The sequence below is a fragment of the Dermochelys coriacea genome, chromosome 26, assembly GCF_009764565.3.
Source record: "Dermochelys coriacea isolate rDerCor1 chromosome 26, rDerCor1.pri.v4, whole genome shotgun sequence".
Taxonomy (NCBI): Eukaryota; Metazoa; Chordata; order Testudines; family Dermochelyidae; genus Dermochelys; species Dermochelys coriacea.
In genome coordinates this window covers 8,104,079-8,248,257 of record NC_050093.1, presented here as the reverse complement: position 1 = coordinate 8,248,257, position 144,179 = coordinate 8,104,079, and the positions used below count along the sequence as shown (strand labels likewise).

The window sequence follows — 144,179 nt, the reverse complement described above, 5'->3', positions numbered from 1 at the left end:
GTAGTGGGCAGGCCAGGGTCTCCGCTCCCCGCTACCACTGAGGAAGTGGGTGAACTATTTGGACTGTTCCTCTGGCATGGAATCAGAATCAGTCCCTTCATATTTATTGTTGTTGCTATTTGTATTGCAGTAGTGCTTAAGAGCTCCAGTGCTAGACCTGGCTCTGTTGTACTAGACACTGTACAAATACACAACAAAAAATATGGCCCTGGCTTTAAAGAGCTGTCAATCCAAGCCCCTTGATCTTTCTCTTGAAGGTCACTCTGAAGTCACAAGTTGAGGCTCTTTTCAGCCCACGGAAGTCAGGGAGAATTGAGGGATCTGGATACCTGGCAGAAGTAGGGCTTTGTAACGTGGAATTACTTCTGCTTAAGAATAAATGATGCTAAAGCACTTGAATATCTAATATATCATATGAGGCCTGCCAACCTGACCTTGTCTGCTGACCATAACTATAACCATAACTACTGATGTACAGACTTAGCTGTGCAATATTTAGATTTCCTGTCAAATGGGAGGGTTTGGAGTTATTTTTATAAATGGTGGGAAAGTGGTACGGGAAGTACATTTTTCTGCTTAGTCTCAGAGTATATGGATGAGGCAATAAAATCAGTTCAGGTATTATTGAAATATGCCCCTCCTTCTAGCACTGTGATGGTAGCCCTTTCTCTCACTCTCTGTCTTGCAATACATTCCCATCTGTTATACACAAATCAGTGTTTTAGGGTAGGAAGGATGGGTTAGTGACTAGCACATGGGCCTAGGATGCAGGCAATCTGGGTTTGCTTCCTAACTAAGCAACAGTTGTGTTGAGTGACTTTAGGCAAGTCAATTAATCTATAGGGTTTAGGGTGACCAGATGTCCTGATTTTATAGGGACAGTCCCAATATTTGGGGCTTTTTCTTATATAGGTGCCAATTACCCCCCAACCCCTGTCCCGATTTTTCACACTTGCTATCTGGTCACCCTAACCCTGTACTCAGTTCCCCATCGGTGAAGTTGAGAGGGAGGATGGTTCAGTGGTTTGGGCACTAGCTTCGGCATTGAGTCCTGTGTGCATTCCCTGCTCTGCCACAGACTTCTTGTGTGACCTTGGGCAAGTCACTTAGCTTTTCTGGGCCTCAGTCCCCCATTAGTCCAGTGGGGATAATAGCACTGCCCTGCCTTCTGGGGATGTTGTGAGGCTAAGATTCCAGGAGGGATTGTGAGGGACTGGCATACTACAGCGGCGAGGGCCTAGATGAGACCCGTTGATGCTTTTTGGTTCATTTAATTATGTTTACACACATTAGGTACTAATCCCTCCAGTGCCTATGCCCTTTGTTAACTTATTGTCCTAATTTCTGCCTCTTTACTAAAGGCTTGGCACTAGCCTCGTGGCAACTCCCATCCACTCAGTTTCCTCTTTTGTAAAGGGAAACATTTAGGGCCAGATTGGAACCCTTGCAGTATCACGAGGCTGCTACTCCCACCTACTGCTGAGGGGCGTGGGAGAGCCTGGGGCTTGATTCAACCTCCCCAACATGCGGGCCAGCACAGTTGAGCCAGGGAAGTAATTGGTACCTGTTCTATGGCAGGGGCAAAGTACTCCCCCCTCCTGGGAGAAATAGGGGCACCGAGAGCCACACTGTAACTGCAGTGAGTCAGGAAATGATTTCTTATCTTCCATGAAAATAAATTTCAAAGATGACAAAAGTTTTCTTTCCAGATTTTCATTTCTCTGAGGAAAATGTGAAAAAATTGCAACGGAATCCACCGACTGTTTGCCAAAATGTCATCTTTGGCCAAACGCTGTTCTTTGTTGATTAAAAAGTTGAGACAAAAACTTTTCAGTCAGCCCCAACTGTGACTCCAGGTTCCTGAGTCAGCCCAGCTGTGCGCTGCCCCTTGCTTTGAGCTGGTGGCACTGAGCCCTTAGAGAGCCAAATTCTGATCTCACATCAGGGCCAGTCTGCAGTTACTTCACCAAAGTCAGTCAATTACTTCAGATACATACCCGAGTTCAGAATCTAGCTAAAAATTTCTGAATCATTAACTCGTTCTCCCTCATGCTTGCTGACTTTTTTTTCCCCTCTGCTGTACTGTCTCTATTTCTACAATAGCCTCTTCGTTAGAATACAAGTCAAGTTGTGCTCAAAAAAAGCATAATCTTCAGTCCAGAGCTTTCCTCTGAGTTACATTTGATCCATCTACAAATCCCAGAGTTTTATTTGAGTTTCTTACCATAAACATGGTACTACAGAGACAAAAATAATTTAAAAATCCAAAATATTATTTGTTTGGTACACTTCATCCAAGTATTTCAAAGTGCTTTTAGAAGCATTGTGAATTAAGTAAGTAAATTCCACAAGTTATTTCCCGTGGAAGAACCCCCCAAGCTCTTTTATAAACTTAAACTGGTACACAAACTATGCACGAGGACAAATTTGTCCTCGACTGAAATGTAGCCACCTCTAGGGTAAAACAAGACAGCTATTCCACAGCTTATATTAACATTCTACTTCAGCTTTGATTGGGAAGTGTAAATTGCCCCATTCAGTTGAAACTCCAGGGGAAATGTAGATGGCAGAATCTAATGACCTGAGTCAGAATTGTCCAAGATACCCAGTTTAACACTACAATAATTTCAAAATGAAAGATATGTGATATTTAATGAACACATGGGGAATGCCAATACTCTGCGCCACTCAGTCCCCAAAGATATGACCATGATTTTTGCTAACATGCTAGAGAACTGGTGCTTCTATTTTACACAGTTCAGACACCGCAGAGAGTTTTAATGGAGGTTTGATCATGGTCCCTTGCAGAATCCTTATGATCAACAGACATGACAGCCAGCTGGCTCCCCAAAGAGAAAGAGACATATTGATTAAAGAGGAGAAGAAAACCAGAAACACTCCATCTTAATGCTGCAGCTTCTGTACAGTCAATCGTCTGATTGCAGTGTAAGGTCGAGACATTCCTGGACTTCCTTGGGGCTCAAATGCTTTTATGATGATAAAAGTGACTGTGTTTGCAAGCACGTGAGCACATAGGAGCTGGATCTGCTGCACCCTCTGGCTTGAAGCACTAATAACCACCCCAATACATGGCTGCTGCCTTCAGCAGCCCCACTATTAAAATTGTTCCAGCGTCGCTGCATGAGCAGCAAGTGTTAATGAAACATCCGTTTGTTTTTAACAGCCACATATTTTATTCGGCTAATGCTGCAGCACGCTTCCCAGTGTGATTCTTTCGCTGTTCGTTAGAGCGGTAAGTAACCCAAATGTATATCAGTTAATCCATTAGGTCACGTAATGCTTTTCCCAGCCACCACTCTCCCTCTGTACACTGAGGACTGTTGAACTGATTGAACTAGTCCCAAGAAGCGTGGTTCTTTACATTTATGTTGTACAGCTGCCCCACTGTCTTCAAAGCCTTCCTAGAATTTGGCCTTCAGCGTGCAATCGATAACATCCTTTGTGTAAAAGCAAATCATTTTTGCAGGCTGTTCATACAGCTGCACAATAATCTGTGGGGCTGGGACTTCCTATTTCTATAATGCTATAGACTGTGGTGCACCGACTCTGATATCCTGTCTCGGACAGGAGACAAGCACCAGCTGCTTTTGGAAGAAACCCTAAAGTGGCAGATGTAGGATTGTTTCCCCTGTAAAATGCCATGACTAAAAGATAGAGATTTGTATAATGCTGAAGCATAGGCGCCAACTTCCTCTCTACCCGGGTGGGGGTGGTGGGGTGCTTGATGCCCCCTCTGCCACAGGCACCGCCCCCACTCCACCCCTTCCCCCAAATCCCCATCCCTCCCCGCCTCTTCTCCTTCTCGCTCCGTCCCCAGATCTGCCCCCGCTCCACCCCTTCCTCTAACGCCTGTACAAAAAAATTGGAAAACTTTTTTTGCCAAAAAATGCAGAATGGGTGAAACAAACATTTCCTGACTTTGTGTCAGATTTGCCAAATAGTTTCAGCAAAAACAAAACAATTCCCAAGAATCAAAATGTTTGGTTTCAGCATTTTTTAAATGAAATGTTTTGATTCAAAAGGGCTTTTTGTTCTGAAATTTACTTCAATTTCATTTTCAAAAAATGTCAGACTTTAAAAAAAAAATCAGAAATGAAAATGTTTCATTTGCCCCAAAACTAAATGTTTTCAGCACTTTTAGTTATCAAAAAATTTTGGTTTTGCATCAACCCACAATGTCAGCTTGTCCAGTGAACTGAAAATCAAATATTTGTGACAGCCCTAACATTGCTTACACTTCACATCACCCCTGTGAAGTAAGATTATCCGCAGAGGGGAGATGAATAAATTGAAACTCAGACGATTCTGATCCCTTTGCTCCATGATTTTTAATGGAGTTACTCCTGATTTACATTGATCTGTGCTCAGAATACGGCCAAACTACCACCGTTACTCACATTGAATAGTAATATAGGCTCCAAATTCAGCAAAGCTTAAAAGCATGTACGCACATGCATGACTTCAAGCACATGCACTTCTAGCTTTGCTAAATCAGAGCCAGATACTCCAGACAGTCTCACAGAAATCAGCAAAGCTAGTCACAGGCAATGTCTACACTACCGACGAATCAATGCTCTGATAATCGATGCTCCGGGGGAGGGGGTCAAGTCAGCGGGTCTAGTGAAGACCCGCTAAATCGATCGCCAGTCAACCCCAATTCTCTAGCTGGAATAAGAAGAGTAAGGTCAGTCGATGGGAGAGCGTCTCCTGTCGACCCAGCGCGGTGTAAAGGCCGTAGTAAGTCAACCTACGCTTTGTCGAATACAGCTATCTTATTCACGTAGCTGGAGTTGCGTAACTTAGGTCGATTTACTGTGGTAGTGTAGACATAGCCTATAGCATGGGGGACTATGCAGTGAGTAAATGTATTAAAATCTGGCCCATGAGTTCAGAACTTACCCAAAATCATTCAAGGCCACTGAGATTGGAGATTGAATCACCCCCTCAGTTTACAGCTATTCCTTCTCAGGGCAAAATACCCGTCTGAGTGAAGTTAATGCCAAAAATCCCTTTGATGATCAAGAAGCCAGGGTCAGGATTTAAAAAAAAAAACAACAAGGAGTCCTTGCGGTACCTTAGAGACTAACAAATTTATTTGGGCATAAGCTTTCATGGCCTAAAACCCACTTCATCAAATTCATGGAATGGAAAATACAGTAGGCAGGTATAAATACACAGCACATGAAAAAATGGGAGCTGCCTTACCAAGTGCGGGGGAGTCAGTGCTAACGAGGCCAATTCAATTAGGGTGGTTGTGGCCCATTCCCAGCAGTTGACAAGATGGTGGGAAGCTTGCACTCCCTTTTCCTGTGTCATTCCTGCTCTGTCCCCATGACCCAGTGCTACGAGTCCATCAGTTTTCACCAGCGTAAAATTCACCTTGAAAGTTCATTAATTATTGTTGTTTGTTTATGTTGCAGTAGTATTTTAAAAGCCCCCAGTTGAGATCATGGCCCGTTGTGCTAGGTGTTGGACACACAGTGAGTAAGGGCTGGTCTACGCTACAAAGGGGATCGCAACTTCAAGTTACACAACTTCAGCTACGTGAGTAACATAGCTGAAGTAGACATACTTAGATCTACTTACTACTGTGTAGTTGGGAGATGCTCTACCGTCGATTCCCCTTGCACTTCTCGTTGAGGTGGAGTACCAGAGAAGACGCTAGAGCGATCGGCGGTCGGTTTATCGTGTCTATACTACACACAATAAATTGACCCCCGCTGGATCGATCGCTGCCCGTTGATCCAGCCCGTAATGTAGACAAGCCCTAAGAGACATTACAAATGTCAGGGGAAGATGCTCAGCTGGTGTGAATTGGCATGTTGAAGTCGATGGAGCTACATTGATTTGCCCTAGCTGAGGATCAGGCCCATACACTGTGAAGAAGCAGCAGTCTGAAAAAACAGTTCTCGCTCAGCACTCCCACACCAGAGCACATAGTTTTGACATTCCAGCTTGATCCTTAAGTTGAAATGTTTCTGTTAAAGTTTCTAGACAGCAAAGTGCCTGGCACGTTTCCTGCTTCCTGGAAGCTTTCCTGGTGTTTTTCTTTTGCTTTTTCCTCCTGACATGTTTTTGGCAGAACGCGTGTACAAAAATGAAGGATTGACCCTCTTTCTCCATAACCCAATGAAAAAATATATGTTGAAGTAGCATGCCTAACCCTCATCAGCTGTCAATCACACAAGTAATCCCATTAACTCCACTCAGGCTACTCACGTGAGGAAAGGTTGCTACCTCCTCCTTCTCCTTTGGCAGCTTCGTGCTAAAACAGCATAAGGCACCTAAGCTCTAAAGAGGATTCCCAGCCTCAGAACTGCAAACAGAGCTGGGCAACTCCTTGCAGCCCACACTGAGATGCCTCTCTGTGAGAGGGGAGAAGGGTGGGGCTTAGCACACGCTGCTCCGCTTGGCATCTTCCATTGGCTAATGTGACAGCTTTTGTGAATCACAGTTTAAAGGGCCTCTCTCTCCCCATTCATTGTATAGGAGTTTACACACCTAACACAGGCTTTGAGAATCAGAGTGATCTTTCCAGGCGCCCAAAAGGTAGGCAGTGTGATGCTGAGCATCCGAACACTTAACTTCTTTTGAGCATACAGCCCCTAAGTGACTTGCCCAAGGTCACACAAAAAGTCTGTGGCAGAGCCAGGAATTAAAGCCACGTTTTCTGAGTCCCAGTGTAGTGCCTTAGCCACAAGACCATCCATCCTCCCAATTGACTTTACTAGGATTGCACTGGGTGTACACAGGGCACAATTTAGCCCAGTGTTTGTAGGCATTAGAGCAGGCAAATGGGATTCACATAATTTACATTCTCTCCCCAGTTTGGACTCAGACTATGATGGAGACAAAGCCAACATATTTATAGTAATCTATGGACCTGATCCTGCAGTTTTTCCTTTCCTAAGACTCCTAATGAAGTCCTTGTGAGTTTAGTGTTCAGAACAGGGTAGCTTTATCTTATGTTCAGGTTTCAGTTTTGATCTCACGCATGGGCATGTGATCCATTTGTGAGAAATATTTCTTTTCAGTGAAGATGCTCAAATATCTTTAGACAGTGGTCAGCTATGAAAATCAAAACCTGATTGAAGCACCAGCCAGCTTTTGTCTGTTTCCTTGTTATGACAGGCAGAATGAAACTGTCTCAATATCAAGTTTATGTATAAGTACAGCTTTTTGTCCCATTTCTCAAAGTGGTTTTGAGTTGAGATAGGCCAAAGTGCCTGTAAAATTTAGGATGCTGTGAAGAGAGCTGGCTGAGCTAGAGATTTATTTAGACCTAAGACTTGTATGAGGCTCCTTTTGAAATGGAAAAACATGATCTTTCCTGAACTTGTTCATCCAAGGTAAGAGAGGAGTTCAGAATGCACACACCCCTATCTGATTTTGCAAATCTCAAACTTCGCTCTAGAGTCTTATATTATATTCCAAGGGGAGAAGAAGCGGTTATAGGTCTTGCTTTAAATACGTCTTCTGTGCATTGCTACCTTCAATGGACTTTTGCCAGAACACTGCACCTTCAGAAATGCCTATCATCATGCCTTGTGATCAGTTGGGTGCAAATTCAGAGAGAAATATGCCACCGACTGAGCCATTGACACAACTTCTAGAGAAGCATCTAGGGGACCTTTGGAGGTCATTCACCCAAATGAAGGGCCAACCTCTGCTTAGCTGATGGGATCGATGCCCAAGGGGACACAACTGCAAATATATAACTGCCCTTGAAAGAAGTGGCACTAGCAGGTTTTTATACCTCTAGCAATTAGCGTGCAATGCCAATGAACTCTGAACCGACGGATCTTATTTTCATTTTAATCTTCCTGGAAAGAATGATACAGAGAAGCAAAATGCAATTGGAGATATCAGCAAAATAATTTCTAAATAGAATGGATCTTTAATCACACTGGGCCACATCCTTAGCTCATGCAAATCAGCATAAGCATAGACTCATGAACTTTAAGGCCAGAAGGAACCATCATGTTCATGATCAAGGAATAATGGCCTCAAGTTGCAGTCGGGGAGGTTTAGGTTGGATATTAAGAAAAACTTTTTCACTAGGAGGGTGGTGAAGCACTGCAGTGGGTTACCTAGTGAGGTGGTGGAATCGCCTTCCTTAGAGATTTTTAAGGTCAGGCTTGACAAAGCCCTGGCTGGGATGATTTAGTTGGGGATTGGTCCTGCTTTGAGCAAGGGGTTGGACTAGATGACCTCCTGAGGTCCCTTCCAACCCTGATATTGTATGATTCTATGATCATCCAGTCTGACTCCTGCACATCACAGGCCACAGAAGCTCACCCACCCGCTTCTGCAGTAGGCCCATAACCTCTGTCTGAGTTACTCGAGTCGTCAGATTTTGATTGAAAGACTTCAAGTTACAGAGAATCCACCATTTACTCTAGTTCAATTCCATTTACTTCAGTGGAGGCCTGCCCTTTTACACGAGTTAAGGAGGATCTGTCCTAATGTTTTGACAGTGAAGATGATGGTTTATTTGTTTTTAAATCTAACACACTCAATTTCCTTTTACATCATGTGGTTTTGTGTTTACATAAAACTCAACAGCTGGGACAGTTTTCTTCACCAATTATTTTTTTCCATTATAGTTGATGTACGGCAGCAATACACAAGTGAATGCCAACACTGAAGAATAGCTACATTTTATTGGCATTATCTGCCCTCCAAAGTGATGCTCCCATATCCCCTTATTGGAGTGGCAGCAAATGCATTTGTGATTAAATGTTGGATTAAGTGACAGTATCAATGTTTATTGGCCCTGTGCCTCTTAAACTAAATCTTCCACATGCTGCCAGCTCTCATGATTTATCTTTGAGAGAGCCTGAGTTTCCCTAGAGAATCGTAACATTTTAAATGGATGGTACTATATCTGGAGTGGGGGGAAGGGGGCAAGAAACATATCTCCAGCAATTCTTATTTTAAACAGGAATTTTTTTTTTCCTGAATACAAGTAAAGGATAAGATGGTCAAAATACATACCATACTTTACTGGCAGGATTACCGATCCCAGGCACTGAAACATCATTAGCCAGGCCTCAAAAACTTGCTAGAGGATGTTGTGAAGGCCAAGACCATAACAGGATTCAAAAAAGAATTAGATAAGTTCATGGAGGATAATGGCTATTAGCCAGGATGGGCAGGAATGGTGTCCTTAGCCTCTGTTTGCCAGAAGCTGGGAATGAGCGACAGGAGATGGATCACTTGATGATTCCCTGTTCTGTTCATTCCCTCTGGGGCACCTGGTACTGTCAGAAGACAGGATACTGGGCTAGATGGACCTTTGGTCTGACCCCGTAGGGCCATTCTTATGTAAAAATCATGAGATTTTTATTTTTTAAAAAATAATAAAAAAACTTTGGATCTCTCCAGTTTTTTGAGAGATTTGGTAGCCTGTAGAGAAGATGGATGGTCCAGTTATTTGGGAAGTTTGGACATCTGGGTTCAAGTCTCTAGTCTGCCACAGACTTTCTATGTGACCTCGGGCATGTCACTTAGCCTCTCTGTGCCTTAGTTCCCCATCTATAAAATGGGATGATAGTATTTCTCTACCTCATGGGTTTTGGAGGATAAATATAGTAAAGATTGCAAAGGGCTCTGTTACTACAGTGATGGAGGTCTGATAAATACCTTAGATATAAATGGTTCAAGATTTGCTCTCAAAGCATGAGAGCTTAAAACTTATTTTCCACTTTTAAAATGAAAGCTGAGTTTCTCACAAAATAACATGACACCAGGAACTGGGGTTTTAATGCAAATACCAAATATGGTGAGACGTGTGATAAAAATCACAACAGATTTCAACATTGCTTTATGGCCTCCCCAGGAGAGGTTAGAATGAAGGGATTTAAACAAGTGTGTTTGCAAATGACAATGGATTTGATATTGTCTTTGGCACTAAATTAGGATTATTCATCAGTCCAGATGAGAACCAAAAATGTACAGAATGTGGTCAAGAGGATCTTAAAAAATATATACCTGGGTTATCTCCCTACTATTGGCACACAGATGGTATCACTGTGTGTGACTCTTTAATCTACTAGAACAGGTGACCAAGTCAGCTGGACAGCAGTGATTCTCCTGCCTGAACTCACAGAGTCTTCTCTGTAGGTCAGAGATCTACCCAGAGGTCAGAGTGTAGGCGTGGTAAGTGGGGAGGGTGGATCATCCCTTTTCCGGCTGCGTGGGGGTTACCTGGAAAAGAGGTGTCAGGCTGTATTATTTTTTTCCCCGCATGGCACCTCCCTAGATATAGCTAGAAGTTTGGGAGTGGGCCCCACCGAAGGGCACAAAAGATTTATTAGGGGCTAAATCTGCCCCGCCCCCACAATGGGACAAGGTGGGGATGATTTCAGTGAATGGATCCTGCCCTTTCCTACGGGTGCTACTGCTGAAGGGGCTGATCCACAGAGAGGAGATAAGCAGGGCTTTCAAGGGCCTCAAAGTCTCTTGTTCATAACAGTGTTTCAAGGAGCAACCTTCTTTTTGTTTGCCCTCAAGCATGAGAGTCTCCCAGTGAAAACACCAGAGCTACCATGGGATTTGTAGATGCTGCTTTTTAGTCACACAAAGATGCAGCAGTTAAGCTGGGCTGTAAGAAACAGGTCAGGTTATACTAAGTTCTACTGTTTGCATTGGTTTCTTGAGCGCCTGCTCCTTCTCTGGTCTAGATCCCTTCTGAAACCTCATCCCCTTTTTCCAGTAATCATCATTTGTTGTCATCTCATAGAATAATCACGCCATCTACACAGAAGAAGGATTTCCTAAGACCACTTTTATTAATGATTATCTCAGGGACTATTATATGGTGGAGTGTGAGCGGCTAACTCGTGTGTGGGTTGCAGTTGTGTTCCAGACTTTGTGTGTTTCTGTTGTTGTGCGTTTGCACAACACGGATTGAAGAGCTGTTAATTGGAAACTGCAAGAAAATCAACTAATTTGTTTTATTGCCAAGAGCAGGAAATGCAGCGAGGGAACAAAATAAAACCTCTGCTTACTAAACCTCACATACCACCATTTATGTTAAGAAAAATCATTCTCTGGACAGTTGCACTAAATGAACTGCTCCCTTTTTGGAGCTCCATCTGACCTGTTGGTTTCCATTTTGTCATCTCCACAGCATGAATTTTTTTGATCAATGTATCTCACATCCCACTAGGTTCTGCAGGAAAATTCAGTGAGCAGCCAGACTTATATGAAATTTATTACAAGGGTAACTGAGAAACTGTTCTAGCCAACACAGATTTTATAAATTATTCCAAGGCAGAGTAGCTCAGGGCTGCAAATGTAATAGTTATTTTTGAATGTATTATCTGTATGGCAAGACCATGAAAAGCCAAAAACATGCCAAAGGAAAGCAAAAGGAACACAATAATTTGTGAACATTACGTCCAGAGCCATAAATTGCCTTCACCTTTGCCAAAAGAAAAGCAGGTTCCATGTGTTTATCAGGCTATTTTTAGAGGGCTTTATGCTTTCAGCTATTTTGCTACAATCTACAGAGTATTTGGGAGTTCAGTTGTCTAATGCTTAATGCATGACATACGCCAAAAGAGGTAGTTAAATTAAATTATAAGGCTTGCTTTGATTGTTGTTTCATTTATCGCATGCCTGCACTGCCTACTGGCTTGACTAGGGAATGCTTGGCTACAAAGCTCATCCCAAGCTGTGTTTACATATGGATCTGGGAATATTCATGGGTTCCAGGGGACTCGTAACAACCACTTTCCTTGTCCTGATGCTCCTTTCTGATGCTGCAAAAGGATCAGAGAAGGGGATGCAGGCATGTTATCAGGGACACACTTTGTTATGCCTGAAACTGTGTATGAAAATACAACCCAGGGTTACCTAGCTAGGTGTAAGGGTCAAATTGGACAAACAATAGGCAGCCTTCAGTTTTCCCCTTAACTCTGCCCGTGATGCATACTTATGTCTCCTTTCCTAGCCAGGCTTCTCTCCACGCCATTTTGTTGTCTCCTCCACCATACCTGGTGAAAAGGCAGGTGGCAGGAGAGGTAGAGGAAGTGCACAAAAGCATGGAGAAGGAAGGAAAAGGAAACAGGATGAGGGTGAGGGAAGGGGGCAAAAGAGAGACACAGATCAGCCCAATTCAAGCCCTGGTCAGAGGTGATCCAAACAAAAGTTGAGAAAGAAGAAGAAATTGAGCCCGAGTCTGCTCACACCAGCTTCACACCACTGTGTAGTTCGAGTGACATCTAGACTCAGGATTTGCATAGGCAAATTGTATCCACACACTGTACTGCCAGAATCAAAATGTGCTCCTGGTTAAAGGCAGCTGACTGGCTGAGGCTCTAAAATTGATGGAGGTCTATTTTCCAGTTGCCAGTACCAAGAACCAATGGAGATAATCGCGACAGTGTCCACTCATTGAGGGGGCACTGCACCCTCTCTAAATGCAAACGATGCCGGTCTGCTCTACTGTGTTTATGAGACACACCCAGACAATTAAAGGGTATTAGAAACTTTTACCAATAACTGATCACATTACCCAAATATAATCTCAGTGCTAACGAATGCCCAGAGGCCGCCTGTGGGACGTTTGCTTAGTTCACCACTAGAGGGTTGCTTCTTCCGTTCTTGATGCACTGAAAGTCCTTCATCTATGTTTTATAATAACCTAAGATTACAAGTCAGCCAGCTAGATTCTGGGGCCGGATCCTCAGCTGCTATAAATCAGCAGATCTCTATTGACTTTAAGCTATACCAATTTACACCGGTCCTTGCACTATAATGCAGATGTTACTGAATGGTGATACTGTTTCAGTGTCACTCCCGGTGAGTTTGCTCTCCACACGCACAACTCGCCAACGCAGCTGAGCAAATCTGCAGCCAAGATGTGTGTGGCCTCCCACATTGCTGTCTTTAAACCTTTGTTCAACTCCCCATCACTTCTTCCTTCACCTACAAAACACACGGGCACTCTAATAACTCACAAGATTCTCCCCGCATTGCTTCACTGTTATCCATGGGGGAAGCATCTTTGTTTCTACCTGGATAAAGCCGGGGAGTCAGGTTGCTAAGATAATGGCGCTTCCTTTCATTAGACATAACAATAAGAAGCCCATTCAAGCAAGCAGCATGTGCAGCAGTGGGTATTGTATTTAGAGCAAGAAGAATATAAAAGCCATTACCTTGCCATGATGATGCCATGACCGTCCAGCTGAGCAAGAAGATAGCCAGAAAAACAGTGCATCTCTGCTCAGAACGTCTACTGTTCATAAAAAGAAAAGGAGGACTTGTGGCACCTTAGATACTAACAAATTTATTTGAGCATAAGCTTTCATGAGCTACAGTCATCAGTACAGACAAACACGGCTGCTACTCTGAAACCTACTATTCATAGATTCCCAAGCCAGAAGGGACCACTGTGATCATCCAGTCTGACCTCCTGTATAACACAGGCCCTGACACTTCCCCAAAATACTCCCTAGAGCCTATATTTTAGAATATATCCAATCTTGATTTTAAAATGGCCAGTGATGGAGAATCTGCCACAAGCCTTGGTAAATTGTTCCAGTGGTTAGTTCCTCTCACCGTTAAAAAAAAATGACACCTTCTTCCAAAGTTGAATTGGTCTAGCTTCAGCTTCCAGCCCTTGGATCATGTTAAATGTTTGTCTGCTAGACTGATGAGCTCATTAATCAAATATTTGTTCCCCACGTATGCATCTTGTTTCATGACACTTGTAAGAATATCCAGCCAAATTCTCTTTTGTTCCACCACTTCAGCCCCCTGTGGGTCAATAAATTCAATGGAGTTACAGTTGCTCTGTACTGATGAGACAAGATGGTCCAGTGAGTAGAGCACTAGACTGGGAGTCAGGAGATCTGGGGTTTATTCCTGACTCTGACACTGGCCTGCTGTAAGGCCTTGGGCAAATTGTTTCATCTCTCTGCTTAACCTCCCACCCTGCATCCATCTTGTCTTTTTAGACTGTAAGGTGCTCAGGGCAGGGGCTGTCTCAAAGTATGTGTTTGTACAGCACCAAGCACAATAGAGTTCTGATCTCAGTGGAAGGCCTGCAGGTGTTTGCGTAATACAAATAATAATCGCTGATGTAACTGAGAAATATGTTAAACTATTAAGAAGGCTCTTTCCTACACAGAGAAGACTGCTCAGTACAAATCCCAGTTACCTTTCATGGGTTAAGGAAAAGGTTGCATTTTCCTACCTTCTGTCACATCAAAGGGTGAATCTCAAAATGTAGCTATGTCAGAGAAGGCTGAGGAAATGTCCGAGTGGGTCAAGCAGATACCAGTGATAAGGAGCAAGACAAGAGGAGGTTTTGGAGACAGTCAAGGGACTTCTCTAGTAGAACTGGAAGAGCATCAAAGAATACCAGCAAAGCAGCCAAGAGGACCAAGGGAACATAGGATTCATAGTCACAGTCGTAGAGATTCAGGCCAGAAGGAACCACCAGGTTATCTGGTCTGACCTCCTGTGTCTCACGGGCCCACCAACACCATTCAGCACCTGCACACTAAACCCAAAATTAGAACGTCTATGACCAAGCTAAATGTTTATATGAAGATTTCTGACCCCAACAAGACTCTAACAAGGGGGTCTATATTCTTTATAACAACCATTCCACCTCTGGCTCACTAAATATTCTGGGGCAGATCCTCAGCTGATGCAAACTGTGCAAAAAGCTATGCCAGCCTACACCAGCCAGGAATCCATCTGTGCAGCAAGGGATCCAGAATCCTTATGAATTGGTCCAGCTCATTTCTGCCAAGGAAACCCTGCCACGCTAGCTTTTAAGGGCTGATCCAAAACCCATCGCCATCACGAGGACAGACCCTCAGCTGTCGGCATGAAGTCAGAGGCACAGAGAGCTGATTTACACTGGCTGAGGCTTTGCCCCAGTGACTGCAGTGGACTTTAGACCAGACCCTAACAAAGCTTTGACGTTTTAGAAATGTGTTAATTTCATCAATGCTGTTAATACACCTAGAATTGTATTATTTTAATTTATGTGAAGGTAAATTTAAATTGTGGCTACATCTTTATTTAAAGAAAAGGAATACTTGTGGCACCTTAGAGACTAAAATTTATTTGAGCATAAGCTTTCGTGAGCTACAGCTCACTTCATTGGCTGCTACTCTGAAACCTCTCTTTATTTAAGCCACCCATGCTTTCTAAATCAGCTGTTATATTTCAAACAACGAACAATGGTTATACTTTCCTTTCAAGCTTTGAAAATTAACAACTAATTATTCTGAACCTGAGGGATAACACTTAAACAAAAAAAACTAAATAAATAAAAGCTAATAATGTCCTAAACTGAATTTAGATGAGTGACCATCTCCGAAAATGGCAAGGCTAGAATTAACGAAACACAAAGGCATTCATTCAAGCTGCAGGATAAATTAACATAAGAAAATCAAAATCGATTTCACAGCCTAGCCAGATACAAAGGAATCAGCTTCATTCCCTTGCCTCTGTATTAGTCTGGCTTGTAAGCAGCTGTGTAATATATCTCAGTTGCTCCCGAGCAAATTAGTATACCCAGAATAATACTCTTGTGGAATTTCCATTGTCCATGGAACCTCTGAGTTAAGGCTTCACTGAAGACCCATGGAAGAATTATTTTCCTTTTTCATGACAAGATCCAATGGCTGGAAGAAAATGTCATTAAAGTTCAAACTAAAAATAAGATGCATATTTTTAACTGTGAGGATAATTTGCCATCAGAACAGATTACTGAGCGACATAGTACATTCTCCATCAGCAAGAGCCTTTGATTAAGACTGGACATCTTTCTAAGCGATATGCCCCCATTCAACTACAGGTTGTTGAACTTGATGCAGGAATTGCTAGGTGAATTTATATGGGCTGTGTTGGCGCAGAGGGTAAATTTTTGAAAAACGGCTAAGCTATTTCAGAGTGGAGCTGTGCTAATAATGGATTTTTCAGTTCACCGGCAATACTTGGCGGGGCGGGTGGAAGGTCAACCTGAATCCAAAATGTTGCAATTGTTTGCATTTTGAAAAAAAAAAAAATAGGGAAAAAATGCCATTCAATCCAAAATGTTCCTTTGACAGAGCATTTTAGTGTTTTAACATATTTTTTTAAACAAATATTAAGGAAATCTTTATATGGAAAAGTCATTTTGAACTGAAAAATTGAAATGTTTTTACTTTTTTGGAATTTTTTCCCCTCAGCACAAACAATTCACAAATTCATCTCAGTTTTGCTGAAACATTTCAATGTTTCTGAATCTGCATTCTTTTCCAAAAAGAGGGTTTTCCTGAAAATTTTTGCCTTAGCTCTATTTAGGATCTGAAGTTCCACTGAAAATCATTGAAGGTGCATCGAAAGTCAATGAAACTTATAAGTCACTAATTTACCCCTACATCATCATAAAGATCCCTTCTAGCTTTAAAAAAAAAAATCTATGAATCGCTTTTGCTCTTTCTAACTACACAAAGGCATAAATCTGTTTCCTGGTAGATATCCGATTCTTAGGGTCTCTCTCCAGATGAGACAGGTGCCTTTAATTCTTTTAATCAGCCCTGAAGAGCATACAATCATGTTATGAACAAAATTATAGCATTAAGACATTTGTCTGGTAATAGCACCAAAATCCACAGTATGTGTATAACTTTAGAAACATCTTCATAAAACATAAGCTGCGCAAATACAGTGCCTTCTGGGGAAGTGATTCTTCCGCTTTGAAACTGACATTGCTGTCTTCATGGTTCCCATGAAAGTTTCCCAGGAAAACATCCTTGCTGCACACCATTTGACACCTTAATTCTGATGTTAAAGCGGCAAACAAGACACTTGTCTTTTTCTTGGCTTCAGAGAGGTCTGTCTCAACCTTGGGATGCCAGGCTCTGTGAAACAAGCTGCTTCTGCATCGTTCTGTAGCAAGTGGCCGTCACTGGGAGACCTTTTCTGCAACAAAAAAACAGCATGTGAAGAATCTCCAGATGAGAGAAGACAGAGATGTATGACTGTGACATCTGTAGTTTTCTTTATTTCTAAATCAAACTCGGAGACCGGGCTTGGTGCCAAAAGACTATTCTCAAAATAGGAGTTTCCACTCCCTTAATGTCACGCAGCAAACTGCACTTCCAAACTGGGAGACGTGCTAATATTATCTTTTCAGATGTTCTTGAGCTCTCTCCTGAGTTGTTTTGGTTTTTAGACAAACTATTTTTAGTGCTAGCGAGAGGTTCGAGAGCCCAGAGACTAAAACCATCTATCCACATAACAGCCACAGCCACCAAAGTAAGTGTGCTTCAAATTTCTCCTGGAGAGAAGCCATCTAGGGATGATGGGGTAACTTAGAGAAGAAGAAGGGATGGACTTGTGGTTACAGCATTGGATTGGGACTCAGGAGACCAGGATTCAGTTCCTGGCTTTAACACAAACTTCGGCATGTGACCTTAGCTGAGTCCCATCACATCTCAGTGCATCAGCCGCTTGTCTGTAAAAGGAGGATAATGTTATGCAGGAGGGTGTTGGTGGCTGCCTGCAATTATGTCTTAGATCCATGGGCAATCACAGACCTCCCTGAAGCTAATGAGTACTAGCCGCCTTTCATTCAGGCTAAATGAAGGGAGCAATTTAACACCTCCTTTGTTTAGTGATTGCTAAAATAACAGAAGCCTGACCACCCAAGGTGCTGGGCCAGATGGAAAGGCCCAAGCAAGAACCAACTCAGAGAATGAGAGGGGAAATCTGGGGAATGATTACAGATGCAGAGGTTGGGGCATCCACTGGTGAAGCTGGGTGTCTCAAAAGCAGAAAGCCAACCAGAAAGCAAGCAGACGAGAGAATCAGTGCGAGAGTGGCCATGGTAGGAAGCCCAGAGAGATCACAAGGCACAGTAGGGGCTTAAAAGTAAGCCAGGGGCTGGAAACTATCTGCTCTTTGTTCCTACTATGTAATTCTTTGTAAATGAGCAGCATTACACCAGAGAAACACCTGACTCATATAATCAATTTCTCCTCCTCTGGAAATAACCTGATAATGCCCCCAAATAATGGCTAACCACTGGAGCTGAGGGGCAACAATGGCAACACTGTCTCCCCCACTATTTGTCTGTCTCATCTCTTTAGACAGTGAGGTCTTCAGGGCAAGGACCATCTCACTGCACGGATGTACAGAGCCTAACACAAGGGGACTGTGATCTTTTTTATTGCCTCTAGGTCAGTGAAACTGAGGTCTGGTCTACACTGGGTGGGAGGATCGATCTAAGTTACACAACTTCAGCTACGTGAATAACGTAGCTGAAGTCGACGTACTTAGATCAGTACTCACCCCAGTGTCTTCACTGCAGTGAGTCGACTGCTGACGCTCCCCCATTGCTTCTGCCCGCACCTCTCACTCCAGTGGAGTACCCGAGTCGACGGGAGAGCGCTCAGCAGTCAATTTATAGTGTCTAGACTAGACGAGATAAATCGACCCCCACCAGATCGATCGCTGCCCGTCGATCCAGCGGGTAATGTAAACAAGCCCTCAGCAGTTCAGGATCCAAATTAGCAATTAACATTACCCAAAAGAGCCACAGTAGTGTGAATTCATTGTTTTGTTTACTATATATTCATATTTAAACAGTATGATGGGAAAATATTTAGTGTATATATTATTCTCACAGCAAAATGACTGACCAAGTATTATTATTTGATCATCGGCAATAGATGAATAATATAGTAAAAGCATCCTAACTGCTTAATAACTTACAGTAGATTGGTTTCAGAGTAGCAGCCGTGTTAGTCTGTATTCGCAAAAAAGAAGAGGACTTGTGGCACCTTAGAGACTAACAAATTTATTTGAGCATAAGCTTTCGTGAGCTACAGCTCACTTCCAATGTAGCTCACGAAAGCTTATGCTCAAATAAATTTGTTAGTCTCTAAGGTGCCACAAGTACTCCTTTTCTTTTTTTAGTAGATTGGTTAATCATTTAATCACAATATTTTAATATCCTGCGCCACAAAGAGCTGCAGGAGACACATTAAAAAGAGCCACTTACAGCTCGCCAGGCTCGCTCTAAGTATCATTGCTCTACGTGCTACCATAGCACAGGTAATAAATAGCAATAATAAAATTGTCCCCTCGGTGGTCTCATTGCTGCGATTCCCCGTGAGGGAGTCATTGATGGTGGCAGCTTTAGAGGATATAAACACTTCTCTACTACAAACAGGAGAAAGGATTATCTTGTGTTTCGTTTGGCAATTATTAGCGTTAATCGTGTTTATTACAGTAATGCCTAGGGATTCACCCAGATCGGTGTTAGGCACCTCACAGACACAGAATAGTAAATTGTCCTTGCCCTTCTCAGTAGGCAGGGTGCACGGAGGGTAGGGGAAAGAGGTCTGATGTGCAAACCAAAAATGTCTTTTTTTCTTTCTGATTAACAACCTGGGCTGAATTTGAACACGTAACCTAGCAGTGTGAGGTTACCCATTATCCAAGTTTCTCAGCCATCCCACCTTCATGCTTTATTTGGCTGAGAACATCAGCCACGATCATGCATCAGAAATCCTTAAGCACTATGTTACAACATTTTGCATAAAATGCTGAGGATTCCTTCTTCACAAGCCTCACATTTAACGTCCTCATTATTGTGCTTTAGGTGATAACTTTCACTGGAAATCAGCTCTTTGCCTTTAGCTCCCTTCCTGCTGGATTCTAGGATTTTTAAGCCATATTTGCAAGTTCCAATAGCGGTTCCAGGAATCTGGGTGTGAGGAAATTTGTTTAAAATCACATCTAGTCTTTTTCATCTATATTTCAAGTCCAATATTTCCTGCCAGCAGTAATGCTGAAGGAAGCAGTTTGTCTTTTAAGCACAGAAGTGCTAAGAAAAAGGGATAATCACATGAGTTTATCTTTCTTCACACATTGTATTACCCAAAAGGGCAAGAAAATTGCCTAGAAGTAACGCATTCGGTGGGAGGAAGAACTTGCAGCAAATACTAATCCTGTGCATTTCTAAAGCATCTTTCATTGGAGGATTTGAAAGGGCTTTATAAACATTAAGGGTGGGGGGTTTAAAACTGCTCCTACTGAAGTCAATATTTAAACTCCCACTGACTTTGATGGGAGCAGCATTAGGCCAACACTGAGTGCTTTTGGAAATACTACCTTAATTAATCCTTATAGCACCCTGGTGATGGTTTTAATTTCCAGGACTCAGTTTCCCCATCTGTAATATAGGGATAAGCGATTTCTCCAAGATCAAGCAGTAGTAGAACCCTGGTGTCCTCACATTACACCCCAGTTCTCACCACTAAGGTCCTGCCTCTCAGTCCTCTAACTGCCAGCTTTCAGGAAGAGAGACCCACATGGGTGCAGGGATCCATGTCAGCCCATCGCCTTACACAGGATTTTGGTCTACGGTGTCTAACAATCCTACTGAAATCAATGAGACTACTCAAGCGCTTAAAGCTAGGCACATGCTTATGTACGTTGCTAAAATAGGGCCTAAAAGAACATTTGTCTATTATAGGAAATTGTCTTTAAAAGCAAGTACTTATGACCAGTGTTCACCTCATTAAAACAGAATGCAGATGTAACTTTACAAAGAATTCAAACAAGAGCCTTGGATGTTGGATTACATCCCGTTTCCATGGTTTATTCATAACATGGGTGTTTTATTCCTAACGAGTTTCTTTTTTACAGGACCATTTAAAATCCATGTGACAGGTTACAGCGAAACCTAAACTCTGTAAATGTCAGGGTTTTGCAGTTTATGTTTCTGAGTTTAGATAATACAGTACCATGATTTCTTTTTTGAAAAGGATTTTTAGGATCCTCTCCATAGTCCATTGAAAAGACTCCCATTGACTCCAATAGCCTTCTGCATCAGGCCCTTATGGACAGGCTGGAGGGTGATAGAATTGGAGAGTATTCCTTGGTACAGTCAGGATCAACTGGAGAATTCTGCCCTCTAGTGGTTTGTTGCACTTATTAAATGTAACCCGTGTCGTATGGAAAATGACTCGTAGCTGGATTAGAAGAAAAAATCCCAGACGTAGTCAGCAAATTGGGAAAGGAAGAACCTCCAGTAACAGATAATGAAGGCTTGATTATTAACACAAGAACAGACTAACCCCACACGATCAGCAAGGACAAAGTTATAACTGTTTTGTGCTTCTTTCCTGTGATGATTCCAGCTTTTGATCAATTCAGCCGGATCTCTTGATTTTGGTTAGGCTTTTTCAAAGAGGTGTAAATAAGCGAGCTATTGGTGTGATGTTCATAGGATCATATAGAGCTGTCCGATAACGCTGCAGTTCCGCCCCCCCCCCCCCCCCCCCGCACCTACTCTTAATGGAGACTAATTGCCAGTAAAACAAAACTAGTTCCCCAAAAGGCCACAGGTCCAGCGCTCTAATTGGGCATCTGTCATTGAAGCCCTGGGATCTGATCTCTGAGGCTTCTCCTGGGTTAAAGAGGTGGGAGTTACCATGCCGAAGGAATGTTCATGAAAGAGGTCATGCAAGGCACTGCAGATGAACTCTGGTGGATGTGATCATTGTTGTCGAAATTAACGTGGGGATGTTAGAAGCAGAAAACGGGCTTGAACTGCGACCCAGACTTCCACCAAACGCTGTGGTATTCGGATTCATGGCATCGATCTGGCCCCATAGTAATCCCTAGCTCTTATCTAGTGCTTTTCATCAGTAGATCTTCAAGCACTTTACAAAGGAGATCAGCATCATTAGCCCCATGTCATGCAAGGAGGAAACTGAGGCACAGAGAGGGCAAAGCGTCTTGCCCAAAGTTACCTAGCAGGCCAGTGACCGAGCTGAAACAGACACTAGTTATGCTGAGTTCCAGTTCAGAGCTATATCCAGTAGACATCACTGCCTCCCTCAATTTTTCCTCCACTCCACATGTCTGAATTCATATACCCCCCCCACCCAAGTTTGGGAGCATTGGGGTGTCACAGGGTCCACATGGGCTGCCACCTCCTCGTGCCTGTGCTCTGTGTTGGCCAGCCAAATAAAGAGCCCCAACGCCTTCTTTGGTGCTTCATCCTTGTGTCTTTATTTACAGTGCAACCATGTAGTCCCTTTTATTCCCCCAACAGCTATCCCCATTCAGACCCTTCCCAGGGTCTCCTTGCCTCTGATGAGGATACAGAGCTGTAAGCCTCTTATCCCCTCCCAGACTAGCCGGCAGACTGAGCTTTCTCCAGGGCTTTTACAGCCCGTCCCTTCCTAAGCCCAGCTGCTGCTACTTAGCTCAAGTCATTGTTGTGAGCCTGCCCTCATTAGGGCCTGCAGCTGGGCTCTCTGCTGGCTGCCTGGGTCCCTGCACCTGGCTTCCCTACCAGAAAGCGGGGCTTAGCCAGCATTTTGGCAGGGCAGTCAAGGCGTTTTACCCCTGCCCTGCCACATGGGGTCTAAGGTTAGACTGGAAGTAACTATTGAGGCACACAGCCTACACATTACTTAAGCCCTTCTTACATTTTGTACGATGGCATAAATGGTACCTGGGCCTTGTGCTATTCCCTCTTCACAGCGTGACTTTCACCCAAAGTGAGAGAAGTTCTTGTTACTATGGAGATCAGGTGAGCAGGAGTCTGAAACAAGAGGTGTTGTTTACTCCATTTTGAAGAAGTGATATACAAAAGTCTTTCACAAATGACTCTTCTCTTCCATGTAAAACATTTGCAAAAAGAAAAGGAGTACTTGTGGCACCTTAGAGACTGAGAAATTTATTAGAGCATAAGCTTTTGTGAGCTACAGCTCACTTCATCGGATGCTCACGGAAGCTTATGCTCAAATAAATTTGTTAGTCTCTAAGGTGCCACAAGTACTCCTTTTCTTTTTGCAAATACAGACTAACACGGCTGCTACTCTGAAACATTGACTCTCCCTTGGGTCAGCAGAGATAACCCCACACGCATACCAGCCTTGAATTTGTCCCTAGGTATCCTAATGCCATCATCCTTTCAGGGCTACTCTATATGCAGTTTGAGCACTGGTCTAACTAAATCAGTTTGCTCAAGTTGGGAACGACGTGACAAACTCAACTGAAATCTGCAGCAATTTTAACTAAAATAGTTTAGGTCCATTTAAATAAACCAGTTTAATTTGTGTCTAGACAAGAGGTCAGACATTCCAGCCCTTTAGCTCGGAATGAGCTGGGTGGCTCTTATTCCCAAAGCTCCAGTAGCTGCTGTCATCTGATGGCCGGTTCAATGCATTAAATTTAGGGACATGATGATTGTGTTTCTCAATAAAAACTAACTAAGGGGGGTTTTGCCTTCAATGGAAGCAGTAAGCAGTGCTGAGCACTTTTGAAATACCATTTTCACTAAACAAATAAGGGAGAAATGCACATGCCCCTGAAAGCATGTGCCCAGCATTAAACACATGAGGAGTTTCGCTAACATCAGTGCGATCAATCAGATCTTAGGTTGAAATCCTGCAGTGTGATCAGCCAGCATAGATCCCTGCACCCACTGCCTGAAAGACTTAATAACGGCAATATCTAGCTCTTACACAGAGCTTTTCATACACAGATCTCAAAGCGCTTTACAGAGGAGGTCAGTGTCATATCCCCATATTAAAGAAGGGGAAACTGAGATACAGAGCAGGGATGTAACTTGCCCAATGTCCCCAGCAGGCCAGTGGCAGCACCAGGAATAAAATCAATAGCTGGACTAGAAAATGGGCAGTTAGAGGATTGAGATGTATGGGTTAAGGCCTTACTTGTTAGAGCTGGGGGGGGGGGGGGCCTAAGGGCTTGTTTATGCTGCCCCGTAATTCGGATTTCAGGGGTGTGAATAGTAGCGTGCACCAAAGTTCTGCACTATAGCTCCCTGGTGTGGACACTGCAGGTGCAAACTACAAGGTTCCTAGTTGACATTACTGTAGTCCTGTTTGAAGAGGGTTTCATTAATGTGAACTAGGGACCTTTAGTTCATGCGCACAACATCCATATGGAGGAGATACTGTGCGGCACTTCAGTGCACAGTGGTATTCGCGCCCCCTTAGTCCTAAGTGCAGGGCAAGATAGACATAGCCCAAGAGTGAGGAATTCTGGGTTCTATTTTCCAATCTCCTCTTATTTGGGACAGGAAGATGCAAGGCAAGGTGTAATATAATGGGTGCCAACCATTATTCTCTCCGCTCCCATGGGTGGAACATAACATGGGTTTATGGGCACTTTAAATACTTTACAAGTCAGCACCCGCACACAAATGCATTACAAAGAAATGATCCAAACCCCAGATTTGTAGTCGTAGCACAGGACGAATGAAAACGTATCCGTCGTAATAGCTGCAAGTGGAGACCTCCGTCACAGAACAGGTTCCCCGTTGACTTCACATCCAATCTGCCTTGCCAAGGCAGCTCCCTCACAGCATATGTATTTGTGGCCCCGATCCTTATCAATAGCTCCTCCCAATTAGAGCCCATTGTGAAAGCATGTAGAGGGTCAGGTGTTGTCCTATTTGTTCATGGCCACTTCCTCTTTCACACCTGCAGCACTGCATGGTTGAGAGAGTAATGCTGGCTCCCTTCCCTGCATGAATCATTAATGTTGGACAAAGAGGGTAAAGCTCTGGGTGTTAAACCACAGGACAAATGGATTCTGGAGGTGTAATTGATACTTTTGCTGCCAAAAGCACCATTATTATTCATGGCTTTGTTGCTCTCAGCTCTAACCGAAAAACAAACAGTTTACAATTATTTTGAGCTAATTTGTTCTTGTCTAAGCCCCCTCCCCTCAGAAATGTTTAATAAGAGCCAGAGGAAAAAAGCCACAAGTCACATTCTATTATCAATCACAGTCAGATACATCTGAATTTAACTTTATTAAAGCCAAAGAACATTTACATCACATAACTGAGATCAGAATGTGGTGTCAATCCAGAGTATCTCCTTTAAAGCTGATTTACACAATAGCTAAGATCCAGTGTGAATCTAGAGTAACTTTAATAAAGTCACTAAAGTTTGCCAGAAGTATAACAGATCAGAATGTGGTGTAACTCCAGAGTAGCTCCATTGAAGTCAATGAAGCAAGACACGAGAAGTAATTCTTCTCGGCTCTACTCCGCGCTGATTAGGCCTCAGATGGACTATTGTGTCCAGTTCTGGGTGCCACATTTCAGGAAAGATGTGGGCAAATTGGAGAAAGTCCAGAAAAGAGCAACAAAAATGATTAAAGATCTAGAACACATGACCTATGAGGGAAGATTGAAAAAATTGGATTTGTTGAGTCTGGAAAAGAGAAGACTGAGAGGAGACATGATAACTGTTTTCAAGTACGTGAAAGGTTGTTACAAGGAGGAGGGAGAAAAATTGTTCTTCTTAACCTCTGAGCATAGGACAAGAAGCAATGGCCTTAAATTGCAGCAAGGGAGGTTTAGGTTGGACATTAGGAAAAACTTCCTATCAGGGTGGTTAAGCACCGGAATAAATTGTCTTGGGCGGTTGTGGAATCTCCATCATTGGGGATTTTTAAGAGCAGGTTGGACAAACACCTGTCAAGAATGGTCTAGATAATACTTAGTCCTGCTATAAGTGTAGGAGACTGGACTACTAGATGACCTCGAGGGTCCTTCCAGTCCTATGATTCTATGAAGGTTTACACCATCTTAAATAAGATTGGAATATAGTCCTCTGTGCTCGTTTTGAGGTTCAAGATGGCTCAGGGAGTAGATAGGATACAGAATCTTTACCATCTGAGTAGTAGGTTCACATCAGCCCAGGTTGTTATCATCTAATTATTGATAGCTAATGTCTTTAATGGACTAAGTGAAATAGATTGGTGGTTTTGGTCAGGTTGACAATGGGCAGGTGTTCACCAAAACCATTACTACCACCACCACCCCCCACTTCCAGGACAATCTCAGGAGACTGGCCAATGACTGAATGAGCCCTGGAAATTCAGCTCCCTTCTCACATATTGAGGGGATTGATCCCCATTGGCCGGGCAGTGAGGGCAGCAGGGGCAAGCTTGTCTTATTGCTATGGAGGGAAGTCTTCCGTTTCCACCAGCACTGCACTCATTTAGCAGAAAAATAAATAAATAAAGTTACACAGAAGTTTGGATCCAAAATCAAAGATACTGTAAAAGTTTTACTAGCATTTCAGGGGAAAATGAGATGGAGTCATGACAAAAAGGAAATAATCTAGGGCCAAAATTGTACACTGCTGGTAGATGAGGTTTAGGTATCTCCTGCAAGTTTCATCTAGCATGCATTGTATTTAATAGGTAGTAAATAGTAACAGCTTAGTTTGTATCACATACATCCCTGTCCCAAAGACTTTATATAGGCTCCTTCAAGAACTGTGCTCTTTTTCTGGGGCGCTTACAGTCCAAGACTCCCATCCTATGAGGTGCATAATGTCTCCTGGCAGATGGTGAGTGTCCAATACATTCTCCCCATTAATTTCAATGCAAGTAAGGGAGAGTCAGCCCATTTTGAGGCATCTGTCGCTGCTTTACGCTGTAATCCAGATTGAGCCAGCATGCATCTTTGTCGCCCTCTAATGGCTGGGAAATGTGAAGAGGTTTATTTATCTGCTACTGTCTTGGACATTTAACTCAAGTTGTAGAGAACCTTGCTTTGAGATCCAGATGCCCAGGGTTCAAACACTGATGATGACCCAGCCAGGGTCAACAGAATGACAATGGGACACTGGAGGAAGCAGGATGGGCCAGACTCCAGAAGCTACAGCTCTGAACATACTGGATTATTAATAGCTAAAGAATAATAATGAATAGCACAACAGTGGTGGCAGAAAATAAAAAGCTTTTAAATAGAAGTAATTGACTCTGTGCTGAATCTGAGCAGATAATTCAATATTTACACAGGGTTTCAACAGCTAAAATGCACTGCCATGCCTTAAAAGCTTTCAGAAGATGAGATCCAAGATGTCCCACTGGGCCATGGAAAAGCTCCTATTTCTTTTTCCAATGGATTGTTCAAAGTAGGTGCTGACTCTAATTCTCTGGCCAAGGCAAACGCCACCTGGTGCACAATGCCAGCTTCCCACCGGTGCCCTTCAGCTTCAGATACAGGCTGCTGATCTGTAACTTTGACCTGGTGTTCAAGAGAGACCTCAGTACAGGAGATCAAGTAACCAATGTTAGGCTGAGCATCTGGGCTTAAATGTTACAGCCAGTCACCCCAAATTAAAGCATTACGGAACTGTGTCAGTACCAATTCAAAAAAGTTAGAGCAAAAGGATGATCTTGTAGTTAAGGCATGGAACTGGGAATCAGGAGACCAAGGTTCATTGCCTAGCTCTGCCATGGAATTTCCTGCATGACTTTGGGCAAGTCACTTCATTTCTTTGGGCCTCTGTTCCCCATCTATAAAACGGGGGGTGGGGGGGGCAGGAGGGAAAGCACATGAAAGCATAATACTTCTTTTGTCTTGTTTATTTAGATTGTAAGCTCATCAAGGCAAAAGCTGACTCTCGTTATGGTTGTGTAATGCCCAGCACAATGGGGCCGTGATCTTGGCTGCATGCTACTGAACAATGAATATATAACAACAACAACCTAGGCTTATACAGAAGCCTAGTTGTGCTTATTTTGTCCTATCCACGGCTGTCCCTTCCTTTATTCCAGAATTGAAGCCAACACAGTTTCATAAAATATGCACCAGAAATGATCTGTGACTAGAACTGGACACGAAAGGATTTTCCCATCCTGAGGAAATTGTTGAGTTATCCAAAAAAAAAAAAAAAATTCCCCATCCTAAATTGTGATGGGAAGTTGAAATCTCGAAAATTTTCACAAAGCAAAAATCCCCCTCCAAAAATTTCAGTTTGGGTCAACAAACAGTTCATTTCACTATTTTTGCCAGGAAAAAAAATGCTCTAATTTGCTTCAATTTCATACCAAAAGTTAGTTTTGAAATTGCTGAACAAAAACAATCCCATATTTTTGGTTCAAAACTTTTTTTTTTTAACTTTTTTCCTCCTTGAGAAGTTTGTCGAAACAGACCCTTGCCCGCCAAACGTTTGCTTCAACCCGTCAGCAACTTTCAATGAAAAAACGTTTTGTCAAAACATTCCCGCCCAGCTCTCTATTTGACAGACCTCTGAAATCCACACTTAAGCTACTGTTGTTCTTGCAAACATATTCACGGCGTTAAAAATCTATTCAACGTTCTAAAATAAAGGCACGATGTTCTGAGAGAGGCTGGCTGGTAGGATGCTGGATGGAGAGGCACGAAACCTGGGCTTGCCATTGACCTGGTGTGTGACCTTTGCCAAGTCACCTTGCCTCTCTGTGTCTCAGTTTCCCATCCTGTGTCTATTTAGATTATAAGAGCAGGGACTCTCTCTTACAATGCGTTTGTACAGGGGGTCCTGATCTAAGTTGAAATTTCTATCTAGATGCTATGGTAGTAGTACTTAAAACCCAAAACTTTCCAGTTACAAGCAGCAGCGTCTCCTCTCTACAGGAGGCAGAATATTTATTCAGTCCTCATCTTCTCCAAGCTACCTATCCGTCAGCTGTGTTTGTCCTCGGGTTTCCCTGTCAAGTGCTTAAATTTTAACAGGAAGCAGCAGATGAGCATAAGGTGCCATCTCCATAGCTACCGATGATGAGTTGACAGCAAGAGGCGATGAAGAGGCTCTTACCCAGAGGTAGCAGTCATTAACGTTCACCATAACGGCCTAGCTTGAAAGGACAGGCCTACAAAAGAAAAGAAAAGAGATAAATCTTCTCTCTTGCCATGGGGAACCAACTCCTTCTGGGCGATACTGAGTCTATACGGCACCTATACAGCAAATTAAAAAGGAAAGCTAGGGTTCTGTAGTCCACCTATGATCACTATATATATATATGACTGTAAGACAATGAACATCCTGAATCAGTCACAGGCAGATGATCACATTATAGCTTCATTCCCATATACATCACCTCTTTGCCCAGGCAGCAATGCCTGAAGCAATATGGTTTAGTACGTAGGGCACTGAATTGGAAATCAGGATATCGTATTTCTATTCCTGGCTCTGTTTGCTGTGTGACTTTGGGCAAGTCACTTTTTCTCTCTCTGCCTCTGTGTTCCCCTCCCTTTGTCTTCTCTATTTAGATTATAAGGAAGAAATGCCGCGATTTCAAAACAAAACCTTCCCATCTGAAACTGAATGAAAACCAAAATTTACTGCAAATCAAAATTCCAAAATGTTTGGGTCAATGGGAACATTTCATTGATAGAAATCAAAACATTTCTTTCCAATTTTGACCTTTTAACAACATTTACAAAGGTTTAATCTGCAGAACAATGAGTTCCATTTAGACAAGTAATTTCAAAACAAAAAAGCAAAAGGTTCCATTCTGAAAAGTGTCAAAATTCAACCAGGTGTTGCCCCAAGCTGGCCCAGATGGTGGTGGAGAGTATGGGTCCACTTTTACTCGGGCTGGAAACCCTCCCACTTTGCAACAAGGATGTAGGCTAAACCATGCAGGGCCTTCCCACAAATCCCCCCGTGTGTCCAGAAGCACAGACAAGTTCGCCCATAATTCACTGGGAAAGAATCAGAGTAGCTCAGCTCACTGGAGTACAAAGAACCATGGGATATGCCCCCAAAATCATAGCAACACACGTGGGGAAGCATAGCACCAGGGAGAACACTATAACTCAGGTAGGGCTTTGCGGTGTGGCTACTCACACCCAGCCCAGGCTACCCTGTTTGCTCAGACCCAGTGCCTATCACCCAAGTTAACTCTGCAGCGTAGACATACTTTCACTGCCCTATCTACCCTTTCTAGAGGCTATTATATTTTTTTAGACGTTCCAGTTCAGGGGGTTCATGATTTTAAACCTTGTGGTCCTTGCCCTTTCCTCCTCTTCAATAATATGTATAGCAGTGCAAGCTATGAAAATGATATGGGGCAATCAACTCTCATGCTTCAAGGTCCATGTTGGTCTCCTGGAAGGGTCAGGAACATACCTCTCAACCTGCCAAAGACCAAATGTATGGACAGTCCCAAAATGAGGAATGTTCCCTCCCAGAAAATGTTCACAAATCAAATGTTTTGGGATTTCTTCCTGCCATATAAATGACTCGGCCGGTTTTATTTTTAAATGCCTAAGGTACCTAATAATCAACAATGGAAGTGAAGGGCGGAGTCTCAAAAGAGCCAGCACATTAGGTATTGACCTGTTTGGAACAGCTGGATGTAAGCGTCACAATGGCACCGAGTCCCATTCCTCACTATGGATCCATCTACGTAGCATCTGGGAGGTGTAACTCCCAGTGCATGATAACCTATATGCACTAGCTTGAGCAAAGTACCATCCAGCCCAACCCCTTAAGTACATATTCGGGCAGCTAGCCCAAGCCACCCTCTGTGCTGCTGCAGCCACGCTGCTATTTTGCAGCTCTAGCTCATGCAAAGCTAGCACCGGTATGTCTATACAAGCTGGGAATTCCACCTTCCAGCTGCTGTGTAGACATATTCTGAATTATATTGCTAATATAGTTCCTATTTTTAAGAAACGAAAAAAAAGCGATCCGGGTAACTACAGGCCAGTTAGTTTGACATCCGTAGTATGCAAGATCCTGGAAAAATTTTTGAAGGAGAAATTAGTTAAGGACACTAAAGTCAATGGTAAATGGGACAAAATACAACCATTGTAAAAATGGTTTTACAAAAGGTAGATCGTGCCAAACCAACCCGATCTCCTTCTTTGAGAAAGTAACAGATTTTTTGGACAAAGGAAAGGCAGTGGATCTAATTTACCTAGATTTCAGTAAGGCGTTTGATACAGTGCCACATGGGGAACTATTAGTTAAATTGAAAGAGATGGGGGTCAATATGAACATCAAAAGGTGGATAAGGAATTGGTTAAATGGGAGACTACAACGGGTCCTGCTGAAAGTCGAATTGTCAGGCTGGAGAGGGGTTACCAGTGGAGTTCCTCAGGGATCAGTTTTGGGACCAATCTTATTTAATCTTTTTATTACTGACCTCGGCACAAAAAGTGGGAGTGTGCTAATAAAGTTTGCGGATCACACAAAGCTGGGAGGTATTGCCAATTCAGAGACGGACCGGGTATCATACAGGACGATCTAGATGATCTTGTAAAGGGGAGTAATAGTAATAGGATGAAAATTAACAGTGAAAAGTGCCAGGTCATGCATTTAGGGATTAACAACAAGACTTTCAGTTATAAGCTGGGGACGCATCAATTAGAAGTAACAGAAGAGAAGGACCTTGGAGTATTGGTTGATCATAGGATGACTATGAGCCGCCAATGTGATATGGCTGTGAAAAAACCTAATGCGATTTTGGGATGCATCAGGAGAGATATTTCCAGTAAGGATAAGGAAATTTTAGTACGGTTATACAAGGCACTAGTGAGACCTCACCTGGAATACTGTGTGCAGTTCAGGTCTCCCATGTTTAAAAAGGATGAATTCAAGCTGGAGCAAGTACAGAGAAGGGCTACTAGGATGATCCGAGGAATGGAAAACTTGTCTTATGAAAGGAGACTCAAGGAGCTTGGCTTGTTTAGCCTAACTAAAAGAAGGTTGAGGGGAGATACGATTGCTCTCTATAAATATATCAGAGGGATAAATACAGGAAAGAGGGAGAGGAATTATTTAAGCTCAGCACTAATGTGGACACAAGAACAAATGGGTATAAACTGGCCACCAGGAAGTTTAGACTTGAAATTAGACGAAGGTTTCTAACCATCAGAGGAGTGAAGTTTTGGAATAGCCTTCCAAGGGAAGCAGTGGGGGCAAAAGATCTATCTGGCTTTAAGATTCTACTCGATAAGTTTATGGAGGAGATGGTATGATGGGATAATGGGATTTTGGTAATTAATTGATCTTTAAATATTCAGGGTAAATAGACCTAATCCCCTGAGATGGGATATTAGATGGGTGGGATCTGAGTTACCCAGGAAAAAATTTTCTGTACTATCTGGCTGGTGAATCTTGCCCATATGCTCAGGGTTTAGCTGATTGCCATATTTGGGGTCGGGAAGGAACTTTCCTCCAGGGCAGATTGGAAGAGGCCCTGGAGGTTTTTCGCCTTCCTCTGTAGCATGGGGCACGGGTCACTTGAGGGAGGATTCTCTGCTCCTTGAAGTCTTTAAACCACGATTTGAGGACTTCAATAGCTCAGACATAGGTGAGGTTTTTCGAGGGAGTGGGTGGATAAGATTCTGTGGCCTGCATTGTGCGCGAGGTCGGTCTAGATGATTAGAATGGTCCCTCTGACCTTACTATCTATGAATCTATATTTGCTCAGTAATGGTGAGGAAGGAATGCTATGGGATGTAGAGGGTGAAAATCACCCCCGTGGAGAGGGCCAGCAGAATGCCTTTTGCACCACTTAGATTTCTCTTCCTGTCTACAAGTTTCCAGCTCAGACACGCAAAGCTGGAGACAGGATGGGAAAAAGAAAACAACCTAGCCCTTTGAGTAATTTATGAGACATGTTTATAGCTGTAAAAAGAAAAGGAGTACTTGTGGCACCTTAGAGACTAACAAATTTATTAGAGCATAAGCTTTCGTGAGCTACAGCTCACTTTATGAGCTGTAGCTCACGAAAGCTTATGCTCTAATAAATTTGTTAGTCTCTAAGGTGCCACAAGTACTCCTTTTCTTTTTGCGAATACAGACTAACACGGCTGCTACTCTGAAACCTGTGTTTATAGCTGTGTTATTTATAGAGATCCAGGGGAATTCATATTGTTCTTTAGCACCTGCCATTATTTGGCATGTTAGTAGTGCCTGCCAAAAATAAATAAATAAAAAATAAATACAGCATCTTTGATTAATGTTTTCAAAAGGTAGGGGTATCAGCAAGTCCTCCAAAAGACTGTCCCTGCTCTCCAACAATAATTTATGTATGAAAAGCATATGGCTCTGATTAAAAGCTATTATTGTTAATCTAATCGTGCCTCTAGGAAGAAAGGGGCAATTTATCCCCCTTTCCAAATAGCTTTTGCTTTTCTGGCATTCAGTTCTGCACCCACAACAATAAGGAATCAGTGAAGACTACTGAAGTTCCTTGGGGGGGGTGCTTGGTCTGGCTTTGTAGCAAGACGGAGAGTTTCCTTTCAGGCCTGTGTGTTCAATTTTATTTTACAAGATTAATGAATTCAGAAGCAGTCAAAATGGTCTTCTGCAAACAAATACCATTCCTCTTAGCATACTGGAAGGATAAAGAATGCCAGGTGCACAAGCACACGCTAAATGCTATGAACTAACCCAGACTGTTCTGTACTTGTTGTAGCCATTTGGGGTAGCATTGATCTAGACCAGCATAAGATCTGCTGTACTTGTTTGCAGTTGTTGAACCTGCTGGAGAATATTCAGTGGGTTCTACTGACTCAGTAAAGCAAGCAACTTCTCTAGAATCTGACTGCAAGATCAGGGAATAATATATGTGGGTGCTAATATATCTATCCTACAAGAAGCCTGAACAGATCATAAAAAAGGCCAATTAACCTTATAGGCAGTATCTGGAGGAGACCCCAGCCTTATAAAGCCTCATGGCTGATAAAGCCCAGCTGTGGGAGGAGTGGGGCTAAGTTTATAAAAGACAGGAAGTTGGTGAAAATGAAAAGCTACATGGAAGAACTCTGTAGTTACTATCTAGAGAGGAGGAAGTTAATCCTGGGATTTTGCTTTATAATACAGACTCGGCTAAGAAGCTAAAAGGGAAAAAGTATTCATGGGGAGTGGTGGATGCTCCAGAAGTGGGTTAGAAGAGAGGTAGGGAAGAGCCCAAGGAAACAGCAGTAGAGTGTGAGCAGACTGTGGTTGCTGGGCATCGGGTCCCTGAGAAAGAGCCTGGAGTAGTGGACAAACCCAGATTCCTCCATTGGGAAAGTGGCACAGACTTGGAGGTAGATCAGAAGACTGCCTGAGACTGCAGATAGACTGTTAGTCCAGTAAGAATTTCCTACCCAAGCAGAGGAGGACTATCATGAGCTGGCCAGAGAGCTAGTCATGAAGAGGGAGCACTTTGAGAGACGGAGAGAGAGATTATAGGGTGAGTAACTGGAGAAGGTGGCATCAGACTGGAGGACAGCTATTCCCCAGATATAGCCCCAAGGAGGCACCTAACTGTGAGTGTACCCCCTCACAGGGGGTAATCAGTGCTCGTGCTTCTAGGCTTCTACTGATTGTCTGAAGGGGTTAGGAAGGGATGTTTTCACTATGTACAGCTTTGCATCATGTATGCATAATGGAATGTTTTCTACTTTTCTTTCTGAACCTGTGGGTAATCTATGGGTTCACCTGGTTTTCAACTATCGCCCAAGAAGTCTTTCACAGTCAAAAAGTTTATGATCTCCTACTGGGGGGTATTTATTGTAATGTAATCCTTAAAAAGCAAAACCATGTAGCTGTTCAGGCCAATTGCAAGGCACCTCTATTGCTCAGTGTTGTTTGTTCTACTGATTGTGTCTCAATTAGAGTGATCACTTAAAAAAAAGCCAATTAGCTCTGTGTAGTCTGGCAAGGTTCTTCCTCATGACCAGACCCAGAAGTTAGAATTATTAGGAGAACCCCAGGATGCATGAGGGAGACAATCGCACTTAAAAAAGGCATTCTGTCCTTGTTATATCTATTAGCACAATTAGTCAAATGATTAACCCATCTGTGCTTCTGGTTCAAAAAATCTCAAGCTGATCTCAAAATGATTTGAAGTTAATCCCACCGCTCTGCCACCATGTCAAGGTTCCTTCCCCACTCTGAATGCTAGGGTACAGATGTGGGGACCTGCATGAAAACCTCCTGAGCTTACTTTTGCCAGCTTAGGTTAAAACTTCCCCAAGGTATAAACTATTTTACCCTTTGCCCTTGGACTTTCGCTGCCACCACCAAACGTCTAATACCGGTATTTATTATTATTATTATTATTATTATTAGGAAAGAGTTCGTTTGGAAACTTCTTTCCCCCCAAAATCCTCCCAACTTTACCTCCTTTTTTCTGGGGAAGGTTTGATAAAAATCCTCACCAATTTGCATAGGTGACCACAGACCCAAACTCTTGAATCTTAAGAGCAAACTGAAAAAAGCATTCAGTTTCTTTAAAAGAATTTTAATAGAAAAAGTAAAAAAGCATCACCTCTGTAAAATCAGGATGGTAAATACCTTACAGGGTAATTAGATTCAAAACATAAAGAATTCCTCTCGGCAAAACCTTAAGTTACAAAAAGACACAAAAACGGGAATATCCATTCCATTCAGCACAGCTTATTTTCTCAGCCATTTAAACAAACAGAAACTAACACATCTCTAGCTAGATTACTTAAGTTCTAAGACTCCCTTCTTGTTCTCTCCCCGGCAAAAATATCACACAGACAGACCCAGACCCTTTGTTTCTCTGACCCCCCCCCCCCTCCAGCTTTTGAAAGTATCTTGTCTCCTCATTAGTCATTGTGGTCAGGTGCCAGCGAGGTTATCCTAGCTTCTTAACCCTTTACAGGTGCAAGGGTTTTTCCTCTGGCCAGGAGGGATTTTAAAGGCTTTTACCCTTCCCTTTATATTTGACACCCTCTAACACAGCAAAGTAGGTAAAGGTAATACAGAATGCTTAAGAGGTCTGGCATCAGAGCAGTCCTATAAACTTGCACCTTCCTTTGTGAAATGGCCCAAAGTATTTGTCACTACCTATGGTTGTCATCCTGTTGTCTCCCAAGGCATACAATCTGGGAGACTGCTTTTATATTGTTGTGCTGACTCCCACTATGCTTAATGCATATTAGGTAGGCATTTCAGCCCTTTTTGCTTATCTGTATTTCCTCACCTTACTAATGGCAGAGTGCTCTTTTCTCTCAGGTTACTAGGCCTTTTCTCTCATGCTTACTAGCGCATATGTTCATTGATTACCATAGTATTCTCATGGTCAAACATCTGCTGATTTTCCCAACTTAAAATAGCTAAAGCTGGTGTAGACTGGCATCTTGTGATTACCTGTCAGCCATTTAGCAACACTTGCGTATAACATCACTTTCTTGTGATCTAGAGTCGCTTATGGGTTAGTTACTTCATGTTTTTAGGCCTTGGACCTTAGTTTGGCTAAGCTATTGTCTTTATAGGTTTGAGCCCTACAGGCCTTTGCCTTATTGCCTTAATCCATACCCATATCTTACCTACCTATAGGCTATATCAGGCATCTGCTTCGCTGTGGAATTGAAAATAACATACAGCACTGGCCTTCATGTGATTGAGTCTGTTCTATATGGGTTCTTGAACTGCACTCCTCACCATCGGTGCTCTATGCTTGTTGGAGAAGGCCAAGAAAACCTGGCACTTGGAGTGGAAGATGGGGAGGCTTGTGATGGCCCTTAGTGGGAGTTCGGTCCCAGATGGTGGCTCTGTCTCCCGGGACACACTGTAGTCGGGAGATCAAAGCTTGCTCAAGTAGCTATCACAGTCAAGCCACAGCAGCCGGGTACTGACTGCTTGTGTAGTACCAGGGATCCCGAGCAGGTAGGGCTACCCTGTGCAGCTGCCCATGCTGCTATAGCTTTGCGGCTATTGTTATTCGAGCTAGATCAAAACTAGCTCGGGTACAGCTACATGTGCTGGAATCACCCCTCGTGGTTGCAGTAGGGCTTTACTCCTGCACAGATCACTCTTACCCATATGGTAGAAATAAGTTCTACTGGGCCAGAGGAGCAAAGTTTTCAACCCAGATCTTCATCCCAGAGCTTTAGCTGAATTTTTTTTTTTTATAATACACACACTGGGCCCAGGCTGTTGAATGACTTCTTGCCAAACTCTTGTAAGAATAGGTGCTCCCACTACAGAAAAGTCCTCTATGAATTAATAAAAGCAACAAGGAGTCCTTGTGGCACCTTACAGACTAACAAATTTATTTGGGCATAAGCTTTCGTGGGGGTTCTAGCCACAAGGACTCCTTGTCATTTTTGCTGATACAGACAAACACGGCTACCCCTCTGAAACCTGTGAATTAATAGGGATGCAACTGACAGGGTTCTCTAAGAATCACTCTGAACGATAGACTCCAATAGAACTATAGTCCTGCTGTAGAATTCTGTAAATCAGTTTAAGGTCAACTGTATTAAATTCAACAGGATTTTTCCAATAAGGATCACATGATATTTCAGTTGCATTTAATCCAGAACCAAAAATATAAGCATCTGGTCCAGGAAAAAAATAGCAGCAGAGGGATTCAGTGCTGAAAAGCCCTCTCCAACCACCTGCTTTGGGAAGAGGTGTAGATGCCCATCTCTGTGCATATATACATGCCAAAAACCACTTGCTCTTGTAAGTAGTTTTACTGAAGTCGATGGGAGTTTGGGGAGGAAGATAGGAAGGAATCGAGGTTAAACAATGTATTTATGGTGCCCTCTTGTGAGGAAACGTTGTAGTTCAGTCTTGCTTGGAAAAGGCAGATTTTAAGGTACCATAAGTCCTTGCCCCAACAATTTGATCTGTTTGTAAAGCGCCTAGCAGAGTAGGGACCAGATCATGGATGGCACTAGGCACTACCACAATAAAAACAGTAATATAAAATATTAGCATGTAGTGTATTATGGCCAAGTTGCCTAAGAACATACAGTAGAATCTAAGTGTGATTAAAATAAAGCTTGTTAGTTTTTGCTGAAGATAGAACAAAAGTGGCATTTATGGCAATCGTCATTTTACTGAGCCGTACTTTGGGTGGTTTCATCTCCTGGCTGGAAGAAAAGCAATTGACATAGACCCTTTGGAAAGCAGTACATATCATCATCTGGCAATGGTGTCTAGTTAACCATACAAGTTCAATTTGATCAACTATCCTTGCACTTGACATATTAACAGTGCTGTGCAAACAAACAATTGCATGTAAATTCCCATTGACTTCGGTGAGAGCACAAAGTGGTTGTCAAACTCTACATGACACGTATCATCACAATGGGTTTGTTTAAACGGTACCTTAAACAATCTTCCCATCTTATGAGGATCAGGAAAAGTGAGCAATGTAAAGCTCTCACTTAACATTTTATAAAATACATATTGCAGTAGCAACCAAAGGCCCCAATCAGGATCAGGGCCCCCTCTGCACAAATATGTATAAAACTGTACGGGGAGACGTCAGCAAACGAATAGAGTGCCTGAAAGCGCTTTGGCTTCTTGCTAAAAGCAGCCAAGTTAGCAGGCTGTAAAGTGTCCATGTACCAAACTCAGCTTGACCAAGGAAGGATGGGAGGGGGTTTTGGGTGCCACAGAAAGCGTAGCTTGACCCCGCCCATCCTTCCTGATAAGAATTGTGTTGAAGTTGCTGATGCATGCATTTTAGAAGAGCGGGATGTGCCCCAGGAATGTCTATTGGGGTCTCAGGGCTGCAAACTCTGGAAAAACCCACACCTGGTTAATTAATAACCTCTTGCTTGACCATTGAAACTGCTTACTTAACAAATTTTCTTTAAGGGACATGTCATCCTATTACTAATGTATAAATAAGGGGAGAAAGTTTGAGGTAGTAGGACTCTCCCTCTGGATACATCTTGGAGTCCGCACCGGCAGACGGAAGATTTGGCCACCGGCAGCCTGCCGCTATGTCACTCGAGAGCCACACTCAGCTTTGGTAATTATCAAGGGTTGGGGGTGTCTTACTAAGCTGTTGCGGATGTGTGTAAGTGCTTGCAACTCAGTAAAGTTTAGCTTTAAGTAAAAGCACTCTGATGTTGTCCTGTTTGTGCCAGCCATCTATCGATCGGACGGCTGTGTCTCCCGATTGATTTCCTGACACCACCTCGCACAGAGTAAAAGTTACCAAGAGCTTTGGGTTGAAAAAACCCCGGGTAACAAAACGTGCTACATAATCCAACAATGTGCAAAAATTCCTTTCTATGCCCATACGTGCACCAGCAGAGGCTACCACACCGTAATTACAGAGTAATTACTACAGGCCAATCAGGGTCTGATCCTGACCCATAGAAGTCCATGGCAAAATTCCCAGTGAGTTTATTGATTGGGGATCAGACCTTACTAAAAGCATTCGTTTGCAGGGATTCCCTGAACTTGCTTAGCAGTGATTTGTTGAAGACACTAGCAGCATTTTGAATTTTGGGATTCACTTGAACCAGACTCCCAGCAGGGCTGGTGTGAATGCATCCGGATCAAAACCAGAGTAAACAGTCCCATGATCCTCTGGGCATCAAAACCACTGAGAATCTCTCAGCCCTCATCGCAACAAGTGGATCTGCCAGGCCTGCCAAATGGCTGCTTCTGTCTGGGTGCAAGGCGAGACCACTGATAGCACCCAACACCTCCCTCTTTCCTGCTGGGCAGTGGAGACTAAGCAGAGAAAAATCCTCTCCCTTTCTGTGCTTTGATATTTAATCTGCTCCACCCAATGATCCAAGAACTCCCTGGCAGCTCTCTTTGATATATCAGCTCAGACACCAATTCCCTAGGACACTTGCTTTGTCCTTCCCACTAATCTCCCCAGGGTTGCCAAAAAGACCCTTGTATATTAAACCTGTGTCTCATTACTCCAGGCTAGGATCACTATAATTCAAAGAAATGAACAGGATGGGGTTGGCAAGCAGGAGTTCCAGCCTTCATCAAAGTGCATCAGGTGATGAAGCTCATACATATTCAATGCAATTTTGGTTGCGGATCTATTTCTGTCATCACACAGCATGGTGTTCATCTCTCTCTCCACAGCAGGTACAGTGTGGAATAAACCCAGAATTCTCCTCTCCTAGCTCAGAAGTTGAACCTACCTGACTCAAACAATGCTAAACTTAACTCCAGATAAAATATCAGGCTCCTTAATCTGGCCAAGAAAGACATAACACAAACCAAAGGCTAGGAACTAAAGCCAGGCAAATTCAAATTAGAAACAACTTAACTTAATTTTTAAGTGAGGGTGACTTCCTTTGATCCCTTGTTCTAGTGGTTTTTGGTGGATTGACTCTCTCTCTCTCTCTCGTCAGATCAAGACTGGAGGCCTAGTTCACTGGCTTTCAAACTTTTCCTCCTACCATCTGTGATGAAGTTCACTCACCGCCATGGTGCCGCCTCCTGGCTATCCCGGGGATTAGCTCTGCTAATCACTGTACCCTTCTGGTGGTGTCTCATCACAGTCACTTCTGCTCTAGGACCCACGTCACTCCTGAGACCAGAGTCCTTTTTATGACACAGCCCTCCGGCCATGTCACGCTCTGTTCTCCCCCCTTCGCAGGGAACTGCAGTCCGCTGTCCAGACACTTTGCTGTGGCTATGGTAACTACAGCCAGTTGTCTCACCACTTACTCAATGGTGAGGTGGGGGGAGTGGGCGGGCACCCACCCGCTACTCTAGATCCTGGCTCAGGGACCCTGTAGATGGCCACCATTTGCTGCATCCTCTCCAACTCCTTAGATCGTTTCCCTGGGCTGCTTCCCCATGACCCCAGCATCCCCTTCGCCCTTGCCTCAGGGCTCAGCCTACGAATCCCTGTAGCCAACCAGGGGCTGTCTTTAGCTCCTCCCCAGTCGCTGCTAGCAGCACTGCTCTGTCCAGGGTGCTAGTTCCCTTCTGCTTGGCCAGGAGCTTGATCTTCCCTCATTGAATTTGTCAACTACTGAACTTGCTCTGCCCTGCAGCTCTTCTTATATGGGCCTGCCCAGCCCGGATTGGCGGCTCCTCACAGCCCCTTTCCTATTGGCTGCTTTTTGCGCAGTGGCCCTAGGGCTCTATTAACCCCTAACAGGCCAGTGCGGGGCAGGTGCCCCATCACACCATCTTAAATAATTAAGCAAATAGATGAAACATCAAGCTCGCATCCAAGGAGTGGTACCCGTACTGCAGTTGGAAGCGCCTATCTAGTTCAACCACAAATTACTGAGCTCAATACAGGAAAAAAATAGTCTCTGGCCTGCCTTCTACTGGAGGTCAAATTAGATGATCTAAGTGTCTTTTCTGACTTAAAATTGATGAATCTATATCAGATTTCAGTATTCATGGGCACCTTGATCTCTTGGATGAAATTGTGGCTGCTTGCAGTCACTGCAGATCCCACAGCACTTTTCACTGTTAACCCAGGGTGGGAAGAGACACAGGACCAGAGGTGCTGGAATATTTTTTTTCGTGGGGGTGCTCAGGCATTGAACCAAATTCTAAACCCTGTATGTAATGGAAACCGCTTCAAGCCAGGGGGTAGAGTTGCACCCCTAGTTCCAGCCCCTATGCCCAGGACACTAGTTTAAAAACAACACTTTAGCTTTCTCAAATATTCAAAAAAAATGGTTAAGGCCAGAAGTACACACCATTTTCAGCCAGCTTTTGTTGAAGTAAATTTCTGAATTTTTGAAGGTTTGGCTTTTCAGTTTTTGGGGAGGGGAGGGAAACCTGAACCCCAAGTTGCTGTTTCAAATACAATTTTGTTTCCAGGAAAAAGCCATTTATTGTCAAACATTTAGCATGAAAAAATTCAAGCGGCTCTAAATTTAACTTTATCTTAGATTGTGAATGCAACACTACTTCACCCTGTTTTAACTAAACTGAAGACAATTTGAGGCCATGTTTTTTGGATTTTTACTCCTGTTTTAGCACATATAAAACTGTTAACTAAAATAATTGTGATACTACTCAAGGTTTGTTCCTAGCTGTGTTTAACGGGCTGCTCCTAGGGTTAACATGAGTAAAATCGAACTCCTGTATTCTGCCCACACTAAAATTCAGCCTAGTCTACACTAAGTTTTGCCAGAACAGTTATAGCAGCCCACTCTTCTAGCATAGATGCACTTATACTAGCAAGAATGCTTTAGCTGGTATATCTTATACCAATTCCCTATGTGAAATAAGCCATAGGGCTTTCACACCATAGAAATGCTGCCTAAAAGAAAATCCCATCCCTAACAGACATTGCCATTCCAGCAAAAATCTCTAGTGTCGACCTGTCCTTACAATCATGTTTAACGCTTGCTTAAAGCATGACTCAGAAATGAACATATCCTGATTTGCACTGGGAATGGATTTTCATTTGTTTTCAGGATTATTTGCAAAATTCCTCTCTGGTGAGACACATATTAAGGAAACTGTGAAACATTCCAGAGAATTAACTATCCTAGGAAAATGCAGTCTCTCCAGATCAGTTTCACTTTTACTCTAGGATTTCATCAGCCTCTCCGTGACATAAATGAAACGTTTGTAAAGACACATCTCTTCTGTAACTAGTCTGATAGCTAATGCTTATAGCAGTCTTTATTTTATTATAGGAGCACACTGTTGGGGCTTAAATTTGAATAATACACAAGGATATTAATCTTTAAACACGGATATACCATGAAATAGTACTATTATAGATGTGACAGGTTTCAGAGTAGCAGCCGTGTTAGTCTGTATTCGCAAAAAGAAAAGGAGTACTTGTGGCACCTTAGAGACTAACAAATTTATTAGAGCATAAGCTTTCGTGAGCTACGGCTCACTTCATCCGATGAAGTGAGCCGTAGCTCACGAAAGCTTATGCTCTAATAAATTTGTTAGTCTCTAAGGTGCCACAAGTACTCCTTTTATTATAGATGTGGTGCATTTATTAATGTATGCATATGTAATCTCACTGTAAGAAGCCACGTGCATGTTTCTGCATTTATTATGTACTAAATGGAAGGGATTCCTAGTGTTACATATGCCCCAAAAGCCTAGGTAATTTCTGTTTTACATGTCTTGCTGCCATCTAATGGTATTAGTGGGGCCTACAAAATTCTTGAGCGGGGGATTATATCGGAATACAAATCGGTTTAAAAATATTAAATCTGTGTAGCTACATTAAAAAATAAAGCGAAAGCCTGGAAATTAAAGTTGGAAAAAATCAGGGAATTTGTAGTTAAGGTCCACAAATTAGCACTAGGCTGTCATCATGGCACCAACAAGTAATCCTGTGGTGTATGTACACACGCCAATTACAGTGCTGGTGAGAGAGATCTGACTTGTAATGGGGTTCAGATAGGCACTGATCTGGCGGAACACCGAAAGTGCAATGCTGAAGTGTCATGAAAGTCGATAGAATTCAGGCATGTGCTTAAATGCTCTGCTGAACCAGGGCCATAGTTCACTGAGTTACCTGGCTAGATTAGAAAAGAGAGGTTAATAGAATGAATGGAGGTCATAACCAAGTCAATCCTAAACTGCATGGCAGGAGAGGAGGCCAGAGCCCAGATCCTCAAAGGGATTCAGGGGCCTAACTAGAGGAGGATCTGGGTCTGGCTGTCTATTGCTGCCAATAGGCAGCTGAAATACAGGGAAGGGGATGTCGGTGAGCCATGAGTGACATAGAAGGCTGATTGCATCCGATGAAGTGCGCCGTAGCTCATGAAAGCTTATGCTCTAATAAATTTGTTAGTCTCTAAGGTGCCACAAGTACTCTTTTTTTTCTTTTTATAGAAGGCTGATGTATCTGCATCTATTCTATTTATGGTAGCTGAGGATTTACAGTCCTGTTAGAAATGTGAGTGATCTGGCAGGACTGGTTAAGGAGCCTGAGGTGGGTGCTTCACGGGAATATGATGGGTAAATGTCAGACAGTAGGCTCCCCCCAGCCACAGTAAATGACATTCACCAAACAAGCACAGATTTCTCTTCCCTGGGGAGGCAAGCCAAGAAACCAAAACAACTCTCAGCCTTCCCAGGCTGAAAACAAAGCTCTCAACAGCCTGCAAGCTGGGCAATCCAATCTTCTGAGTTGTTGAGACTAGCATGTTTCTTGCCAGCCATAACTTTCCTCTTCCTTCCGTTTGTTAGCACTGTAGCTGAAATGAGCCCCAGCTGGATGTGTATTGGCCCTACATGTATGTGATCCTGACCCAACCAATGGGAAGTCTTCAGAGAACCAGAGGGGCAGTGTACACGCATATACACGGTAAGCTATGGCTAGAACTTCAGCTGCTGGAAATCTGCGTAGCTCCATTGACTCCGGTAAAAGTATTGCCAATGTATACACTCTGGCACTGACCCACTGGATCGATCTAATCTATCCATTGGTTTCCTCCTACTATACTCAAACATTTCCCTGCCTTAGATTCACATAGACAGTTGACTTGATTAATCCACATGGTCACAGAGTTATAGCACAGTGCATTACTTTACTATTCTACTATTACTTATAGCATTATTATTTCTCTAGGAGGGTTTTTAAGCACCCCATTGATCTCCCATGGGCTTTCTCTTCCTCTTTCAGAATTTTGACCACCTTTTTTGACCAAATAGCAACTTTCTAGAGCTAGCAATAGAATTTTTCAGTCACTGCTGGTGAGATGAACCAAAATAAAGGATGGCAATCATGTTTTTTCAGTCCAAATAATCTAGCTCAGGGGTTCTCAAACTGGGGAGTTGGGAGCCCCCCGAGTGTTGTGGGATTATTACATGGGGGGGTCGCAAGCTGTCAGCCCCCATCCCAAACCCCGCTTTGGAGCCAGCGTTTAGAATGATGTTAAACATATATAAAAAAGTATTTTTAATTTATAAGTGGGGGGTCACTCTCAGAGACTTGCTATGTGAAAAGGGTCCCTCGTACAAAAGTTTGAGAACCACTGATCTAGCTCAGGATGTTTTCATCAAATAAACTGTCCCACGTGACCAGGGTTTCTTTAAAACAACACATTGAGACTCTCACTGTTATGCTTTTTTTGAGCTCTCAATCTGTTTAGTTTATCAAAAAGATTGAGCAGTGACTTGATTAGTGCAGAAGTACCTCCACAGGGAGAAAATACCAGGTTAAAAAGAGCTCTTTAACCTACCAGGGAAAGGCATAACAAGAACCAGTGGCTGGAAGTTGAAGTCAGATGTTTGTATGAGAAATAAGGCACTATATTAAGTGAGGATGATTATTAATCTACTACAGGAAATGGCAGATTCTTCTTTCTGACTTCAAGCCCAGTCCAGATGTCTCTCTAGATGTGCTTTAGTCACCATAGGTGCTGGAACTAAAGGTGTGGGGCATGCTGGTGCCCCCTGGCTTGAAGTGGTTTCCATCATCTACAGGGTTTACAGTTACGTTCAATAGCTCTCAGCATCCCTGCTAGTCTCACAAGTTATTGTGCTCAATACAGGGATAATGGTGATATTTAATGGCCTGCATTATACAGGTCAGACTAAATCTAAATGGTCCCTTCTCCCCTTTAAATTCTATTAATAACTGAGGGACAGAAGCTTTTTGAGCATGTCAGATCTTCATAAACTCTCCAAATCCTAACCCGGCCTATGCTGGGCTCATTGAAAATCCCAGGATGACCACTCAGTAGGTGGAAGCCCCACCAATGTGTGTTAACTAAATATTAATGCTATGGACTAGCTTCATAGTTCAGCTCTGTTGTTGTAGAAACGCTTCAAAAGTTGAGCTTATCTAAACCCACCTTCAGATAAATCAATGCCCGAAAAAACACTCTGGAAGGGTGTTTCCATATGTGCTACTGTCTAGTGTAAGGAGGTAGTAACCAAATTGTTGCATTTCGCTGAGACTGGAGAACATAAGCAAGTTAGTCAAGTGAAGGTCTTTGCTAGAGGGCTTTTTCCTGCCCACCTGTCTCTTTCAATTCCCAACGAAATATTGTTAAGCATTGTTTGGCTCGTAGCAGTCCCTCTGTGCTTGAGAACCATTGGACTAAGACTCATAGCAAGACTGGGGCGAAGTCTGGCCCTGCTGACAATCGCTGGGGGTTTTGCCATTGACAACAATGGGGACAGCAGTTCACACCTGTGCTCAATTCCTATGCTACCACTGCTATTAACCCAGTGATATATTACTACTGTAATAAAGGGTAGCAGCACTGTTAGGGATGCTACCTTTGAGCCGAGACATTAAACCAGGGTCTCTCCTTGCCCCTGTGGAAGCTAGAGCCCACGGCATATTCTGAACGAGATGGAGAGAACATAGGCAACCGAAAGATGAATGGACACCTCATGCTTCCTAGAGCTGTATGGAGAAAGGTAATTCTGTTTTTTGGAGGATTTTGACATGGGATTTCATTCCCATTTGGAACGAAAACTAGAAAAGTTGAAATTCTCTGCAAAATGGAAAGCCCTGGGGTCTGAGAGTCCGGGCAATCTGCCTGGCTGGCTGCCCTGGAGCTTGGTACTGTGGAAGCTTACCAGGCTTATAGTTTCTGGAAGCCTGAAATCCCAGGTTGCTGCGGAATTGGGCTGGTGAACTGGCACAGAACCAGAAGAATTTCATAACCTGCCTGGCTTGCAGGGTTCTCTTAGAAACCTGCTGGGGTTCTATTGCAACTTTGAAATTGCACCATCTTTGCAAAACAGTTCAACTTTGACAAATCAGCAAATTCCATTAAAAATGGTTCATCAGCATTTACCCTAGCTCAGTTCTCTGTTTGCGTGCTTCACTCGGTGTCTGTATCCTGCATAGGGTCCAAATGGGCGCACATTGGAGGCTCGAGAGCTGTGCCAACAGCTTTAATCTCTTTGGTTCCCCTTTGTTCAAAGCAGATTGCTGTAGGTCGTTGGCCACTGCTTAACTATGTAAACTGAGGGCGTTGTTTTCAGACAAATGATTGTGGGAATTCACACTCCTCTGCTTTGCCAGATGCTGTGTTTATCAGACACCTGGTATGAAGTCTCTCAAATATTGGTGTGAATTTGCATGTGAAAGAGGCTGGCTCGAGCACTGTGAAGACAAGGCCGCAAGTTATACAGTTAGAGTAGAACAGCGCAGGGAGCAGTGGTGCAAACTGTCCCTTACTCACGTGCCTCTTAGGAGAGAGTGGTTGATTCAGTCTCCATGGTCCACTCAATCCTTAGCTTCCCCACTGAGATGACAGAAAGAAGCGCCAGCGGGATGAGTTAGTTTTGGCAATTCTTGTTGGCTAGGACTCCATCCCCTCGGGCTCGCTTCAGCTGTGACAAGCATGTTCCAAGACATGTGTAGCATGGGGCAGATCCTCAGCTACTGTAAATCAATCTTGATATCAACAGAGCTAAGCCAATCTATACTAGCTGAGGGCTGCCCTCCCCACCCCCACATACACTCATACAACACTAATCACCTCAGGACACAGATACACCTAGTGGAACCACAATATTTTGTCTTTATTAGGCGTTCCCATGGTAATATAACACAGTTTGTAAGGAATAAAACACAAGACTTTGGGATGGGGTTTACCATTGAGACAATGGTCAAATATCAGTACTTTTTGTCTACACACATGATCATCTTTAGCACTTACAGCTCCTCCTCTCATAGTTCACAATCACAAATCCAAGGGTTAAAATCCAGCTAGTATTAAATCCTACATTGTTTATTTTTAGAGCTTCAAGTCACTGCGGTTAATTGTCAGTCTCATTTTTTTCTTTAAGCATTTACATATGACATCCATTAAACAGACACAAAGCAAATGAGCTTCCACAGAAAAACATGCTTACGTAGCCTGCAAAAAATCTTTTTTTTTCCCCCCTTGTAATGAATGAACAAAACTACCTAAACAGTCAGTCGGTGAAGGGAAAAAAACAAACAAACAAGGAAGACTCAAGTGAATACTGAAGAGCTGCGAACGTTTCGTACAACTGAAACGACTTTTTTTTTTTCCTCCCCAACTTGTTCCAATTTATTTTAAAGCACAGGTGGAAAAAATAGCTGCAATATATATTAGGTTTTACTGATTACTTTAACAAAAGTGCAATCTCTGTTAGGAAAAACGAAAGACCCAAGAGTTAAACCAAAATCAAACATGGCTGGACAAATAAACACTGTCCTGGTTTTTTTGTTTTTTAAGGCTGATATTTTTGATGGAGCCTGAAGGAGTGAGGTGTTGAGATCCAGTGGGACTTAGGTACCTAAACTGCTTTAAGACCACTGGACAATCCCAGCTTTGATACTTGACAAAAGCGGATTTGGTTTTTAGTTTTTAAAAGCCTGCATATATCTATTTTCCTTAAGAACCTGTAAACACCATTTTAAGAGTGAAAATGTGGAAAAATAAAGTGAATGAACATGCAAAAATACAAACAGAAGCAGCAAGTGAGACCCCTGAATACCAGGGGACAAAAAAGACAAGGTAGGTGAGGTAATATTTTTTCTTGGACCAAGATATTACCTCATCCACCTTGTCTCCCACATATCCTGGGCCCACCAGGGCTCCACCAATGCTGCAGGGGACAAAAAGGAAGTGAAGATAAATGCTGTGACAATGGATGAAAGATTACCCTCTGTGCAAAGAACCAGACCAAGGCCCCGAGCCCTCAAAATACAGCTTGAGAAGAACTTAAATGATGCATGTGAACCAACTGCCATCTGGATCTGAAATGAGGATCATCCATTGCTTGAGCTAAAAGATCAGCACCCAATTCCTCCAAGGCATCTAATGCTCATTGATTTCCATGGGAGTTAGGCACCTAAATACCTTTGAGGATCTGGGCCTTAGCTCATAGGCACTAAGCAATCTCTATATGGGATTTAGCTAGTACATAAGGACAAAGAACTACCACTGACCCTAAATTAGGGTGGGTTAAATAAAGGCCTTTTCCTGGGTGTTTCCGGTAGAATGAAATTTGCCCTTGTGCTGTGATCTATTGTATAACAATGTCATCAATCATTGGCAAAATCCTCAGCTGATGTAAATCAGCATAGCTACCACAAAGTTGCCATTTACACCAGCTGTGGCTCTGGCCCTATAGTTGGAATGGCCCTCGGTAAGACCTTTCTTGTCTGCTTTCACGAGGGGTTTTTACACGATATTAACGAAGTTTCTTTCTATCTTAAATGATGGCTCTTGTGAGGAGGAGTTCTTCTTCTGATCATCAAAGCGGGGGGCAGCGATTGAATTTAACATACTGCCAAATGAACCTAGTTTATTGACTAAAACCTCAGCTTCTGGAGTTTCACCTCCACAAATGAAAAGCCTGTTGAGGAAATGTTTTCATGAGACTTTGTTCCAGATCCTCAGCTGGTGTCAATTAAGTCTTAGTTTAGCTTCAATGGAGCTAGGCTGATTGACACCTGCTGAGGACCTGAGACTTTTTGAGGGAGATCATAGCTTCGCTTCGAGGCCTAGAAGTGTCCATGAACTAACACAAGTATCAAGTGCTTGCTGAAATGATGCTATGAGCTCCTTCAACCAAATGATTGTGGTGAAGATCAGAAGCTATGACACGAATGGGGGAAGGGAGGTCCACTCCCGAGATGAGACTCTGCAAACACGATGGTACAAAACATTTTAAAGAAGTACTCCATTTTTAAAGTTTCCTCAATTATCTAATTTGCAGAAATATCCAGAAGAAAGAACACAGCAAAACCTCAGCCCAACTGCGTAAGATGCATCTTGTCAAATTCTAACACAGGGTTCCTATTTGTACTAAGATACCCGGTAAGATCACAGAATGATTGTGAGGGGGGAGAACGTTGATATAAGTTTAAACTTGTGTTCCTCTGCCCTCATTTAGCTGTGCTGTTTCAGGTCAGGACCCAAAGGAATATCCAGTTTAAAAACCCTTTGAATTACTGCTGCGTTGGACGTCTCAAAAAGCAATTTTTATTTTTTTAAAAAAAGGCAGCTCCCGGAAAATTCACTTTATCCTTCCTTTGTCAAGAGATGTTTAACGGGAACAGAGTGTGTCTCAAACACCCTCTTTAAACTGATTTTTTGCATGTCCAGCGTATCAAACGGGTTGTTTCTTTAAATGTGGTGGGATCGGGGGGTGGGGAGGAGGGAACTGAGTGGGATCGGTGACGATGAGGAGGATGGATTGAGGGGGACTGAAGTGGCACCATAGCACACAGGTTGCCCGCAGTAACCGTCACAGGCTCTAAAAGAATCAAAAGGGCCTCCAGGTACCCTGCCCCCTCCCCTGGTCCGCTAGGCGGCCTCGGAGAGGTTAGTTCCTTAACCCAAGCTGGTGATGTTGGCACGTCCACCGGGCGGCGCCACTATGCGCTGAGTAGTGCGGCGGGGGATATTGTCGTCGATCTGTGCACCTGGAAGGACACAGAGAAGAGGCCACGTCAGTGCAGTGCTGGAGTTGAGTAGCTTTCAACGCAGTAACGTAGACCCGTCACATTGCCGGCCGTCTGTGGCCTGCATTTAGCCCGTGGGTCTAAAAGGATGCAGCTCCACTGGAATAGATAATAGCCTCTTAGGCCAGGTTGAATTAAGTCCCATGGCCCAGTTCCTCAAAAAGGTATTTAGGCACCTAATTTCCATGGAAATCAACTGATTTCCAGCCTTGGGGAATCACGAAACAGGCAGCTGTTCTGCAAGGTCGGGGATCATCATGTCCTGAATTGCTCTAATCCAAACCCACAAGGACCAGCACTGCAGAGTGCAGCACGTTCTCTAGTGGAGTGAGTCCTAGTCTTCTCTGCTGAGGCCACCCCATTCATTAAGATGTTGGGTCCTGAGACGTGGATTAGATTGAGAGCTCTAGGGAGGTTGGTGGCCACCGGCTATCCGTGCTAATGGCTTTGTGGGGGAGTGAGCAGAATGTTGAACTGCCAACCTAGAAGAGAGGTTCTCTATGCCCAGGCCACAACGAGGGAGCGCTATCTGGCCCATAGCGAAGCCCACGGGAGCTTTAACCTCGGCTCACTTGTTCTTGCTGCATCAGGTGCGCAATGGAAGGGCTCTAAATTGGCTGCGTGGGATATAAAGGGGGAGAGACTGCTGAGCAGGAAGTTAAGGCTCTGTGCCCAGAGAATGGGGCTGGACATAGGACTGACTCCGGGGTTGCAGAACAGCAATACTAAAAACAGACAAGACTGTGCTACTGTTTCAGTGGAAGCTCTGAGCAGCAGCAGCGGCCCTGGAGCTGCCTGCAGATTCAGGGAAGGGGTACCGCATCGGTTCACGCTGTTTTACGATGGTCCTTTGTGATCACAAAGGGCTAGGTTAGACTGTGCAGAAGCAGAGGGCACTGGGAAAGCTTTCAAGGGGCAGGCTGGTGAGTGGAGAAATTTGTTAGTCTTTTCCCCTTCCTCCCAATGCTAACTTGGTTTAATTGCTGATTAGAAGCATCTTCTTGGGAGGAAACTCCCTCTCCTGGCTTTCCCTGTTTTGTAGCTTCTGCTGAGGCATGCTGCTGGCTTACTTGCCCTTTATCAAATACTTGGTCTACCCACTCCTCCCAGCTAAGTTAACTTAGTGGGAGACCTTGCCATATTTGTTGTGGAAGGAGGGATCTCATTAAATCATCATTCTGATCCTCAACCTATTGCTTCAGCACAAAATGAGAGAGATGTGTAACACTTGCCTATGCTGAGAACCTCAAGCCACAAGCGAGTTTCACTAGAACCATGTGGAAGAACTTTTTTAATGCTTGCTTTAAAGTCAGCTAAAAGCACTGCAAGATGCCTCTCTCTGAACAAAACTAATGCGTTCCTCTAAACTGCAGACAGCCCACCCTGGTTTTGGTTAGGCGATTGCTTTCCTTCAGGGAATAGAACCAAAGCAGCTGCACACTGCTCCACCAGCCAACATGAAGTTCCCAGCTATCTTATCAGCTGTTTCATCAGAACTGCCCTCCTGGTTTCCATAACTACATCTCCAAGTTCAAACCCATCCTATTCTTTCATTGTGTTGTTCCAGCTTCCACCCTGTAATTCTGGCCTTCTAGGTAGGTACTCTTACTTTACTCTGATTTTAGCCTTCTATGGACTAGTCACTGACCTGGACACCTCCCCCCCCACTCCCCCAAAATTAAAACTTTCTATTCCCTCACTTTTGTCAGAAAATTTTGGATTTTCATTGATTTTTTTTTTTGACAAATCCAGAAAAGTTTAAGTTTTGGCTTTAATCAAAAGTCTTCTATGCAGAAAAAGTGAATTTCCTGATCAGCTCTCAATTTAGCAGCAAGGTAGCCTTACCCCTCTTCTCTGGATCTATCTCCCAGACACTGAGTCACTGTCTCTTCATACTTCATCATTAAACCCCCTCTTCCCAATTCAGGACAAATCTTCTCTCTGCAGTATCCTGTGATGGTATACAAAACTGCCCACGCCCTACAAAACTGCCTCGCTCTGCCCTATATGGGCCAGATCCCACATACCTGGTGTACACCAGCCTGGCTCCATAGAATCTGGCCCTGAATGTCAATCTTTGGGCCACTCAAGACTGATCCATAAAGGAAGCTTGTGTAATTGTGGCTAATCATGGCTGAAAAAAACTCTGCCATAGACTTTGCAAGATAAAAAGTGAAAAATACAAAGTGCCAGATCCTCAACTGGCAAAAGTCTACAATAGTGCTACCTAACTTGTATCCCAGCTTGGGGTCCTGCCCTTTCAAGTGGATGGAGATATAGATTCCTTTGCTTTGGCACTGAAATAAATCAGAATTCTAGGAGGGCTTCTATCTAGATTTTTCCTTCTGCTGTGCAATTAATCTCATTCCTATAAACCCTCCCCGTCCCTGCCTTCTCTAGTTATTGCAACCGAACCCACGGCCCCACAAGAAAACAACCAAGATTTCAACGTAATAATTTAGCCATACATAAGTATGTACCAGACAAGCTAAATCCAGACTGGTGCAGGTTCCTGACAGGTGGGGCCTGCTGTTTGGCTGGAGACGTCTTAGCCGAGGATGCTGGTGTGACAGTCTTCGGTGTCACGGATACTTCGCAGACGGGCCCATCATACAGGCCTCGGGGGACGCCCCGCAGCTCAGCCAGCTGGAGAAAACACAAGCAATGAGCCTCCACCCAGCAAAGCTAAAGGCAGCGTTAGGAAGAGACCTGAACTGGGACCAGATGTCACCAAGTCAAAGATGTTTGATTCAAGGTTCAGTTTTTGCACTAGAATTTAAAAGCCACATCTCTGCATGGTGCTGATGCTGATTGAGAACTATGGCTGTTCAACTGCACAAGTAAAAGGAAGACCAGCCTTTGCTCAGTTGGCTGCAATAATTTATTTTGCATTGAATGAAAATTTCACTAACTGAGAGAAGGTCAACCAGACCTGGCCGGGAAATCAATTTTTCTGGTGACCCAAATATCCCAAAATCATGGGATTCCACATTAATCCTCCTGGGCCTCCAGTAGTATAAATCCATTGGCTTCAAAGCACTGCAAATCCATTTTTTCCCCCCATCAACATTTCAAAACACATTCACAAGGAGTCTCACTTGCAATGAATACTTTGACAAAAGTACAATCCCAAGCTACAGCTCACGAAAGCTTATGCTCAAATAAATTTGTTAGAATCTAAGGTGCCACAAGTACCTTTTCTTTTTGCGAATACAGACTAACACGGCTGCTACTCTGAAACCTCTGATTCTATCCAGCAGAGGGGAGTGTTGCAAATACATCAGTACAGCATGGACTATTTCCCTTTAAAGATTGACAAGTTAACCTATACGTATAATTACGCTACCGATCCATTTTGAAAAACTCCAGGGACCAGATCTTCAGCTGTTGTAAATCTATATAGCTATGCTGATTTCAGTACAGCTATGCTGACTTCTACTGGCTGAGGATCTCTCTAATTGCTTCTGGTTTGGCTTTGTATATCCTTTTTTAAACCAATTTTTGCCTCAGCCTAAATTCACTGTTTTTCAAAAGCAGAAATCGTCTCACTCTATTGGTTTCAATTCATAATAGAATGTCAGGCTGGAAGGGACCTTGAGAAGTAGTCATGTCCAGCCCCTTGCACTGAGGGAGGGCCAAGTAAACCTAGACCATCCCTGACAGGTTTTATCCAGCCTAGTCTTAAAAACCTCTAATGACCGGGATTCCACAATCTCCTTTGTAAGCCTCTTTGAGAGATTTTCCTAATATCGAACCTAAATCTCCTTTACTGCAGACGAAGCCCATTACTTCTTGTCCCACTTTCAGTGGACATGGAGAACAACTGATTGCTGTCCTCTTTATAACCGCCCTTAACATATCTGAAGACTTAGCAGGTTCCCCTTAGCCTTCTTTTCTCAAGACTAATTATGCAGTTTGTAACCTTTCCCCGTACGTCAGGTTTTCTAAACCTTTTGTCATTTTTGTTGCTCTCCAATTTGTCCCTCTTTCCTAAAATGTGGCGCCCAGAACTGGACTCGGTACTCCAGCTGAGCGGAGAGGGACAATTACCTACCATATCTTGTATACAACACTACTGTTAATACTCGCCAAATTTTTAGCCTTTTTTCCCCAACCATCACATTGACTCATGATCCACTTTAACCCCCATTCCTCTTCAGCAGAACTACTGCCCAGCAGTTACTCTTCATTTTGTAGTTGTGCATGTGATTTTTCCTTCCCAAGTGCAAACATACTCAATTGAATCTTCCAAAACTTTTGAATTTAAACCAACAATGCTGCAAACCAAATCGCAAGAGAAACAAACTATTTGCCTGAAACAAGTGCAACTAGCCTAGTTTCATTGTTTGAAGATCAATAAAATGCAAAGGGAACAAAGTAAACAACATAATTAGTTTTAGTTTAACAGTGTAAATTTATCTGGATGATAGTGTTTAAGTTGACTATTTTCTTTTCCTATTGTGACAGGATGCTAGTGCTTTGCAGAGTCATTTTGTTGACTCACCCTGACCGCCAGACCAAATTGTTCTTACTAGTTCTTCTTACTCCTGTCTGTCTGACAGAGGGAATTTAGGAGCAGAGACAAAGCTTCTGCAGGGATAGCCAAGCTCAGACTTAGGTTACAAAGTTATTTTAGAAAATAAAAGCCAACTCAGGGAAGAAAGTAAATTTGGACAATACCCACTGTTTTCTCTATGGAAGAAGCGGGATGGGGATGTCACCTGTTCACCAGCCCTGTAACATAGAAGCTTCATGAGCTAACTAGCATTCATTGACATACTCACCCTGCTCCTTGCCTTGATGCGCTTGTAAACGAAGTCAGGGAATGGTTTCCTGGGGATGTATCGTCCAGAGCCCTCAGTTGCATGGAGGTTCCCATCCTCCAGCACAATCTTTCCCTGGCTGATAACCACCAATGGAGACCCACGGCATTCCATGCCTTCAAAGATATTGTATTCCAGAGACTAGGACAAAAAGAAGACATCAGGACCAAGTGTTCATCCCAATGCAAGATGCCATGTCTTAGGCTACCACCTAGTAAGAATTCCCCCCCTCCTCTCCAGTTTTTTTTTTTTTTTAAAAACGATCCATGCTGATTCACAAATTTTAGAGTTCAAGTGAGAGAGAGAGGTGACAATGTCGCTGCACTCGCCACCAATATATGTGATGACATAAAAGCAATAGTAATTAATGTCTTTACGCAGGCAGAAGTCCCAATGGGGCACAAATTAGAATGATGAACAAATGCCAACAAGTTCAAATTTGGATGCACTATAGTTTAACCTCGTAGGCTTGGATCCTCACGGGGCCTAGTCCATGGCTGACAAAGGGATTTAGGAGCTTGATCCAAAGCCCTTGGAAGTCGTTCCCTGTTAGGCCCGATTTTCAGAGGTGCTGAGTACCAGCCGGTCCTACTGCTCCCACATCGTGGAACAGAAGGACGGTCACATGGTTACAGCCCTTGACAGGGACTCCGAAAGGTTCCATTCTCAGTTCTGCCACAGACTTCTGTCACGTGGACAAGTCACTTTAATCCCTCTTTTTGCCTCCATTCCCCCTCTGTAAAATGGGAATGGTAAATAGTGTTGCTTGTAAAAAATTCTATGTAAAAATGCCAGGATCACATTTTTTCTTGTTTCACTTTGACCCCCTCTTCAGAAGTTTGGTGGGTTTTTTTCCCCCCTCCCATCCTTTACTTGTCACGTTGATTTAGATTGTAAGCTCTTACTGTGTTTTGAGCAGTGCCTAGCACAATGCAGCCCTGATCTCATCAAGGGCCCTGAGGTACCACACTGATATAGATTAAGGTCTACATTTTAAAATAGTCATTCACACACTTGTTTTTAAAACCAGATCCTGCCTGTTTTAGCCCAGGATAGTCCTTCCTACACTATCTATAGAAATTCATGCTATCTTCCCAGGTTTTTTTTTTTAAACTTACATGGATATCATTAAATAGTATAAAGTCCTGAGGGATTATCCTAATAATAAACAATATTTAGTAAATCAGTCCCTCTGAAATACTCCTGCTATATCAACCTGAACAAGCTTTATTCTAAGGACATGTAAATAAAAGACAAAGATCATGTAAGAGAGAAGCAAATAACAGCCTGCTTTATGCTCAGAGTATTGTATGCATCATTAATCTATTTGTATTCTATTATTGCAATCCATCCTGTGACAGGGTGTACAGACCCCCTGCTGGAGACCTCATGGCCCTGAGGGCAGTGGAGATGGTCCTCCAGCTGCCCTAGAGTGGCTGTGTGGGATGCAGCCAATCAGGGCCCAGCAGCCTAGTATAAGAAGAGCTGCAGGGCAAGAGGGAGTTCAGTTCCTTGCTGGAACTGTAGGCCTGAAGATGGCTGATGGAGCTACAGAACCCTCGACAGGGCAATGCTGCCAGAAGCCAGGGCGAGCAAGAAGAGCCCTGAGCTGGTTGCTGGACTCCATTAGGACAAGGCCCTGAAGTAAGGGTGAAGATGGCACGGGGCCACAGGGAGGTGGCCCAGGGCATTAGAGAAGCCATGTGACATAGTTAAAGGGACACAGCCAACAGCTGTGATCTACAGGGTCCACAGGCTGGGACCTGGAGTAGTGGGCAGGCCTGGGTCCATTAGCCAGTGGGGGGACGTGGCCCGGCCATTGAGGCACCCCAAAGGGGGAACTGAACTGAAGTGGCCCAGCTGAAGCCAGGAAGCCTCAAAGAGGGTGAAGACATTGTCTCCAGGGAGGGAGCCGTAAGTCAGAGCAGGGACAATCTAAGTGTGTGCAGGCATGCGCACTTGGCCAAGGGGGCACTCATGAGAGGGGAGTGCACCCCATTACTGGTCTCAACTCAAATCAGAGCTCTATTGTTTTAGTTGAGATGCGTATCTTTGAGCACACCTTCTGCGTAAGGTGAACAGGCTGTGAGAATTTGATCCCCAGAAGGAGGGCACTGAGATTGCTTTTTCCTAGTGTACTGTTTTGTCTTTAGGCAATAAAATGGCTAAATTCAGTTATTTGGTGTTTTGAGAATGAATCATGAGTGTAGTCAAACAATTGGAAACACCTCTGAGTCACTAATACATAGAGTAGAAGCATACAGATACAGCTCAGTGATGGTTAAATATATATATCTATATCTATAATCCTAATTAGATTAAAGATAAATTTTGAGCTTTACAAAATGGTGTTTGTGTCAACATTTGGGTTGACTCAGGGAGGAGGGCAATCTTCTTTTACCTAATAGGGTTGCTCACTTCAGTTAATGGGCTTTGAAATATTTGGTTCAGGGGTGGCGATGGGAGGAAACAGGAATTCCAGAAGAACCCCTGGAAAATGCTCCACCCCTTAACTGTACTGGCAGGAAGCGTTCTACTAAGATGTTGTTTGGGAACAGGTATTCTTGTGATCATCTCGGCGGAGGGAATAGCAACTTGATCCAAGTCACTTTTGCAGAGTTCATGATGGAGTCTGCTCTTTCAGTGTGTTATAACTATGGGTGGGTTTGACAGCAGCTTTACCATGCGACTGGAGGTTAAACCTAAAAGCAAATGGGATCCAGTCTGAAAAAAAGTTGTGGTTGCCCAGAAGAGAGCTAGGATAAAAGCACAGGAATTAGGTTAGTTCCAAGTACAACAGTTTCCCTCTCTAGCTTTAATGTTTCCTTGCCCAAGAGGGGCACAGCTGTAAAATCCTGGAAAATGCGGTGTTGCTTTAACATGTAAAAACAACAGAATAAGCTGGTGCCCCATAATCACTAGTTCTGCTTCTGCAGCGGTTAATAGCTTCTCCTGAGTTTCAAACCAGCTTTGGTTTTATCTTTAGTAAAACATTGTTCCTTTAAAATAAGGGATGCTAATAATTCTTCGCGTGTATCACTTTTGCCTCCATCGCCAAGTGCATAAGAGGTCCTACGGATGCAAAACAACTAACAGATGCTATATGGGGCAAGTTCCTGACCTGGAAAGCTTAGTCTTCTGTCAAGATGCCACTGGGAGGGGCAAGATCAACAGAAGAGCATTACAATCATGTATGAGACCCAGCGGTCACAGATGACCGGGGCCAAAAGTCTATACAGCATATAGTACAGTGGGAATGGGCTGGGGCTTCCAGTTGCTACTGTAACCCAAATAAGGGATGACAAAACCATCTAAAGAGTCTCCCTACAACCTCATCGGTCTTTTCCCTCCCACCCCTCCATCTTTTTATAACCAAGTGTTGAAGCCTTTAAGGCAAGGGCCACCTCTTTACTTCATGTTTATACAGCACCTAGTACAATGGGGATTTGATCCCCCAACTGCAGCCTCGAAGTGGTATTGTAATATAAAAAATATTAATGCCTCCTTGGAGACTGTTGAGGCTATCAACATGCCGTTTAGAAATGAATGTCTATTTTATGTACTGCTTGTACCTATCTGGACAGTGACAGGTTCTCTGTCTGGATGGGTAGATATCTGCATGAAAATTAGATATTTGTTGCTTACGAGTTAGTGGTTTGTGCTGTTTGTCTTCAGTTGAAGTCTCTCCTTTGTTGGGGTTTTAAAAGGTAGCTTTTGAGAGGTATTGGACTAGCAGCTTGAGAGAATGAGGCCCAGATTTTCCAAGGTATGTAGGCACCTACCTCCCATGGATTTCAATGGAAGTTAGACCTAATTACCTCTAAGGAGGTAGGCCTGAGGTCCTCCATCTGCAGGGCTGATAGGGCAGTCCCACAAACATGCTTTAACCTGATATTAAGAGGCCATTTTTGGGAAGTATGAGGGTCACGCACTGGGCCCTTGACTGACAACAAAGCCAGAAATTCTCACACACACCCCTAGTAAGTAATGTGCATAAAAGTCCTGTTGAAAATCAAGGGGACTTGTGCTCCTAAATCAGTAAGTCTTCTGAAACTCTCTCCAGGGTGGGTCTGATTCTCCTCTGCTCTATTCTGGCTGTATACTACCCTAGCTCTCATGGCACTGGCTAATTGGATGGAGTCAATCCTGATTATATTGCTGTAAATCCATGGAAAATCAGGCCCTGTATGTTTTGTGATACAGACCCATGCCTTTTGGGAACCCACCACACTTGCATCATACAGACAAAAAGAAGCCATCAGGCGGCAAGAATTTTCAGATGCTACCAGACAAAGCAGGACTTGATCTAGCCCCTAATCACCATCTATTGAGCCACTCAGTCCTTGTAAACTATGTTTTACATAAAAGAAAAGGAGGACTTGTGGCACCTTAGAGACTAACAAATTTATTTGAGCATAAGCTTTCGTGAGCTACAGCTCACTTCATCGGATGCATTTGGTGGAAAATTCTTCCCTCTGTTTTTTCCACCAAAGGCATCCGATGAAGTGAGCTGTAGCTCACGAAAGCTTATGCTCAAATAAATTTGTTAGTCTCTAAGGTGCCACATGTGCTCCCTTTTTTTTTTGCGAATAGAGACTAACATGGCTGCTACTTGGAAACCTGTGTTTCATATAGGCTCTTTCATCCACCATAACAAAGTTATTAGCCCAGTTACCAAGTTAGATAGTGTTAAGGAACACAAAAGCAAGCCAAAATCTATTTTTTTTAAAGCCTTTGTTAATGTAGGATCCAATCTATGTAGGAAAATTTTGCTGCTTCAGCAGTGGAATGAATAAAGCCATTCATGGAAAATGCAGAAGGAGGTTTTTCCAAGGAAACACTCAAGTTTTTAAGCCAGCAGCTAAACCAGTTGTAAACAGACCCATATACTGGTTGTTCTCTCTCCTGTCCTCCTGCAGGGCCATGGGGAACTTCAGCTGGCCCTGCCTGCTGATAGTGGTAGGTACTGTCTCATTTAGAATGAGACCTACTTAGTCAACTGCTGGAGCACAGGCTTAAGGAGCTGGACTCTCAGCTGCTGTAAATTAATAGAGCACCAGGAGAGCTCAATTGATTTATTCCAGCTGACAATCTGGCCCATAGACTTGCAGGCCAGAAGGAACTACTCTCATTCAGCTAGTCTAACCCTTTGAATTGCACAAGGCACAGAAATCTCACAGCCAGCATGAAAGCTCCTGGTTAAACTAGGCTGTGTTTTTAAGTGAGAGGAATTCAGGCTGCAAAATCTGAATCTGTCATTCAAACTCTGCAAAGTTCAAGAGTACGCTTGGATCCAGATGTCTGATTCTACCCACTATAATGACTAGGAAGCCATCGGCAAAACTTAAGTCTCAAAAACCAGTTCATAACTGTGCTCATTTTAGGTTTAAACTGAACACTACCCCCCCCCCCCCCCGCAAGAGAGACACTGCACCATTTATTAGCTGAAAAATGACCCCCAGAATGCAGACCGCCCTAAGTGTGAAACCACTGTTCCTAGTCCTATGTTTGTGGGCCAGCGAACACTTATTTGCTCCTTCATGCTACGGGTCCTGCTGTGGCAGTGTGCACATGGGGTGCATGGTCTCAGGGGGACACTACAGGACAGTAATTATAACAGTGGGTGTAAGTGTGAAGGATGTGGCTTTATGGCAGATTTTTCATCTTCCCTTGGAGTGCCAAGGAGGGATCATGCATCAGAATCAGGTGTGCATCAAACAAACACTCTCAATTCCCTTGGATCAGAGGGAGCTGTCAGGCACATTATGGAGAAAACCAGTCCAGAATTCTCTCTATGCATAGTGCTCGGCTACAGAGGCCTGGTCTACGCTTAAAAAATTAGCTCAACCTGGCTTCGCTGCCCAGGGAGGTGAGAATTTTCACACCCGGAGCACTGTAGTTAGGTCAACCTAACCCCTTGTGTAGCTGCGACTATGTCAGTGGAAGAATTCTTCCATCGACCTAGCTGTGGGAAGCCTCTGTACTACGGTACTACAGCAGGTCGGCTGTAGCTTGGTGCAGAAGGGAGGGTAGGCAGGGCTCAGCTGCACAAGGTACTCACTATGTTATGGGTCTTGGCCGAGATTGTTTTGATACAGTCAGGATCCCAGATGACAAGGTCAGCGTCAGAGCCTACGGCGATGCGGCCCTTCCGTGGGTACAAGTTGAAGATCTTAGCGGCGTTGGTGCTGGTTACAGCCACAAACTGGTTCTCATCCATTTTACCAGTCACCTGGTGAAGGAGCAAAGACATCACTGCATTAGCAAAGCACAAACCTGTACTAACGCAACTAGCTAACAGCATCTCCTGCCGAAAGCAGATTCCTGAGGGCCTTGTGTTAGACAGAGATTTGTTACCATTGGATGGAGGAGGTGACTGGCTTTGTACAGACAACATTACTTATTAATTCTAACAACCAAGCTCTGTTAGTATCTTTCCTTCAAAGATCTAAAAGCGCCATAATACCTTGTTCTTATTAGCAGTAGATCTCAACACACTTCTTTTTTAAAAACAAAAACAAAGAAGGTCACTGCTATTATCCCCATTTTCCAGTGGGGAAAACTAAGGCACAGGGCGGGCAAGTGGCCTGCCCAAGGTTACCCAATCAATCAGTGGCAGAGCACCCTTGTCTCCCAAGTCCCAATCCAGTGCACTATTCACTAGGCCACGCTGCCTCCCTACAGCAGTGCAAATCTTAATCAAGCAGCACCCAACCTGCCTGTGGGATCAGTTTATTAGACAGTTTACAGATGAGGAATCTGAGTCAACACAGAGAATAGAGGTGGAAAGAATTACATTTCCTCCGTGAGGGCTGGAGAACTTTGAGCCAGTTTTTAGTCTCTGATTCAGCCCCTTGAGAAGGGATACCTAGGGCCCTATGTTCAACTCTTGTGCAGCCCTGGTATAGTAGCATTGTTGGGGGTGGGCCAGAGGAGACATGCAAGGGACCAGAGGAAGAGTCACCAGCGTGCGCTACACTGACACTTCTAGACTACAAAGCAGCCTACAAGCAGCTATTAAGGGTGCTCTAACTCACACCAGCCTGCTATTGCAGCCCAGAAGTGGGAAGGAGCAAAGGTGAGTCTACCTCTAGGCAGACAACGTTCACTAGATTCTGGTTTAAAGGTCACTTTCACTTTTTTGTTTTGGTGTGTTAGTGCCCTTTTTAGATGCTAAACAGGGGAATAAAAAAAAAATGGGGGGGCGAAACAAAATGTAACCCAACCATGTAACTGAGCTCCTCAACTAGAGGACGGATGGGAATCGGACCCCTGAGTGACCTACCACAGCCTTATCCCAGATGATGGACATTCTTTCTTCAGTCCCATTGGTTCCTTCAGGGATCAGGGTAAAGTTGTCCTTTCCAACAGCTTTCTGGGCAGTGTTAAAGGTGCAGTGGGCACTGCCAGTTACCTGCAGGTCTCCGCTGAAACCCAAATGGGGGGGGGGGGGGGAAATGGGGTAATTACTTTATTTTCACAGCAAATTAACAGCCTCAAGTCCTCAGAGAGCCCAGGACCTTCTGCACCAGAGCACAGCACTCTACCCTTGAGCTAAAGATGCAACTCTGTAACCGGAAGTTACCTTTGGTGACCACCCACTAGCAGAGAATGCGTAATGTGCTCAGACCGCATGTTCTGTGAACACGCAGCCTCGTCTACTCACCAAGCCAGCAGGGAGTTGAGAAAATCAGGAGTGGTTGGGTCAGGGCTCAGTGGTGGGGAGGTGACAAAGGCTGCAGCCTTGACCCAGTTCTTACTCCAGTAATGAGATCCATCGGTCCCCAGGCTTGCTGTGATGGGCTCACCATACACCACGGTGCCTACGGGGCAGAAAGACACCAACAGGACAGCTCTAAGCACCACAACGCCAGCAGAGCAACATGCATCTCCAACCTCTCCGTGGGGCACCTGCCATCCTTCTAATTAAGGGAGAACAGGGAGGTAACTTGCCCCTAGGGACATTATCCCATAACTACAGCAGGATTTCTTACACCTTCCTCTGATGCAGCTGATAGCGGCCCCTGACAGAGGCAGGATACTGGACTACATGGTCCGAAGCAGCATAGCAACTGCCCCGCTCTATCCTGTTGCTAGACCCCAATCCAATCTATTTGTTACAACAAATTACATGATGCCAGGTGCTATAAGTGCCCCAAAATTAAGGCTGGTGAAATCTGAACCAACACAAACTATATGGTTTGGCCAAAAACTTTATCCGAAACAAAATTCTGTCCCTGTTACCCCCACACCTTGTTTGCAGTATCTCCAATATGCTGGAGTGTATTCAAATGTAAACATTTCATTGGTATGGAGCCGCACCCTGCTAATAGAAAAACACGATGTAAATAACGAAGTCAGCGCTGTGTATGAAATGCTTATTTGCTGATGAGACAATAACCATACCATTCCCATTTCTACAGCATCTCATGCTTGAGGGACCAGCTTAGATCACCGTCATTAGACAAGGCTGCCTGGTTAAGAGCTCCCTCAGAAGTAGTCATGCTACCACCACTTGCCATTATCTTATCTATGACCTAAATTTTTCACAAGCCCCTGGTCATTCTGGGTGCCCCGCTTGAGAAACCTTAATAATGATACCACCACCTACCTCTTGTATAGAGCTTTTAATCAGGAACTCTCAAGGGTCAGTGTCATTATCCATTTTATAGATGGGGAAACTGAGGCACAGAACAGGGACATGCCTTGCCCAAGGTCAGGCAGCCGCCCAGTGACAGCAGAGATGGAAACAGAGCCCATGTCTCCTGCATCTCAGTCCCCTGCTCTATCACTAGGCCTTTGGGTGACCAGACAGCAAGTGTGAAAAATCAGGACAGGGGGTGGGGGGTAAATAGGAGCCTATATAAGAAAAAGACCCAAAAATCTGTCCCTATAAAATCGGGACATCTGGTCTACCTAGGCCTTATGGCCTCACAGAGGCCTGGTTTTCAGAGTATGGGTATTCCACATTTTCTGAAACTCAGGTCCATTTATGGCATCTCGGGTCAGGCCCCCAAAACTGTCAGTTACCTTTGAAAACATAGGCTTCTCAGTGTTTGTGAGTTAACAGTGAAGGTTTGTTCCTGAGGAGCATTTAGAGCAGCAGAAGTTGCCAGTTTATTAGATCCCTCATAATGGGACTGTACAAATAAGAGCTGGGGGGGGGGTGGGAACAGAGTGTCGGAAGGCCCATTACAGGATAAATCAGAAGGGATCTGATAAAAAAATGTAGCAGAATGAAGATTTTGTTGTATTTACAGTAACGCTGTCATAAACAGACTGGGGCCCATAGTGCAAGGTGTTGTACATACATACATACATACACACACACACACAGAATCTCTTCCCAGAAGAGTTTAGAGAGTCTAAATAGAAAGGACAGACAAAGGGTAGGAGAAAGGAAGTATCATCCTCATTTTGCAGAGGGGGAACTGAGGCACAAAGAAGATAGATTTTTTTTTTTTTCCCCCAATGTCTGTGGTACAGCAAGGAAATGAAACCAGATCTCTTGAGTCACAGTCCAGTGCTTTACCCACAAGACCTCTTTAGAGAAGAATTTTTAACCACAGGCGGGAACAGCCCATGTTTCAGGACATGATACTTTATGGGGGTGGGATACAAGATCGTTGTCTGCACACAGAGCACACACTGGAGGCAACTTCAGACGCCCTGATAGCTGCTAGTGGCACTGAACTACTAAGCAACTGAACCCCTCACTGCGGCATCCAAGCACAGATCCTTATTGTGCTACTACTCACGTGCAAAGAAGGCATCTGTGGGTTTTCAGACACCAAGACACCAAGAATAGGCAAAAAGCGGGGCAAAGAGCATCGAATCTGGCCACTTTCCTGTGACAGTGCACTGAAGGTGCATCCTAGAGAACAGGCCTTGAGCGTGGATCGTAATGGCTTGGCCTCCTACCCCATCATTGGGACTGTTTAAGAGACAATTATCTAGCCAAAGAAGAGCCTACCAGGGAGAACTTGCAGCAAACAGGTTCAGGGGTCATGAAACTGGAACAAGGCAAAGGGCACACTGGATGTGAAAGGGAAGCCTGTTTATACCCAATACATTGGAGGAATTGTTCTCGCAAGCTATCTTTCGTTTTGCAGGACTGCCACGGACAGTGTCTGCAAGGAATATTCACCATGCAAATGCCATCATGTGCATCTGGCTTTACATAAAGTTCTTTTTTTTTTTTCTTCCCATTAAGAAATCAATTACCTTTTGTTCATTCCTCTGGATGTTCTTCAGTGACTCATTCTCAACCCTCTCAGGATTGTGGGTGCCGGCTGTGTGGCTCTGTTGTGCAACTCTGCTTTGCATGCCATTTTTTTAAGCTTGTGTAACGTATACAAAAAGTCACCTACTGAGGCATTTGCCCTGGAATTGTACATAAGCTACCACCAAAGAAAAAGAATGGCCTAGTAGTTAGAGCTCTCTCCTACAAGATGAGACAGACTGCCGCAACTGCCTGCACTACCCCAAACCTTGTGTGTGACCTTGGCCAAGTCATTTAGCCTCTCTGTGGCTCAGTTCCCCAGCTGTAAAACGGGGATAATTTTTCTCTGCCTCCTAGGGGTACTATTAAAAGATTTTGAAGCATTCGGAGATCTATTGAGAGCTAGCAAACAGGAGCAGGAACCAGGGGAGTTTTGTGAAGAGCGACAACATGACCCTTGACGCAAGTCTGAATGTTAGCGCATTTGTCACGTGCTTGCTTGACTGAAGATTGTCGTGTTGTCTGTGGGTGGGGCTGGGTGCTACGCAAGACTCAGAGCTTCCTAACAAGGCAGTCGCCATCCATCCATTAATCTCTAATGCCTTTAGGATCCCTTGACAAGGGGCCGCGGCTAACTCATGGAAAACGGGCTTAAAAAGCCAGCTCCTAAACCACCAGAGGAGCTAGTGAAAGGGTGAGTTTTATGAGGGAATTTAAAGAAGGAATGGGAGAGCCAGATACACCTAAAAAACCACTAAAAACTTAGGCCCATAAACAACACAACCCCCCAAAAAAGAACAAAAAGCCTGCAAGAGGAAAAATAATGCAGGCAGAAGTCTAGCAGCAGAGTGGGGACTATCCAGTTTATTGCAATGAATGCAGCACATATGATTACCTGCCTTGTGGAAAGGTGTCATATGTCTGCATTTTCATGGCCCTCAGAGACCGCGTACGGGCTCTTGAGAGTGGCTGAACTAGAGGAACTAATGGAAACAGAGAGGTACATAGATGAGACCTTCATGGACACATGAAAGTGGTCCCACCTCTGGGCTGCTGAGAAGGATGAAAGTCTCGAAGGAGAACATCAAGCTGGAGCAGAGGAAAATGATCCCCTAGTTGGGACCCTCCCTCCAGATGATGTCATCATATCCTCTCTCACTGAGGATACCCCTCCAGGGGAGGGGATCCCAGTTATTAGGAAGAGCCAGGTAATAGTAATGGGGGATTCGATCATTAGAAATAAAGATAGTTGGATTTGTTATAACCGGGAGAAATGCATGAACTGCCTGTCAGGTGCAAAGGTTGTGGACCTCTTGAGACATCTAGACAGATTTGTGTGCAGTGCTAGGGAGGAGCCAGTGGTCGTGGTACACGTAGCTACATGGGGACATGGGGAAAGATAAGAGAGGTCCTGGAGGCCAATTTAGGCTCCCAAGTAAGAGATGAAAATCCAGGACCTCCATGGTAGCATTCTCTGAAACGTTTCCAGTTCCACATGCAAGGCCAGTTGGACAGGCAGAACTGCAGCGTATCAGTGCGTGGATGAGACAATGGTGTTTGAAGGAGGGATTTACGTTTATTAGGAACTGGTGAACCTTTTGTGAAAGGAGGAGCCTGTACAGGAAGGATGGTCTCCAACTAAACCAAAATGGAACCAGAGTGCTGGCATGTAAAATTAAAAAGGTTGTAGAGGAGTTTTTAAACCTAGGGCTGGGGGAAAGTCAACAGGGACAGAGCAGCACACAGTTCGGACAGACATCACTTAGGCAAGGATTTATTAAAGGAATGCTCTATATCCTAGTAAACAGGAGAGGATAGAAGCTGATAAAGTACAGGTAGGAACTGAAGAGAAACAGTCAAATGAAAAAAAAGAGTCCCATTCAATACTGACCAATTTTTTTAAGTGCTTGTATTCCAGTGCTTGAAGTCTAAATATGAAGACGGGTGAACTTGAGTGCCTGGTATTAAATGAGGATATTGATATAACAGGCATCACAGAAACTTGGCGGAATGATGATAATCAATAGGGCCCAGTAACAACAGGGTACAAAACATATAGAAATGACAGAGGCTGGTGGGGCAGTGGCACTATATGTGAAAGAGCGTAGAGTCAAATCCAGCAAAAATCTTAAAGGAATCAAACTGTATCACAGGATCTCCATGACTAGAAATTGCATGCTTGAACAATACTTTATTTATTGGCACAGTACAGCAGTAGGAATATATTAGTGAACACCTGACCGGGATGGTGACGGTGACTATGAAATGCTCAGGGAGATTAGAGAGTTTACAGAATCGAAAAACCCAATATTAATGGGGAACTTCAACTCTACCCATATTGACTGGGTGCATTGCCAGAAGTTGCGACTGGATGACAGAGGGTAGAACTCGATAAATTGCCCTGTTCTGGTCAGTCCCTCTGAAGCATCCGGCACTGGCCACTGGTCCATCTAGATCAGGATACTGGTCTAGATGGACCACTGTTCTGGATGGTATGGGAGATTAGTAACAGCCCCCAGAGCCTTTAATTGGTAGGCTGTTGGTTCAATTCCAGGCCAGTTCCACAGCCACTGAAAGACCGTTTAATGGCCTGAGTGCAATGAATAGGCAGTTTTTATAGTCTAGCAACCAGATTTAAAAACAGGTTTTAATCAGTTAGGCTAACCCATCAGCTAGAAAAATGTCACTGCTATCACATTGGGCACATACCTGGTGGTCCTCACCAGAGTGGAGGTGGATGCTAGATGTGGTGCAGTTTTTCTCCATCACGTAATGTTTAAATGTTATCGGGCATCCAATCTGGAAGAATCTTAAAAATCACAAAAAGGGCCATAACTTGAAGAAAGAGTCTAATTTTGACCAAAATTGGTAGAAAGCTTCTCAATACAACCATAATAGGATAATGCAAAATATTGGTCATTATTTGTAGAGCAGACGGATTTGAGAAAAAGTCCAAAGACTCCTGAAGCAGCAACTGATGTTAACATGGTGTACGCCATGATGAAATATTTTCAAGATACGTTTCACTCTCTGGGCCAAGACTGGACCTATGACACACACGAAGAAGGAATCTACTGCAAAGCACAGTTGATTAAATGGAGGAATCACAACGAATTTGACAATAATCACCTTGAGATGGAAGGCATGCATCATGCCAAAAATTTCACAGATCAAGCAGGAAAGTGAGTTTCAAGACATCCATGTGGAAGCCAGCATCCATGATGCTTCAGTCATCAGCCAGGCTTTAAGAGGAGAAGCATACAAGTGAGGCATTAGAATCCACAAACTTATGAGTGAGGCAATGAGTTGCTTAGCGATTCCATGAACAACGATGTTCTCCCAAAAGATGCAAAGAGATGCATCTTAGAGAGAGCCTGAACATGAACTAAAGCATCTGAAGATGTGGAGAAGGCACACACAGGAACCAGAGCGGAAGCACAAAAGGATCTGGCAGACTTCATGAACCATCATTCCACCAGCTCATGGACACTTATGTTACCCAAGGAAAAAACTATTCAGATACATTTCTCTTCTGGAAAAACTATATAGCAGATTACTCCCTTCTATTGATAGATTTCATAGCAGCAAAAAGAGACAATAACAAATCCATGGAGCTTGAGACATTTGCAGAGACAATTCCACTTTATGTCCAGTGTGGTCATATGAATTGGCTTAGATGGGATTGTGTAAAATGTAGCAGAAGCCAGACTTCTGGAGGAGGAGAAGCCACATATGTATCATGCTCTGGGTGATAGTCAAGAAGCAGTATACTGGACTGCCAGACCCCTCAGACGTGTCAGGTATGATATGGCCAAAGTGCAGCGTCTCAACTAGGACCGTGGGAAGCATCAACATCTTTGCACAAAAGATAAGGCTCTGACCAGGGAATACCTGACTGCACATTTTAAGGCAGCTTTAACAACTATGGCCAAATAAACGTGTGGAATGCAGCCTTCAGCAACAGAGCTCCACAAAGAAGCTGCCCCAAAGTGCACGCTTGCAAATGAAACTGCTGTCCAAGATATTCTAAAAGCCGTGACTGAAAGAATGACAAATCTGTGTTGCGCTGAACCTGGAAGAAGTCCAGACAACAGAGAGCTGCTTGTGAACATTGCAACATCTTCTGTGGCCCCCACCTGAAACTGCATGAAGTTTGTGCGTGATAAGAGAGAATGGCACACAAGGAATGGAATAGCTTGTAACCAGAAGGCTGAAAAGGAGTGAGGCAGGCCTCTTTGATCCCACAAAAAAGGCATAATCTCAAATCATTTGGTAACCTCAACAAAACAGATGAGCAAAAGAAGAAGCAGACAGCACAATCAATAACTATTGATAGTCAGCAAGCTGACAGGTATTGCCCAGTCCAGAGATGTTGATAAGCAGGGTTTGATGAAGTATATCCTGGCACCTGTCCCACTTTCCCTCTTCAACTTGGATGGATCTCTAAGAACAACCCAAAAGAGCAACACATTGTCTTGGATGGAGAAAAATCTGTCAATGGTTGAGCTAGCCAATGTTAGCCATTATTGATCCCCTGATCCTTCTGCAGATGGCGTGCCAATGCTGTCAAGTGCAAAACTTTTGGCAAGCTGCTTGATCAGCTGCTAAACATTATCCCTAGCCTAACATGGCAATTCACTGCTGCTGTTGGTGACAACTACGCAAATGAAGCCTCAGTCAGATCTGGTGAGCGAGCCTACGGGGGGCTGGGGGGGAAAATGTCCAAATGCAAGAAGTTTGAGACCCCATTGTGTTAACACCATTACCAAAGCAATGCTTGAAGCGCTCATCAAATTCAAAGAACAAATCTAACATTGCAAACTTCCTCTTCCATGACTGCGTCATGAAGCATGAACAGCGTTTGTTGCCTGGTGCTGAAGTATACCTTGCTAGCGGGTTTCATGACCTCGCACGAGCAGTGAAAGTAGTGCCAGGCAAACATTCTGCAATACCAGAACTTGAGGCAGATCGCAAGGAAGCAGATTCGCGCATGGTTTTTGCATGTTGCTGATGAACACTTGGAGTAAACAGGGTGCTAATGAGGAGCTTGGTCTCAGAGGTTGCATCTACGTGCCCAAGACATTGCTCTGTTCTTGGGGTAGATAAATTCTATTTCAAAACTGGAGTTGGCCCAAAGAAGAGAGATTCATTCCCATGCACAGCGTAGTTAGGGAACGGGGAACGGACATGTGTCTTATGTCACCATTCATGCCGTCAATGGATTTGACTCTACTTCAGCTTTCGGCAACATGGGGAAAAGATGGCTGAAGCTAGTAACTGAGCATCCGGAGAAGTGGGTGGAGAAGGAATTTAGAGCTCTTCTCTCCCTTCCCTCCCCCCAGCTCTGGACAGCAGGAAGGAATGCTCCAGAATGCCTCTCAAACCCACATCTGGACACCCAAACCCTCAGTCTCAGGCTCTGTGTCTATGGCAGGCATTGAGGCTGCTTGTTCTCAATTCCTCGCTTGGTCTTGGGTGCAAAGCGGTGGCCTGTGCTGATGGTGTCTATTCTGCATTCCCCACCCAGTGCTTGTGGCATTCACAAAGCATGCCCCTCCTCAGCTCTCTTACTGTTAGCGATGTGTCTGTGATATGAACCAAGCACATCCACTCTCAGCAATCCCTCTCCTCTGGCCTCAGGGCTAATACGTCTGTGGCCTGCCCATTCTCAGCTCCCTTTCGGTCACAGTGCTCTTCGTAACGTCCCTCCCATTGGATCTCCCGCTGCACTGCGGACTGTTACGCGCTCTCTGGCATTCCCGCACCATCACACCGGGGGGTCACGGCCCACTCCTCGCGGGCTCATGCTGCCACGGCAGTTTTCCTTGCAGACATCCCATGGCAGGACGTTGGCCGGGCGGCCACTTGGTCCTTCGTCCATACCTTTACAACCCATTATGCCCTCGCCCATGCCGCGGTGGCGGATGCGGCTGTTGGCCATGTCGTCCTTCAGACTGTGACTTCTGGAGAGCCCTCGCACCCGCCTTCACACGGAGTATTACTCGGTACTCTCCCACATCTGGAATCCACATAGGGACCAGCACTCAAAGAAGAGGAGAAAGTTAGTTACTTACTGTAACTGGAGGTTTCTTTGAGATGTGTGGTCCCTATCTGGATCCCAATCCCCAATCCAATCCAATCCTCCATCCCCTCTGCTCCGGGCTCTCCTTCTGTCTTGTAAGAGGGAACTGGAGTGGTGTCGACCCCCATGACCTCTTAAAGTCTCAGACCCACCACGCAGTGGATGCACGACACACGAGTGAGTCAACCAACACCACCGTGAACAATTGCGGCTCTGGCGCCTGGCAAGAATGCGCACCCCACATTTGGAATCCACATAGGGATCATCACTCAAAGAAGAGCCTAGGAGCATTACTTTGAATTCATGCCTTGGACTGGGCTGACCTAACCAGAGAGTTAATAAAGAACCAAAGAGTAGCTGAATCAAGTAGTCCTTGCTCAGTAGCACTAGCAAGATTTGAAGGGTGGTAACTGCAGTCCAACCCAACTGCAGCTTTTTCAAAGTCAACAGTGGTATCTTTGGTGTCTCAGTGGTATCTTTATTATCCTGTGGTAAGAAGCTAGTATCTAGATAACGTGTGCTATGAATTGTTTGCCAAGAAGGACAAAACAAGTGAGAAACTGCCATCAATGATGGCCTCCTTCAGGCTGCACAATTATGTGCAAATTATCAGCTATACATATGGACTCGTGCGACAGTTCAGTATCTTCAAGTGTCCCCTGTCAAAACCAAAAGGGTGACAGATAGCACGGGACATCTTGTTCCTGAAATGACCGTCTGCCACCTGCACCAAAAGTCATCCTCACCTTTTTGGAAGCATAGCTGAGGAGATGCAAATGCTGCAGGGAAGATCCGATGTGATCCTATGCAGGCAACTGTGACAGTGACAAGTGTAGCAACACAGTATGGAACACATCAGACACAGGTTGTGAGGGGCAACAGAAAGATTTCAGCTATCTGACTATTTTTTTCAAGTAAATTATAGCTCAAAGTGGTGTGGCATTAAACATTTAGTAGCTCATAGTTAGTTATATGTAGGGATTACATCAGAGTACGTTATTCACACAATATATTCATGCAAAACATTCTACAGATCTTCTGCTAAGAATCATTACTGTAATATAAGTAGTTTATTGTCATTGTACTCAGTGATACTAAGAAGATAGAGTTGTACCACGTGTGCATGAGACACACAGTTTTGGTCATGTCTGCTTGGCCTGAGGCATGTTTTATAATTAGGGGGTAAGGGTCTTATTACCTGCATCATTTGATAAAAGCAGCAGACAGAAATCAGTCCATTCTACAAATAATGACAAATATTTTGTGACAGAGAAAAACTGACCCACTTCCAGCACCTGCATCTGCCCTGGTCCTCACCACCAGATACGTACCGAACATGGTAGCAATGAACGTTTTTTACCTGATAGGTTACTCCTTAATGCCCAGAATGGGTCTGGGCTGGTAGACTGCTAGCCCACATCCCCAAAACTACCACCACTATTGGCTGTCTTTACCGTTGTGGCCAAGGGAGGGGGTGGGATGCTTTTTGGGGTTAGTGCACATGACTAGGACTCGAGAGAGCCAACTTCAGTTCCCGATTCTGCCACAGCCTCCTGGGCCAAGTCTTTTAATCTCTCTTTCACTCAGTTCCCGGCCTATAAAGTGGGAATCACACTTCCCTACCTCCCGGGGTGTTGGGAGGATAAATTCAGTCATTTGTTGAGTGCTCAGACATACAGTCTCATCACTGCGTGAATTTATTCTCTCATTTCTAGGTGATCCCTCTCGGTCCCAAATGAGGTCTGATGCTGCTTGTGCTGTCCCAGTTCTGTGACAGAAAGAGAACCCCCTCAATCTTCGGACCAGCTCTGAATTAATTTAAAGGGAATCATGGGGTCTAAGCACTCACGAATTCTCTCCCCCTGCACTGGAGTTTGCTGCAGTAAGAACTAATTCTTCCAGCACCTTGCCCCCATATGGAAACTGATGTCATCTGTGTATTCGTTTGGTTTTATTTAGACTGCATCAAATTAAATCCAATTCTTGAGTGCAAAGGGGAAAAAAAATCCTCCTGCTTCAACGCCCACCCTAGATGATTTAAATGGAAAGTAACAAGGCTTTGGTAGCAGAATAAAGGGATGAAATTGGAGCTCTCTCTGCAGTTTAACTGTAATTCCACTGAGTCTGGAAATCAGTGATGTCATTTGCTTGCCTTGCTTAAGCTAATGCCCTGCTAAAGAGCAGCTCCGCTCACTTTTTCCTCCCCCATTTGTCTGAGAAGCAGAAGGCGATGAGCCAAAGCCAATGCCAGCGCTGAATTTGGCCCAACGCAGCAATGTGTAGTATAGACATCAGGAAGGTAAAAATACTTCTCTCTGTTGTAGCTGCCCCTGGAATATTGTGTTTATTTCTGGGTGCAGAAGGGACCCGTACCAAAGAAGGACGGGGGAGTTGGAAGGACTGAGTTACATGGGAAAGAGCTTTGTGTAATATGACTAAATGATTCAAGGCGAGGCACCTGATAACTGTCTAATGGAGGAAATTACTGAGGGTAATGGGATAAATATTCAGAGAGAGAGAACATTTGGGCTGAAGATCAGGAAAAACTTTCTGACAGCCTATCAGGCTGCCCGTGGGAACTGAGGCAGAGCCAGTTGTTTGGAACATTTAAATCCCCGACTGGACAATACTAGAAAAATGTCCTTCAGCGAACAATCCCGGCTTGGCAGGGAGATAGGCTGGATGATCTCATAGGACTTTTCCATCTATGAATAACTTACCCTTTTTCCTGGCCTGAGCAATAACATCTGCGGCACTTTTGCTCATCACCTTGGTGATGTACAGAGGACAGTTGGTCTGGTTAGCGATGGTTATTGCCCGGTTCACTGCTTCAGCCTCCACCTAAAAAATAAATAAAGCCAGCTGTACGTTAGAGCAAGCTCGGCTTAGCGTGCCCAGCTCTTCCGACTTGCCCAGTTGCAACTTTGTTTTCTTAAGAGCTGAGGGTGCAGGGGACTCAAAGCAGTGGGACGGGTTTGGTGGCTTTCAGCCATTTAGATTTCAGCTGCTATAGGGATTGGATTGGCCCTTGCCATAAACTGGGGCAGCCTTGAGAGCCTCCATGCACACAGGCTGCTCTGCAGCATCTAAAATCCCCATAGCTGGTCCAGGCTATTGCACGCAGTCCTGCTCCAGCTTCCTCCTACCACACCCACTCCGCTGGGGCTTTTCCTCAGTTCCTCCCCAGGTTGGATCCGGGGTTTACAGCTTTCATGACACTCTGATCCCTTTACTTGATTTACAGGAGCTGGGACCGCAATGACAATTTCACCCACAGGATTTTCCCATGCAAGGACAGATCACATGCCTAATATTATCGTTATTGGTTGAGTGCGCTCAGTGTGCTCAGCAATGCACAGAGGTGATCCCTGCCTTGAGCACTTTACTATCTAACATCACGTCCTTCTATGCTTCCTCTGGAAATATCTGAGGCATCAGAGAAAAACATGTTTCCCCATAAATGATCCACCAGTCATTAAATGCTGTACATGGGAGAAAATTCCTTCCTGACCCTTGCTGGCAACATACCCTGAAGCATGAGAATTGATTACCCTTACTATGCATTACTACACATTTTAGTCAGTTTCTTTATTCAATCATGGCATATCAGTGAAATTTACCCTTGTGCAGAGGGCCAACACAATGCCAATGCACCAGTTGAGCCCTAAAATTTCATCCATAGGAAAAAGGACACCCAACAAAATAATCAGCAACCCATCCCCTTAACGCCCATCCCGGGGAAAGGGACAGCAGGCTCTGGTAAGCCAGTGGGAGAAGTCAATTCTAGAGCTGACAGCCCTGCCACCAGATCGTTACATCTTGCAGGAATTAGGCCAATGGTATAGACCAATGGAAACTTCAGCTCCACAGCCCCTTTCAGGATCAGGCCTGTCACTAAACCTTTGTTGTTAATGGGCTTGCAAGGGAGCAGAACGTGGCCAAGGCACCATTAACTATATTGCAGCAGCTGACCTCAAGTGCAAAGGTGACTTGGGCTGATTCTCATTTTAGGCAGCAGCACGAAAGGCAAAAGTATCCTAATTACGCTGAAGGCAGAACGAGCGTCTGTGCATCCACTTCAAACTGCAGGAGGCAGATGTAACGAACAAGCCAAATAAGGGAATGGCCCCATCCATTACATCAAAGAGTCCGATTCCTGCTTAGGATGCATGTCGAAGGCCTGAGCTAATCCTCCAGAATACTGGCCATCCTCTTTTCCCTTTGGAAGTCAACGGGAGTTGTGGGTGCTCAGCACTTTGGGCCCAAGTGTCATGCAATTTTCCTCCAATGCCACCATCTGTTGTTGTTTCCCTTATGCAATCAGGAAAATATGTCAAGGAATACAAGGGTGGATGGGAAATCTGGATACAGATGTTTGCACACAGCATACAGGGAACAGTCCCCATCCCCAGAGCCAACAACAGTGGGGGAAAAAAGGAGAGGATTTGTGTTCCAGTCGGGCTGGGCACTGTTCCTCTCAATCCGCAACAGCATTTCAAACTGGAAGATTTATGGCTGGCACTAAAATGCCTTTGGATGCTGCTTGATTGAACAAAGCAGAAGGAAAGTAAATAAAAAGAGGAGGGAACTGTGAAAATGATCTCACCCACCGGGCTTTGAGCAGCACCACATCTGGCACCCTTAGCAAAGCCCCCATACTTTGGAGGAACAATCAGAATCTCCTTGTACAGAAAGGACAGCCCTCACAAAGCCAAGATTCCATGGTGCAATGTCCAGCCCAGAGATACCGAAAGCTCAGAGGAGCACAACACAGCGGGAAGAGAATTTAGGACCAAATCCTGTGTTGTTACTTACACAACAATTTTCAAAGGGACCCTAAGGGATGTAGGTATTTCGGTACAACGTGGGCACCTAATCCCAGCGCAATCAATGGGAGAGGAAGGATGGTCCAATGATTAGGACACCAGCCTAAGTGCCAACTCTGGCCACAGACTTCCTGTGTGACTTTCCTCAAGTCACTTGGTCTACCTGTGCCTCAGTTTCCCATGTGTAAAACAGGAGCCTTAGAGCTTCCCTACTTCCCGACAATATAAATACCTAAGATAGATAGAACTTTGACCCTATGCACAAACTCCCACTGACTTTTAAGGAAGTTTTGCCCAAACAAGGACCAAGTAAACAATGAACAACAACTTGAGGGTTTGGAGCACAGAGAACTCTGCTATAGTGCAAATCCAATGGGGAGTCAAATCCTGAAACCATTACTCAGACAAATCTCCCGAGTTAATGGGAATTTGCCGAGGTTTAAAATATGCAAGAACCCCAGGATTTGACCTAGGCAAAATCAGAATCAGGGCTTCCGGATCAGGACCAGAATGAAACAGAAGGAAAGTTCTGAATAGTTTCACTTTGCAAGCTGCAAATAACAATTCCAGTTATGGCCGAGTGAAAACGAGTTCTTCTCAGTGAAAACGAGGATATTCCAGGAGGGAAGAGGGACTACCGTGACATTTTGAGGAAGCACAATCCAGTGGCTGAACCAGAGAGTGATGAGTCACATAATCTGGATCTGCCATCGTCTACTGCCCCTGCTGTGACACCTTGGGCAAGGATCTCATGCCAAATTTTTCAAGCGTCCCCTAACTTGGGCCTCCCGGTTTGAGATACCACAGGCCTGATTTTCAGAGGTGCTCAGCATCAGCAACTCCCATTGACTTGAGAAGTCATTATGGGCTTGCAGTGCTTCTGCTAATGAAACCAAGGCGTTTCAAGTTGGCTACCTAACCGGTGAGCCACCTGAAGCTAGTGAGCATTTTTGAAATTTGGAGCCGTTCTGTTTCCCAGTTACCAAGGCTGTAACAGGGGGCTAATGATACCGATAAGGGTCTTCAGCTTGAGATCTCCGGCCATATGACACAACAGAAATATCTTTGTCATAAGTGCCACAGTAATTCAAATAAAATATAACGGACATCATCATCATCATCATCATCTTAGTATTTATTGCGTGGACAGAACAGGCAAACCGGAACTACCAGTCACAAAATCCTCTTTTCCCTTCCTCCCTTCTGTCTGTGAAACCAACATTTCCTAGGGCACACGATGTGCACTATATTTGTGGCCACATTAATCGAGGCATGAGGTTCTTACTGGCAGTAGAATATGACATGACCCAGAATAGGGGGAATTAAGTGAAAATGTGAAACGTCCTCACCTCTTCAGGTCTACTCAGTACATGCCCTTCAGGGCCTGTGATTCCCAGATCCAGGATCCTTTGCTGCTCCTAAGGCAGAACAAACAGGAAGATGGCTCAAAACAATGTAGTTTCTCATTCCAGGAGCTGGAGATATTTGGAAGAGATCCCCGTCATTTGTGCTCTCTAGATATCCCAGGGTACTTTCACAAAGGCAGGAGTAGTAGAACCAGCATTCAGACTAACTCCCAGTGTCTGGGTAATTACCAGAGCTCTGCAAATCCTGGCCATTTCATTCGCAGCGTTGTCATGCCAACCTTTCCTTTGATTTCGCTTCACAACCCTGCAAGTTTCAGGTGTGAAAGAACAAAAACTTCCCCCAAAACTATCAGGCCACGTGTTGAAAACCTGTTCAACTCCAAGTTGCATGATCTAGGCATGACGTGTAAAATAAGTATGGCATCAGCACCCAATTATTTACTTATTTATTTATATTTCTATTGCGATAGGCCCTAGAGGCCAACCAAGTCCAAATCCCGTCATGCTAGGCGCTGTACAAAACTTATCATAAATGTTTCTTCACTTCCTGTCCTAAACTGCTGTGTAATATTAATATACACGGGGGGGTCGCCTTCCACCCCAGAGGTGGCTGCATTTCAGTGATGGGCGAAGAGATTTATGTATCGTTTGTAACGGTTATGGAACAAAAGCTGCTATATAAACCTGAGGCACGGTTGTTCTCTTACTGGGAGTTACAAGGGCTGTAATTTTGAAGTATCTCTGCTTTCTATATGGAAATGTCTATGCTACTTGAGACAACGCCTTGACATGTCTTAGTGATTTCCTGCTGTGGGTTTTAAGAGGGGGATTTTTCAAGTTTGAATGCCTGACAGCATAATGCAGCTAAAATTCCACAGAGCGAACAGATACGATACCTCAGCAACGATGTCACCGTTCTCAGCATGAACTTGAGCTATGGCACCTATATCACGGATTACGCTCAGGACCTCGTATATCTAGGAGAAAGAAGGCACACCATTTGATACATACCTTTTGGCCTTGCAAATACTCCAGTGTTCTTGTAGCTTAAATGTCCTTTACCTTAAACTACTATGTAAAACTGAAACGAAAGGGAAGCGACCGAGACAGACAAGTTCTCTTCAGCTTGCCTTAAAAGATAAGGCAATAGACTGGGACTCAGAGCTGGGTTCAGTTCTTGCCCCGGCCACTGATTTGCTGAGGAGCCTTGAGCAAGTCACTTCACCTCTCCCTGCCTCCGTTTCCCCATCCGTAAAATGGGGATAACAATAACGGCCTCCTTTCTAAGGCACTTTGAGACTCACAGTTGAGCAGCACGATATAAGAGATAGGTATTATTAATTATAATTATAATGGAGCATAAAACAGAAATTGGTACATTCTCCACGGCATCATCGGTAGAAGTTCTAAAGGCCCAAATTTTCGAAAGTGGCATCTTTAATGCCTCATGTCTTGAGTGCCCAACTTGCCCCGATTCTCAAAGCTGACCGGCGCCCACAACTCCCACTGCCTTCGATGGGAGTTGCTCCAGCCCTCTGACAATGAGGTGCATTGGGTCTCACACTGAGCGTCCAAAAATGGGGTTCACAAAATCTGTGACCATTTTTGAAAACTTTGACCATATTCTTAGATAAAAAAAGAGACCAATTTTTCCCATCACCTCTTACTCAATTCAAACCGAACTTCAGACACTGAGGAACACCTCCATCACATCATGTTTGGAAGTAAAAGCCTTCCGCAGGTTTGACATCCCAACAATGAAACGCACCCAGTGACTGACGAGTGCGAATAGAATTGCACAGCAATTTTTTTCTTAAGGTCCCAGCGATTCCAATAGTAAAACCAAGAAGTGCTTTCCTGGTTAAAATCAGGCACTAGGTCCCAGAACAACATGCGTAACACATGCTAACCCAGTGTGGCTCTGTGTCTCCCTCTAATGACTTGACCATATAGAGAGGTTTATGAGCCTCGTACTGCCTCCAAATTAAAGGACCGGGGGTAAAATCGTGGCCTCGCTGAAATCAATGCCCATTTTGCCATTGACTTCAATGGAGCGAGACTTTCAGCGCTGCTCTTTTACCTCACGCAGCAGAAGCGCTTGCTTTTACATCCAGAGGCGTCTGGTTCAATCCCGGCTGATGGCACAACCCGAGCAATTGATACAGGCATAGAACATTGATTCATAGAGCGTAAGGCCAGAAAGGACTATTGGACCATCAAGTCTGGCCTCCTGTATAACACAGACCATTAAACGTCACCCAGTTATTCCTCTATTGAGCCCAATAACTCGTGTGTGGCTAAAGCATCACTTGTGAACGTAAAGCCCTCCTACCTGAGAATCTGTTAGCTGGAAGTGATCTTTGAAGGCCATGTAAACCAAGAAGGAATTCACACCTAGCAGAGACAAAACAAAGAAAACACCCAGGATGTACAAGTAATAGGCATAGATAACGTCCACGTTGAAGTTAGAAGTGAGCCAGCCACAAGTTACATAAACGAAGTGATCCACAGAGAAGTTAAGTTAATAGATGAGCTGTTACGGCCAGACAGTCCAAGAGCCTGATTCTCCTGCCACTCATGTCGGTGTAAATCAGGAGGAACTTCAGTGAAGCTAATGGGAATACACTGGTGTGAGTGAGAAGAGAATCAAGCACAAGGTTCTTAGAGCTAAAACTGACTATACGGTTTGGAAACTGCAGGTAAGACAGTCCTGGCCCTGTAAAATTCCACTTGTCTTGAATAAAGAGGACTCTCCCCTTCCTGCCAGAGTGGACCAGATGCACCATTGAAACAAGTCTAGACATTGGCTGGCTTTAAGAAACTTTTAACTTCTTCCCATCAAAATGAACTGAATTTGCATCTGTTCAATGGAATGGTCTGCTACAGACAGCCCAATCCTTCTTGGCTCTGAGGGCCAGATCCTTGGCTGGAGTAAATCAAGGTACTGCCAATCAAATGAATGAGTTTGTCACTGACTGCACTGGGAGCAGAATCGATCGCACAGTGTGTAATGTACGGAAATATACCAGAGTATGACCGTACAACTGATGAGCCACGGACACACACCTGGAAATAAGGTGTGGCTCCCCCAGAGAGCAGAAATAATAAAGAAATAAATTCAATCTGCTATGAAACGCACACAACACTTAATAAATCACAATTAAAGGCCACCAGCTTCTTAGCCATGTGACATTTAAAAACTCCACTAGTAAGAATGATGGAGCCCAGCTTGTGGCAGAAAGGAGAGCTAAGCCTTTAGAGCTCCACTCAACACCAAAAAAGAATACATCTTTCCGATTCCGCTTTGTGGGAGGCTGAACAAAAAAAATATAAGCAGAATACCTTCAAAATGGGTACCGGCTGTCTGATTTCCCTCCTGCTAGACGGCTGGGGAATTACTAACAGAGCGTTTCTACAAAGCATTGTGCTGACCAAACCACAGAGTTCATGGCCTCCCCTCCCCTGCATTCTACAGCACATGACAGGATAAAAATTCTTAACCAGGATGTGTGGGAAAACCACCATTAGGATGTAAAAGTTTGTTGCTGTTGTTTTTTTTCAAACCAGGAACAGGATGGAAAATCCTTCCAGCCCAGGGATTAAAGGTCAAGGAAATCAGAGATGGAAAAGACCTATCCGATCATCTTATCTATCTCCCCTCTTTTCACTGGTCATTGAAGGATTGTTCTTCTTGAGTCAGATTCGTTTCTCGCTTACACTAGTTTAACTAGGATAGTTCAGTGGTTTGAGCATTGGCCTGCTAAACCCAGGGTTGTGAGTTCAATCCTTGAGGGGGCCACTTAGGGATCTGGAGCAAAAATTGGGGATTGGTCCTGCTTTGAGCAGGGAGGGACAACTCCTGAGATCCCTTCCAACCCTGATAATTCTATGAACTCCATGAGTTACTCCGGACTTGCACCATTGCACGTGAAAGGAAAGTCAGGCCTCCTCTATCTCCCCTGGATGACTTACAGCTCTCTTGCTGACACTGGCCAGCGGGCGAGAGATATGTCCTACAAGAGTGTGTCTATCACTCCTTTAGGGAGGTGCCCATCCCTAGAGAGGGTCCAGATCCTCCACGGCTACAGCTCACCGAAACTCCACTGAAGACAATGCAGCTATGCTAGTTTAGACCATTTGAGGATCTGGTATGCCTTGTTCTGAATGACACGGGTAGCTGTCCACGGCAGCCCTGGGTTAGTACCACCCTAGGCATCACATGTTACCCCCTACACACGGTCAGTGCAGTCTCCTGCCTAAACGCCACTCCAGAGGGAAGGAGACAGAATGGCAAGACTGGATTCCAGTCCCACCCTATACACTAACCTGGCTTCTCCAGCCCCCCTACAACACTGCCTCCTGATGTACCAAGCCCCCCTCCCCTCCCCCACCAAAAAACAGACACCATTCTGAACCCTGATCTGGCTGGTAATTTGACCAAAACAAATAAAAAAAGAATAAAAAAATATCTACAAGGGCCAGTCTTCAGAACCAAAAAAAGAAAAAAAAATGCAATCAGTAAAAACATATAGATTTAAATGATCCCGAAACTTACCATGGTCTTTCACCAGGGCTTCCATCTCCTCCTGAACCCCTTTATGCCACTCCGTGATATCCACATGCAGAGAGTAATCGCAACAAGACTTGCTATCCGCCCATTCTCGCCACTGGTCAAATGCAGTGAGTAAGCTGGTCCCTGGTTCTGGAACTACGTGATCAACTGGAAAAAGACAAAGCATTTGCACCCGTGAATGTGCGTCCAAAGGCCTTTAGCATCCATCCAAGACAGACAGCACTTTCCACTGACTCTGTGAAACAGGATGTTCCTCTCCCCCCGCCCACACACACACACACACACACACACCCCTAAAAAAAAAATTGGATCTGTGCGTTTCCCAAAGCCCAGGGTTCGAGAACCCACTCTGCCATTTGATTACAAGCAAAAACTAAAGCAGGAAATAATTCAGTTACTACAGTGTGTTTCACTGCAACTGTATGTGATTGGAGCAGAGGAAATTCCTAGCTCAAAGCCAGTGCAAATTCAAACCATGGCAGTTATACGTACAGTTATGTATACAGTTACTCCTCTGTTTCCTATTAGGGTTACAAACAAGCAAACAAACAGACAATACTTCCCTGCATGAGCATCAGTGAGTAGCTTTCCAGTCAAACTGAGGGACATCTTTGTCTACTCTGTGCCCTCTGAGATGTTGGATAAGGTACCCCAAAGGGTTTGGAATGTATTTTTGTATTATTATAACACCTAGCAGGCTCCAGTTACAGACCAGGACCCCACTGTGCTCAGCACTGAACAAACACAGAACAAAAGGACTGTCCCTACCCTAAAGAGCTTCCAGTCTAAATACAAAGATGAGATTAAACGATACCCTGTCTGCACCTATTCTCAGATTTGCTGCTACCATAATCCCATAGCTAACACCAAAGGGGGAGCAGCAAAGACTCCAGCGAGCAAGTTCAGCTCTTCTTTAAATCCACCAAACTAACTAAGGCTACAAAATGTCTTTAAAACCTGCTAATAGACTCCCAACTTGCACACTGCAGTCAATGCAGAGACCATGGCAATTGGTATATATTCACACACCCCTTCAATGAACTTCTTTTAAGGTGCCATTTGTAGATCCAGTGTGATAGTGTCCCGTGTGCAGAGGGGCTCAGCCAAGATCAATGCATACTTATGTCCACCTTCAGCCCAAGGTTCAAGTGGGGCTTAAGTGCTGTACAGTAGACCTTGCGATTGCTCGTGGCACAATACGTATGCACAAGGGAGGCCTTCCGAGTGTCTGTACAACTTCAGATTGTAGAAAAGGAACCCCTCGTCTATTGTTTTGATTTTTTTTTTTAGCACCAGCTGTATAACCTAGCTGTTAAAAACAATAGTCAATGCAAAAACTTCAGATTAAAGCCCTGTCTGAGCTGCTGATATTCTGATATTAGCCCACCAACCCCCCTACATCCCAGTTCATCACTCCCCAACGCCCCAGGTGGGTTCTGCAGCATGCCCAGGGAAGTTGGCAAATCTGGGTTCCGGTGGATGAAGGAGGGGCAAGTTCTAAACACCTTCACGGAGAATGTGCTGCCAGTCACCTCTTCTGAGAGGACTCCAGTTCAAGGGCCTCCACCGATTGCAACTGGAGCAGCATCAGGGATGCAAGTCCAGAGCCATTAGGGACTTGACAGTTTAGACCTAACACCAACGTCGTAGGTACAGCCATGGTCCAGTGAACTAGGAGCCAGGAGATCTGCATTCTATTCCTGGCTCTGCCACCCAGCAAATCACTTCCCCTCCCCGTGCCTCAGTTTCTCTGCCTGTAAAATTGGGATAATGATATTACCCTCCTTTGTAAAGAGCTCAGAGATAAACAGGTGAAAAACCCTAAAACCCTGAAGCATGACATTTAATATCCCCTCCAAAAACTGTTTAACACGTAAGTACTAAGAAGAGCTCTCTCTTTGGATCCAGCAAGCCCTGAGGACAGCGCAGTCAGAGGGCTCCTCATCCCAGAGAAAAAAAAAACACGAGCATGGAACAAGGCCACAAAGCCAGAGTCTGAAAGACTGGGCAGCTGCTCAAGGGGGAAGAAAAAAAGACAATCTCATGGCTTCAGAGGTCACAAATTGAACTTGTGGGGGGAGGGGGGAGAGCAGGGAAGGAGGAGAGCTTGGCTGATTATACATTGGCCAACAGGGGGGAAAAAATTACACGAATCCTGCTTAGTTATCAGCAGAGAAAACAGAGCAGTTTATTTTTAACTATATTGTTAAGTATCAGGGTTGCAATCAGCCCAGCATTTGGCTCTAAATCGTGATGGAAATGCTGAAATGAGAGACAGAGTCCTCAGGCCTTTGCCGTATCACAAACCATCCCTTTGCTCTTACTCGGAGCCAGACAAACCATCCAAGATTTACACGAGAAGCTTGGTAGAAACAGCGTCGCTTCCCTGAACGCCTCATTAGCTACAGCCAGCCATCTGAATACGTAACGATGTCTCCGATCGGCCCGAGATGAGTGAGTGTTCCCGGAAGTCAAGAGGATTACGTAAAGCAACCATCTTTGTTGCACGAATTAAAAGCTTTGGCCGTCGCCTCCCTTTTTGTGACGGGTGGTTACGTGACTGTCTGCAATTAATGGTTGCAATATTTGTGCCCTTTGGATGAAGTTGTGCCTGTTGCTAAATGTAGCAAGTAATTCTGCCGGGGGGGGGGGGGGGGGAAAGGGTGTAACGCCAAACGTTTGGCCTCTGCATCGCAACTTCAACTCCAGCATAGCTCTGTAGCCACGACAGCTTCGACGGCAGCCTTTTGTGAAATGAGTTGGTGCGTCTCAGCCCGTCGTGAAAAGCAGCTGCTTCCGCTCTGAATCGTTTACGCCATACCTGACAGCCTTGTGAACAGTTAAGAATTTAAACTTCCAATGCCCTGGTGAGATTGTGTCCCCAGTGGGAAATGAGGCACAAAGACACTAATTGACCCAGGTCACAGAGAAAGTCCGTGAAAGGGACTGAAATTGCAGCATAATCTCCCGAGTCCCAGCCCAGTGCCCTTACCACAAAACTGTTCTTCCTTGGGCCACTTATTTATGTGTCTGAATATGGATTCGGGAATTTTACTTTTAGGTGCCCAAGTCTTAAAACGTTGGTCAGAGTCTTCCTGAACCTCAGTCTGCACAAAAATAAAAAGGGCACAATTATTACCTAACACGCCATGATGCGGAGAGGCTTAAATTGTTGAACGCTTAGATGAAAAAGGACTACAGAAGTGCAAATTAGAGATCATTAGGAAATCTTGCCCCCAGCACGAAAGGGCTAAACACCACACAGCTGTAAGATCCCGGCACAAAGGATCGACTCTCGCGTCTCGAATCAGAACTTTAATCGCTCTCTTATTTCATGTGCTGTCCAAGTGTGAGTAATTGGAGGGGGGGTAGGGAGATGGGGAATCTCTATCTGATCTCTGACAAAGCCAAACCACAGCTGGTTATAATAAGGCTACACAAATGGAGAGTGGCACATCTGTGAGGGGAAAAAGTCGGCACTAGGGATTAGGAACATCTAGCATGGAAGCAGCATTGCTGACGCATCTTCTACAGCTTCTTTTAGCTCTTTGATGGTTTGAGACTATGCAAACCAAATCTTGCTCCATTTATGCACTCAGATCAAAAAGCTGCTGTCAGCTGATCATCATCATCGAGATAATACAATGCCTTTTGCAAGAGTCTCTCAGGCTGCTTTGCAAACCACATATTGCTAATTACCACAATGCCTAAGGACCAACTGAGAATGCAGTCCCGGCCCTACACAAACACAGAGCGATAGGAGGGCTCAGCCGCAAAGAGCTTACAATCTAAATGAACAAGACAGACACAGAGTGGGTATAACACAGTGGAAACAGTGTGACAGTAACATGGGTATGGTAGCAGTCAGAGACTATGGTAATGGGTACATTATATACACTGGATAGATTTAGATTAGACAGCAACAGCAGACGAGACATATTTGCAACCAAGCGCAGCATTACAACCGCTCGTTACGGCCAGGCATCAGCAACAAAAGGGCAGAGACCAGACAGATCTGATGGCTGTTTATTAGGATGGTGCCCTTTTCTCTATTTAAGTTCTCAATTAAAAAACTATGCCCTTTGCCACAGTGGAGAGTAGACAGCACTGAACAAAGAGACCACATTTACTGCAGGCTACCGCATGATGATCTGATTGTTGTAGAGAAACAGCAGGAATTAAAAAGGCCCCAAACTTGGAGTGGAAAACAAATCTGGAACCCCCTCTGAACGCCTTCAGATTTCCAGGAGGGGAAAGGAGTGGAGACTCAAATCTACCCCTACAGTTTTGGTTCCAAATCAGGCCTAGGCGTAACCTACACACAGGTTTGTACTGATGTAACTATTTTGGTAAGAGGTGTGATTTTTCTATCAAAATAGTTGAAATCAGTACAGCCACAGTGGCCACACAGTTATACTGGATAAAGATGCCTTACGCTGGTATCCCTGCAGGTGTAACTATAGAATCATAGACTATCGGGGTTGGAAGGGACCTCAGGAGGTCATTTAGTCCAAACCCCTGCTCAAAGCAGGGCCAATCCCTAACTAAATCATCCCAGCCAGGGCTTTGTCAAGCCTGACCAACTATAATAGTATATGGCAGCTCTCTATTGATAGAATGTGTCCACACTGGTGGGGAAGGAGAAAGACTCGGCATGTTTTGTGCTTTTTGGGAAGAGGGCCAACTGAAAATCAGACCAGTGAGGTCATGGCCCAGTCCCCCAGCCGCTAGAGGCTCCCTCAACTGTTCTTCAAAATGAAAATGCAAGAAGCAAAGCTCCAGCTGGTATCAATGAGCCTATGTCCATCCAAGTCCTTTAGATATCAGGGTCAGCCACCAGAATCAAACAGGATCGGCTCTTTCACACTGAAGGGAAAGAACTAGGCACTGTCCCTGGATTAGCGCGTGACAATTGCCCTTTGCTAGACGACCCCCCACTCCCATTAGCCCGAGCGGGAGTTGTGTACATGCATCAAAATAGGAAGATTTACTTCCAGGCCTCACACAGAACTTGCTAGCATGGAGGGAAACAAAAGCTTTTTCTTTAAGGTGGCCATGCTTCACGTGTCTATAGAGAAGTTTATGAGAATCCATCTGCCTCTTCCTCCCTTTTTCCCCCCCACACACTCCTAGCTTCCCGCAATGACTCTTGGGTATTACCTTGCTAGCAGACCACGGAGGCAAGGGTTCCCGACCCACTAGAAAAATGTAGAAAACCCAGTCTCGCAGCTTCACATGTGAAATGCAGCGTCCCGTTCTGACCCTACTGAATAATTTGTCTCTTGGGAACCCCGCTGCTTATACTGTTGTTAGTTTTTTTCCTTTGTTTTGGAAGCAACAGATGTTCAATTCCTGAAGCAGTGTGTGGCTTAGCTACTTCAGGATGGATTCAAAATCATTCTCTTAGCAGATGCTGTTATCACCCGCTTATTTTGCATTTGTTTATTGCTTTGATTTTCTCCCTTCCATGACCCAAATGTTTTCATCCTGGTCTCCATTATTACTACACAAACAATGCCAAATTCTAATCTTTAAAGGGGACTGTGTTTAAGATCAAAGTTGAAAAAAGTGGTTGATGACACAGCCCTAAAGCACTAAAATTTAAGTTCTCCCCTGTGAGACACAATTGCCTGCAAAACAGGACTTGAGCAATGCATAAACTTTGTGCTGGCTCTCTGAACTGGAGTCAATTTAATCTCTAAACCTCAAGGCCGCAACTCCTACTGAAATCAATGCGAGTTAGGTGCCTCAATAACTTTGAGGATCTGGGATGACATTCCTACTCGTTTGTAAGTCAGGTCTTATTTAGGCCCATTCCCGGTGAGGTAAATGGAGAACCCAAGGTAAGGACCTCAAAAAGTGGTCCACTATGAACAGAAATCATTACATGCATTTACATTTTAACCTTCTTCAAAGCACAATTGGGAACCCCCAATGCAACAGTGCCTGGGAAGCAAATGGTGAAACTGACCAAAATCAAAAATGAAACTGACCAGTCTCTTCTTACCATTGCCGAAAAGAGCAACAACAACAAAATTCTACACTTAAATGCACAAATATATACATATGTGCCCAGATATCTGTTTAAAGCTCCTAGGACTGAATGCTCAAAAGAAGACAGGAGGCTAAATAGAAGCTAGGAGCCTAACTCCTTTTGAGCATTCAACCCCCCTACAGGCCAATTTAGCACCCTAATTTAAGAGTCTGAGAAAATTGCTCCTTTAAGATGGAGAGAGTGACTGAGGCACAGCTGGGGAAACCCCAGCAGAAAGGTGAGGAATAAAAACAGGCCTCACTGAAGTTAATGGCAAAACTGCCATTGACTTCTAAGGGGCCAAGATTTCACCTGAGGTCACAAAGGAGGAAATTTGCCCTAGCACAGAGGGCTAGCACGGGCCTATGTGCACCACTTCAGACCTCAAAATAAGGCTTAAACAGGACTCAAGTGGTGCATCAGCCTTGTAACGATCCCGTCCACAGGGATGAAATTTCACCCACAATAAGTGGCAAATTTGGGACCAGCACACTGATCCCCAGACTCTAGGCTGGTGCATTGCCAGCCATCAACTGGTCCTTTTTATCCATGTCTACAGCACTGAGAAAAAGCAAAGATTGAATTGCTTTAAAGGAAAAAGAGAGAAAAAAGAGCTTCTCTCTCTCTTCTTATGGCAAAGCCGAGCTATAAAACAGAGCACCAGCTGCTGTAACCCAGTGTAGCTCTGTCCAAGGGGCAATGCTTTTTTACATCAGCAGAGGAGCTGGCTCAGAGATGACGGTGTTTTCGTTTCTAGCATTAGCAGGGTGGCCGTGGTAGCCTGTATCCACAAAAAGAACAAGTAGTCCGGTGGCACCTTAAAGAGGAACCGCTTTATTTAGGCCTAAGCTTTCGAGGGTAAAAAAAAACCACGTCGTCTTTAAGGTGCCACCAGACTCCTCGTTGTTTTTGTTTCTAGCAAATCTTTATATTTCCCCCCCATGTTCGTGTGGTGTTCAAAAGCCTCTGAATCTGAAGCATATTTTTCCTCTGGGCAAACAAGCTAGAAACCCAATTCCCACGGAAAATCAATGGGATTTAGGCATCTACCTGCTCTGAAAATCCTAACCACAACCCATAAGACAGTCCCTTTAATTGCACAGGTCTTCTCTGTCATTCGCTGTTTTCACTCTGCTTACAAGGTGCATCTGTTCTTACTCCCAACCCATTCTGACCGCCACCCTCCTCACCCGACAGTATCCACCGCCGCCTTTCTGTCTCTGTCATGCTCCCTTCGCTCCCTCCTGGTACAAATTAATCAGCTCAAGCTTAAAACCAGACAATAAGCCAAAGTGAGACAACAACACTAACCACTGTTAGCTTATCTGTGTGGCTTTAATGTGCCAGAGCTGGCATCTAGCCACGGTGAAATGTTGTGCATCCTACAAGCACCAACGGTGGAACGCTGTGGGGGGGGGGGGGAGAGAGAGAGACTTAACAACCATTAATGTATTTGACGGAGCAAAGCAATAACAAAGCTCTGTGCTACATGAAGAAGGAAAGCAGAAAATAAGAGAAGCTGATCTGAAGGGAACATTTCAAACACAACCATTTACGGGAGGGGAGGGAGGTAAAAAAAAAAAAAAAAAAAACACACCATAACCATCAGAAGAAAATCCAAGTAGGACAACTGAGTTAGGATGGCAAACATGCCCCTTTGCTAAACATGACCATGTACTTAATAAGGCATTGATCAGCTAACAAAACTGATCAGTTTCCCTGTACCAAAACTTGTCATTGACCAAGCTGCACTGTTTTCCCCCAGCCCTATTAAAACTGGAAAAGACACAGTGATCGAAGAGTTAAACAACATGTTAAAATAGTAAGCCAGTCTGTTTTTAAAGCATTCAGCTCATAATGTGTTAGAGCCAGGACATGGAACCAGAATGTAACACAGAGACCCTAGATCTTGGGCAAGTTATTTAGTTATTCAGTTTTCCACTGAATGCATCCGATGAAGTGAGCTGTAGCTCACAAAAGCTTATGCTCAAATACATTTGTTAGTCTCTAAGGTGCCACAAGTACCCCTTTTCTTTTTGCAAATACAGACTAACATGGCTGCTACTCTGAAACCTGTTATTTGGGGTAGATTTTCTCAAGTGCTCAGGCTCATAAAGGTCTCTCATACAGGCACCAAAGTAAATGGTCTGATTTAGATTGTGTGTGCCAACTCATAGAAATTCTGGCCTTTAGGAGACACTTCTGAAGATCTGAGCTCCATTGTCTGCCAGGCGTCCATCCATGGTTCTCAAAGTGATTAATGAATCATCCTGCACTGCACCCTGGAATTCTCTCCAGTTCACACAGCTTGGAGGAGGGTGGGGGGGGGGGGGAGAAAAAAAAAAAAGAGGTACAAGTGATCACCAAGGCTTTGCCTACACTAGCACTTTTGTCGGCAAAACTTGTGTCAGTCAGGGGATGTGAAAAAACACCCCCCCTACAGACACAAGCTTCACCGACAAAATCACCGGTGTGGACAGTGCTCTGCTGGCAGGATATGCTCTCCCGCCGACATAGCTACTGCCACTCGTTGGGGATGGATTCATTATGACGGCAGGAGAGCGCTCTCCCCCTTTGGCGTAGATCGGTTACACAGGAGTCCTTCCAGCTGTGCCGCTGTAAGGTCTGTAGTGTGGACATGACCTTGGGTAAAATTTTCACCACTAAGCAACACAGAAGCCCAACTCCCCCCCGACTTTCAATGGGACTTGGGGCTCTTCTGAAAATATCACCCCACATCTCTAGAGGAGACACTGAAAATTAGGTTTTGATTTTCAGAGGAGCGGAGAAAGCACAACCCCCACTCCTTAAATCAACAGGATCTTCAGGTGGTCTGCAACCCTGAAAAAAAAAAAAAAATCAGGCCCTTAAGCACCTCAAGGAGGACACCTCCCCGCCCCCACTAAAACGAAAACAGGAGGCATCCAAACTTAGTGGCCACTTCTGAAAATGTTGGCCTTACACACTTTGCCCCTTAGTTTCTCCAGCTGAAAAATGAGGATAACACTTCTCCCTCTCGGAGGGGCTTTGGGAGGGTTAGTCAAGACTTATAAAGCCCTTTGAAGAGGGAGGGGCAAATTCATTCCCGATACAGCCTGGCTCTATTTGACCTGGAAAGCGCTAGCTAAATGCTATCTTTTTCTGCATGGCAGCGGGAAGTATTGGCTTTCTTTTAAAAAAGGAAGTTTTATTCAAGTAACTGCTGCACTCTGAACGGAAAGGCTCGTTCTGCAGAAAGACATGGATGTTAATCGGATCACCTCTGCGGCTAGGTTTTCAAGATGCCACAGGCATGACTGCGTACCCGTCCACCCTGTAAGAAACGGAACAACTCATCTGTGATATCACAGAAGGACTGCTGAGAATCATCCAGCCCTCTGACTACTACCCCATGCTGTTCTCCCATGTGGGCACTAATGATACTGTAAGGTATGACCCCGAGCAGATCAAAAGTGACTGCAGGGCTCTGGGTGTGAGGGTGAAGGAGCTGGAGGTGCAGCTGAGGTTCTCATCCATCCTTCCGGTCCCAGGCAGAAACAGACACATCCTGAAGGTGGACGCATGGCTGTGCTCACCAGGAGGGCCTCAACCACAGGATGCTGTTCTGAGAAGAAGGATTGCTGAGCAGAGATGGAGTCCACCTATCAAGGAAGGAGAAAGTATCTTTGGATGGAGACCGGCTAACCTAGGGAGGTGGGCTTTAAACTCAGTTCTACAGAGACAGGAAACAAAAGCCCACAGGTAAGTCCAAACCATGGGGACCTGTGAGAAGGATCAGAATCTGGCAGGGAACATGGGCAATCATAACAAAGGAGAGACTAGAGGGGAAATCTAATGAACACCTTAGATGTTAGTACATTAATGCAAGAAGTGTGGTGAACAAACAGGAAGAACTAGAAATACTGGAGAATAATCATAATTTTGACATAATTGGCATCACAGAGACTTGGGATAATTCACATGACTGGAATATTGGTATAGAAAGGTACAGCTTGTCCAGGAAGGACAGGCATGGGGTCAAGGGAGGAGTTGCTTTGTATATCAACGATATATTCATCTGCACTGATGCTGAGCTAGAGATGGAATGCAGACCTGTTAAAAGTCTCTGGGAAAAGGTAAAAAAAAAACAAGGGTGATGTCATGGTAAAGGTCTAGTGTAGAGTCAGACCACTTAACCTGAAAGAATAGGTCAATGAAGCACAGTATGTGAGGGTGATGGGGGACTTCAACTATCTAAACACCGATTAGGGAAATAACACAGCAGGGCACAGATTATCCAACAAGTTTGAAGACAACTTTTTATTGCAGGAAGTGGAGAAAAAGACTAGAGGAGAGACTGTTCTGATTCTCACAAATACAAAGGAACTGGTTGAAAATCTGAAGGTGGTCAGCAGCCTGCATGAAAGTGATCATGAAATGAGGAGTTCCTGATTCTAAGGAATGGTAGAAGGGAAAACAGTAGAATAAAGACAGTGGATTTCAAAAAGACTGACTTCAGCAGTCTTGGTAGGTAAGGTCCCAGGGAAAGTAAGTCTAAAGGGAAAAAAGAGTTCAGGAGAGATGGCAGTTTTTTAAAGAGACTTTAGTGAGGGCACAAGGGCAAACTATCCCAACGTGCATAGGAAAGGCAGTGTGGTAAGAGACCACCTGGCTTAACCAGGACATCTTCAATGACCTGACACTCCAAAAGGAGGCATACAAAAAGTGGAAACCAGGTCAAATTACGAAGGATGACTATTTAAAAAAAAAAAAAAACAACAAAAACACAACACCACAAGCATATAGGGACAAAATCAGAAAGGCCAAGGCATAAAAGGAGATTAAACTAGCTATGGACATAAGGGTAACAAGAAAACTTTTTACAAATACATAAGAAGCAAGAGGAAGACCAAAGGACAGGGTAGGCCCATTACTCGATGAGGAAGGAAAGACAAATGACAAAAAATGCAGCAACGGCCAAAGTGTTCAATGCCTTTTGTGTTTTGATTTTCACCAAAAAGGTTAGCAGCGATCAAAGGACTAAGTCTATGTCTACACTACCGCCTAGTTGTCAAGACTTATGTCGCTCAAGGATGTGAATCCTCTACCCCCTCCGAGCGACATACGTTACGTCAGCATAAAAGATAGCATGCACAGCGTTATGTGGTTGGGAGAGCGTCTTCCACCACATGCACTGTAAGTGTAGCCACACCCTAACATCATGAACATCAGTTTAGGCAGGGTAGGATGTGAGGCTAAAATAGAGAAATATCGAGCTAAGAATTACGTAGACAAGTTAGATGGCTTCAAATCGGCAGGCCCTGATGAAATACATCCTAGAATACTTAAGGAACAGGTTGTTGTAAAAAGGAAGGTGATAAATTTCTCTCTTTAGCCACTGAGGACAGGTCAAGTAGTAATGGGCTTACACCGCAGCAAGGGATATTTTTGTTACACATTCGGAAAAACTTCCGAACTATAAAGGTTGTTAAGCGGTGGAACCAACTACCAAGGGAGGTTGTGGAATCTCCTTCACTGGAGGCTTTTAAGAACAAGTTAGACAGACACTTATTAGGGATGGTCTAGATAATACTTAGTCCTGCCTCCGTGTAGAGGACTGAACTAGATGACCTCTCAAGATCCCATCCAGTCCTACATTGCGATAATTCTTCTACACAAGAGCATGGATTCATACAACGGTGCTAGAATATTTCTAGGTACTACCTACATCCAATTCATAAACTTAGCTCCAGGGACCTGTCGCTCCAAGGCCTTGTGTACACCTACCGGGAGATCGACGTGTGGTGATCGACGCATCGGCGGTCAATTTAGCGGGACTTAGACCCACTAAATCGACCGCAGATCGCTCTCCCGTCGACTCCTGTACTCCACCTGAACGAGAAGCGCCAGGGGAGTCGACGGGAGAGCATTTCCAGTTGACATCGCAGTAAGTAGATCCAAGTACGGCGACTTCAGCTACGTTATTCACATAGCTGAAGTTGTGTACCTTAGATCGATCCCCCCCCGTAGTGCAGACAAGGCCGTTGTTACTTATGTGGTCCCCTTTACCATAGTATCAGAGTTCCTCACAATCTATAATATATTTATCTTCACACCACCTCTGAGAGGCAGGTCCGTACTATTATCCCCATTGCACAGATGGGAAATTGAGGCACACAGAGGCTAAGGGGCAAATTTTTTAAAAATATTTAGTCATCTAACTCCCATAGGCAGCTAAATACCTTGAAAAAAAAAATCTAGCCCTAAGTGACTTACCCTAAGGTCCATGGTGGAGCAGGGGTATCTGGGTCTCCCATGTCCAATGCTAGATCCCCTAACCACTGGGATATTTTTCCTTTCAAGGCCTAGCCTTGGCTGATCATGGAAGCCACACACTGCACAAGTGTAAGTGACAACACAACGAGCAAAGCAGTGGGGAAGCGAGGCCCCAGGCGGTGACACGTTTTAGGATCCAAGCTATGGTCTCTGTCTGTAAAGCACTTTGAAGAGCCCAGAGGAAAAGCAGGGTAACACCCAGAGCATTTTTATTTCCGCTGCCGTCAGTTAGCTCACGAGAAGCCCGATGGCTTCTCCAAGTCTTGGAGTGACAGATATTCGGCTTCTTTCAACCCCAGCCCTTTAATCAGCAGCACGTATTTTTGGTGATGGGTGGGGAATAATGGTTTTATCATTTCCTGCTACTGTGGCACGCGGATTTTTATCTTTTTTAGCAGCCTGCTTCGTTTTTCAGAGACCTTGCTTTGCCTAACCACCTTTTCCTAACATTTCTATTCATAGCATTCAGTTTGAATTTCCACCCACAAGTGCTTTTCAACTGGACTAAGCATCTGTCATCTAGAACGGTGCTACTCAAAATGGTGGTCCGCGGACCGGTGCCGGTCTGCGAGCCATCGGCTGCCGGTCTGCGCGCACATTGGGGAAAAAAATTGGCCGGTCCCCCACATCAGATAACCTGAGAAGCACTGATCTAGAACACACGCGAAAGTTCCCCCAGTGCTGAGCTAACGAACAACACTGATAGAAGGGGGAGTGTGGGGGACAGAAACTGCTCAGTATTAAGGTAGAAAAGCCAATTAGGCTCTTCAGTTAGGGATCATGTCAAAAGTTCTGCACATCATAAAACCACAACTCTTGAGTTTCTAACTCCCGTGTTAAAGACCTTGCTCCCAACAAGCCAGATCAAAGCTCTAACGAACTAATGTGTGCATATTGCTTAAGAGGAGTTTATAATGCGCAAATCCTTCACAGGAATGAACTAAACTATTACCAGGCATCCAGCCCCAAACCAGATTTTAAACAGTGGCTTGGTCATTTTAACATCCACATTTAAGACTGAATAATGCTGCTTAATGTTCCCAGCAACAGTTCCCGCTGCAGCTGATGAAATTTGATTATTTTACCAGGTTGCGCATCTTGCTGCAAGCCACTTCTTTGAAAAGCCGAATGAAAATCTCTACTGCTCGTCCGACGACTCCGTATTCATGAAATCGGGAGTTGCTGCGCCTCTCAGAGCCGCAGGCACGATTCTGATGAATCAGAGCAGTGCAAAAACAAGGTGCAACTCCCGGAAAATGAACAGAACCACCCCAACAAAACTGGGCCCCCACCACCCAGTTTCTAAAGTGACTGGTGGCTCAAATTTTTGGATGCTTAAACTTGACTAACCTTACAGGAGCCAGATTTTTTGGAAAGTGCTGAGCCTCCACACCCCTTTAAGGTCCCTGATGTCGGGCACTCAAAACATGAAGCCCCCAAAATAACTCGTCACTTCTGAAAACTTAAGCCAACATCTTTTTTCATACCGTGAAAATACTTGGCACTTTTAAGGCCAAATTCTAACTTAAGATTCTTTCATGGGCACCGAGTACCTTCCAGCCAGACTCTTCAACCTCTGTACTAATACATCTTCACAACACCTTTTAGAAGTAGGCAAGTACCACTATCCGCATTCTCCAGATCAAGAAGCTGAGGCACGAAATCGCCCAAATTAGCACAAAAGCCAGGAAAACCCCTCATTCTAGCCACTGGACCATGATTGCCTTCCAGCACCATAAATATTGTGAACAGGGAGCGATTCGGCCACCTTTGGCATAAAGAAGTGACAGAATGGAATTTAGCACAAAGTCTCTTCCCCGAAGAATGTGTAACTAGACACGGGGAGGTATGCCAGGGGTAAAGCAATAGGACGTCTTCCAAATAAACCCACAAAACAACCACCATGGCACGAACATGATGATTGCTGCCATCACATGGTACGCTCTGTGTTATACCCCTTTCCCTCCTCCTACGTCTGCCTTGTCTATTTAGACTGTAAGCTGTTTGGGGCAGAGACAGTCTGCTACCCTGTATTTGTGCAGTGCGTAGCACAATGGGGGCCCAATTTTAGTGAATGCTTAGGCATTACTGTAATAGAGCATGATTAATAATACACTTCCGAGACTTATAAATCACAGGCCTGACCCTCAGCTGATATTAATCAGCTTAGCTCCAGTAACTTTAGTGGAACTACAGCGATTTACACCAGCTAGAGATCTGGCCCAATATTTCTTACAATGCTTCCCAAAAGTTTTCAATGCTCTGTTACAGCTTTGCAGCCTAGAACAGAGATGGCTTTTATCTATATCTTATAGATTTTACTAATTTACACTGAATTCCACAGTGGAGAAACAGACCCACACAAAACTTTCTCAACATACCATACCGCAAACCGCTTCCCACTCATTGCCATACTCCCGCAGAGGCCCTGCTGAGGCTCTAACATAAAACAACAGGGATTTTTATTTTTATTTTTTTTTTTTTGCACCTTTCTATTTCCAAATCATTCAGCCTAGATGCTCATGAGAGTTTATTAAAAGCCCTAAACACAGTGGCATTCGCTGTGCTAATACAATTGGGATACAACTGTTTGTTTGTACGTCTCTGATAGCTAGTTCCAAGGAAAGAAAAATAAATGATGTGACTTTGTTTTGTGTCTGCTTAGAGCCAAAATTAGACTTAAAAAAGAAAAAAACCCACCAGGAACTGGACCAGATTCAGAAGAATAACACACGTCTGAAGGCGGACAATGTACCATAATGTTCTGTTATCCCCTAGCCGACAACATAGTGGGGCAGTGGATATTTCATTTGTCTTTTCAGTTGTCTGATTAGATCCAAAATACAAGAATAATAATGTAATGCCTTTTGGACTCAAATTGAAAGAGTAATAGGAGGCCATATGTCCAAACAATCAATTACCCTTTTCAGCTGTGGAAATGATTAAACATTCAGATCACAGACCAAATAAATCCCTGGTTTCTTTAGAGTAGGAATGTACAGTGTCTCCAAGTAGGTTTTATATCTCAGGAGGCAAGTTCAAATGGGAGCTGCAAGGGATTCAACTATTTCTTATTTTTAGGCATACTCCACAGTTAAAGCTCATGAAAAAACATGTAACACTTCAAAGAATAATTCCAGACAAAATGGCCCGCAAACCTAGCGGGGACGGGTAGAAGAAAAAGCAAGAGATTTACTGTTTGTGGCCTTGGATTTAAAGTCAAGGTAAAATACTAGCCAGAGGGCAAAAGTTTGCTTCGAAAGAATCAGCCAGTGTAAAAGTCAGTGTCGCTCCACTGAAGTCCACAGAGCTTTGCCAGCGTTTTCCCCAGCTGAGAATCTGACCCTAATTTTGCTTTCCACCAGCCGAGTTGTTCCGGATTTAAGGCAGTGTTACCAAGAACAGTCTCCTTGGATTCCGATCTCCATTTCATTCTCTGGTGTTGCCTCCCAGAGCATTTGGGCCAAAGAGGGACAGACAAGCATTTTTACAACGAGAGTTTTATATGGTTCTGACAAGGTTTTAGTTCTGCAGGAATAAGAAAATCAAAATTATTTCTAAAAAATCCCCAAAGCCTCAGGGAGATGCAAGGCACATATGGCATTGCATTTTATTGGCAACGTAGGAGGTGCTACAAAGAGATTTTCTTATCGGAACATTCCCTTGTCTCTGTACAATCTCCATAGAAATCTTCCGTCATCGCACAAAGACCAGAAAATTCCTCTTTCTGTGATCTTGGTTAAGCGATATCACACTTTAAGGGGGGGGGGGGGAGTCTGGAAATATGCCAATATCAATCTCTGCTTCGGTTAACAGATTCAGGGCCCTGGTTCAGCTCTCAATTAAACTAGACTTCAGGGCACTTAACACCCAATTTACATCAGGGAAAGCCAGAAAATGGACCCAAATTCTCACATGTGCACGAAGGTTGGAATTTTGGTAGGATTCCAGCTGTGGGTGCAAGTAGAATACGCGGTATAAACGAAGCACAATTTTCAACCTGGGGGCGGTAGGACAGAGTCCAGCCCAACACTTAACCATAGCAAATACCCATTTTCTGCACCAGTCAGTGTATCCATTGCCCTTTGGGAGCTGGTTGCCGAGGACATCCCCTCTCACTCCATGCAACATTGCCACCGTAGTGATCTTTGGAGGCACTTTAACTGGGGCGCCCTCAGTTAAAACGGAAAGGGCAAGACACTTTCTGTGGCATGCCCTTGACCTGGGAGCTCACATCCCCCTTTTCTGAAACAGCCTGAATCTCTTGGCCTTTTGAGCACACACACGTGTGTTTTCTCAGACTCCTGGGGAGTTAGAGGAGAGAAAATTCCATGATTTCGGGGTGGGAAAAGGATTTGGTCCTGCAATTAATTTGATCTGATTGATTTAGGGATAGAGTTAAATATGGATGTGGCTCTTTTAATTGACGTACAAGCCCCTAGAACTGCTGGGTAGAGCATAACCTCTTTGGGGCAGGGAATATGCCTTCTTCCACCCGCCTCCCCATCTTCTCCCACTTTACTTTTTGCTCGGGTATCTCAGACTATAAGGCGATGTCTCAGTTGTGGCTCAGTAGCCCTGACTGATTAATAGCAGTTCTGAGCACTCTACAAAGGCTTTATTTTATGCAACTCTCATTCTGGGTGAGTTGCACCAGTTCGGCGTAGCCTCCCCCAGCATCTCTTTAGTGTTGCAGACCTTCATGCCGACGCCCATCTACTACGATCCCGGACTTCTCTCATACATTAAAGATGATCAGGCCAAGTCAGTACCTGGATGGAGCTACTGGATCCCCGTGTCTGCAGAGAACGGTGCTAGCCAGCGTCATGCAGTTGATGGTACCATCTTTTTATATGTGGCATATACCAGAGATTCTAAGTACTTTTAGGAACTAAGGATTCCATGAAACTTTTCACAGCAGTAGCAGGCATCAGTTCTGGATCCTGACCAAATTCCAGGTTGGGTAAATTTCCCCCCAACCTAAGCTGCACTGTAGTTTTGTAGCGTACCGATAAAAACATTGCTATTTCATCTTAATGCTGGATGAAGTGACCCCTCTGCATTCCAGAATGTGCAGAACCTAGAGCCTCATTTGGAGAAAAGATACTAGATAATGGGCTTAAATTCTCCTCTCACTTAAACTGGTGTAAATCAGGAGTAATTTACCAGAAGTAAATAGAGCCATGTTGGGGGGGGGGGGGGAGAAAGGAGACTCAGACCCTTTGTGCTACACTGATCAGAGAGCAATTACACTGAAACTCTCCCCGCTTCCTTGACACAAAGTGGTGTTGTGTAGCAACAGAGGATCATTCTCAAGGAACTCTGACTGATTTACCCTCACGTCGCAACTACAGCGTGCCAGAAAATTTCATTCATTTGTTAGAAAGTCGTGGCGTGCCCAGGATTCCAAATATATACACCGCACATATGCGACTGTTTGCAGGAGCAAAGCCATCTGGCTAACACTTGGACTATAGGCCATTAGGAAATGGAACTTACCTTAGCTGTAGTCTCTTTTCAGTAGGCTTCATATTTAGACAGAGGATTGCCATTAGAATTCAGATGTTTACCTCACATTTAAAAGGATCCTTAAAGTTACTTAAAATCATCTTACAGAACAGCTTTCAGCTACAGGGACCCAGAAGCATTTTAAATACCCGGGGTTTGATTCGCTTCTTGCTTACACCAGCATTTACACCCAATTCTTGTTTCACTTTACCTCACCACTGTGGCCCCAATTCTGCAGTGCAAGCTGCACGGACAGATGGGGGATCTGAATAGAGCACAATGCAGGATGGAGGCCTTCGACTGTAAGTTTCTAGGGAAAGGGACCTTATCTGATAGATATGCGTATGGTGTCTAGCATACTGTGGCCCGGGAGGTAATTCCACCGTGCAAACAGTCAGACCCCACCAATGTAGCTCGCTGACTTAAATGTTTCCTTGTGCTCCCTCTTCTGTCTGTACCCAAGTGCTGTCTCTCTTCATTTGTACGGTACCAAGCACAAGGTCCCAATCCATAACTTGGGGTCCTAGGTGCTACCACAATACAAACAACTGACGTATAGTAGCTGAGGATCTGGCCCAAAGTCAGCAGAATGGAAAAAGTACCCTGGCATAGCGCTGCTCTAGCTTTCTACCTATGCTCCATGTTGTTCATAAGAAGAGGGGAGCATCCAAAGTACTTGACAGCAGCTCTCTTTGAATAACACAGCATGATCCACCCCACCCACCCCCACACACACACCACACAGTGAGAAAGCAGCTTTAGTGATCCAGACCATTATATGGAACACGAGGGATTAAGTGCTATTGCATAAACACACAACATCGGTTACTTCTGTAGAGCAGTTGCCAAATCCCTCTTTTCGGATGCATGGAAAAATCTAGGTTAGCTATCCAGTTGCGTCTGCAGGAAGGCAGCTGCATTGTCAGTAATGTTGCCATTTCAAATGTTGCTAGCTAAAAACAGAGGTCCAACTACAGTACACATGACACAGATTTCAGTCATTCCTTCTTATTCTTCCCTATACAATTAGACAGAGCCATACCCAGCCCTAAACACAGCTGGGCCAGTCAGAAACTGAACTGAGGTCAAATTCACCTGCTCTTTAAAATGTGGTTACAAACCTAAAATTGGCCAAAGGAGTCACAACGCTTTCAGAAGATTGGGGGGGGGGGGGAACGACACGATTCCAGGCTAACTAGGGCAGTGGGAAGAAGGAGAGGAAATTCGGGCAAGGTAGTGGCTGATTTATAAGCAAATCACACTAAACTCAGGGGTGTCACAGGATTTTGATCCGAAACCAGATGCTATGTTGTTTTCACAGGAGTTCAGCTGAGCATTCTAGAGAGGAAGGATGCTCCAGCGGTTAGGGGGCTAATATAGGACTCAGAAAACCTGGGTTCAATTCCCTGCTCGGCTGCAGACTACCTTTGTAACATCAGACAAGTCACTTAGCCCCTCTGGGCCTCAGTTTCTCATCTATCAAATTGGGGAGACCAGCACTGCCCTGCCTCACTGGATGGGGTGAGGATGAACACATTAAAGATGAAGAGGAGCTTGGACACTACATTAACGGGGAGCCAGATAACGATCTACATAATTGTGGGGTTCAGCTCCAACCCAAAATTCAAGGCAAAACATGGGGTACAAACCCATGCAAAGTGAAAGCATAAGGAAACGCTGCACTAACCCCTGAAAGGCACCTAGCCTCAAGTTCTATTTATCTAGAGCTGCCTTCAGTGCAGGTAACCACTAAGACAGACTCTCTGATCTGATCCTCTCCTGAAGAGCAACATTTGAAATGGACAGGCTGCCATCAGAATCCTTGCACGGCAATATCTGATGTGCTACCACAGTCCCTTTCATATGAGCAACCTCACGAACTCCTCCTTCCCGTGGGCTGAAGGATGGAGCCACAACAAAGACTGCACTTGGCCCGATGCAAGAAAAATACACACAGCGTATGTTGAGAAATAAACAGCTGCTCCCTTCTGTGCTAATTGGCAAGAGCCACTAAGGGCTCGGTGGATTAGTACTGTCATCTCCAAGGGGGCCCCTCATGGAATCCCACCATTAGAATAATCCATACAATTCCACAGGCTGGAAAATAAGTAGTCTGAGAGATTTTTGGATGCACAAACGACCTCAGCAAGCGCTCTGCTGTCTTTGCACGAGCTGCGTTACTTAAAAGCAGCACTACAGCCAGAGACTCCTAATAGATTTGGCAGGGTTTAAAAGCTTGAGACGAAGAGCTTACAATGGGGAGGGCCCAGGTCTGGACACGGACAGGCTTTGGTAGTGAATGGCTAAAGGCTGCTGTGATTAAAAGTAACACATACGTCAGCAGAACCCGGAAGTTAAAAGTCACAGCAACAGGCAAGGTTGAGTGTGAATCCATGTGGAGCCCAAATGGAAAGAAAATGCAGTCAGTCAATCTGGGATCTTCACTGTTCCACACTTAAAGGGACACTGACCAGATAAGTCTCAAATTTTAGCTTCGGTACAGTTCCCCCCCCCCCCCCCGAACAAACTTTTTCAGGCAATTTATACAGAAAGATTTCAAAGTTTCCTTTCAGCACTGGAACCTCAAACACAACAACTCTGTGCTGGTGCACAGCTGCCAGAAAGTGAACTGACTGGAAAGTGCAGGCCAGTGTATATTAGCTACCGGTTCCCCCTGGACACTCAGCCAGTTCCTCTCTTGTTTCTGAGACTCTACCATGCAGCAACAATGCAGAGAAAACAAAGCATGTGGGTGAGACACTGCTGTCCAGTGGACAATGCACTGGACTGGGACTCAGGAGAGCTGGGTTCTATTCCCAGCTCTGCCACTGACCTGCTGTGTGCCCCTGACCAAATCACTTCATCTCGCTATGCCTGTTTCCCCACTCACCCTTTGTCTCTCTTATCTATTTAGACTGTTAGCTCTTCAGGGCAGGAAGGACTCTTACCATGTGCAACACCTAGCTTGATAGGGCCCAACCTTGGTCAGCCTCTCTAGACTATCATAACATTATTAATACCACCCTTGCTTAGGCAAAGACTCCCAATGCTTTGCTTGGGTAAAGTTGCAGGATCAGGCCCAAAGAGTGAAAGCGACTAATCTAGTTTCACTGCCCAAATTAAGTGAAATGCAAACAATGAAAAAATAATTAGAAAGTTTTCAATATATACATCTTGGGTGTTTATTAATTATCTATGGTAATCATAATTTCCATTAATAGTCTAAAGTGTTATTAGAAGCACAGGCAAAAAAATATATATGGCTTATTAATGCACTGCCTTGCATAGTGTGGAATCATGCAAACTTGTGCAAAAGCACTATCGTCATTTAACAGGGAGCAGCATTTACTATAGATGTGTACAGTGCCTAGCACAATGGGGACACAACCTCTGTGTACTACTGCAATAGCAGTAATATTTAATATTAAATAAGGACCATTGGGCGATCGCGTTTTGGAAGCAAGAACACACAGTGGAAGTAAGAACACACAGTGCATAGCAGGGAAGAATGACACCGATTACTTTTAACCCGACAGTGATCCTTTGAAGCTCTGATGCCCCTGTGCATCAGCTATTGTAAAAGCAAATGCTTCTGCCCGCACTTCAAACTTTTCATCCTCATTGACCATTCTACTCCTGGCCGGAAATAGCTCAGAAGTGACTTAAGACGGTGCAACAATCACTGAACATGATCATTTTAATATCACGATTAAACCTGAGAGCTGATCCTGCAACCCTTACTCACACACGTAACCCGCTTTTGAGCAGTCCTTCCCAACTTCGTTTGCCTCGCTGCTGGCTCTCCCTGCTCCCGTCTTGCGTTTGTCCCTGTTCCCCATTGCTTCTCAGATGTTCAGCCTGTTAGGATATTAAGAGCCTGATTCTGAACTCATCTGGTGTAATTATATTCACGACAACTGCATTACTCCTGGTTGACGCCAGTAAAAGCTAAGGGAGCATTCAGACTTAAAAATCCCCTTGCCATTAGTTAAATATTTAGGGGTTTTCCAAAACAGCCTAAAGGATTTGGGCACCGAATTTATTGCAAATCAATGGGAGTTGAGTACCTGACTCTTGAAAGTCACTTCTTCGAGGTACACTGGCCCTTTAATTGGAAAGCAGGCTACAAACCATTTGAAATTTTATAAACCTCCTAAAATGCAAGAGCTCATATCCCTAGTGTATTTTCTCCATATTATTAGAATAACTGGTAGTCAAGTTCAAAAAGGCAGCTGGTTTCCAAGTCACCAAGCCAGAAAGAGCTATAATTCCTACTCACTGTAATTTCTCCCTGTGATTATAACAGTGGTTGACTGAGTCAATGCATGGAATGTCAGCAAATGACTTCACTCAAGGACAGCAAAGATACAGCAAGAAGTAGAGTCCTCTTAAAAGAGGAAAAAAGAACCGTCTCAGCTGAAATGCGTGTGGGGGCTGGACTGGATAGTTTCAGTTCTCGTCAGGATTTGAAACAGGCCAGGTTTATCAGACGGGCAATAAATAGATGTAATTAATCATAACGCGTCAGAAAAAAAAATAAGCGTGCCAATAAATAGGGTGAAATCATACCCCTATTTGAAATCAATGGCAAATCCCCCATCGAGTTCAATGGAGCCAGGATTTCATTGATCAAGATCAATAGGCATTTGGCAAGGAATCCTTTGAGCTGACACAGAATCTTCTCAAGACAACCCTTGTTCTCAGTGAGTAGTACCTTATTCCATAAGTAATGCCATGACTGTTGTGTCGTAAGGTCCCACTCAATCTCTGCGGGTACAATCAGGCCCAAAGTACTTTGCAAACAATGAGCTGGATTCTGATTTTAGTAATCTCCCCGATTGGGGGTAAAAGTTTAACGGGTTAAAGTACAGACATTGAGCTATGGGGGCATGTTGTCCACATAACGGCTATGTTCAGGTGTGGAGTATAATGAGTGGATACCATGATGAGGATGGATCTACCCTCATTTGGTGGGATTTAATGTTCAGTGAGTTTATGGTTCCAGTTCACATGGCCCAATGGAAAAAGTCTCTCAGTCACTTTCCCATAGTTGATGCACGATGTCTTTCCGGCTCACACCTCCTGCTATTGCCATTCAGAGTAACTTCAATCAAGTCAGTGGAGTCACTTCCAGGTACCTACCCTGGGAACTGAGATCAGACCCTGACCTGTTAATTGCATCTGCTTCCATTTTGCAGATGGGTGAACCAAGGCCCACAGAATCCTCAGATGGTATCATTTGTCACAGTGAAGTCATCAGAGCTATGACACATTCCAGTAACTGATGATCTGGGCCATACACAATAAGTGACTTGCCCCAGATCCATAATCAATCAGTAGCTGAAATGGGACTACATCGCTGGAGTCCTGACTCCTTCCTGTAAATACTAGACCAGTGGTTCACAACCAGGGGTATGGGGCCCACTGGCGGGCCACGAGCAGGTTTCGGGGGGCCACCAAGCAGGGCCAGCAGGGTAGAAACTCAAAGCCCCCATGCATAGGGCTGAAGCAGAGGGCCCTGAGCCCCACTACGCAGGGCTGAAGCCGAAGCCCGAGCAATGTGGCTTCATGGAAGCCCCCGACAATTGCCTTGCTTGCTACCCCCTAACGCCGGCCCTGGCTTTTATGTGCAGAAAACCAGTTATTGTGGCACAGGTGGGCTGTGGAGTTTTTACAGCATGTCGCGGGGGCGGGGGTGAGGACTCAGAAAGAAAAAGGTTGAGAACCCCTGTAACTAGACTATGCTGGAACCATTCATCCAAACTCAAGGACAGATGAGTAACATCTGAATGCTATTTGGTAGCATTTGAAAAGAACAGTAGTCCAAACCTCGACATGGGTAAATGCACCTTATAATATGTCTGTTTTGCCTTTGTTTCCTCACTGGACTAACATATTCCACAAAACAACAGGGGTGCAGCCAGAAAAAGGATTGTGCAAAGAGCATCTTTTTACGCCACCAACCTACTCCAAGAGTGCATGCAAATCATACCACTTTATGCTTTCCCACCTATTCACCCTGGAGAGTGAAGACAGCTAGGGGAGAGCAAGCAGTATCCTAGTCTGCCTTACAACACCCGCAGCGGACTCGTCATGAATCTTTCCTGTTGAAGATGTCGGAGGCAAGAGGATCATAGCCAGACTGTCAGAGCCCACAGGATAGGTCTGCAGGACCAAAAGCTAGAAAGAGACATCTTTGACTTGCACACCGAGCAAACAGGGCTCGGGGAGAAGGAAGAATTATGGAACCCTACAGTGGTTTTTGTAAAGTCTGCCTTCAGCACACTGTATGGCACAAAGGAAAGGGCCAATTCAGAGATCATTGCGATTAACCATTCTTCTTCCTTTCTACTGACCAGCGGAGGAGTTGAGATGTAGAGAACTGGAGCCAGATCCCCAGCTGTTATAAATCAATGGAGATAAACCAGTTTATGCCAATGGAGGATCTGGTCCTTAGTGCCGAGACACTACAGTAAAGAATGCATTAAGAAACCTATGAGAAGACAGTACAGCCTGGAAACAATGCATGACATTTTTGAACTTGTCTATGCTTCACTCGTACGTGCTTCATGTGAAAGCAAAAGGGATACCATCAAAATAGATTTGAGAGGAGAGGAAACTTAAGTCCAGTGAAACCAAACCAAACACAGCGTGAAATCCTGGCCCCACTGACATCAAAGGCAGAACTACCACTGACATAACTGGAACCAGGATTTCATCCACAGTTTTTACAAAACCAGTAGAAATGTTTCCAAGATTATTTTTTTAATTCCACTGGAACACACAAACACACGCACTCCTGCAATGTTTGCAACAGATACGCTTCAGCCTTGGGGTACCCTGAGTGCACGAGAACTTGAAAGTGAACTTGACATGTGAAACTGGCCAGTCTGTTTTCTCAGCCAAAGCTGTTGGATAGGTATAAAAGGAAACAAACAGTGAATTAGACTTCCGAAATTATTTCATTTTGAATCATCTTGGATGTTGTTTATAGCATAAGTAAGGATATTTAGATGATCTTTAATCTAGTCTGGGCCCCTTGAGGAAGGGATTTCCAAAGGAAGGTAAAGCAGTTACACACCCGTCTCACTGAAATTTAGTGGTGGCTAATGTTCTTCGGCTTCTTAAAAAAATTCCCAGACACAATGCTTAAAACAAACAGATACAATTATTGCATGGTATTTACAGACTGAAATGTGTTTGCAATATTATAAATCTGGTTTATTAAACATAATCCAATTTAAAAGGAAATCTTGAAATGAACAATGGCTCCCACCTGCTTTGGAAAAAAAAAACCCCCCAAAGACCACCCACAGGGAGGATGTTCACGAGGGCAGCAATTCCATGCTTCCTTGTGGAGAAAACTTTATGCGAATGTATAATTTTGCTGAGACGAGAACAGCTGAAGCAAACCAGCATCTACAAAGCTTTGAAGTGTGGTAAGATTATTCATCCTTTTTTCCACTGTTCAGCTCCAGTTGCTTAAGTCTGCCAATTAGAAATGTCTCTCTAGCCTGAAGCTGTGTGAACATATTAGTGCAGGGACAGGGACAGAAATGATGCAACATCAGCCATTCTTTCAAATGGGGCCATTGGTTTTGGGTGTGCCACTCAAGATACCTCAGGAGGAAGGACGGCATAGGGGAAAGGACACTGGCTTGGGCTCAATACACAGCTCAGTCACAGATTTCCTGGCCAGGGGCACGTCACTTAATCTACACTATGCATTAGCTTCCCATCTGTAAAATGACTGTCAGTGACTATGAGGCACTCAGATACTACACTGCTGAGGGCTATATAAACATGGATGTAATGGAATAGGGACTTAGGTTTCAGAAATATCGCTCCCCTTCACTTCTACACCACGGTAGGTTTTGGGCTTTTCTGAAATATCAGATCCTAAGTATCTCAAGTTGGGCCCACAAAATCAGCAGCCACTTTTGGGGAAAAAATAGTTTTAAATAATTACTCAAGCGAGAAGTGCTATTTAACATTTGTGTTATTACATGAACAGTCCATTTAACAATCTAAATGCAAATGCTATTTTCTACCTACCTTCATTTATATAGCGAGATATAAAACAAGCAATAATGTGGACAAGGTAAATCAAGTGCTCTCATAATACAGATGAATCTAAAGTCAACAAATATGAACCTTAAAAGGAAACACCATTTTATACACTGTATAATTACCCTGTGGAACTCAATGCCATAAAGTGTCATTGAGGCCAAGAGCTTAACAGGATTCAGAAAAGAATTAGGCATTTATATGTACGAAAACATCCACAGCTGCTTTAGCTAGGATAAAAATATATACAAGATACAAGCCTTTATACTTCACAGCTTAAGTCACCACACTTAGGGTTAGGAAGAAACTTGCCCATGGGCAAGTTATTTCAAAACTCACAGTGCCAGCATTTCGTGCACCTTCTTTGAAGCATCTGGTTCTGACTATGGTGAGCGACCAAATACTAGGCATGATAGAGCAGGGGTCTCATCTGGTTTGGCAGTTCCTGTGTTCTATGTATGGCATTTCCAACATATTAGCTCCTTGGGATCTAAGTTCTTTGGGGATCAGGAATTTGGTTTTTTGCTTATCGTATTTTTACCGCTGGTGTGTGCGACTATGCAAAATAAAAGCTATGTCAGGACTCTGTTCTCTGTCTCCCTGCCAGTCTGAAGGAAGGCAGTGCCATCAATCAGCGAGCACTATGGTCACCCCTACCCTACTGGTGACTATCTTGGCAGTTTTCCTTCGGCAGAAAGGGAAGTCAGGCATACTGAAAGCCCATGTTTTGCTTTGGTGCATGGGGAACAGACAAGACAATGAGGAAGATTTTCAAAGGCATAAATGGTGCCCGCTTCTCATTTGTGCCTTTGAAAATCATCCTTGATATAAGTAGTTATAATATCTTATCATTACTGCCAGTAATCATCTTCACACCCTGGCTGCTCTGCCCAGGTCAGTCCCCTCATCAACACAGCTTTGTAAACCATCACCCCATCCCAGCCCTCATTTCCTCCTGCTTTTGCCCGTGGTCCCCATCTCCTACTCTTGTTTCTGTGTCTGCTTCCATGAAGCCTAGAACACCCTTCTCCTTTCCTCACACCGAATGATCCACCTCCACTCTGCAATGTGCACTAGGCATAAGTACCATTCACTACCAATATTACGACGACATGTTCCTTTCGCCCTGAAATGGCAGGGAAGACTTCCTTCTGCAGACAGGGAAGCGTGACTGCAGTTTTTGCTCGGTTTAACTAACTAGTTGCTTAGGATCTAATGGAGCACCTATCCCCGGATCTATATTCAGGGAAAGGAAAACAACCACCCACCCCTCTTCAGTGCGGGGGCATTCCTGGCCTAGAGACGGATCAGCCGGTAACCACAATAGAACCAGTCTCACGTTTTATTAGAAGACCCATGAGAAGGATTTAGAAACAGCTGGTGTTCCCCTACCCCAATCCATGACCCTCCACCATAGTACGCAGATGGAGAACCCAGCAGTCCTGCTTCCCAGAGACTGCAGCTAGCCACAGGGCCGTCAGCGTGTGTGTTGCCTCAGTAACAATCAGGCATGTTTCTTTGATCTTTACAGTTACAGCTATATTTAAAGCATATTAAACAAAAGGAGAGGGGAGGGGCGAGAAAAGGAGGTAATGAGGAGAAGCACAGTGGCTGAAGATGGGACAGGCCTACCAAGTCACAGCAGATACACCCAGCCTTTCACACTGAACCACTCCCCCCACACCCGAGCTGCATAACAGGAGAGGCCACCACAATGGAGATGCACGTACAGGGTTACGTGAAAGAACATGAAAGATCAGGCTCATGTCTTGAACCCCACTTTGTGCCGGACCGGTTTGAGGATCTATTTATATACCATTACATATTTTGTTGAAGATGCTGGCTTCTTGCCCCATTCAAGGCTTGAATGGGGAAGGTTATGAATGGAGCCTTAGGCTGCATTTCTCCAAACCCATATTCCACAATGCTCTCATTGTCAAAGAGGAGAATTTGGGTGAAAAGCTTTGTCCAATGACAACAACATTACTTGGCCATGCTGACATGTTTCCTTCATTTTTCCTCCAAATGAGGAAGCATTACCTTTATATGGTACTACTGGGGTTCGTGCAGAGCTCTGGGAATCAGGACACCTGGGTTCTATTGCCAGCTCTGGCCCCAACTCACTGTATGACAAGGACTATGTAGGAACAAGTCACCTGGGGGGTGGATAGGATTTTCACTGCACTAGGGCAGCCAACTCCCGCTGCAAGTCAACAGGAGATGGCACTAACTCCAATTCATGCCTTTGAAAACCTCCTCCTCATCTTCTCTGTGTCAGTTTTCCCATCTGCAAAATGGATCTAATACCAAATAACTCTTCGCTACCCCCCAAATGCATGTTCTTTCTGGTACTTACATGGACCCCAATACTGTAGTATTGATCACCTCACAGCCTTTAATACATTTACCCTCCCACCACCTCCATGAGATGGTGAAAAAGGCTATCGTCCTTACTTTACAGATGGGGAACTGATCCACAGAGAGACTAGGGCCAGGTCCTCAAATGTATTTAAGCTCCTAACTTCCACTGGTTTCAATGGAAGTTAGGAACCTAAACACCTTCAAGGGCCAGGGCCTAAAGTGACATGTCCACGGTCACATAGAAGCCTGTAGCCTCCCAAGTCCTAGGCTAGTGCCCTAATCATATGACCATCCTTCATCTGGGGAAAGGATTAATTAACGACATGAAAAATAAAAAAATTAAATTAATTAAAAAGATTAAAAAAAGTTAAGTTAATTTCCTTACCTGCGTTACCAAGACCTCATCAGGTAAGCAAAACTGAAGAGAGTTCTATAAATGTAATGTTCACCATGTAGCGCAGTTTGGGCAACGAAAATAAGACTAATGATGCTAGTACTTAGCCCTGCTCCAGCATGTTTCACTCATGGATCTCAAAGCACTTTATTGAAAGGGTTATATTTTCCCAACAGGAGAAACCGAAGTCCAGAGGGGTGAAGTGGCTGGCCAATGTTAGGAGAAGAGCTGGGAACAGAACCCAAGCCTCGTGATTCCCAGGCCAACGCTATACTCACTGGACCATCACTACCTGCAAGTGCAACCCATCTAGTCAAAGTTTCTAGTGAATGATTACACAGCTGGTAAGCCGTGACTACAGCTTCTCATGCTGACCGGTATCATCTCATTGTTAACTTATGCTCCCCTTTCTGTCTATGATTAGCATCAACATTTGTTGTTTCTTGCCTTCTACTTGGACTGTAACTTACTCAGGGCAAGGGCTCTCTTTTGCTTCTGTGTTTGTACAGCGCCTAGCACCATTGCGCCCCGGTCTGTGATTGGGGCACACAGGTATTATCACAATGCAAATTAATTATAATAATGGTCAGTTTCGCTTTCTGGTTCTCAAATTAACTCAGGGCTGCTCTGTTTGGGTTGCAACCATGGCAGGGGAAGGTTTGAATCCAGACAAGAAAGTTGTTTTCACTGAGACTGGGTGAAGATGAGGGATGGAGGGGAAGGATGGTTTTGTGGTTAAAATGCACATGGCGGTCAGGACAGCTGGGCTGTATTCCAACTTGTTGCATGCCCTCAGGCAGCAGCAGCAGGGGTACTCTGAACCAACACCGCCCACTGGCTGACTTCCCACTATGAAACTTTTTTTTTTTTTTTTTAAAAGAACACTCATGATAGGGGAAAGGAATGGGTTTATATGTTCTATATGAAAAGGAGCACTCGGGCCGCTATTGTAGGACTCAAGAGACCCCGGTTCAATTCCTGGCTCTGCCACATACCTCCTGTGTGGCCTTGGGCAAGACACTTAGTCTTGCGGCACCTCAGACCACCATTACAAGAATGGGGATAATACCACTTCCCTACCGTAATATCCGAGCATTTCGCAATCTTTTAGTGTAATGGGGGCCCACACAGGTACCTAAGCTAAGCGTTTTTCAGCCAGTAGCGGAGCCTCTACCGGCATGCACTCACTGTCACAGGAAGTGTTGATCTCATTCATAAGCTTTGATGCAGAATTCTCTTTCCCTTGCTAAAAAAAAAAAAATTTGTTCTGAGGGGCCAGAATTCTGGCAACATAACACACCTGTGCTAGCACAGGGGTTCTCAACCTTTTTTCGTGCTGAGGCCCACACCAATATGCTATAAAAACTCCACAGCCCACCTGTACCACAACAACTGGTTTTCTGCATATAAAAACCAAGGCCAGCGTTAGGGGGTGGCAAGCAGGGTAATTGCCTGGGACGCCCATGAAGTTATGTAGCTCAGGCTTCGGCTTCAGCCCCATGCAATGGGACTTTGGCTTTGTGCCCTGGGCCCCTCCGAGTCTAACGCCGGCCCTGCTTAGCGGCCCCCCTGAAACCTGCTTGCAGCCCCCAAGGGGGCCCCAGACGGCTGCTCTAGCAGCTGTGCAAAGCAAACAATGCTCACATAGGACAACAGACTGCAGGATGTCCTATGGCAATTCACAAACTAATCACTTGAACTGAACTATATTTTACTTTTTTCTCAGCTAGAACAATATAAATATGAAAGATTTGTGTATAGAATTATTGGGGCAGATCCTCAGCTAATGCAAATTGTCACAGGTACCAAGAACTACAGCCATTTAGACCAGCTGAGGATCTGGCCTAGAGATTTTAGTCAGTTTCATTTCCTGATTCTCACACACTATTATTGTGGTGTAATTCCAAGAACCAGAAAGATAATGTTTAATTATTTGGGGAGGGGAAGGGGATGTACTTCAACTGAATTTTTAAAACCAGTAACAAAACCTAGGGCCAAAAATTTTGAAACTTGGATGCTTAAAGCTAGGCACTTACCTCCACATTTAGGCACCGAAAAAAGAAGTCTGATTTTGAGAGGTGCACCGTACATGTAATTTGCATTGACTCATTGTGCCTCGTCAGTATGATCAGCCTCTACTTCCCCTGAGGACTAAAATATTTACCCTAAGAGGATCATGTGAAGTGTCCCCATAGTATACTTATACAGCACAGCACCTCATGCCCAAGAATGACAACACACTTTACAAACAATATACCAATTAAGCCTCATTACACCCTTGTGAAGAGGTTGCTGTTATAGCAACTACACAGATAGGGAGACTGAGGCACAGAAAGGATAAGATCTGACCCTGCAGCCAGTGACATCAATGACAAAATCCCCACTGAAAATTCCTCAAGGTTCCACCGTCAACCTGGGTGTGATCCTATCCTCATGGAAGTCAATAACCCATTGACTTGAAGGCTATGTGATCCAACCAGGAATAGAACCCTGGAGTCCTGTATTCCACTTCCCAGCCCTGAGAGGGAGTTTGCCCAAGGGGTGGAGGAGGGGAAAAGAACTCAGGAGACCCAACTCCCAGTCCCCTATTCTGGCCAATAAATGACACACACTGGGAGGCAAATACGCTGATATTTTCCATAAATTATGTTCCCCGCTTATAGATATGGTTTGTTCGAAAGAGCAAAGGGAACCGCCCCCCCCCCCCCCCCCCCGCCCAGCTCCCCAGGGAATACATATCTCTATCTTACTGATCATTGTGGTGCCTCCAGCCAGGGCAGCCTTGGTTCCTTGGAAGAAGTCATCAGCAGAGATCATTCCCTGGTCTGGCATCTGGAAGCGGGTATGGACATCAATTCCCCCAGGGATCACCATCCGGCCATGAGCTTCAATGGTTTTCACTCCCCCTGGCACAATCAGATTCTCTCCAATTTGCCTGGGTAAACAGGTGTCAATCAGTAAGTGAATTACAAATGTTATACCACATGAATACAATGAGAAACGCGTCTCAAGTAAGCGACATGGTCTGGATGCAATACCCTTTAACAGGTGCCAATGATGCAACACAACAGAGCAATAGCAATACGTGGCCCTGGTACACTTCTGTGAAGCTGGCATTCAGTGTATCACATTTTCTTTATTTTCTGCCTAGTCAAAATCCCACTCGAGTCAGTAGGAGTCTTGAAATTGACTTCAGAGGGAGTTGAACTGGGCCCAGTGCAATAATTCAATCTGGGATGGAACGGTGATTTTTAGATTTTCGTGCTGTTTTGGAAAGGACCGCAAGAATTTCTGCATGTATCCTACCTACTTTATTTCACACTAAAACATATGTACAGCAACCACAAAAATAAACCTGCACATATGCTAGTTACCAAGTTCCTGATGAGACCCCAAAGCCCGTCAGTCTGGCTTTTGCAAGGATTTATTTTTAAACACCGAACTGGGGATGGTACATCACAATTAATTTGGAGTCTTTCACTTGCTCCTCCAACTTCTAGCCCTGATTAAGAAAGCAGATGTGCTGATTATATAGCCAGAACAAGCAAAAATTCCTGGTTTGTAACCTTTGGCCAGTCCATTTTTCCCTATGCGTTTTATTCCAAGGAATTGTGTAATATATTTCATGTGCCAGAATTGCATGCGTAAGGACTAAAAACATAAAGGTGAGCCTGAAAGGGGCCTGATCCAATGCCCCTTGAAGTCAACGGAAGTCTTTAATGGGAAGATTTGAATGAGATTTGGATTGGGTTTCAAGTCAGTTTGCTAGGCTCTGGATTGAGAATTTCCTAGGCCTCAATGCAGCAAGGTACTTAAACACATGACCAGCATAAATTAAGCATGAGAGTAGTCCCACTGAACTCAAACCATTCAAGCACTTAATTATCTCGTTAGACCAGAGTTTTAAATGACTATGTTAATTAGAATGTATAGTACTTTTGTATTATTATTTAAACAGCTTGGTTTTAGATCCCTCCAATCAAGCACCCCGCTATGCATTACATATTCATTTCTTTCTGCATTCTAATATAGCTCTCAAGACCGAGTTATTCTTGCAGTTCTGCAGTGCATTGACATTACATTTGCTAGTTTCAATCACATCATTGCATCAGGCTGCACTCACTTTATCAACCCATCTTCCATGTAAATGTCTGCATAGAAAGACTGGTCATCATTAACTATTTTACCACCCTTGATCAAAAGACGATCGCTCTGAAACAAAAAAACAGGGAACAATAATAATTAGGCTGTAAGAAAACTGACAGTCTGCAGCATCCGTTCACAGATAAAAGAGGAGAGGGAAACAAGCTTTGCATTATTCAAAGGGCATGTCAAAAAACAAGTCAATTACAGTACTTTCAACTGAAAAGATAAAATATCATTTCATCTGCAAGTCCTTTCATCACTCTAATGATCCAAGAGCAAGCTAGATTCTCTATTTAAAAGAAGTTTGGTTATGAGGCGTGTTTGTTTGTTTTAACTACCCCAACAACCAATTAAAACAAAATCGTTCACCCACCTACCACAAAAGTTCTAAACCCCATTTCTCAAAAAGGAGATTGTGGTTTTTAACCAAGTCTCTTATTTTTAACCTTGTGGTAGGCATAACTTCCTAAATCCACCCATCCTAAAGTCACTACTTGGCTAATTGAGTCACACTTGCAGTCGGAGAAATTGACCAAAAGTCTGTTGCCATGGGATACACAACACAAACAAACCCATTTTGTCCAAGTCTAGCAAGGTTTCAGTTCAGTAGATCTTTTACTGTGTTTCTACACAGTTACTGCATAATCTAATGAAAATAAGCACATATTAGCAAATTAACTTAAAGACAGGATTTAAGAAGCCATATTATTAAACCTCCTTCAAATTAGATTGCTGGTTGGTAGAAACAGAAAGGTAATTCCAATGAGGCAGCTTTCAAGCCATTCCTTCTAGATATTCGCTTAGTTTACGTATCTCCTTTGCAGCTACGGTAAGTGAAAAACAAATGCATCATTTTGTAGTACTCGTGCACAATATCAAAACACATACTCTAAAGATCTTTAGGCGAGAAGGAACGTGGGACGTTAGCATTGTATTTCATCCTCTTTCTTCAAAACACTAAGTGCACATATATTTAATACTTAATGCAAAGTGCACACGTATCATGCAGCGCTAAATTTAAACCTTACCTCTCAGAAATGTATTTGCACATCTTCTGAAAAGAAACTGCTAATACTTGCCCCGTTTCCTTTATACGGAATCAATGGCATTTCATCACCCAAGGCCTGACATACTATTGTCCATAGAGGAAATCCAAGGCTGATTTAGAAGAGGGAAAAGTGCACGACTTTAACATGTGGATGCACAGACCATAAAATTAGAATACATGCTTTCAGCTGCATTATTTATTACCATTATAGTGGCAGTCAGGAGCCATAGTCAGAATTGGGGCCGCGCTGTGCTAGGAACTATGCAGGCATATAGAAAATTGCAGTACCTGCCCCAAAGAGACTACAATCTAATTTAAGATAGGGGACCAGATTCTCAGGTGTTATAAACTGGCATTGCTCTTTGGAAGTCAACGGAGCTACAATGATTGCACCAGTTGAGAATCTGGCCCAAGGTGTTTAAGATTTGCATTTACAGCTAATTTTATATCATTGTACAAAAATCATAAAAGTTTTTTAGTCTCCAGTCCTTTTTTCCTTATTTAAGGGAAAAGTTAATGGAGAGTTTTGGCTCCGTAAGGATGCAAAAATAAATCAAGATGTTAAATTTAGACTCTGCTGTGACAATAATGCTTAACAAAGCAACGTGGGGCTTGAAGAACTTGCTTGTTTTCAATGCCAGGTTCCTGTATACTACAGCAAATTGTCCCACACTTCCATCATTCCTAGAATCACTGCACTAATTCCCTCCAATGCAGCCTTCTTGTGCCATTAAAGGCCGGATCCTATTGAAATCAATAGTTTTGCCACAGATGACAATGAGAGCAGAAGGAAGTCCTAAATCCACTGTCACTTGGGAAATATACAAAAAAATGACAAAATGAGCCTTGGACATTATAATGCTGGTCTATAACCTACTGCTAGTATTCAGAGTAGCAGCTGTGTTAGTCTGTACCCGCAAAAAGAATAGAGACTAACCAATTGATTTGAGCATAAGCTTTCGTGAGCTACAGCTTGCTTCATCATAAACACCTCTCCCTTTGAGGCTGATCCACAGCCCACCGAAATCAACGGGAGTCTTCCCATTAACTTCAATGGGCTTTGGATGAAACCACATATGCAGTTTGTATCTGTGGGAAGGACTGATATCACACCTGTTCATATTTACCTTGCTGATTCAGGTGAAAGTCCCCTACCCATTGAGCCAGATTCTGATCTCTTTACAGATTGATCTCAGTGAAGTCACACTGTGTTTATACCAGAGTAAATCAAATCAGAATCTGGCTCATCTCCTATTCTTTGTCTTGTTATTCACCCCAACCCAAATAACTGCAATGTTCATTCGTGAAAAAAAATATACCAGTTCACTGAAGACCCACAGCACCATCCATCAGTAATATTCAGCTTCCTCTAAATCAAGACTAGCGTTTTTAAAACCTTCAGATACTGGAAACTCAGAGAGAGACCACTAATTTTTCTGCCAGTTAAAGGTTCAGTCTTTTCACATTCCAATCAGTGAAATACACTGGGCTGCATAAATGCTATTTAAACACAGCTACCCAATTCAACAGCTCACATCCAAATGTCATACTTAATATCTTCCATGCACTACTGCGGATCTTTCACTTTTCCACCTCTAAGGCTCAGCAACAAGATTTACGATGGGTGTGTCCTGAGGTCTAAGAGTGGAAAGCTTTTATACCGATACAAGTAGTGCAAACTTGTATGTCAAAAAATAAACATGTAGCATTTTTAACTGCCTCACTTATGCTGCAGAAAAAGTTAGTATCCCTGAATCTGTGATACCTGCACTGATCAGTTTCCATAATAATGGGAAAACGTAGCTGCTCCTTTTCTTTTTCCCTTCAGATTTCATTTAGGGGTGGACTGAATTGTGTGTTGCAAGAATAGTCCTGGGGAAGAGAAATACATCCTATTTCATTTCTAACCCTAATCTTAAAGAGGGTGAGGCATTTCTCATATACCATACAAAAAAACAAAACGAAACCCACAACCACCACCACCAGCAGCTCTTTCTAAGCATTGGTTTTGCTGCACTGGGAAGGAGGATGGAAGATGAAAAGAACAAGCCCCATCTGCTCATCTCATCGGAGCAGCGCCATTACCTCCTGGAGGAGCAGCACCAACACTGTCCCCAGCGCCTCACAATCACAGCCCTCTTTGTATGAGCGGGGGGGGGGGGAGCTGTTTCAATCATACCAAAAACAAAACCAAAAAAAACCCTCAGAGCCCAGCCAAATCTCCCCCCTCCTCCCAGCAAGTAGCGGAGAAGCTCCGCCCGGCAGACAGGTCTTATTCCTGAGCCCTACTTTAAACCCAGATGGTAAAAATCTGTATTTATGTTTCTTTTAAAAGCTCCCCCAGACCCTCTTCCCTGCCCAAGCCTCCCTTCCCCCCCCCCCCCCAGCCCTGCTGTCATTCTGCATCTACCAGTCACTTCCCCATCCGCCCTTTTTATTCCAAGCGGCCCCTAAAACATCAACCCGATGCATTTTCAACTCCGCTGTGTCTCCCCCCCCCCCCCCGCCCCAACTCAGGGCTTCGGGAACCAGCCCCAGCCCCATCACCCCCCCCCCGAGCCGGCTTCCTCCGGCTGTTCTCCCCGCCCGTGCACGCCGCAATCGGCCAGCCCCTGGCTCGGAGCCCTGCGGGGGGAGCAGCATCCCGGAGCCGATGGACCACCCAGCGCAGACCCGCTTCGGCGGGCATCCACGCCGGCAACGTCAAGGCGACCATTGCTCGCCCCGCATCCCCTTCTCGTCTGCAAGGCGTCCAGAGCGGGCTCCCCACCGCTGCTGCCGCAAAGGAGGGCTTGTGCCCGAGAGCGTGATCTTCTTCTCTTCCTGCAAAACCCCTGCCATCACCTCCCAAGCACACAAAGGGCTTAATCCCCCCCCCTCCCTCCCTTCTTCCCTTCCCCATGTCGCTACACTCACCGTGATCCGTGGAATATTTTTCTTCCCCTGATAAGACATGGCTCTTGGGAAACAACCCCCGAAATCAAAACCGGGAGGGGTTTGTTTATTGGGTTTTTCCCCCCTTCTTGCAAACGTTTTATTGAAATTTATATATATATATATATATAAAAATAAAATCAATTGCAATCAAAAGGAAGTGGGGCGGGGCCGGGGGGGAGGCTGGGGTCTGCAGGGGAGGAAAAGGAGCTTTGCAAATCGCAGGAACGGGGACAAACAGCAGCCCCGGCGCGTCTCCCCGTCTTTGCCCCGCTCCAAGCCCAGCCCCAGAATTAGACCGAAGGAGCCAGCGGGGGAGGGAAAAATCCCCGTTGCAATAAAAGCCCGAGCACAAGGAGGCAGCGGGAGCGCATGCGCGCTCAGCCACTCCCTTGTCCTCTGCCGAGCGCGGGGAAAAGGAGGGAAGGGGGCACCCGGCTCTGGCCCGGATTGGCTGGCAGCCGCCGGGATATGCAAACGAGCCCCGGCCGCTGTGCAATGGGAGGGGAGAAGAGCGGTAACATGCAAAGTGGCGCAATGAAGCCGCCGCCCTCCCCTCCCCGCGGCAACCCAACCCCGGGGCGGGCTCGAGCTGGGGGCTCGCGGCGCGGCGGTGCACGGCGCCCTGCGAGCCCTCGGGGGGCTGCCCCGGCTCCAGAGGCGGCAAAGCCAATGGGGAGCGGGGGAAGAGCCTCGTTGCATTGCCGCTGCCTGGATGCTGCTGCGCCCTCCTGGTCTTTGCAGGACTTTGCGCCTGGGCTCCCAAAGCTCCAGCTCGCCTGTGGCTGTGCAATGCCCCAGCTCGCAGCGGTCAGACGTGGGGCCAAGCAAAGCCCCCTGCACGGGGCCAGAGCTCCGCCGCCGCCGCCCACGCCCTTTACCGCCAGCCACAGCGGAGGGGGGGGGGGGGTTTGGTCCCCGCCAGCCCCCCCCCCTTCCGCTGGCGTGGCTGCAGGATGCTGCTGCGGAAGCTTGCACGCTGGGCGGTTGCTGGGTGAGATCAGCAGCAGGTTTGCAAGGGAATTGGGGGAGGGGGAGTTGCATTTTTTTTTTTAAAGGGAAAGGAGAGAACTGCGTAAGCCTTGGCTAAAGAAAGCATTGCCCAGCAGAATAGGGAGCTGGCTTCTATCTGAGTCCTGGCCTGATGCTCGGGAATGGTGAGCACCCGCAGCTCCCCGTGGGAGCCGCAGGATGCTGGGTGACTCTGAAATTCAGATCGTTATTTTGAAAGGAATATGCATGGGGATGCCCCTGCTTTATCTCTCTCTCACACACATACACACACCCCCCTCCCTCCTTCCCCACTGCCGAGCCAGTAAATCCAATAGGAAAATTCTTCCTGGAGAGCTGGCGCAGCAGGAAATACGGCACACTCCGTCTTTGTCCATCTCGCCCCTTCCACCTTCCTTTGCGCTATGGAGGAGGTGCTGTTTGAGACTGAACAATAGCAACAGGGCTGAGGAGAAGGGGCCAAAGGAGAGATAGTTGTACCTGGGCCCTGAGCTCAGCACTCCCCCCCCCAAAAAAATCTGTAACTGGGGTGAAATGGGAAGGGGTGGGACTCCTGCAAACTTTAAGTACCCTGGCCCCCAAATTCTTAACCGGCCTCCATTGCAACCCAAGGCAAGACAGGGTTCGGATTTGAGCAGGCCTTCCCCTTTTCGATTGGGAACAACACCTACATCATCTGGTGCCCTTTTCCCACCCTTCCCAAAAAATACACAAGTAGCTAAGGGGCATCCACATTCTGCATCTCTGGCTCCCTGCAAATCTTCAAGAAGCAGGGGTTACGCTAAGGGCCATTGGTCCATCCAGATCCCATTCATCATTACAGCATTGCCAACCCCAAGTGTTCAGATATTGTGAATCAGGTCTCAGAAATCGTGAGATTGGCTTAACAATTATGCGCTTTTATAAACCAATAACTCCACTTAAGTTCTATTTCTTTGCTTCCGGTTTCTGAGCCTTAAGACCATTCTCGGGTCATGTTTTCAATTTTTTCCTCTTTGCTGGGAGCTGGAAACTTACTTTAAAAAAAAAAAAAGAAAGAAAGAAAGCAAACTGAGATTCTCGCATAAACAGCAGACTCCAAGAGCTGGCGTGCTAAGGAAAACAATAACTAAAGCAGGTCCTGATGACACTTGTTATGCACTGTACAAGACACAAAGGAAACATACAATCCCTAGCCCCAGCATCTTACTATCTCAAGCCATTGGAATCACCATTCCGTATCGTATCAGTGGCCTACCTAACCCAGTATCCCATCACTGTCAGGCACAGCTACTTGAGAGGATGAGGCAAGACACTTTTTTCATGGACAGAGGACACAAATCCATCTCTGTTTGCAGGTCTGTATGGGCCAGGTAATGACTAACAAAGGATATTATTTAAACTCCACAGTGACGAGTGAATTATACCGGTTAAATACAGTAAAAACTATAAAAGCCCTATGGGTCTGAACCTGCAAGTCTTGTTACTCACACAAGTAACCTATTTGGGGCAGGGGGAAATTGCAGAAAAATTCCAGGGGGAGAGAGCAAAGTTGTGCTAGCATGTAGAACTTTGTAGCTGATTATATTCTATCCTGCAAGGGCGGGGGAGAGGATGCAAAAAGTAGAGTAGAAGACATAAGGGAGCATATAGAGCTATGAAAAGTCCAGAGCGAAAACCCCAAGTGGGGGGGGGGGCAGCTGCCCCATAGAAAATGACACCTCTGATTTGGGGGCTAATTCCATGAGTAGGGGGTTGCAGGAATCAGGCCCTTTGGATCGCAAGATCCTTCCAGATAAAACATACAATGCACAAACGTAAGAGATTAAAAATTGCTTTAGGGTATCTCTGCAGTGCATCTTTTTAGAGGGAACACCTGTTCCAAGAGATGTACACCAGGATCTCTCTTGCACATTAGGCTACAAGGTTGCAGGGGGAAAGGTAGAGTGGAGAGAGAAAGAGACAGCTTTTCCTGGATATACCAGGAAGCCTTAAACTGGTTAATGCTCCTATCCACTAATACCTAACCAGTAACAAATGAGAACGCAGCTCATTGTCACATGATTAACGTGTTACTGTGCTGTTGAATATTTTGTTAACAATTTGAATAGAAAACACTAAATGTATCAACTTGCCCCTCCCCTGGTCTGCTACACTGGGAGAAGTTTTGGTATCTCAGCACATTTTTACTGGAGACCTGGAAGTAAAATGCTGGCATCAGCAAGCCAGGAAGCTGTAAAGAAGCAGAAGTATGTCATTACCGGCAAAGTCACACACACAGTCTATCATACTATGTCCATATTAGTAGCCTGGTTTTATTATTTATTAAATTCCAAAGCACTCAACCAGGTACAGGACACAATGTATATAAAGCACAGATCAGACCATTCCCAAAATTCAAGAGCTTTTGGATTTGAGGTTACTCTTTCAAGTCCTACATAAATTATTATTATGATAGCAGAGCCTAGAGGCTCCATCTGAGGTGAGGACCCTATTGTGCTAAGCGTTGTGCAAAGTAAGACCTAGACTCTATCCCCAAAGAGACAAAAGGTGGGAGAGGAAGCAGAAGCACAGAGGTGAGGTGTGATGCCAACATCGTACAGTAGGTCAGTGGCACAGCCAAAATACGAACTCGGGCTATTGCCCTACCTACTAGACCACACTATCTCTCTAATAAAGAAACCCATAATGCTAGTTTTCATTGGCACTTCTATTGCAGATATCATGGAGATGTTCAGAGATTCTTTCCCATCACCATATAAGAACCGTTATAGTACAGAGCAATACAGATGAAGAAATTAGATAGCTGGATAATAGGCTGATCCCGAACACAAGATCTGAACAGCACAAAGGACACCTAGATTCTCATCCACTCCCAGATCACAACCCCATCTTTAACTCTTATGGCCAAGGTTGAGAGGGCAGACCCTCAGCTGGTGTAGCCCCATTACACCAGCTGAGGGTCTGGCCCAAGATTTTTCCTTCTGGGAAGTTAAAAGACTTCAGAAGATGAATGATTTTAAGAAACCATTATTAAACTTCCTTGAAATAGTAACTTAGAAAAGAAAATGTAGCTCATCAAACTGACAGCCCGTGCCTTTCTTCACATTGACCATCTTAAAAATGAGGCACCCTTGTTCTTAATGGCTCACGTTAATTAGAAACCAGTATTCTCTGAAAGATGTTTTGTATTGGAGTCTATTTTGTTTGTTTACAGGCCTTGGTTTCGCCTAAATCTACACGCTTTAAATTAAGACCAATAAATCCCAATGAAAAGTTAACTGTGGTCGTGAGTTACTAGGTTACAATGAATGGACTGGATAAATTTGTGACGTCCTAGTGGCTTGTGGCATAGCCCTGTTGTGATACAACAATGCTATTACCAAAAAATACATCCTGCCCATGCACTGTGGAGAGGGAAGGAATGCGTCCAGCTCTGGAAGATTTAGACAGCTGAGGAATTCAGTCCATTGATTCCTTTTGTACTCCAGAGGTGTGGCTCTGCCTGCAGTTGCAGGCTGGGAAACTTAAAATTAGAAGACACCGTAATGAACAAGCACTTTGCCAGATCCTTCTTGCCAAATGCTAAGCAGAGGGGAACTGCCAGTCAGCCCAAACCCTAAATGCCGCCTTCCCAACAGCAGACAAAGGAGTGGGATGCTTAAGGTCATGGATATCACTCAAAGTCCTGGAAATTGCTGAGTGAGGGATGATGGAAGAAGGTTAGTATCCCAGACTTATCTCTGCCAGTGTGGCCCTATGCATCTCTCATCAAGGGTGGAATTACCCAACGCACAGAGCCTAGGCACCAATTAAATCCCAAATTAAAGAGTAAATCTTCTGCCTCTGCACCCAGGCTCGTGATAGAAAGAAGGATTCTTCCCCAAGATTGGAGAATAGCTGCACTGCTGTTACATGGGAGCTGTTCCTGTCCAGTAGCTGAAATAGCCTCTGCAGGGCCCTATGCAAGCCCTCTTCTCCCCTCCCCAGTCCTCCCAGTGTGGTGGGGGATGGGAGAATAAACGCAGAAGCAGATAGCTGTGCCTTGCATGTTCCTAGGCCTGCCCCATCCACCCACCTACCCCGTGCCATACAAGGAGTCACGCCCTGCAGGAGGTTCATGCCCGTTGACCGCCCCGACTAATCCTGCCCACCCTTTGCTCAGCACAATCACAATGGTTTATTGGCCACTGGACCTGCCATGGCTGCAGTCAGGTTTTGCCTCTACAAGGCTTAAAATGGTGCACAAGGGCTTATGCAGGTCCTTTGCACAAGAGTGCATTTCATGTTAAAGCAACACTGTCCAGTAGGTAGGCCAAACCCTACCCGGAGTTGGAGGTGCCCACAATTCTTCATGACTCCTTCCGGTCCATGGCATGGGTTCGCAGGTCTTCAAGTTCCAGGCCTTTTCTCTTCAAACTTCCCTTGACAGAGTTTCCACCCTATCCTCCGTCTTCCATGTCCGATCTTGCTGTCCTCTTCCTCCCCTGCTTTCTCTGCTGGTCGTTCTTTTCCCATTGTTATCACATGTCCCACCCACCTCCAACATGCGCTCTCCAAGCTATCAATGAGAGTGAGAAGTTCATCTTCTTCCTAATTTCTTCCATGTGTACTTTGTTTACCCTCTGCTTGCTTGCCATTGTCCTCCTCGCTGTATCATTTCTACCTCGTGTATCTTCTTTTCTTCCATCTCTGTAAGACTTCCTCTTTCCAAACAATAGAGCAGGCAGGGACAAACACAGGCAGCATGCGCTTCTTCCTTTCAGTTATTTACTTAATTGCCAGTCCCATAGTACTCCTCCACCTTTTTCACTGCCACCCATGCACACTAGGTTCTTCATTTCCATTCCCCAAATCTCTCTCTGATGGCACTACGTGTTCTTCCCAAGTGCACAAAATCTTCTGTTTCTGCTTCCCTCCTCAAACCTCACTCAACAGCTCTTCTTCCGTATCCCCAGCTTGCATAACATCAGTCGTCTTTGTGTTTACCTTCAGACCACGGTCTTCAAACACACATGCTCACTCTGATACCATCTCAGGTCCTCTCGATAGAATTTAACAGAGAATGAGCATCTCTTTCACTTCCAGATCCTCCGCTGGTGTAAATCAGCATAGTTCAATTGACTTCAATGGAGCTACACTTATTTATACCAGCTGAGGATTTGGCTCAATAGGGGTTTTGGACTATCCTAGCAAATGTAGTAAAGCACTGTTTCCCAAAGTGTGGTACGCGTATCCCTGGTGGTACGTGAAAGGTATACGTGGCAGAATATTTTATTTAACTTTATCATTGGGTTTTTTTTAGCAGCAGAAAACAATTCACTAAAATTTAGTATATGAGCGTGATGTACACTTGTACAGTAGAAAGACACACAGGTTTACATTGTAACTAATACGATAACACATTCAATAACATCTAATAGCACAGCAGAGCCGACACAAACCACGCGTGCGCGTTACCGTGGCTCGGGCAATACACTCGCCTTTATGGCATGCGCAGAAGGCATGCTGATGGATAAAAGATAAAGGTGAATAACTACTCGTAGTAATCTAAAGATCGTAGCAAGTACGTACTTGGTGTGTATTAATATCCAAAATTTCTCTTTTGTTAAATCCATTTACAATGGATCACTGACTAAAAACAGGAAGTTTGAAATGTACAAAAGAAAATTATGAAGGAAATATGAATGTTAGTGATAATTATGCCGAAAAATGCAGTGATATGGCTGCATCAGACAATTGTGATGACAAAATTAGTGAATCATGTGAACCATCTGTAAGTTTATGTAATGTATCAGCTGCAAAGAAAACAAAAAAAGCCCGCAAATATGTTGAAGAATATCTTAAACTGTGATTTTCATGGACTGGCGATGAGGTTGAGCCTGTCCCACTATGTGTGATTTGTTACGAGACTCTCACAAATGAAAGTATGAAACCATCCAACCTAAAACACCATTTCGATAGCAAACAAAGAATACGAGGGAAAACCTGTAGAATTCTTCGAAAATAGGCGCAAAGATCTCCAAAAGTCCCAGAAAACAATTCGTAATGAGACGGGAGGTGAAAATATGAAAGCTTTGGCAGCTTCCGATAGTGTGGCGTACTTAATTGCAAAGTCCGGAGCTGCTGAAATGATTGGTGAGACATTAGTAAAACCTGCAGCCAAAGTAATGGTGCAAGTGATGCCTGGAGACAAGGCTAGCAAAGCTATAGACTATGTCCCCCTCTCAAATAACACGGTTCATCGTAGAATCACAGATATGACCAAAAACATAGAGCAGCAATTATTGTCAAGAGTGCAAAAGCATCTCTACTATGCACAGCAAGCGGATGAATCCACTGATATTGTGAAGTTAGCTAATCTTTTGTTGTTTGTCAGATACAAGCTGAATAATGAAGTCCACGATGATATTTTGTTCTGCCAACCTATGCCAATACATACAACTGGAGAAGCTATTTTTAAAGTTATTGATGACTTTATCAAAAACAATTACTTGGATTGGAGTCGTTGTGTTGGAATAAGCACAGATGGCACCAGAGCCATGACTCGTTAGAAGAAAGGAGCTGTTGCATGTATTCAAGCTGTTGCGCCAGAAGCAAAATCGACTCATTCTTGCATTCACAGGGAAGCACTCGCCATCCAGAACATGCAGGCAGATCTAAAGCAAGTACTGGATGAAGCTGTGAAAATAATCAATTTTGTGAAAGGCCTCCCTCTGAACGCCCGGCTGTTTTCTCAGCTTTGTGATGAGATGGGCAATGATTACACACAACTCCTATTTCACACTGAAGTGAGTTGGCTTTCGTGTGGAAAAGTTCTGAATCGCCTGTTTGAGCTGCGAGAAGAACTGCAAGTTTTTTTAGATCAAACCTTTAACCTGCAAGACCGTATACACAACTGAAAATGGCTATGCAAACTACCATATAATGCAGATATCTTTGCTCATTTAAACAACCTCAACCTATCTTTGTTGCAAGGGGAACTCATATCCACATTCCATGTTAAAGACAAAGTGAGCGCCATGGTTGCAAAATTGAAACTGTGGCATAAACGTCTTAGTCGTCGTGAACTGGATTCCTTTCCATCTCTTCATGACTTAGCAATAAACTCAGCTAACGCACTTGATAGTGATGTGTTGCAAACCATGAAGCAGCATTTGGAAAGCTTGCAGAAAGATCTTTGTAAGTATTTCCCTGAACCGGATGGCACCTTTGAATGGATAAGGAACCCTTTTATCATCAGCGTTCAAACATTGCCAAAGAACCTCTCTGCTTCAGAAGCACAGCTCTTGGAGCTGGCTTCAGATAGCTTCCTGAAAACAAAATTTGAGCAAAATACACTGACGTCATTTTGGTTGGGGTTTAGCTCTGAATATCCAGCTCTATCGGACAAAGCTGTCAAGTATCTTCTGCCTTTTCCGACCTCGTATTTGTGCGAGATCGGATTCTCTGCGCTGGTGGGCATCAAAACAAAAAAATGAAATTGTCTTATTGACGTGGCGCCCCATCTTCGTCTTAAGATCACAAACACCGAGCCAGATATCCCCGCGATAGTGTCTGGTCAAAAGCAGTTCCATCCCTCGCACTGAATAGTTTGGTCTGTGCTGAAATTTTTTCAATACTGAAAGAGTAAGTATTAAAACTAGTGCTTTCTTCACTAACCTAGTCAAACCAGCGTATTTTAATTTCAGAATTATATACGCACACACAGATACACACACACCGTTCTGCCAGACTGTTGATTCGCTTCTATTATTTTAATTATTTATAGTGCTATTTCTATATGTAAATATTATTTCTATTAAAATTTGTGTTTCAACTGTATGTAATATAATTTTGTATTTATTGCTAACAAACATTTAATCCAGAATGAAACGAATTAGGAGTGTGTTATAAAAATGTGGCGACCACCTCCCCTCCCCCAAATTAACTTCACCGGAGAAGGGGTATGCCGGTAAGACAAGTGTCTCAAAAGGGGTACACAACTGCTGTAAGTTTGGGAAACACTGTAGTAGAGAATTACATTCCCACTATAAATTACAGGATGGTTCAAGTGAAAATCTGCAGAAAGGATCTCTCTCTCTATTTAGGTCTCTAGAATTTTTGAGTAATTGCAATAGGACGCTGGTGAGTTTCTACAACATCCTGTTGGTTTTATCCCTATTAAATTCTTTACAAGTTTTCCATAAGGACATTTTGTGATGGCATGAGAACAGAAACATATATTTTGAAGTGCAATGAAAGGAGGGATCGGGGTGGGTTTAAACCTTCCCTGGCAGTTCTGGAAACTCCACAACAGCATCAGCCTTAGTATGTGAGAAGCAAGTTTAGAAACAGATTGGTTTCACTCAACCAGCTTTATATTTTTTTCCTAGGAAAACAGACATGTTAGATGACAGATAAATGCTAATACGCCACCCCCATTAGCTGCTCGTCCTGTCACCTAAGTCAACGGGAGTCTTTTTATTGCCTTCAGAAGAAGTAGGGTTGGGCCAATAGAGGTTTCATTTATTCATAACTCGGGCCCTGATCAGCACGCGTAGATTGCTACACCAGCACAGAGCCCCTTTGACTGGCGTGCCATGTGCGTACAACATTCCACCTACATGCCATCAAGTGCTATAAGGACTAGAGGGGAGTTGGTAAATATCTGTAGAGATACATTTGTCCCTCCCAAAAGGTGATGAAAGAAATGTCTACCGTTAATAGCTATAAATCATATAGGGGAACTTCGGTCACTAGTGGGGGTGGGGGGTATTTTCTTTTGATCGCTAATAAATGTTACAGCATAACTTAAATGCACACGGGGATCAAATAAGATATGATGATGAGGTACAATCTTAGGAGTATTTTCAGCCTCTACAGACAGACATTCTGAATAAATAGTATCTGAGGTTTTGAGTGGAGGGTTTATTTTCCATTTGCGCAAACAAGTCAATAAAAGCAAATCAAAGTGTTTGTCTCTGGATTAAGTTTTCGTTGTTGCTGTTAATAACATGAGAAACCTAAAGACGGTTCTGACAGACCCTCATGTAAGGGCTGTTGTCACGAAGGTTTGAACCTACAACCTCCAGAGTTAAAGCCTGAATGCACCCCCAGAGGTTGAGCTGAAGCACTAAGGCTAGGAGTCAAATTTTCTATGGCTTTCAATGGGAACGAGGGATCTAGCTCCCTTAAACCCCTTTGAAAGTCCCAGCCCCCTGGCTGGAAGCTTTCACAGACATATATGCTCTTTGGATCAGGCATAGAGGGGCATACATAACACACACAGAATGGTTTCTATGCTCATATCCCGAGAACAGATTAAATTTATCCCAAGCATTTCAGGCCCACAGCTGTACTAATCACATAAGAAAAGCTCCCACGCTTTCCTAACTGTTTCAGAGTAATAGCCGTGTTAGTCTGTATTCACAAAAAGAAAAGGAGTACTTGTGGCTCCTTAGAGACTAACAAATTTATTTGAGCATAAGCTTTCGTGAGCTACAGTATCCGATGAAGTGAGCTGTAGCTCACGAAAACTTATGCTCAAATAAATTTGTTAGTGCCACAGGTACTCCTTTTCTTTTTCCTAACTGTTGTTGTTATTACTACTGCTTACTAATACTTTGTATTAACTAGTAGGCGAGGGGTAGAAAATAAGACAGAAAATATCACAATGCTACTAACTAAATCCATGGTGCACCCACACCTTGAATGCTGTGTCCAGGTATGATAGCCTCATCTCACAAAAAGAATATAGTGGAACTGGAAAAAGGTTCAGAGAAGAGCAACAAAAATGTTCAAGAGTATGGAATAGCTTCCATATGAGGAGAGACTGAAAAGATTACGACCGTTCATCTTAGAAAACAGACGATTTAGGGGGAACAGGACAGAGGTCTATAAACTCGTGAAGGGTGTAGAAAAAGTGAATTGAGAAGTATTATTTACCCTTTCACGCAATAGAAAACCCATAGGTCACTCAAAGAAATTAATAGGCCGAAGGATTAATACAAATGAGGAAATACTTTTTTCACACAATGCACAATTAACCTGTGGAACTCATTTTCATGGGTTGTTGTGATGGCCAAAAGTATAACTTGGTTAAAAAAAAAACTGTCTAAGTTCATGGAGGATAGGTCCATCAACGGCTACTAGCGAAGATGGCCAGGGATGTAACCCCATGCTTGGAGCAACCCTAAACCTCTGACTGCCAGAAGCTGGGAGGAGAAGACAGGGTAGACCTCTCCAAAATTGCCCTGTTCTGTACACTCTTCCTGGAGCTCTGGCACTGGCCATCATTGGAGGCATGATACTGGGCTAGATAGACCATTGATCTGGCCCAGCACAGCAGTTTTTATGTTCTTACATATTGCAGAAGCACCTCAGCTTCCCAGTCAGGGATCATGGCCCCGTTGTGCTAGGCGCTGTACAAACATAATAAAAAGATGGTTTCTGCCCCGAAGAGCTCACAATCTAAGTACTCTAAGGTTATCATTTTGGTCATCACTACAACTGAACATAGGCCTTCCAGAGCTCAAGCATGTGCCCCTACAGCTTAACCTAAAGAACTAGCTGGGAAATGTAGCAGACTCACGTCATCTGTGAACATGAACAGTGCGTTCAACTACTCTGCTACATTGGAGGAAATTCTGACTGCATGACTGAGAAAAAAAAATCTGGGTAGATCTCGCCACCAAAAAATCGTTTGGTATCAATGCCCTAGAGTTTATCTTTTCTCTCGGATCTTCTGAAGAAAGATCTTCCTTTGTGTTTGAATCTTAGAACAAAGATTGTTGATTCTGGTTATATTAGGCCCAGATCCTCAAAGGTATTTAGTAGTTGGGCCTTAGATCCTTTTGCAAGTTTGCTCCCAAATGTAGCCTCCCTTTAGGGGTTCAAATGAGGGAACCGTTTATGTAGAACAGCCATATTAACGTTATTTTAGCTGGGATGCAGAGCTTGCTGACAAAATAATGTCTCACCTCTCCAACAACCTAGTGGGTACAGAATCAAATTTAACATGCTGCAGATATGACAAAGGATATGAGGAATTAGACACAGCCTTGTCTGTAACAGATTTGGGTCAGACCTGGAAGACTGCCTTGTAGCTGATAAAACAAGCTAATCATTTAAAACTATGTTCATATTATTTGTATTTCGGTAGCGCTCAAAGCACTTGATTACTTCCCCATTGTGCCCCATCAGCACTGTAAATGCACAGGAAGACAAGGTCTGTTCCCCTAAGTGTTTCTTCAGCTGATGTAAAGCTCCACAGTAGATCAACGCCAATTTGCACCTGCTGAGCATCTGGCCCAAAAAGTGGAGCCTCTTTAGTCCAAATGGTATTTGGTGGCACCATATCAAAGACCCTGGTTCTTTTCCGCATCAGAAGGAATGATGAGCGAATTGGTAAATTCATGATAAGCACTTAATAGAAGACAATGCTCTCAGAATGTGTGGCATCCCCCTAGCATGTGGACTGGTGTCTTAAAGAGGGATCCAGGGAGCTTGCAGGATTTTGTTTGGTTTTTCAGTAGCCAGACAAATGATTATGATCCATTGGGAGAATATGCAAGTCATTTCTCTGTGTAATTATTTTGCAAGTAGCGATTATCGGAACAAGGCTAGAGAAATTACAGGAATCGTAACAAATTAAACTTGGAACAGCATTTCCAGCTGTTTGGAACAACCTCTATTGTGCTTTGCACAATGGCTCCATTAGCATTCCAAAGTCTTTGATTGTTTGTGCTCTGTACAATGTCCTGTTAGTCATTATTTGTTGCAGGGATGGGCGAGCATGATCATGAGAGCTTGAGGATTTTGCAACAACCCCAGTTATTTTGCAGGTTTGCAAGACTGCTTCTGAAACCTCTTTTTTCCTTGCGTGTTAAATCCACTTTAGTCCCTCCGTGTTGATACAGCTTTAAAACAGAATTGCTTTCCCAGTCAGTGTTTATTAACTATTGTTATTCATGGGCCCCATTCATGGCTCAGGGCCCTATTGTGTTACTTGGTGTACAAACACACAGTATGAGCCAGTCTACGCCCCAAAGAGCTTACAGTGTAAACAGATAAGAGACAAAAAGGGAGTATTATTTATTCCCATTTTACAGATGGGGAACTCAGGAACAGAAAGATTAAGACAATTGCTTCAGGTCACCCAGGAAGTCTGAAGCAAAGCAACAAAGGGAGAAATAAACAACCTTCATCTTTATTTGGATTAGATTGAACAGAGAGATCACTCATCTCAATCTAGCGCATTTACCATCCTTCCTACCTATGCTACATACTGTCCTGGCAGGTGCTATGTGTAAGTTATTTAGATTAATGCCCTGATTTTCAGAAGGGCCAAGCACCTCAGAGTCCCACTGTAGTCAATGGGACCCTGAGGTGCAAAGCAGCTCTGAAAGCCAGGCCATGTACTTATGTATTTATTTCCTATCCCATTTCTGCTCCTTTACCCTGATCATCACCCCTTGATCGTTTCTCTCCCAGTCACTCCTAATTAAAATACAAGCCCGATCGTATTTGAGTGACACTAATTAGCTGTGTGACCTTGAGCAAGTCACTTCCGGACTCTGTGGCTCAGTTTTCCCACCTGTATAGTGGGGATAACAATACTGACCCTCCTTTGTTAAGCACTTTGAGATCAACAGATAAAAAGCTCTATGTATAAACTCTTCCCAAATCAGGGGTAAAGTAAGGTGACTTTTTTAGCCAAAACGTTTAGGTGGAAAGTGAAGATTCAGCAACACCAAAACATTTTGTGAATTTGGGTCAGTTTTGATAAACTGTGTAAAAAGAAAACGAAAAAAACCAACCAAAACCTAATTTTGATTTGTTTGGTTTGAAACAAATTTTTTGTTTTGAAATTTCCTTCCATTTTATATTTTAAAAAAGTCAAAAACCTTTAACATGGTCAAAATTGAAATAAAAGAGTTTGTTTTAGGTCAAACAAAGCATTTAGTTTGACAAGAAGGGGTTTTGGTTTTTGGTTTTACATTTTCAATTTACTGAAAATTCTGAACAATTTTGTTTTTGGCTCAATGAAACTATTTTTTCCCCCTCATTATTCTGGAATTGCTACATGAGCCAAAAAATATATGCTATTTGCACGCTCTAATCAGGGGCCCACCAAAGCTGCTGAATTCACAGGTCCCAAAAGGTGGATGTGCCAAAACAAAGTGATGGCCTAATAATCCCTGCAGCTAGGATAGAAGTTTTGGATAACTAGACATCTGGACTGGAGCATCCAACTTTCCTTCGGCCAGCACTCAATATGCCCGCTGACTTCAATGGGAATAAAAGGACTGCCAAGGTAGATCCTGAGTCTCTGCCTAATGACAGCTTCCTTCTTAGAGTGCAAAGGGAAGAAGCCACAAAGGGAGAAATAAATAACCTTCATCTTTATTTGGATTAGAAGGTGACTTCCATTCGTAGCAACACTTTCACCGCAATAGTGCTTTGCTTCATGGAGTGCTTTGATATCCTGGGACAAAGGGCAAACACTGATCGCCTACAGCCTCTCCCCTCTTCTGAGATAGGGAAGTATTATTATTCCCCTTTATAAAGGAGGAAACTGAGGCACAAAGCGGTCACATGGGCCAAGCCAAGGAAGGGCAGCATGGTCCAAGTGAAAGGGGCTCTGGAGTGAGAGTCAGGAGACCTCAGCTTTATTCCACCAGTGACTTTGGGCAAGTCTCCTCACCTCTCTATTTCCCCTTGCACTCTTTGTCTGTAAGACTGTAAGCTCTTTGGGGCAAGGTGTGTCTCTTACAATGTGTTTAGACAGTGCCTAGTACAATGGGGCCCGAGTCTTGGCTGGGAACTCTAGGCACTACCATAATAATTATTATTACACAAGGAGTTTAGAATTTGTCTTACAGGAAGACCAGAGTTGCAATGAAACCAGATTCAAACAAACAGTTGTTAATTTTAATTAACCTTTCCAGTGTGTTAGCATAACCGAGAGCTTTGGTAACAATAAATGGAGTTGCCTGGTATTTTTAGATCTCTCTCTAAGCAGAAAAATCAAGTGAGCAGCACACACAAGATAATCTGTATTTTTAATTGCAGTTACATTGTATTGTAATTGTCTGCTGCAGCATTTGCCAGTTATTCCATACGACTAATGAATGACTGATAGAAAAACTACATTCTGTCTGAGAGTGGCAGTGCGAGGTGTTGTGGGAGGCAGTGTGTTATAGTGGATAGAGACCTATACTCGCAGTCAAAGTACCGGACGTCAAGATCGGGACATCTGGTCACCCTACCTAGCACAATGGGACCCTGATCTTGATGCTACTATAATACAAATAATAACTATATAACCACTTTTCTGTATGGAATCATCACACATTGTCAGCATATTAGCAACCTCAAAACTTCAAACTAGCCTTTTGGGGGGACAGATCTTTTATTCAAATGCCTGTTCTTTAAAGGACTGGAGCCAGTGGTGGAGAAATTCAAAATCCAACTGTGAAGTTAAATCAGAAGCCCTGATTTTTGATTGACTCAGACAACTGTACATAGGACTGGATTTAAAATGATCATTAATAGTAACAATAGCGTGCACTTTATAGCACGGTCCATCTGAGGACCTCAAAGCACTTGACGTAGCGAGTTTAATAATTAAACAAACACCTTAGATTTTAAAACATTCTCAACATTTTTTTTTAAAAAAAAAATCTCATTTACTTTGCATGGGTTTTGTTTGCTTCTACTCCTTGCGCTTCACTCCACTTGGGCAGTGAAATTAAATTCATGATTTCACTCTTTGGGCTTCACCTTGCCGTCTTTATTCCAGCAAATCACTGGGACTTTTTACCTGAATCGGGGTGTTGTTATTACGATGATACTTTGTAGAGGCCCCTACCAAGATCGGGGCCCCATTGTGCTAGGTGCTGTACTAGTATATGCTCAGACATATTGGGTACATCTACACCGTAGCAGGGGTATGAATGGCAGCTTGTGTAGCCCTACCTGTGCTAGCTGTACTCCCGCTAAAAATTAAAATGAGGACACCATGGCCCAGGCTTCAGTGTGGGATGCACAAGCCTGCCTGACCCGTCTGGGTACGTACTTGTTCATACAGCTGGCGTTGGAGCCTTGTAGGGTGACCAGATGTCCCGATTTTATAGGGACAGTCCTGACATTCAGGGCTTTTTCCTTATATAGGTGCCTATTGCCCCCCACTCCCTGTCCCGATTTTTCACATCTGCCATCTGGTCACCCTGGAGCCTTGTACCACAGCATCCTCCCTGCTATGTTTAGTGAACTAACTCAAGCACAAAAACATGAATTACAAATCCCAACCCTGGCTGCAATGTAGCCGTACCCAGAGTGTGAGTCATTAGTTAACAAACTAAGTAGACAAAGAATGGGAGGGGAAACAGAAAAGTGAAGTAACTTCCCCAAGGCCATAGAGCAAGTCGGTGGCAGAGCTTGGCACAGAACCCAGATCTCCCACAATCTGCGCTGTTGATTGGGCTACACTGCCTCTAAAGACCTAACTGTGAAATGTTTTGTAAAGTATGATGGAAATTCTTGCCGATGTCTCTAGGGATCATTTTAAGCCAGGAAGTATGGAGCACCATGTCCATAAGATACTACTGTGATAGATCCCTGTGGAATACCATAGACCGCCAGCGAGACATAGAGAGGTTTGATTAGTCTGCAGAACTACACATGCCATTTAATGCAGGACAATTAAATTCCTTTTTCATCCTCTGGATAGTTAAGAGTACAGAAAAATACCAGATGTACTGGTCCTAGTTGCCTCGCTAACAATGGAGGCTGAGAATAAGGCAGGGTCATTCTACACACCGGAAGAAACAATGACTGTGCTTTAACGTATTTTGGATCAGATCCTTGGCTAATGTAACAGGGCATAGCTCCACTAATTCCAACAGAGCCATCACCCATGTATACCACCTGGTGATATGGCCCTTGGATTTCTAGACCAGAGCACAAACCATCAAAAATAGATGGGTTCTTAAGAATATTGGTTGTGGCCATAATAACTCTCAAGTCTCCAAGCTAAAGATAGTTGAGTGTTAGGACATCTAGGCTTTTGTTAGATAATCTACATTTTTCATAACTTCGGAGACCCATGAATGAATTTATTATTGTTTTATAGGTTGCACATTATCATTTTCTATACAGAAATGTAGAGAGGCTGTTCTTGGCTAGGTTCGACACGATTATCAGTGCACTAATAAAACTGCGTTGTGCAACTGAGGTGTGAAAGTAAATGGCCAAATTCAGACCCTGGGTATTAAATGCAAATCCACTGAAGCCAGTGGGCTTTTAGCCTTTTAACACAAGTCTGAATTTTGTCTCGTAGCTTGAAGTGCTTTCTTTCCCCTTTCTTATATAAATATATTGAGCCTGATCCTCAAAATGGAGCTACAGCCAGTTTATATCAGTTGAGGACCTAGCACTTCAATTCAATACAATACACAGATGCAGTCACCTGGGAGACCATAAAAGCTAATGAGGACCAGTTTCTCTTACGTCATTTACCACAGAAGACTTCACACCACCATTAGAAAAAAAAAAACCCACCGTATTGGTGCCAGCATTATGCACAGCTAATGGGACACAATTCAAAAATTCTAGTGGATCATGCCATTATTTTGTGCCTTCTTAATTAAAGGTAGAATGAAAATGTGACTATCAAACTGATAAAATGCAACAAAACCTTTTTTAAAATACAGTTCATATTCGCAAAAAGAAAAGGAGTACTTGTGGCACCTTAGAGACTAACACATTTATTTGAGCATAATTATTTAATCCGATGAAGTGAGCTGTAGCTCACGAAAGCTTATGCTCAAATAAATGTGTTAGTCTCTAGGGTGCTACAAGTACTCCTTTTCTTTTTGCAAATACAGACTAACATGGCTGCTACTCTGAGACAGTTCATATTCTGTTGCAATTCCTGATTTTTCCTCCAAATAATCCCATATTTACTGTTTTCAATTAATATTTCAAATAGATACTTTTTTTCCCCTTCAGACAAAAATTGCACCTTTTTATTATTATTTAGAACACATTTCCAGTCTTCTATTAGTAGTATTGCAAAGTATCATGAGTTATGGTTTGTATGAAAGATGCCACATAAAATTAAGTCTTGAATTGCAAAACTTCCTTGCACCCTAAACCTGCAAACATTGATGCAGATGAGTAATTGTATGCCTGAGATTAATCTCACGTTGCTAACTGAACTACTTAACCGAATAAAGTCATTCACAGGCATCAATGTTGGCAAAATCAAGCCTTGGGTTTTTGCAGTAGCAGATGGATATGGGGTATGATTTTCAGAGGTGCTGAGTACTCAAAGCTCACATTCGATTTATCAGTGCTGAAGGTCAAGCCCAAATGGACAATCTCACCCAAGTTTTTTGCCTCAAATGTACCATCCATGCCATTGGTGAATCAGCATCTGGGTACCAGCTATTCAGATGAATTCTTAAGAGACTGGAATTGTTTCATAAACACCTTTGGGGTGTGGACATGAGGGAATACTTGGAAGAACTCTTTCCTACTTTGCTACTAGAAGTTTGTCAGATTCCTGGTCGACTCTTCATTCACCTGGACTCTTCAAAGCTTGTGTTAGTTAGAGGAAAGCACAGAGTGACAATATTTCTTGACTTAAATCTAAATAAAGCTTGTTTGAGTTGATTTCCTTTAATTTACCTGGGAACGAAAGCATGTGTGATCAGCCAGAGCTATGGCTTTGAATATTTTGTTGTTAAGGGACAAAGAGGTCCTTAATTATACATGGACTGACACATTAGCAGAGAACTGGGACTAAGGGTCAAGACCAGGATTTTCAAAGAAGTCTAAAGGAGATTAAATTATTTAAATGGGATTTGAGTCCCTCTTTGACAATCCAAGCCCAGATTCCTACAGTCCTATGCAAGATTTTACCCAGGCAAAAAGCCCATTTCAGTCAACTGGCCAATTCCTAAAATTCTTCCTCAGCCAAAATTCCCACTAAGAGCATTGCCTGGGTAAAAAATCTGGGTAAGGCCTTCAGAATTGAGCCCCAGGGGAGCTTTACCTTCAGTAAATCGGCAGGGATTTGGCCATCAGGCTTGCTGCCCAACCTTCTGCTTACAATTGCATTTGATCTTCTTGTGAGCTGCATTCATCAGATGGGTGGGGCACTGTGCTAGAGTAGTGCTTTTCAGAAACAAAGTCAGCTTCCATCAGCAGATGGAAAGGAAAGTGTGGGGGGTGGGGGGGAGAGAATCAGTCCTCTCTCTAATTCTACCAATCTCCCCCTCCTGCAGAAGAATACAGGGACATTTAAAGTCTGGCGATAAGAGGCTAGTACCAGCTGCTACTGCTGCCTCGGTGAGCACTGGCACAGGCTGCAAGTGGAATGCAAGGAGGAGGCATGATGCTTAATGGAAGCCTGATCAGAGATCACCTTTCCCCCCTCTCCCCCCTCCAGCTTAACGGGTGGGTAAGTTGCAGCTCTCCCTCTCAGACACACCCGGAGCCATCCGCACCCACCTTGTCATTGAGGTTCTGCAGCGCCTCTTTGCCAGCAGCCGCCCTGATCTCCACCTTTCCCCCGAATTCAACAGATGGCTCCCCTCCCTTCCTGCCCTGCCTGGAAGAGAGGGAGTGGGCATCCGAGCCCAGGTGGGCCACGTCCCGCTGCTGGGCCACGATCCTGCTGGCTCCACGTCCCACCGAGAGCGAATCGAAATCGATGGTCTTGTTCTCCAGGGAGCCTTCCACCGGGCAGAACATGCCACAGAATTTCTGCCGGGGTTTGGGGCTTCCTGAGCCCAGGTTCTTGAAGAAGGCTGGGACCTCCTCTTCCTCACTCTGCCTCCTCTCGGCCATGGCTCCGGGGGGGGGGTCTCCCTGCTAAAGAAAAAACAACAACAAATAGGATCAAGATTCCGCCCCCTCCCCACACACACACACACACCCCCCGAGAGAGAGAGAGAGAGAGACCAAGAGGGCTGCAAGATGTGGATTTCCTGCCCTCAGGGAGGGGAGGCTGGCGAGCTCGCTCGGTGCATGGAGATGGAGACGCGATGCAAAGTTGAAGGCAAGGCTGCTGCAATCAGGAGAGAGGAGATTTCAAGTTCCCAGCCTCCCCAGATGATGGGGGGAGGGAAATGCAAAAGGGGGGGGGGAAATCCCTCACTCTGCAGCAGAGATTGGGGCCTGATCCGGAAGTGATGTGGGGCTGGCGAATTGGCAAATGGAGCCGAGCTGGGCTGGAGCAACAAAAACCCCCGGAACGTGTTGCGGCTACAAGTTGCCCTGAGCAGCGACCCTCCCCTGCTTGGGAGGGGGGGCGTGTTAGCTGAAAAAGATCTGCCCCCCCCTCCCCGCCTTTTCAATCCCCTTCCCCTACCCCCTTGCAAATGAAGCGTGGCCTTAGCCTATTGTTCCTCACTTTCTCCAAAGGCAGCAGCTGGAGGGTGAGCACCGCAGGGGAAGGGGGCGAAATGCTGAATCATATTTAGGGGAGGCGGGGTTAGCGGTGACCCGACTCATGCAGTGTCCCCTGGAATTGGGGGGAGGCGGGTGGAGACAGTCAGAGATGGGGACGAGAAAGGGACAAGGAAATTTGCCCCTTAATCAGGACTTACCTCCGGAATTAGTGACCTTGCAAGACAGGGAAACACCCAGCAGTGCCGGACCCCCACCCCAGATCTCACTCCTAAAACGGGGTGGGGGGCAGAGGGGAGGCACTAAATGGCGGTTGAGATTTAATTTAATTAAGGTTCAAGGCTAGAGAGAGCGCGCGATAAACCCTCCCCTCCCAGCTCCCAGCAGAGCCCCTGCGTTGGGAGCTTGGAGCGGGGGGGGGGGGGAGACACCCCAGCCCCGCGGATCAGCTGCTCGCCCCGATAGAAGAGAGTCGCCCAGCCCCGCTCATCTTGGGGGTTTGCCCAGCGCGGCTTTCCAGGCGCTGTCCCTTCAGCACCAGCCTGCCCTCTGCATGACTCAGAACAGATGCGGCTGCTATTGTTAGGGGGAGAGGAAATGGGGGGGGGGGATCAGCCACAGGCAGGTACGATGGGAGCTTGCAAGATGATCATGTCCATATTGCAATGCTTCCATCCATCCCTCCACCCTTTTATTATTTAAGGTCGTTGCAATAGCTGCTGGGTTCCAGTCCACACACAGACACACACCCCCCCTTGTAACACATGAAGTCCTTGGCTCCTATGCCTAGCCTCCCAAGAGAAGGTGAACAGATTTTTTTTAAAGTCTTATTCCATCATTTTTCATATCTAAATGAACCGTTGGAAGGTCTGGAGAGAGAAAAAATGTTGCCCTGATAATTTCTCAATGATTGATTGCAGCCGACTCCACCGTGAGTCTATGTACGTGGGGAGGGAGAGGGGAGGACAGATATTTCTGTCACAAAGGTAAGTGGTACAACACACAATAGGTTTAATGTAGCTGTAACCGTCTGATACATGTCGTTAATAATGCTCATCTGTATTATTAAGGTTACATCCACATTCAATATTGTTCTGAACCAAACTCAGTTGCTAAGCTATTCATTGCTATGCATTATTCATTAATATGCATCAATGTATATGCATACATTAAATGTTAATTTAGAGGCAACTGTGCTCAAAAGGGTAGCAGGCACCTTAGCGAGAAACACACATTTTAAAAAAATCAGTATATTGTCACTAATAAGGCAAAGTGCCCAAGTAAAGCCAAGGTCAGACGCAAGAGAAGGCATAAAATAAATGCACAACCCAGTTATAAAAGACTCAACTAAAAAAGAAAGAAGTAAGCCTGGAGTGTTGCCCTGAAGGATGATGGCGATGTGCTCTGGTGACTAATGAGGGGGGAGAACATTCCAGGGACACAGACCCTCAAGGGAATAAACCCTACGCCTCCTTTTCCTCCCAAGATTGTATCTGGGGATGGCCCTGGGCTGTAGCCAGGCCAATCTCAGGTGTCCTTATGGGACTCAGGGCAACATATGGTCGATCAGGTAAACTAAATCCTGTATTATTTAAGGTTTATAAATATTAATAGCCCAACCACTGCTGAACAGGCAGTCAATACAAGCCTCAGAGAGCACTGACAGAGTCTTCGGCATGTTAAAATCGTGGAGCAGTTGTGCTGACACATTCAGCACTTGCTGCAATTTATGTGATGGTTTTCGGGGATACCCCTAAATAAAGGTCATTCATCGCTTAACGCATCCCTGGAAGGTGCTTGGGTACCACAGTGATGGCCACCAAAAATAAATCTAAATAGACTGAAATTCCATAACCCAGCCTAGGGGGACATGAAGGCATGGAGGGCTGGGAAGAGAACCTGGTCTTGAAGAAAAGTTCACAACTTCTCAGTGTTTCAGAGCTGATCAAGCCTACTCCTACAACCTAGGCTTCCACACTGTTCTCATGCTCAGAAATGGCCCCATTCTGCCTCACCACGGCAAATGCCAACAATACATAGAGCAATCACAGATCAAGCAACGTCCCACAGCCAGTTCCCCTTTTCCACAAGTAACACCATTGTCTTTCCGCATCGGTATGACACTTCTGGGCACATTCAGTGTGGACTGTAATTGCTGTGCTGTGTTTAGGTACCATGGTGACTGGTGATTTATGAGAATTATGAGATGCTTACCAAGATTTGGAAAGGATGCAGTGCCCTATCAAGAGTCTAACTAATTTCTGGTTTCACATGTATACTGAACCACAGAGACAATAAAATGTAATCCTGCAGGATTCCAGGCACTCAAAAGAAATTACAGAACCCCTCTGAAGCAACCCTATTCTAGCTCCATCAGTCTATGCTGTCAGGCCTTATCTAACCTCACGATCAAAAGGTTCCCTAAGTAATTAACAATAACAACGTGGAGACCTGTCTCAGATTCATCATGCACTCTTCTGTCATGATCTGAAATCGGACTGGAAAATTACAAAACTCTAGCTACCCTCGAGTGGCCCAGCCATCACCTCTGTAACCTCTTTCCCCCACCAGCCTATAAACAAAGGTTGATCTGACCTCAGCGTTTCTTGAGCAGCACTCTCCACACATCAGCTAGGCAGGCATAACCAATGCCTCCTTTATCAAGCACTGGGTATCAGAGCCCATTCAATAGAATAACTCCCCATGCCTGGCTTTGGGGAGCTATGGGTGTGATCTTCAAAGGATCCTAAGGGTGCTGGCATGACACTTCCTTTGAAAATCCAAGTCTATATGGTTACATTCTTCAGTTTGGTTATTTCTGGGACCTTTGGTTTACAATTTTGCCAATTTATGTTCATTTTATTTATATTAGAAAATGGGGTGTAATTTTTTTGAGGTTTTGTTATGACCTCTGAAATCAACCAAGAGTCAGGCCTTTAAAAATGATCAATTACAGTCACTTTATCTTATTCATTTTTGTAGGTTTGTATTGTAATTCTTTAGTAAACCTATGTAACTTCACAGTTTTATTGCTACTCCGTTAATTTCTTCCTTTATAAAAAATGCAGTCATAAACCTAAGTCTCTTTCACATTCATTCACTACAGATCAGAGAGCTATAAACATAAATGTCAGCAGATCAAATGCAGCTTGCCGGTTCATTTTAATGTTTACAAAACAGAAAACATGGAAAGTAGTGATGAAGCAAAGGCAGGGAATCTGAGGACATCTTGGTGAAGATGAAGACCAGTCATGGACCTCGGAGGTTTTGTCTGCATTTCACAGTTAAATCGACTGTGCTTAATTCAAGTTAGGTAGCTCAGTGTAAGCCAACAGGTCTAAGCGCATCCGAGCTTGGTATTCAAACACATGCTTGGCACGTTTACTGTTTGCAGTGCTGTTGTAGCCGTGTTGGTCCCAGGATATTACAGAGACAAGTTGGGTGTGGTAGTATCTTTTATTAGACCAATTTCTGTTGGTGGAAGATATAAGCTTTCGAGCTACACAGAGTCTTCTTCGGGTCTGGGGAAGAAAGCAGAGTGTCTGAACTAAGCACAAGTTGGGACAGATTGTTAAGCATAAGAGGTTGAAATGAAGTGGGGAAATGGGGGTTATATAGTTAAGCACAAAGGGTTTGAAGCGGACCATTAAGGGTGGTAGGCAATGTGGTGTGTCACAAATTGTTGAAATGAGCCATAAGACCAGCGTCGCTGTTATGCCCGTGGCTTTCAGTGTCTAGCAATTTAAGTTCCCAAGATCACCTTTTGATGATATTGTGCACATCTCCTTTGAGGACAAACATTGAAAGATCAGCTATGAAGCAATCGCTTAGTGAAAAGTGTTCGCCCAGAGATGATATGATGTTTTTCTTATCATTTTTCTGTGTGAGTTCATTTGAGAGCACAGTGATTGTCTTTTTCTCTTTCGAGCAAATTCTGTGGTAGCTGAGCGCGTAGCTGTAGATAACAGATTTGTGTGCGTGTCTGGGGCGATTATTGGATCTGCGAAGGTAAATATGGTGATCGGTGGGGTTCTTGTGTATCATTGTTTGTAGAATTCCATCATTTAAGCTAATCATGGTGTTGAGGAAGTTGATGCTGGTGTGGGAGCGTTCTAGAGAGAGTTTGATAGACCGTTAATAGTTGCTGAAGTTGTGGTAAAAATCTATGAGAGATCTTAGATCTTCCATCCAGAGGATGAAAATATCATCAACTTATTTCAGGTATATAGTTGGTTTTGTGGCACATTTTCCCATAAATTTTCCCTCCAGGTGGCCCATGAAGAGGTTGGCATATTGGGGAGCCATCCTAGAACCCATGGCTGTTTCCATGGTTTGGACAAAATGATGGTATGGGGGTTTCATCAAACAATTACAACCCATATTTGGTGGGGACCAAATCATGAAAGAAATCTTTCTCACACTCCTTCTTCTGGCCTTTAAACAACTCCCCAGCCTGAGCACACATTTACTGTCATGCATCACATCCACACTTGTGCAGCACCCAATTATGTTAGACACAATTGTACCCTAGTGGCCAGTGGATGACATACATGTCCTCAGCATCCAGTCCAGTGACGCTATGGGTCTTGTCCAGCTCTTGGTATGAGAATCTGGTTCTTTACCTCAAGCTGTAGAGACTCATGCTCTGGATGTCCTCAGTTCAGTGCCCAATGTTGGTCAAGATGTCGGCTGTCGCGCAGGTGGGGACCTATCTTGGATCTCAGAAATCCCAGCCTTGAAATGATTTCAGAGCCTCTCAGGAGACCTCCTCTGTCCACAGGAGGATTGTGGGAGGAAAGGTCAAACTCTCAGGTGTGCAAGAAGAGTACACTCTTGACTGTTAGATCACCTAGCAGCTGTGGTATCTTCAGCAATGCCTCCCTAGACCCGCAAGCCAAGAACAGTGAATGATGCCTGCTCCTTGTGTGCAAAGGGATTTATTGCACCAAACATCAGCTTGACTTTCTATGACCAGTGTACCTATGGAGTGTTGTTATCTCCTCATCATGTATATTCTTGTATATCCGTTTATAACTTACCTGTATAACCTTTGGTATATTCTCTGTGCCTCCATATCACTCTCCCTTTGCCTCACAAACGGACAGATGTTTATAAAAAGAAGAAGAAAAGGAAATGGCAAACAAACAAACAAAAAAAACCAA

The 144,179-nt window shown here is 44.3% G+C and overlaps 1 protein-coding gene across 10 annotated transcripts; it reads right to left on the bottom strand.

Annotated features, from left to right (window-relative positions):
• Positions 1-46,985: 46,985 nt before the first annotated feature.
• Positions 46,986-139,581, bottom strand: DPYSL2 (dihydropyrimidinase like 2). 10 transcript variants are annotated; one of them, XM_043503210.1, is made up of 15 exons: positions 139,218-139,581; positions 138,118-138,477; positions 114,622-114,710; positions 113,249-113,433; positions 81,802-81,966; positions 79,579-79,640; positions 78,143-78,223; positions 77,229-77,297; positions 73,774-73,894; positions 62,416-62,572; positions 62,035-62,176; positions 60,811-60,981; positions 54,711-54,890; positions 52,407-52,572; positions 46,986-49,887 (listed from the first exon to the last, which is right to left on the bottom strand). In XM_043503210.1, exons 2-15 carry the CDS (start codon positions 138,454-138,456, stop codon positions 49,796-49,798), a joined length of 2,019 nt encoding a protein of 672 aa, XP_043359145.1. In that variant the 5' UTR covers positions 138,457-138,477; positions 139,218-139,581; the 3' UTR covers positions 46,986-49,795. The 10 variants fall into 10 exon arrangements, with proteins under 10 accessions (XP_043359145.1, XP_038240621.1, XP_043359143.1 ...); XM_038384693.2 differs by having other exon boundaries at positions 138,118-138,480; positions 139,218-139,567; XM_043503208.1 differs by having other exon boundaries at positions 52,395-52,572; positions 139,218-139,567.
• Positions 139,582-144,179: the final 4,598 nt, after the last annotated feature.

Bases quoted from the DNA above. Each gene is read 5' to 3' on its own strand.
- DPYSL2 (XM_043503208.1), bottom strand. From the start codon at position 138,456: ATGGCCGAGAGGAGGCAGAGTGAGGAAGAGGAGGTCCCAGCCTTCTTC. The intron at 77,298-78,142 runs GTATCGTATCTG...GTTCTGCCTTAG, and splicing joins ACGGTGACATCGTTGCTGAG to GAGCAGCAAAGGATCCTGGA. The intron at 62,177-62,415 runs GTGAGTAGACGA...TTTGGGTTTCAG, and splicing joins CTCAACTCCCTGCTGGCTTG to CGGAGACCTGCAGGTAACTG.